This window comes from Oncorhynchus keta, chromosome 6, assembly GCF_023373465.1.
Source record: "Oncorhynchus keta strain PuntledgeMale-10-30-2019 chromosome 6, Oket_V2, whole genome shotgun sequence".
In the NCBI taxonomy this organism is placed as follows: domain Eukaryota; kingdom Metazoa; phylum Chordata; class Actinopteri; order Salmoniformes; family Salmonidae; genus Oncorhynchus; species Oncorhynchus keta.
In genome coordinates this window covers 37,000,267-37,111,101 of record NC_068426.1, presented here as the reverse complement: position 1 = coordinate 37,111,101, position 110,835 = coordinate 37,000,267, and the positions used below count along the sequence as shown (strand labels likewise).

Genomic DNA, 110,835 nt, shown 5'->3' with positions numbered 1-110,835 from the left:
AGTAGGCAGGTGGGTGTTTGGAAGGGACGATGGCATCAGTTTAAGGTGCTGAGTGAGCAGGTGATGGCTCGGGTGGATATGAGAGGGGATGTGGATAGTCTGAATAACTGGGTGAGAACAGCGTTAGTGGGGGCAGCTACTGAGGATATACCTAACAGTTCAGGGAGGAGGAAAGCAGTCCAATGATGGACGGAGGAGTGTGGGGCAATGGTGAGGAGTAGGAACAGGGCGTTTAAAGTACTGAAAGGGAGGCATAACTTCCAACATCTGATTCAGTGTATGCAGGCCCAGGCCCTGGTGCGGAGAACTATCCATCAGGCAAAGAGGTCATGTTGGTGGCATCAGTTCTGTGACAACATTGGAAGGGCAACACCTGTGGAAGAAGTGTGAGGGATGATTAAGAGGATGAGTGGGGTCAGTTCAAGAGTTTTGACAGAGAGAAAAGAAAGAAATGGGGCATACTGGTCTGGATAGTTGTTGACATTTACCATGGAGGGAAAAGGGCAATCTGGGTTAACCTCGCCTGGGAAAGATGAGGTTTTTTATGTTGGCAGAAGAGGTACTGGATGGAAGGAGGCAAGGGCTTCCTATGACACTGCTGGTATAGAGGTCTCAGGAAGCTTTGAAGACGGAAGGTGGTGTTGCGATGGTGCAGCTGTAGAACTTTTGAGGATCTTAGGTCCAGGGGGGGATGAGTTGATGAGCAAGGTGAGGTACACCAGTGGAGAAGGTCTCCCACGCCACCTGGAAATGGTCTGGAGAAGAGAGGGTGGAGAGGAGGGATGGTTCATATCGGGTCTAGAAGGATGAGCAGGTTGTTGGGCGGCCAGAGAAGAGCAGTCTCAGTCTACAAGACCTGCGAGATTTCATCTGGAGAGAGAGGGAGAAAGAGGTCAGGTCTGTAGCACAGGGTAGGGCAGTTTTTTTCAGAAGGGGTGCAGCAGAAAGGGACCAGCGGTCAGGGATGAGTTGATGAGCAAGGTGAGGTAAGGAGAAGGTCTCCGTTTGACTTAGCAAGCCGTCACGAGGATCGGATGTAGGGCAGTCAGAACCTTCTTTTAGCAAAATGGTTGACCTTCTTTTCAAAATGGTTGAAGTCATCTGCAGAGAGGGAGGAGGGGGGGGATTCAGGAGGGAGGAGAAGGTGGCAAAGAGCTTCCTAGGGTTAGAGGCAGAAGCTTGGAATTTAGAGTGGTAGAAAGTGGCTTTAGCAGCAGAGACAGAAGAGGAAAATGTAGAGAGGAGGGAGCGAAAGGATGCCAGGTCCGCAGGGAGGCGAGTTTTCCTCCATTTCCGCTCGGCTGCCCGGAGCCCTGTTCTGTGAGCTCGCAATGAGTCGTCGAGCCACGGAGCGGGAGGGGAGGACCGAGCCGGCCTGGAGGATAGGGGGCATAGAGAGTCAAAGGATGCAGAAAGGGAGGAGAGGAGGGTTGAGGAGGCAGAATCAGGAGATAGGTTGGAGAAGGTTTGAGCAGAGGGAAGAGATGATAGGATGGAAGAGGAGAGAGTAGCGGGGGAGAGAGAGCGAAGGTTGGGACGGCGCGATACCATCCAAGTAGGGGCAGTGTGGGAAGTGTTGGATGAGAGCGAGAGGGAAAAGAATACAAGGTAGTGGTCGGAGACTTGGAGGGGAGTTGCAATGAGGTTAGTGGAAGAACAGCATCTAGTAAAGATGAGGTCGAGCGTATTGCCTGCCTTGTGAGTAGGGGGAAGGTGAGAGGGTGAGGTCAAAAGAGGAGAGGAGTGGAAAGAAGGAGGCAGAGAGGAATGAGTCAAAGGTAGACGTGGGGAGGTTAAAGTCGCCCAGAACTGTGAGAGGTGAGCCGTCCTCAGGAAAGGAGCTTATCAAGGCATCAAGCTCATTGATGAACTCTCCGAGGGGACCTGGAGGGCGATAAATGATAAGGATGTTAAGCTTGAAAGGGCTGGTAACTGTGACAGCATGAAATTCAAAGGAGGCGATAGACAGATGGGTAAGGGGAGAAAGAGAGAATGACCAATTGGGAGAGATGAGGATCCCGGTGCCACCACCCCGCTGACCAGAAGCTCTCGGGGTGTGCGAGAACACGTGGGCGGACGAAGAGAGAGCAGTAGGAGTAGCAGTGTTATCTGTGGTGATCCATGTTTCCGTCAGTGCCAAGAAGTCGAGGGACTGGAGGGAGGCATAGGCTGAGATGAACTCTGCCTTGTTGGCCACAGATCGGCAGTTCCATAGGCTACCGGAGACCTGGAACTCCACGTGGGTCGTGCGCGCTGGGACCACCAGATTAGGGTGGCCGCGGCCACGCGGTGTGGAGCGTTTGTATGGTCTGTGCAGAGAGAACAGGGATAGACAGACACATAGTCTGATGAGAATGGGGGCGTGCTCGGTCGTCCTTTTCCTGTAGTCCACGATCATCTCCTTTGTCTTGATCACGTTGAGGGAGAGGTTGTTGTCCTGGCACCAGACTGCCAGGTCTCTCACCTCCTCCCTATAGGATGTCTCATCGTTGTCGGTGATCAGGCCTACCAATGTTGTGTCATCTGCTAACTTAATGATGGTGTTGGAGTCGTGCTTAGCCATGCAGTCATGGGTGAAAAGGGAGTACAGGAAGGGACTGAGCACGCACACCCCTGAGGGGTACCGTGTTGAGGATCACTGTGGCAGATGTGTTGTTACCTCCCCTTACCACCTAGGGGCTGCCTGTCAGGAAGTCCAGAATCCAGTTGCAGAAGAGGTGTTTAGTCCCGGGGTCCATAGCGTAGTGATGAGCTTTGAGGGCACTATGGTGTTGAACTGTAGTCAATGAATAGCATTCTCACACAGGTTATCCTTTTTGTCCAGGTGGGAAAGAGCAGTGTGGAGTGCAATAGTGCGTCATCTGGGAGTTTTTCCTAGCCACCTTTCTTCTACACCTGCATTGCTTGCTGTTTGGGGTTTTAGGCTGGGTTTCTGTACAGCACTTTGTGACATCAGCTGATGTAAGAAGGGCTTTATAAATACATTTGATTGATTGATTGAGTAGCGGTACCAATCCGGAAGCCAGGGAAGGACCCAACAAGCTATCGGCCAATAGCTTTAACATCGCATGAATGTAAGATTATGGAGCGTATGATTACGGAGAGGCTAACTTACTTCCTGGAGAGCAGGGGCCTAGTATCGCCACATCAGAGTGGGTTCAGGAATGGTAGGGGAACTATGGACCCAGTGCTCTGCTTAGAAGCAGAGGTCAGGAAGGCTCAGGTGAACCAGGAAACTGTTGCAGCTGTCTTTTTTGATGTGGAGAAGGTCTATGATATGATGTGGAAGGAGGGGTCGTTATTCATGCTGATATAATGAGGGTAGGAGGAAGATCAATCATGATCAATGATGTTTACTCTCAGGTACGGCCGGATATTGGGAGGTCGTTATTTACCGAAGATGGGGCCTTATGGAAGAGGGGAAGAAATGTGCCATACATAGTCAGGAAGGTACAGGAAGCAATTGATGAGGAAGAGCGATGGGCATTAATGTGGGGATTCAGGTTCTCTGTAGAGAAAACTCAGACAGTGTTCTTTACCAGGAAGAAGGTGGGAGATGAGGTTATATGGGAGAAACTTGGAGAGGGTGGGGGCCTTCAGGTTCCTTGGGGTGTACTTTGACACGAGGCTGACCTGAGCAGAACACACTGAGAGAGGGCTGGGAAAGTGTAAGAAGGTGCTAAAATGTGATGCACTGTCTGACGGGGAAGGAGTGGGGTGCTGGGTGTTCCTCATTGAGGACCATGTATGTTGCATTGATCTGATCTGTAATAGACTATAGCAGTATAGAGTATGGTTCGGCAGCCCAGACCTCATCTGTAATAGACTATGGTAGTATAGAGTATGGTTCAGCAGCCCAGACCTCATCTGTAATAGACTATGGTAGTATAGAGTATGGTTCAGCAGCCCAGACCTCATCTGTAATAGACTATGGTAGTATAGAGTATGGTTCGGCAGCCCAGACCTCATCTGTAATAGACTATGGTAGTATAGAGTATGGTTCGGCAGCCCAGACCTCATCTGTAATAGACTATGGTAGTATAGCGTATGGTTCAGCAGCCCGGACATCATTGGAAAGGCTAAAAGGACTCAGAATATGTAGTGGGGCGTTTTGGGCGTCCCCAGTGGCTGCACGATTGGGGGATATGCCATTGCAGATTAGGAGACAGTAGCTGGAAATTAATTATTGGGTCAACCTACAGGGACATGGGGTGTGTCATCCGGCAAAAGGTATTCTACAGGCATGCTGGTTAACATGAGCGAAGATAGAACACAAGCTTTTGGTGGGTGGGTAATACCCAGGCGAAGGAGATGGGACTGTATGAAAGGGAGTAGCTATTCCTGTAAATCCACTATGGCTACTCTCCCCTCTAGTAGTTGATCTAGAAGTGTTGGAGAGACTACAAAAAGATAGGGATGGTGTTGATCCATCTGACTTGTTTAAGAGATGTCTGGATAATGTGTACCAGGATTTTGTGGCCATTTACACAGATGGTTCAAAAGGTCCAAGGACAGGACGTACTGGGTCATCATTTGTAGTGCAAGAATGTGGAGTGGCAGTCAGGTGGAGCTACTGTTGGCCTTGCAGTGGGTGGAGGAAGTCAAGCCAGACAGAGTAGTTATTTGCTCTGATTCATGTGTAATGTTGAGTCTCCAGTCCTTTAGCTCACATAGCAGCCACAACCTGCTTTGAGGTGCAACAAATCCATGGCAGGATTAGACAGATGGGTATACAGAGAAGATTTACTTGGGTCCTACCCCATGTGGAAGTGATAAGCAAGGCAGAGGCTAAAAGCCTGATATAGACAGTGATGGTGCAGAGATGGCAGGAGCAGTGGAATAGAGATACTAAGTGTAACGGATGTGAGGCGGCTAGCTTAGTTAGCGGTGGTGCGTGCTAAATAGCGTTTCAATCGGTGACGTCACTTGCTCTGAGACCTTGAAGTAGTAGTTCCCCTTGCTCTGCTTTTGTGGAGCGATGGGTAACGATGCTTCGTGGGTGACTGTTGTTGATGTGTGCAGACAGTCCCTGGTTCGCGCCCGGGTATGGGCGAGGGGACGGTCTGAAGTTATACTGTTACATAAGGACAGGCATTTATTTCAAGTACAGAGGAACGTCAGGGAGGGGAGGACAGCAGGAAGGGACAGAAGAGAAGAGGATATTTTTTACAAGATTAAGGGTGGGACACGGCCCATGGAGCACGCATTACTACAGTGTGGAGGGCATTATCAGAGGGAAAGAGAGAGGCTGATATCTAGTATGTGAGTATACTGAGTAGAACATCATTAGATATAGTCTCAAATATGTTATCTTTGTTTAAGAGCAATGGGGCTGGTAGGTAGGATTTAGTTTCTCCCTGTCACTGGCCCACACTCCAGTACAGTATGTCTCGGTAAAGCACCATACGTGGATGCCAACCGCCGATAAATCCCGAAGAAGAAGAAGCAGCAGCGTACCTCAAAACCGAGTTGTGATTGGTTGTTAACGCTAGCCTTCTAGTCGCGTTGGATGTGGAGGCCTCGTGGTTTATAAAGAGCATACCAGGAGTAGTTGAAGCACGCTGGAATTTTGAAGTGGATTTGAAGAAATTAAAAAGCCCGTCGGTATTATTGATGTTTGACGAAGAGTATCCCCATTCACATGTGAAGATGGGATGTGTTAGATATGCGGCGAGAGCTTTTGTGTCCAATCCGTTGTTTTGCCGGAATTGTAAAAGGTATGGATGGACATGTATCAAGTGTGTGCCGGAGGAATGTTGAAGAATCTGAGGGTGTTCGATGGTGTAATTGTGACGGAAAACACATGCCCAATTCCCCGGAGTGCCCGTTTGGGGTAAACGCGTGTAAAGTGGCCAGGGCAACACAGCAGGGCTCCTACACTGATGCACGTGAAATAGTTGAAGGAGCGAAGGGAGCTGAAAATATGGTGGTGGATGCGCCGTAGACCGTAGATTCAGTGTTCAACAGTTAGGACCCAAGTAAATCTTCTCTGTATACCCATCTGTCTAGACCGTAGATTCAGTGTTGTTCAACAGTTGAGGGGAGCTGATGGTGAAGGTGGATTTTTTAAAATGGTGTTTATTGCACATATGATAAATTGTACTGAACAAAAAGTCAAAGAAACTGGACATTGTAACGATACAGTATCTGCGGCTGAAAAGTAGTTGAAGATATATATATATATATACACACACACACACACACACACAAATGACAATTGGGCTAGGGGGTACAATATCACATTACACAAGGACCAGGACTTCACTGTTGAAGCATTGCAACGCATGTCCGAAGATGCTCTTCCTGTAGGGATGGGCGTCCACAGTTGAATCTGAATAAAGGAGTACATTGAGTTTTTATTTTGTTTAGTTTTATTATTTTAATTATTTGGGCTGATATACAACCAAAACAGTAGGTGGCAGCATGCACATATAGCGTTCGTTTGGGGAGTCATATTTAAAAAATAATAACTAATAAAGACTCCGTACAGTAGGTGGCGGCAATACACCATAATGTCTGCCTTAACACTTTAAGCAAGAACTCTAGCGTTCTACACACTCACAAGATGGCAGCGTCCTTAGGAAAGGTGTGCTCTTGTCGGCTGCCACTGAATGCAGGGAGATTTGGCAGGTAATAGGTAAATTGCTATTTCAATGTGTGCTAGCTACACACTATTGGAAGAGTCGCAAAGACACCGTAGCTGTCTTGGTGGGAGAAAAATGAATTCTGGTTTGCTTTCATAAATTATTGCAGCTAACATTAGCTAGCCAGCTAGTGTAAGCTAACTAGCAAGCGCTTACCGTATGATGCCAATATCTTGTTACTCGTGTCAACAAATCTACTTTTCAGCAATATAGTATATTATAGACTTTTATATAAACTAGGTGGTTCGAGCCCTGAATGCTGATTGGCTAAAATGTGTCGTATACCACTGGTATGACAAACATTAAAACAAATGTTATAATTACGTTGGTAACCCGTTTTATAACACCAATATATAGCCAGTATACCACAGCTAAGGGCTGTATCCGGGCACACCCCCTCGTGCCTTATTGCTTAAGTATACCAGACCGACCTACTTTATGATTCTGCATTGTCTGTCAAATTGTCAGTGACAGTTTCTGGAACATGCCTTAGTATTAATAGCCTTACAGACATGTCCAACCCGAACAGGAGGGTTGCTGTTTTTGTGAGTTCCTTTTTGACTTCATCTGGCTGTCAAACAGCCACTCCTCAGTTATTGGTATAGTTTGCAATGTTTTGTGTATTGTATCATAATGCCAATAAGTTTGACGCAGACAAGTAGGAAAAACTACATTTGAGTCCATCTCATTGGGTACATTTACAATATGTGCTGCTTCTCTGTCTGTCTGTGCAGTGACTGGCTCCTCCTCAGAGCACAAAGAGCCCGGCAGTTTCAGCAGTGGCCATGGTGTTCATTATCCAGTGGTGAGTTTCACAATGACATCTTCAGTCCCAGACCAGACCCAGGTTTTTACAACCCACATATTGATGACTGAGGCTGTTGACACACTCTTAGGCTACTTTCGCATTAGTCTGTGCTAATAAGATGAGCACACTCGGTGAACACTCTAGCTTTTACTACCCTCTACCCTGCTGTATCGCTTACAAACGTTCTTTTAACCTGTTTGGGAATCAGTGTACCGCTGGCGGGTGGGTGCGTAATTCAAAAATTTGAATAGTTATTATAGTGGTTAAACTTTTAGGTACATATAAATGTCTTATATTGCCTGAAATCTTAAAATCTTGTTAACTTCTGAAGGCTGGGGGGCAGTATTGAGTAGCTTGGATGAATAAGGTGCTCAGAGTAAACTGCCTGCTACTCGGGCCAGAAGCTAAGATATGCATATTATAGTAGATTTGGATAGAAAACACTCTGAAGTTTCTAAAACTGTTTGAATTATATCTGAGTATAACAGAAATCATATGGCAGGCAAAAACCTGAGAAATAAATCAAACCAGAAAGTGGGAAATATGAGGTTTGTAGTTTTCAAGTCTTTGCCTATCCAATATACAGTGTAAAATTTTGTCCGATTGCACTTCCTAAGACTTCCATTGGATGTCAACAGTCTTTAGAACCTTGTTTCAGGCTTCTACTGTGAAGGGGGAGAGAATAAGAGCTGTTTCAGTCAGGTGTCTGGCAGAATGCCATGAGCTCAGTCTCACGCGCACCCGTGAGTTAGCTGCGTTCCTTTTCCTTTCTAAAGACAAAGGAATTGTCCGATTGGAATATTTATGATAAAAAAACATCCTAAAGATTGATTCTATACATCGTCTGACATGTTTCTACGAACTGTAATGGAACTGTCATCTGAAATAAGTGCCTGTGCCTCATGAATTTGGATTTGTGAACTAAACGTGCAAACAAAAAGGAGGTATTTGGACATAAATGGTGGACTTTATCGAACAAAACAAACATTTATTGTGGAACTGGGATTCCTGGTAGTGCATTCCGATGAAGATCATCAAAGGTAAGTGAATATTTATAATGCTATTTCTGAATTCTGTTGACTCCAACATGGCTGGTATCTGTATGGCTTGTTTTGGTCTCTGAGCGCTATAACTGAGATTATTGCATGCTGTGCTTTTTCCGTAAAGCATTTTTTCTTTAGTGTAAATTGTACAGTGCAGTTAGATTAACTTCTTACGGCTGAAATCCCGTTAACAGGATCGATTTGACAACAGCCAGTGAAAGTGCAGGGCACCAAATTCAAACAGAAATCTCATAATTAAAATTCCTCAAACATACAAGTATTATACACCATTTTAAAGATAAACTTGTTGTTAAACCCCCCATAGTGTCCGATTTCAAAAAGGCTTTACAGCGAAAGCACACCATATGATGATGTTAGGTTAGCACCTAGTCACAGAAAAACACAGCCATTTTTCCAGCCAAAGAGAGGAGTCACAAAATGCAGAAAGAGATAAAAATGAATCACTAACCTTTGATGTTCTTCATCAGATGACACTCATAGGACTTCATGTTACACAATACATGTATGTTTTGTTCGATAAAGTTCCTATTTATATCCACAAATCTTAGTTTACATTGGCACGTTATGTTCAGTAGTGTTTTGCTTCCAAAACATCTGGTGATTTTGAGGAGAGCCACATCAATTTACAGGAATACTCATTATAAACGTTGATGAAAGATACAAGTGTTATGCATAGAATTAAAGATATACTTATATACTCTTAATGCAACCGCTGTGTCAGATTTCAAAAAAGCTTTACGGCAAAGGCACACCATGCGATAATCTGAGTACAGCGCTCAGCCACCATACAGATACCCGCCATGTTGTGGAGTCAACAACAGTCTTCATCGGAATGCACTCCCAGGAATCCCAGTTCCACAAATGTTTGTTTTGTTCAACAAAGTCCATAATTTATGTCCAAATACCTCCTTTTTGTTTGCGCATTTAGTCCAGTAATCCAAATGCACAAGGCGTGGGCACTAAGTCCAGACGAAAAGTCAAAAGTTCTATTACAGTTCATAGAAACATGTCAAATTATGTATATAGTCAATCTTTAGGATGTTTTTATCATAAATATTCAATAATATTTCAACTGGACAATTCCTTTTGTCTTTAGAAATTAAAAGGAACGGAGCTCTCGCTCATGGCCGCGTGCATGACTTAACTTGAGGCTTTCTGCCAGACCCCTGATTCAAACAGCTCTTATTCACTCCCCCTTCACAGTAGAAGCCTGAAACAACCTTCTAAAGACTGTTAACATCGTGTGGAAGTCTTGGGAAATGCAATCAAACCAAATTTACACTGTATATTGGATAGGCAATCACTTGAAATACTACAAACCTCAGATTTCCCACTTCCTGGTTGGATTTTTCTCAGGTTTTTGCCTGCCATTTGAGTTCTGTTATATTCAGACATCATTCAAACAGTTTTAGAAACTTCAGTGTTTTCTATTCAAATCTACTAATGATATGCATATCTTAGCTTCTGGGCCTGAGTAGCAGGCAGTTTACTTTGGGCACACTTTTCATCCGGACGTGACAATAGCGCCCCCAAGCCATAAGAAGTTCATTGAAATGCATGCCAGGTGACTACCTCATGAAGCTGGTTGAGAGAATGCCAAGAGTGTGCAAAGCTTTCATCAAGGCAAAGGGTGGCTACTTTGAAGAATCTTTAATATACAATATATTTTGTATTTGTTTACCACTTTACTACATGATTCTATATGTGTTATTTCATAGTTTTGATGTCTTCTATTATTCTACAGTGTGCAAAATAGTAAAAATAATGAACCTGTAATGAGTAGGTGTATAAACTTTTGACTGGTACATTATATGCGATACTTGTTATGGGGAAATGCTTAAACTGTTCCTAATATAAACCTCTGTGTATATTCAGGGCGAGGGCAGTTCAATGCAGCCTCTTTAGGCCTTCAGGCTCGCGTCAGGCCCTTTCCCCTCCTCATCGCCACCGGCGGAGGCTACATGGGATACGACCAGTACAGTCGCTACAAGGACCGCCAGTTAACGAAGATTGGCGTGGAGGTGCCTCCACGCATCGCCAATAACACCCAGGTAGGGTAAATTCAAGTGTCAATCTATTGTACTGTATCTTTGGAGCTGCTCATGGTCCCAGGTATGGATATTGTGCAGAAAAATATCACTTGTCTTCTGCTTGCTGTCAACACTAATTCAGCGCACTGTTTACTGGTTGGAATTGAGTAGCTCACTTGAATTACAACTCGCCAGCCAGGAAAATCCACACCCGGTATGATTGAGCACCGTGGTTTTTCAGTCCCTCCGTGTGAGACCAACGCTCAACCTCAAGTTGATACCTCTGGATGCTGAGAAGTGTGTACATTGCTAAGACTCAAAGGATGTGTGCGTTATGTGTGATTGAGCTCCTACGTGTTTGTCTGTCGGATGCTGTCCATTTGTGATCTTCCTCAATGCTGCTCTTTCTTTTCTTCCTGCTTGCTGCCATTGTCTGTGTTCTGTTTCTCTGTTTTGCGTTGTCTGTGTTTTGTGGATCCACAGGGAATATGTTTGTGTTGCCATAACGCTGTTCCTTCCCCAATAGTTGGAAAGTACCTACCCTCATGTTCAAGATGAGCAGCTGTTGCGAAATGCATTGCTTTCACATGAAGACATTTTCAGTGCTGTTGCACCTACGCTCTAGCCAATGTAGGCAAAATGTTGTTTGCCGAGATCACAACATTGCTTTGAATTATGCCAGGTATGGATGTCATAAGGTGTATGCACCAATTTGTAAGTCGCTCTGGATAAGAGCGTCTGCTAAATGACTTAAATGTAAATGTAATGTTGGCTTCATCAGTTTAAGTTCTCTGTTTTAGTTCTGTTTTTTCTGAGTGCAGAACTAGGCCTATTTGTTCCTCACTTCGGGCCTCTAATGCCCTACACGTTTTTGACTTAATCAAGTTGGTTTGGAACAGCTGGATTAGCGAACCTGATCCAGAAGTGATACTGAGGCTCATTCTGTGAGATTTTACTGTTAGATTAGTGAGGAGTGAGGAGGGTCACCGTTTTCTTAGTGTCCATAGTGTTGGTGTCCATATAGGAGTAATCAAAACAGGCCCTTTGTCTGTGTGCCATAGGAATAATCACAACTGGCTTCACAAAGCTTATTGTTTGTTTGCTTAGGCTATTTAACATGGGAGAGCGCCAAGTGGCACCATAGGTGATGTCATTGCAGATAACTTCCGTAACATCGGATGGGCTAATCATAGGTTATAAGCCTGTTTTTCATGCCGTTTCAGGGACCTTTTCCCTCTTTCTGTAGTGTTATCATCTTACCATGAGTGCGTTAGATACTGTACAAGTCAGACTTGAAAATCACCTATCTATTTCTATAACGGTCCATTTTTAAAGCCTTCAGGGCATTTACCAACATGAATGTCAAGAGGATCACAGCACTGTAGAGACAAGATGCAGCAATAATGTAACCTATACATGAAGCAATATAGATCTCACTTCTTGCACAAATAATCACGGGTAAAGCCCAGGTTGCAGTATTGTATTTGCAAGTGTGTGTGTGTAGGCATAAAGCAATGTGTACAGTTGAGGTCAAGTGATAGCCTGAAAGGTAGGTTTGGGAATTGCCAGGAACCTCATGATATTATTACAATACTTGGGTGCCGATACGTATTGCGATTTGTCCCGATTCCACACAATGTATTCAGACCCCTTGACTTTTTCCACGTTGTTACGTTACAGCCTTTTCTAAAATGTATTACTTTTTTTTCTCATCAATCCACTACACACATTACCCCATAATGACAAAGCATAAACAGGTTTTTAGACTTTAAAAAAAGCGATTACAGCCTCAAGTCTTCTTGGGTTTGACGCTACAAGCTTGACACGCCTGTATTTGGTGGGTCCCCCCCCCTTTCCCCCTTTTTTTCCTCCTCTGCAGATCCTCTCAAGCTCTGTCAGATTTGGTATTTTATTAGGATCCCCATTAGCTGTTGCAAAAGCTGCACCTACTATTCCTGGGGTCCACACACAAATTTCATACCCCCAAGACATGCCTAATAGACCAAATAAAATGCTATTTCTTTAGTATGAGGACATTTTCTATTCTCTTTCCCACTCCGTAGATTCAGTGCCTTTGTTCACACTATTTATGGACTTACGTCTCTTATACTTTCCTACTACTGAACTGTTAAGCGAGAGACTTGCTTTTGACAAAATTCAACCTGACAAAACATCCCGTTTTTAAAAGTGATATGTAAACTGACAGTTTGGTAGTCTTATTTGCTGTAGCTACAAAAGGGTGATTATTTATTCACCAAAACTGTAATACATTTTTGCTTATTGTGAAATGTACTCTTTGGGGGGCCTGGCCAGCAGACTTGCTCAATAGGAATTTGCAATGAATAGAGTGTGGGGTGAGGTTCCCAGTGGAAATGCAAGCTCATTGACTGGTATGGGGGATTGTTTTGGGGATTTGAAGTTCTCGCTATATTGTAAATAAACATGGAACAGCAAACATGATGGACTTTTGGTTCCACCCCCTGTGAACTGTTCAGTACAACATGCCACGAGGGAATTCCAGGGGTCTCTATTTGGCAAGCGTACCTTCCTGAAGTTGACTTGTGCTGGCAAGTTTGCTAGCAGGCCTTAGCTGTTGTCAGTTTCATACTGTATTTGTATTTTGAAATGTGTATTTAAATTACTTTAGTATTTTAATGTACATTACAATCCAATGTATTTCGTAACAAGATATTTCTGATAACTGTAATTTGTTTTCAAAATTGTTTCCATATTTATTTTTGTGCGATTCACAATTTTCCGGCCCCATTTCACCCTGCATTCGTATCAGAAGTCTCATGGCACTATGGTGTGATAAGTGTCTGCTAAATGAACACTTGCAAAGCACGCTGGGTATTATTTGAATGAGCTCCACCCCTGAAACAAGGCCTAAAATAATAACCAGTGTGCTTTGGAATTGTTTTACGTTATGGTCATTTTATCAGACACACTTAACCAGAGCGACTGAGTCGGTGCATTCGACTAAGGTAGATAAACCGACATAGCAAGTGAAATCTTTTTTTGTTACTGTTGATGTTGCAAATGTATTTCGAAATGACTGACTACCTCCAATATATCTGTATTTAATCGTAATACAATACTTTGAAAAAGTGTTTTGGTTTGATGTCTTGTATTTGTAACAAGATACATCAAAATGTATCTTTGGCCCAGCTCTGAAATATTTAATGTGACAAATAAAACTTTAAAATACCGTTTTAAGGTAATGTAAAAATCCAAACTGGTCCGTGAATGAATACCGTTGTAGTTTTTAGTTTATCGCTCAGCCCTATTCAACACACACAACCCATTGGAACAAATACATAGTTTGGCCCACGCTTCCCAAAGAACCAAATGCACATGCCCTCCTAACAATGGCCTGAGTTTTTCTCCGGGTGAATTTGGGCTTAGACGTGACTGGAATGGTAATGAGCAGACTGGAGAGGGGCCCTCACTTTTCCCTCGGACAAGCCAAAGACTCATGCACAATTCAGAGCCAGCTACAGGGATAGGAGCATTCACTGTTTGTCTCACTCTCTAGTCTCTACCCAAATAGGAACTGCTAAATCTGTCTGCAAAGAGGGCCACTGAGGTATTGGTGCAACATATTTTACATTTGTGTGGATGGATACGTTTAAATATTTCATAACACCCTTATTTTGATACGGAGTCTGTAGAGCATCTACAGATGGACTAAGATTTCAACTATATCTACTAACCGTAGCTCTAACTAGTGATGCACCAATGCAACATTTTTGGTCATTACTGATATTTAACATTTTTGTTGCTTTTTAAGCATTCTAGTACTGTTAAATAGTTACACATGGACGCAGTGGTCTAAGGCACTGCATCTCCGTGCAAGAGGTGTCACTAAACTCTCTGGTTTGAATCCAGGCTGTATCACATCCGGCTGTGATTGCGAGTCCATCTATGTGAATCTAGCCACAATAGTGGACTTTGCGGTCAGCTTTCAAAATTAAAAGTACCTCAATGACAGTGATGCAAATTAATACAAATAGTAGAATTATGCCATAATTGAATAGATCATGCTAAACGAGGTTGGAATGTCTTATAAAATCAATAAGACAATAATTTGACTACAATCTGCATTCACACTGGATGTATTATACTTTAGAATTGCATTGGGGGCGTACTTATTTCACTGTACAGTCTTAACTATGATTGTGGATCAATGACATGGTGTATCAGTCTATTCGGTGACACCCAGAGAATATTAGCATCGTAGCTCTTATTGCTGGACTCTGAAACAACTGCGTTGAGCCACATGTATTGTCAACCTTTGTGTATTGAACACTTCGAGGGAAAACAATACTGCATGGATGTTTTGGAGTCTAACTCTGAGGATGACTTTGGGAGAAAATATCTTGGGTATTGAGTAGATTGATAACCCATTGCATTGATCCCCAATCCTTAGGTAAACCTGTACACTGCAATATGAATGTCAATACACACAATAGCCTGACTGAGGTGATTTCACAGTCCCGCAATAGCTACAGTGCAAATATTTGTGTAAACTCTTCAATTGTGTTCTGTGCATGTCACCGAGTAGACTAATACCCCATTTCATTGCTTCACTTTCCAACCTTGTTTAACATTATCTAGTCTAAATATGGCATGATTCCACCAATTGTAACCTTCATCGCTTTCAAAGAGGTACTTTTATTTTGAAGGCGAACTGCAAATTCCACTATTGTGCCTAATCCTTATTGTGACTAGCTTCACAACACAACTCGGTCTGGCCGAGCTTCACTAGCCAGCTGAAGCTAGCTGGCTGCTTATAACGATAACCCTGTTGCCCAAAGCTAAGTAGCTGGCTAGCTATTTATTTTCATGAACTGAAGTTCAATTTCAATAGGCGAACAACAAGTGGCTACCTAGCTAATACTTACAAGGATTCCTAGTTCATAGCTAAGAATAATGAAATGACTGCCGTTTCTACTGGTCATTGATTTCAGGCTATTGGTGCTAGCTAGGTACCAAGCTGAAGCTAGCTACCACAGAAGTTGCGGTCGAACAAATAATGAGTTATTTCCAAGGCCGTATTGTAAACACATCGTTCGTGGCCGGTGTTTGCTTGTTTGCAGACTTTTTTTTGTACAGCTTTGATCGTGCTACTGATAGAAGTGGTGGTGCTTGGCTTGCACGTGCAAATTCAGAACACACAACATTCTATAATAGAACTGTTATTTGACATGTATCTTTTGACACGTAAAGACCCAAACGGCGTTTCGTAGTATGTCGTGATGCTATTACTGTGTAACTCTGGTAGGGCAACGTGTACCGGTGCTCGACCAGTCGGCGAAAGCCAACATCACCCACGACAGAGAAAGGTTGATTTTTCAAGGGCAATGAATTCTGTTATCTTGGCGTTGAGTTGTCTTGTTGAAATGTTGTTACTCTTTCAAATGACTGCTCGACTTGTTGATTGCTCGATACACACAGCAGACATTGTGGTTTAGGTTAGAAATGCTGTGTTGCACGTGTACCGCAACATTTTACACGGAGTCATTACGTCACGTACCTACCAGATATCGGTAGGTCGACCGATTATGAATTTTCAACGCAGATACCGATTATTGGAGGATCAAAAAAGCCGATACCAATTAATCGGCCGATTTTTATTTAAAAATGTATTTGTAATAACGGCAATTACAACAAAATACTGAATTAACACTTATTTTAACGTAATATAATGCATCAATAAAATCAATTTAGCCTCAAATAAATAATGAAACATGTTCAATTCGGTTTAAATAATGCAAAAACAAAGTGTTGGAGAAGAACGTAAAAGTGCAATATGTGCCATGTAAGAAAGCTAACGTTTCAGTTCCTTGCTCAGAACATGAGAACATATGAAAGCTGGTGGTTCCTTTTAACATGAGTCTTCAATATTCCCAGGTAAGCCGTTTTAGGTTGTAGTTAGTTATTATAGGAATTATAGGACTATTTCCCTCTATACCATTTGTATTTCATTAACCTTTGACTATTGGATGTTCTTATAGGCACTTTAGTATTGCCAGTGTAACAGTATAGCTTCCGTCCCTCCTCGCTCCTCCCTGGGCTCGAACCAGCAACGCAACGACAACAGCCACCACATCGAAGCAGCGTTACCCATGCAGAGCAAGGGAAACAACCACCCCAAGGCTCAGAGCGAGTGAAGTTTGAAGCCATTTCGCTCATCTAGCGCTTGGTAGCCAGCCATTTCACTAGTGGGTCACACCAGCCTCATCTTGGGAGTTGATGACTTGAAGTCATAAACAGCGCAATGCTTGATATTTATAGATTTGAAGAGCTGCTGGCAAAACGCACAAAAAAACTGCTGTTTGAATAAATGTTTACGCGCCTGCTTCTGCCTACCACCGCTCAGTCAGAGATTATATGCTCAGTCAGATTATATGCAACACAGGACACGCTAGATAATATCTAGTCATATCATCAACCATGTGTATTTAACTAGTGATTATGATTGATTGTTTTTTATAAGCTAAGTTTAATGCTAGCTAGCAACTTACCTTGGCTTACTGCATTTGCGTAACAGGTGGAGTGCACTCCTTGTGGAGTGCAACGAGAGAGAGGCAGGTCGTTATTGCATTGGACTAGTTAACTGTAAGGTTGCAAGATTGGATCCCCCGAGCTGACAATGTGAAAATCTGTCTTTCTGCCCCTGAACGAGGCAGTTAACCCACCGTTCCTAGGCCGTAATTGAAAATAAGAACGTGTTCTTAACTGACTTACCTAGTAAAATAAAGATTAAATGAAGGTGTAAAAAATATATATATAATAATAAAATGTGCAAATCTGCGCCCAAAATACTGATTTTCCGATTGTTTATGAAAACTTGAAATCGGCCCTAATTAATCGGCCATTCCGATTAATCGGTCAACCTCTAGTATGCACGTAAGCTTTGACATTGGCGTTAAACTAGACATTGGGTAGATACCGATGTTGTCATTCTAGCTAATATCGTCCGATTCCAGATATTTTCACTGTTTATATTGTGCATCCCTAGCAACATCGGTAACCTTTACCGTAACCTTAGCAAGCAGTTGCTTATCAACAGATGGTTGTAGTTTGTTAGTACTATCTGTAAACCATCTACCGATGGAAAGTCCAGACTACTCCAAATAAAATGACCAAATATTTAAATAGGCTAATTGTGGCGCTTTCTCTCTGCTCATGGATGCATGTCGGCCTAGTTGAATACAGTTCATCACCCCAAATCGTTAAAGAATCCTTAGTTGCTACATTTTTTTTTTTTTACTTATAAATTTAACGATACACCCATTGATTCTAGAAGAATATAACTTTTTATAAATGCTACATGAGCTTAGTTCAACTGTCATACCCCATCAGAACTCAGAATATAAGCTTGTTTTAGGTCAATGTTTGGAAACAACATATGTTAACAAACATGGTTTAAAACCTATACATTTGATATCCTGGATGGTCAGTCCTTGTACCCATAGCGGAACACTTTATTGTGTCAATTAAGGATTGTAGCTTTTAAGTTAGCTCTGCTGTAAACTTGATGCATGATGAGATATTGTACAGCGACAGTAGATTTGTGTGTCTGGCCCATCGGGCTACTTTTTCTGATGACGTCATCCACCAATGACACTCTTGAATGTGATATCTGCCCACCCACCCTCTAGTCTCTTAAAGGGCCTGTCTAGTCAGCATGCAGCACTTTGTTTGTGAGAGTAGAGCCTTCACTTTTAACTGGCACGCAGTGAGAGACCTAACTTCGCCTTTTGTCAATTTTATTCACATTTCAGACAAAACACCAAGAGAAGGTAAGGCTCCGAGTTTCTTCTTTTTTAAATAAGCTCAATACTGTTTGATGAACTTGGTATAATGCATTAGCTGAAATACGTAACTGTTTATGGAAATTGTTCAATGTATTCTAGTTAAACCGAACAGTGTTTTAATATGGAACGGTTACAGTAAAGTGGTCAAAAACCTAAGTGGATTTAGGGATAAACAATCTGTACTTAAGTTTTTATCTGCACAGTTCCTGTGTTTACGGTAACTGTTTTAGATGAGTCATCTCACAGGGTACGTCGGTCGTCTGTAGCATCAGTGTTTCAGATAAGGAAGTGGGTCCTGTTTCCTGCTTTTTGTGGCTTTTAGGGACCGCCTTTCTGTTTGGCCGAGACAGGTTTGTTGAGAGACTAATAGAGTAGGAACTCGACCCTTAAAGTCCAACATCAGACTGCTAGATAAACGATAGTGAGAAAATAGTTGCACACTGTTGGGAGTATAATAGGCCTATAGTGTGCGACTACTAGCGTTAGCGCAATGACATGCTAGCTGCTCCCATAGACTTCCTGTCATTGAGCCAATGACTATCCATTTAAAAGCGTGTCTTGGAAGAATACATACATACATACAGTTGAAGTCAGAAGTTTACATAAGTTTAAACTTTTCACAATTCCTGACATTTAATCCTAGTAATTAATTCCCTGTCTACGGTCAGTTTGGATCACCACTTTTTATTTTTAGAATGTGAAATGTCAGAATAATAGTGATTTTTATTTCAGCTTTTCTTTCATATTCCCAGTGGGTCAGAAGTTTACATGCACTCAATTAGTGTTTGGTAGCATTGCCTTTAAATGGTTTAACTTGGGTCAAACATTTCGGGTAGCCTTCCACAAGCTTCCCACAATAAGTTGGGTGAATTTTGGCCCATTCCTCCTGACAGAGCTGGTGTAACTGAGTCAGGTTTGTAGGCCTCCTCGCTCGCACACGCCTTTTCATTTCTGCCCACAAATGTTCTATAGGATTGAGGTCAGGGCTTTGTGATGGCCACTCCAATACCTTGACTTTGTTGTCCTTAAGCCATTTTGCCACAACTTTGATGTATGCTTGGGGTCATTGACCATCTGGAAGACCCATTTGCGACCAAGCTTTGACTGATTTTTTACATTTATTTTATTTGACCTTTATTTAACTAGGCAAGTCAGTTAAGAACAAATTCTTATTTTCAATGACGGCCTAGAATTGTGGAATTGTGATGCAGTGAAATAATCTGTTTGTAAACAATTGTTGGAAAAATTACTTGTCATACACAAAGTAGATGTCCTAACTGACTTGCCATAACTATAGTTTGTGAACAAGAAATTTGTGGCAGGGTTGAAAAACGAGTTTTAATGACTCCAACCTAAGTGTATGGAAACTTCCGACTTCAACTGTATACACGCGTTTGGACACCTATTCAAGGGTTTTTCTACGTTGTAGAATAATAGTGAAGACCTCAACTATGAAATGGCACATATGGAATCATGTAGTAACCAAGTGTTTAACAAATCAAAATATATGAAAGCTTCTTCCACGTATCCGCCCTTTGCCTTGACAGCTTTGCACACTCTTGGCATTCTCTCAAACGGTTTCATGAGAAATGCTTTTCCAGCATTCTTGGGGTTCCCACATATGCTGAGCACTTGTTGGCTGCTTTTCCTTCACGCTAAAAGTCCAACTCATCCCAAACCATCTCAATTGGGTTGAGGTCCGGTGATTGAGGAGGCCAGGTCATCTGATGCAACACTCCATTACTCTCATTCTTGGTCAAATAGCCCTTACACAGCCTGGTGGTATGTTGAGTCGTTGTCCTGTTGAAAAATAAATTATTGTCCGACTAAGCGCAAACCAAATGGCATGGTGTATCGCTGCAGAATGATGTGGTAGCTATGCTGGTTAAGTGTGCATTGAATTCTAAATAAATCACTTAGTGTCCCCAGCAACCCCCCTCACACCATCACACCACCACCTCCATGCTTCACGGTGGGAACCTCTCATGCGGAGATTATCCGTTTACCTACTCTGCGTCTCACAAAGACCCTGCCGTTGCAACCAAAAATCTCAAATTTGGACGACTCAGGCCAAAGGATAGATTTCCACCGTTCTAATGTCCATTGCTCGTGTTTCTTGGCCCAAGCAAGTCTCTTATTGGTGTCCTTTAGTAGTGGTTTCTTTGCTATTTCACCAGTCTTCTCTGAACAGTTGTCTGTTACTTGAACTCTGAAGCATTTATTTGAGCTGCAGCAGAGGTAACTCTCGGTCTTCCTTTCCTGTGGCGGTTCTCATGAGAGCCAGCTTCACCATAGAGCTTGATGGCTTTTGCGACTGCAAAAGTTATTGAAATGTTCAGCATTGACTGACCTTCATATCTTAAAGTAATGATGGACTGTCATTCTCTCTGCTTATTTGATTTGCTCTTGCCATAATATGGTATTTTAGCCATATTTGTTATCTTCTGTATACACAACTGATTGGCTCAAACACATTAAGGAAAGAAATTGTCATATACATTCATTAAAAAAATACCAGTGTTTTTCATTGATTTTAAAGATTAACTTCTTGTTAATCCAGCCGCTTTGTCAGATTTCAAAAAGGCTTTACGGCGAAAGCATACCATGCTATTATCTGAGGACAGCGCCCCGCATACGAACATTTTACAACCAAGTAAAGGAATTATAAGTCAGAAATGGTGATAAAATTAATCACTTACCTTAGATCTTCATATGGTTGCAGTCACAAAGAGTACCAGCTACACAATAAATGTTGGTTTCGTTCGATAAAGTCCCTCTTTATATCCCCAAAAAACGGTTTTGTTGGCGTGTTTCGTTCAGTAATCCACAGGCTCAAAGGCTGTCTCAACATGCAGACGAATACATCCTAATAGTACCGGACTAGTGGATTCCATAGGAACTGCAATCTGGGTCCTAACCCATTAGAAACTCTATAGGCATTCAATTGAAAAGTACCCACATCAAAAGAATCCCACTTCCTGGATGGATTTTCCTCAGGTTTTCGCATGCCATATCAGTTCTGTTATAGTCAGATTATTTTAACAGTTTTGGAAACTTTAGTTTTCTATTCAAATCTACCAATTATATGCATATCCTAGCTTCTGGGCCTGAGTAACAGGCAGTTTACTTTGGGCAAGCTTCTCACTGTTAACTGAAATGCATTCCAGGTGACTACCTCATGAAGCTGGTTTAGAGAATGCCAAGAGTGTGCAAAGCTGTCATCAAGGCAAAGGGTGGCTACTTTGAAGAATGTCAAATAGATTTTGATTTAACACTTTCAGTTACTACATGATTCTATGTGTTATTTCATAGTTTTGATGTCTTCACTTTCATTCTACAATGTAGAAAATGGTAAATAAAGAAACCCTTGAATGAGTAGCTGTCAACTTTTGACTGGTACTGAATCTTATTTAAATTACGGCAGTAATTGCCGCAGTGGCAACAATTTAGCAGTGATGGGCTACCGCTGCTAAAGGAATATAGGGGAAACACTGGAACTGCATCTTAAGTAGCCTTTTAAAATCTTACTTGAAAAATGACCAGTCAGGCAACAATCTCTAATTATGACGCTTAACTTTCTGAAATGATTAACTGACAAAACAGCAGATAGTGAATAGATTTACCCCCCACACACTGAGCTTTGCTGAGCTAATGATAGGATAAGGTGGGAAGCAGTGGACTCCAGGCTCCCTAAATCAGGCCAAATACCATATAGATCAGCAGTATAGGGGAGCTGCCAGGATTCTATAACGGGTTCCGTGAACACTATAGCTGATGGGGTTGTTTGTATTTATTATGGAACCCATTAGCTGCTGCCAAGGCCACAGCTTGTTGCTGTGGTCCAGCAAAATTAAGGCAGTTATGAATGTATTGTAATGGGTTTAAAAAAAATTGTATAACAGATTTCACAACACACTGTGTGCCCTCAGGCCCCTAATCTGCTACCACTTATTCACAATACAAAATCCATGTGTGTGTGTGTGTGTGTGTGTGTGTGTGTGTGTATAGTACGCATGTTATTGTGTTTTTATGCATGTGTCTGTGTTGCTTCATATTCCCCGCTGTTCCATGAGGTGGAATTATTTTTTTAAAATCTAATTTTACTGCTTGCGTGATTTACTTGATGTGGAACAGAGTTCCACGTAGTCATGGCTCTATGTAGTGCTGTGCGCCTTCCGTCGTCTGTTCTGGACTTGGGGACTGTGAAGAGACGTGGGGTGGGGTAATACCTCACACAAATACAAGTAGTGATGAAGTCAATCTCTCCTCCACTTTGAGCCAGGAGAGATTGACATGCATATTAATAATGTTAGCTGTCGGTGTACATCCAAGGGCCAGCCGTGCTGCCCTGTTCTGAGCCAATGGCAAAGTCCCTCTTTGTGGCACCTGACCAAACGACTGAACAGTAGTCCAGGTGCGTTAACTAGAGCCTGTAGGACCTGCCCTGTTCATAATGTTGTTCAGAAGTTGGAGTAGCACTTTATGGACAGACTTCTCCCCATCCTAGCTGCGGTTTTATCAATGTTTTGACCATGACAGTTTATAATCTAGGGTTACTTCAAGCAATTTAGTCTCCTCAACTTGCTCAATTTCCACCTTATTCATGACAAGATTTAGTTGTAGTTTAGTGAAGGATTTGTCCCAAATACATATTTTGTGTTTTTGAAATATTTAGGACAAATGTATTCCTTGCCACCCATTCTGAAACTAACTGCAGCTCTTTGTTAAGTGTTGCAGTCATTTCAGTTGCTGTGGTAGCTGACGTGTATAGTGTTGAGTCATCCGCATACATAGACACTCTGGCTTTACTCAAAGCCACTGGCATGTCATTAGTAAAGATTGAAAAAAGTAAAGGACCTAAACAGCTGCCCTGGGAAATTCCTGATTCTACCTGGATTATGTTGGAGAGTCTTCCACTAAAGAACACCCTCTGTGTTCTGTTAGGCAGGTAACTCTTTATCTACAATATAGCAGTGGGTGTAAAGCCATATCACAAGTTTTTCCAGCAGCAGACTATGATCCATAATGTCTATAGCGACACTGAAGTCTTACAAAACAGCCCCCACAATCTTTTTTATCAATTTCTCTCAGCCAGTCATCAGTCATTTGTGTAAGTGCTGTGCTTGTTGAGTGTCCTTCCCTATAAGCGTGCTGAAAGTCTGTTGTCAATTTGTTCACTGTGAAATAGCATTGTATCTGGTCAAACACAATTTTTTCCAAAACTTTACTAAGGGTTGGTAACAGGCTGATTGGTCAGCTATTTGAGCCGGTGAAGGGGACTTTACTATCCTTTACTAGGTAAGTTAATGACTTTTGCTTCCTTCCAGGCCTGAGGATGCACACTTTCCAGTAGGCTTAAATTGAAGATGTGGCAATATTGTCCACTTATATTCTCACAAATTTTCCAACCAAGTTGTCAGACCCCGGTGGCTTGTCATTGTTGATAGACAACGTTTTTTTGGGGGGGTCCTCCAAATCTTTTTAATATTTTTCTTAGGCATGCATCTGTCTTTAATAGTGTATTAACTACTTTTTTTTTTTTTTAAATCAGTTTAGTACTGCAAATTGAGAAATTGTGTGATGTTTGCCAATCGGTTGTACAGCCAGACCTATTTGCCATCTCTTTTGCCACATTCCTCTCAACTAGAGGTCGACCGATTTATGATTTTCCCATACCGATTATTGGAGGCCCAAAAAAAGCCGATACCGATTTAATTGGCCGGTTTAATTTAGTTGTGATAATGACAATTACAACAATACTGAATGAACACTTATTTTAACTTAATATAATACATAAATAAAATCAATTTAGCCTCAAATAAATAATGAAACATGTTCAATTTGGTTTAAATAATGCAAAAAACAAAGTGTTGGAGAAGAAAGTAAAAGTGCAATATGTGCCATGTAAAAAAGCTAACGTTTAAGTTCCTTGCTCAGAACATGAGAACATATGAAACCTGGTGGTTCCTTTTTAACATGAGTCTTCAATATTCCCAGGTAAGAAGTTTTAGGTTGTAGTTATTGGAATTATAGGACTTTATCTCTATACCATTTGTATTTCATTAACCGTTGACTATTGGATGTTCTTATAGGCACTTTAGTATTAACAGTGTAACAGTGTAGCTTCCGTCCCCCTCCTCGCTCCTACCTGGGCTCGAACCAGGAACACAACGACAACTGCCTGCCTCGAAGCAGCGTTACCCATCGCGCCACAAAAGCCGCGGCCCTTGTAGAGCAAGGGGAACAACCATTCCAAGTCTCAGAGCGAGTGACGTTTGAAACGCTATTAGCGCGCACCCCGCTAATTAGCTAGCCATTTCACATCGGTTACACGGGCCTAATCTCGGTAGTTGATAGGCTTGAAGTCATAAACAGCTGCTGGCAAACGTACGAAAGTGCTGTTTGAATGAATGCTTGCGAGCCTGCTGGTGCCTACCATCGCTCAGTCAGACTGCTCTATCAATATCATACAGATAACACACAGAAATACGAGCCTTGCGTCATTAATATGGTCGAATCCGGAAACTATCATCTCGAAAACAAGACGTTTATTCTTTCAGTGAAATACGGAACCGTTCTGTATTTTATCTAACGGGTGGCATCCATAAGTCTAAATATTCCTGTTATATTGCACAACCTTCAATGTTATGTCATAACTGTAAAATTCTGGCAAATTAGGCGGCCCAAACTGTTGCATATACACTGACTCTGCGTGCAATGAACGCAAGAGAAGTCACACAATTTCACTTGGTTAATATTGCCTGCTAACCTGGATTTCTTTTAGCTAAATATGCAGGTTTAAAAATATATACTTCTGTGTGTTGATTTTAAGAAAGACATTCATGTTTATGGTTAGGTACACATTGGAGCAACGATGCGCACCGCATCGATTATATGCAACGCAGGACACGCTAGATAAACTAGTAATATCATCAACCATGTGTAGTTAACTAGTGATTATGATTGATTGTTTTTTAAGTTTAATGCTAGCTAACAACTTACCTTGGCTTACTGCATTCGCGTAACAGGCAGTCTCCTTGTGGAGTGCAACGAGAGAGAGGCAGGTCGTTATTGCATTGGACTAGTTAATTGTAAGTTTGCAAGATTGGATCCCCCGAGCTGACAAGGTGAAAATCTGTCGTTCTGCCCCTGAACAAGGCAGTTAACCCACCGTTCCTAGGCCGTCATTGAAAATAAGAACATGTTCTTAACTGAATTACCTAGGTAAATGAAGATTAATTAAAGGTGTAAAAAATCAATTTAAAAATACATATTTTTTAAATCTGTGTCCAAAAATACAGATTTCCGATTGTTATGAAAACTTGAAATTGGCCCTAATTAATCAGCCATTCCGATTAATCGGTCGACCATTACTCTCAACCATAGTTTTTCAATTCCTTATCAATCCTTGGGGATTTAACAGTTTCTAGTCATTTTCTTAAAGGGTGCATGCTTATTAGTAACTGGGATAAGCAATGTCATGAATGTGTCAAGTGCAGCGTCTGGTTGCTCCTCATTACACACCACGGACCAGCAGCGTCTGGTTGCTCCTCATTACACACCACAGACCAGCAAATATTCTTTACATCAACAACCATAGGAATCGCAAACCAAACTTGTCGCATTTCCCTCCTATCATCAAGCTGCCCCTCCCCCAGGCAGACCAGTCCTCCTCCAGTCTCCCACCGTCACCAGTCTGCTTTAGTTCCTCTCAGGTCAGCCGTGAAACAGTCAGCCCACCCAGAAGATGTCCATTCTCTAGTACAAAATCACTTCTAAGAGGCCCTTGGATCCCTGAGAGAGAAGAGGAGCGAACGGATTACCCCCCTCCACCACGTCACATCCGTCCTACCAGAGAAGGGGGCTGGGCTTGAGAGTAGCAGAGCGATTGAACGAGCTCCAGCAAGAGAACAGAAGTGCGCACACCGAGCTAGAGTGGCAGCCCCAGTGAGCGCGAGAGAGAAGCGTCTGTAATCCACCCCCCACGCCTTCAGTGATCATGTGTCAGAACAGGAGCCTTCAGCGGGCGGCAGCGCAGAGCTCAGGGAAATGGTGAGATGCTGCAGGTCTTTGCATAGCCCTCCGTCTTGCTACAATCTCCACAGAGTTAGGGTTGATGTGCGCCGGCTCCGGACGATCAGCTCCACAGGAGCTGCCGGGGAGCAGGGGGGAGGCAACGGCGGCAACGTCTCAGGCCACGGGGCCCAAGCACTCAGCCACAGGAACCGATTCAGGTATGCTGAGAGCGGGAGAGAATGAGAGCGAGAACAAGAGATGAATGACCACAGGATGCCTTAGCATGTGTATAACATGCTTGTTAGACATGACAAAGACAGGACTGACGCGGAGAGGGAACGAATGGTTTTCAGCCTATAAAGTGATTGTTTACGGTATGTGAGAGATGGATTAAAGGCGAGTGAGATGAACAGAACGAGCATAGAGGGGATGATTAATGTAATGTTCTGCTGTGAGATTGAAGCTCTAGCAGTTATGCTTTGTCAGTGGGGGGTTGTGTGCACTTCGCGTGTTGAGCTGCTACATGAGAAGAGCGACGACCATGAGCCGAGGGCCTGAATATTGAGTGTCCACAGTCGGTCCGCTCTCCCAAAGCCCCGTCTTTCTCGATCTTTCTCTCGCTCTCTTTCTCTCTCTCTCTCTCTCTCTCTCTCGCTCTCTCTGTTCCAGGCAGCACAAAGCCTCTGTTTGGCCTAATTGCAGCGTAATGCCCTTAAGCCCCATCCAGGCAGGCCAGTCTAAGGAGGAACAATGTATCTGGGCCAGGCCAAGGCCAGCCTTACCCAGCCAACCTCTGAAGTGGGTCTGAAAGAAGTGAGGGATAGATGGAGTTTTAGAGATCTGTGTGGCGGCTGAGAGACTCTGTTGATGTAGATGGAGCGAAGCAGGAGAGAGAGAATGCTATGCAGCCAGTGATTGGCTAATATGTGCCTGCATTGAAGAGGGGGGGTGCTGTTGGAGCCTGCGTTTTGTGTGGTGGAGGGAGACTGGATAGCCAGGAAATAAAACAAATACAGACGTGTATTCTTTACGTGTTGGCTTTTTGTTACTTTTGTTGCGTTTATGTGGTTGGCTGGGATATTTAAGATATACTTTGCGATTGCTGAAACCAAGGTGCTACGGTAAATAATAATGAAATGATACTGCACTGGTTGACTTGTATGAGAATTTAGATTAAATTACATCAAATTAACCACTTTCAGGGCAATTTCCATGTAAAAGGACCCACGAGTACCAACTTAAAGTTCATAGGAGCATGTCAGATCAAATGTAAGATTTTTTTAGTTTATTATTATTTATTTATTTTTAAACTATTTTCCATTATAAATATTAGGATTAAGTAAAGGCTTTGATTTCTGGTCAAACAGATGGAAAAGTGTCTTTTAGAAACCTTAAGACTTTTTAGTAGATGTTAATCATGGGCATTAATATGGAGTCGGTCCCCCCTTTGCTCCGAGAACAGCCTCCACTCTTCCGGGAAGGTTTTCCACTAGATGATGGAGCACTGTTGCAGGGACTTGCTTCAATTCAGCCACGAGCATTAGTGAGGTCAGGCACTGATGTTAGGTGATTAGGCCTGGTTCGCAGTTGGCGTTCCAATTCATCCCAAAGGTGTTCAATGGGATTGAGGTAAGGGCTTTGTGCAGGCCAGTCTAGTTCTTCCACACCGATCTCATCAAACCATTTATATTTTTGTCCTCGCTTTGTTCACAGGGGCATTGTCATGCTGAAACAGAAAATGCCTTCCCCAAACTGTTGCCACAAAGTTGGAAGCACAAAATTGTCCAGAATGTCATTGTATGCTGTAGCATTAAGATTTCCCTTCACTGGAACTAAGGGCCCTAACCCTAACTGTGGAAAAACAGACCCAGACCATTATTCCTCATCCACCAAACTTTACAGTTGGCACTGTGCATTCGGGCAGGTAGCGTTCACCTGGCATTCGCCAAACCCAGATTCGTCCGTCTGACAGCCAGATGGTGAAGCGTGATTCATAACTCCAGAGAACGTGTTTCCACTGTTCAAGAGTTCAATGGTGGTGAGTTTTACACCAGCCCAGCCGACGCTTGGCATTGTGCATGGGCTTTTGTTCGGCTGCTCGGCCATGGATACCCATTTCATGAAGCTCCCGACGAACAGTGCTTCCAGAGGCAGTTTGGAATTCGGTAGTGTCTTGCAACCGAGGACAGACTTTTTCTACACGCTTCAGCATTCTGCAGCCCCGTTCTGTGAACTTGTGTGGCCTACCACCTCGTTGCTGAGCCGTTGTTACTTCTAGACATTTCCACTTCACAATAACAACAGTTACAGTTGACCGGGGCAGAACTGTTACAGTGCCACGCTTTAATGTCAGTGAGCTTTTCAGTAAGGCTGTTCTACTGACAATGTTTGTTTATGGAGATTGCATGGCGGTGTGCTCAATTTTTATACACCTGTCAGCAACGAGTGTAGCTGAATCCACACATTTTAAGGGGTGTCCACATACGTTTGTGTGTGTAGTGTGTCTTTAAGATATTTTCTAATTTCTCATCCTCATGTGGGAGGATAATGAACGTTTCCAGAAGGAACAAGTGAAGGAAGTTCTGTCAATTACTTGGTGTTTTTACTGATATCAATTTTGTTGATGAATTAAGTGAACTCTAAATTCCGTTACCAAATCTTCAAGGAATTTCAGAAAAAACGGCAACGGAATTTCTGTAATTGAATTGGCTACAATGGAAAATCATAGTCACACCACAGTTTGGTTCACAAGTTTGGACAGTACAATACAGTAAGGAAAAGTAGAGTACAATACTGTATTTAAAAGTTCAGTAGAGCACACGAGTTGTACTGAACTATACTCTGATGTACTTTGATGTTTAACTTGTGAAACATGTAGGTCGGTGTCTGGGGGGGGCTCATTAAAATAAAAGCCAGTGTGTGGAATAATATCTAAATATGCAATGGATATTGCACATTTCTACCTTTCTTTTGTCCCTATTTAGTATACATCTCTATAAAGAGTTAAATTCCTATCCATAATTATGCATTTCTGTGTAGTACAGATCAGGGAGCCAATTCCGTTACCGGGTGTAAATCCACTTCACTTACTGCAGTCCACTGTAGTTCAAAATAAGAATTAGTTCTTAACTGACTTGCCTCGTTAAATAAAGGTAAAATCAACTGTAGTTCATTGAATTCATTGTGTCATGTCATAGCTGACACCCCATTCTTTTGTAATTTTATCTTTTGAATGTTAATTTGGAGCAGTTATTGGAAACCGTGGATATGTAATTTTTTTCTGTTTTTAGTTTTTTAAATGTTTTTGTAAAATGTTGTATAAATTGTTAAAAGTAGTCATTGTGCATAGAGTTGTATGGTTTTGTGAAACTTTTTAAAAATCAATGGTATTTGTTTGGCATACATTTTTTTAAAGTGAGAAGTGAGTCTCAATGCAATTCCGTTATCGTGGAATTGCCCTAAATCTATATTAGCGCCATTAGCTAGAATCTAATTATAGGCTGTGTACCCAGCCAGGCTCTGTAGTAAACCTTGCTTTCCTGTTTTTAGAGCTTAGAGAGGATGAGTGGCCCAGTCTAACGCTCTGCAGTCCAAACTAGGCCAGCCAGCGGTGACTGAGGAAAGCAGTCGCTATCTCCAGTACACTAGGCACCATACCCAGCTACCATGGAGCCAAAGTAATCAGAGATGAGATTTTCCCTGATGAATCAGGAATTTCATTCCAGTTTTCCAGAATGGGGCGATCTTAAATCACTGTGGATCATTCAGATGTGTTTAACGATAGCCTTTTCTTTCATGACTGCCGTGCTGTGGTCATCAAACCCTTGAGGAATTACACAGTAAAATGTGGTGGGGTGTGCGGCTCTCTGCGGACCCACTGAACCTCACAGCTCCACATGCTGCTCCAGATCTATAGGCCATCCTCCGATACATGTGTATTCAGATAGTGGATCAATATGGGCAGTGTTGTCTGAACGGCTGTGCTGGGAGACGATCACTCAGCACTCGCAGCAGTTTCACAAAGGGGGCATCAACACCAGCCTGTGAAGCACCATTCAATTGATCCGATTCAACGCAGAGGCCAAACGGGTCTATAATAACACAGGGATTAATATAGACGCCACAGGAGATGACCCATGCAACCTACTGTATGCCAGTGATTGTGGCGTTAAGGTGCTGCTGACTGACGGCTGTCCGTTAGGGTGTCAGTGGCTAAACCATGCATGGCATGGCCTCACGCTTTGCCTTGATCCTGATTAGTGGAGACGGGTCCTCTTTAGGCCTATAGATAGCCCCACTGAGGCTATACAGCTAGCCTGTGTTATACCACCTCTCCTCTCAAGTCTGGACTCTCTCACTCGCTCACTTTCTTTTCACAAGTCTGGATTTTGCAGAGCTACGGCTGCAGCACCTCCATGTGTCACTTGGCTGAGAACTAGCTATACCCCCCCAATATCCCATCTAAAAGCCTTTGGTGTTGTACATTTTGTGTGTGTTGGATGTCCCTTGTTGAGAACATTGGTGTCCCCCCTTAGAGTCCAGTCCACCGTTGCATCACAACTGCCCTAGTTGTTCCTATTGTACAGAGTCAGGACAACACGAGCACCACTGAAGCCTGTTTTAATAGACGTATGCAGTGCGGCCAGGCATGGTCATGGACAGATTATGGATTTGACTGTTGGGTGGATATGCTGTTTTCTATGCATTTTTAGCTGTGTGTTTACCGCCCACACACTTCGAGCACAGAGTTTGTCATTTAAAATCCCTCTCCGCGTTTATCGCCTAAGGCTAAGCGAATAAAGTGATGCATATTTTTACATGGCATATTGAGAGATCTGGATGGATGGGAGTTAGAATGATGATATTTTAAGGAGAGACATTTGACTTGACTAAAAGCAGCCTGAAGAGTAGAGTGGATTCTGTATGAAATATTAATTTTTTCGGAAACTAACCACGTGGGGGTTTAGATGAGAGTCTTCCACAGTACATCATCTGCGTGGTTGAGGGGATTTGGGGTAGGTTGTGCAGTCAGAACGCGTGACGTCTCAGTAGCCTATTTGCCGATAGGAATGTGCTGTGTTTGAACAGGGTAACGTCAGAGGGCATCTGTCAACTATTTCTGTTTGTGCTTTGTTGTCGTTTTAGTTTCCGTTATACGTGTATTTACCCACGTCTTTGCGTGGACACGCGTGTGCATTCTGTCATTTTTCATGTGCTTTGTGGGTGTGCGTGGGTGAGAGACTTTGTGGGTGTCTGTGAATGTGAGTCTCTGCCCTGCCTGTGTTTTGTGAGTCGGAGACTCTGTCTGTGTGTACACTGCCATACCTGTGCCAACCCAGGGCTTTGTATGGTTGCGCAGGTTGCAGTTCCCTCAGTTGGCCTTGCGGCGTCGTCTTGGCCAGTTGAGCTGCATGTCCCGGCCCGTCTTGCGGCTGCGCTCATGGCCGCTCAGCTTCCTCTACTACTTCCTGACCTTCGGTGCACTCAAGCCCCTGGCCAAGGTCGGCTGGAGACCAACAAGCAGGGTGAGTACTACCCTACTAACGCGCTACTACAGCGTTTTTCTCCTGTGTGTGTGAGAGAATGAATGACTGAATGTCAATCTCAGCATCCAGAGGTACCAAGTCCTATAATACTAGTTGAGTGAGGACACCTGTTCCTCCCAAACAAAGTAAATCGCAGCTGGAACACTTGAAAAAGCACTTTAATAAACCCCGATGTTCATTACAGTTCCTACCAAACAGTTTGTTTCCCCTGCGTCGTGGCACCAGGTTTTCTTGGCGAGAAGTGCTCTGTTAGAGAGCCACTGATGTGTGAGGTGCGCCCACCCCCCCCCCGTCACAGATGGCCGGACCCATATGGACCTGCGGAGCTCTGATCTCGGCCCAGGCTCTATCGTAACGCCTATCAAAGGCCCTTTGTGTGATCCACACAATAACTGGAGGAATGCTTTGTTTTCTTCTCCTGCTGTGTTCGCTCACACTGTCGCGGCAAAGGGGCGAGTGAGTGGCCTAAGTTTCAATGGATGCTGTGTTTCCCATCCTTACCATCAGCCAATAAGCATTGAATGTTATTAATGAAATGTTGATCTATTCCGCCTCCCTTGACCTATTCATCCGTGGATATCAGTGGATACTTAATCATGGGGAGAGAACTTATCTGCCACCCGTATCCTCAGCTGATCTATTTCCTGCAGTTTGGACAAGATCTGTGATCATCTCTGGAGCTACAGGACCTTACTGCCTAGTGAGTTATGTGGGCGGTTCCAGACTCCGCATGCAGCACCGGTTTGGCTTAAATTCAGGAGGGTGCGCAAAGTTCCAGAGAATTTGCATTGAAATGTTGTGGACAGACACGCTTCTCTCTATTGTGCACATTGAATCGGTTTGTCAGTTTGATCTATACATTATATTTCTATTGGCAATGTTAAGCACCAAAATAAGCTCCAGTATTTCTCCACTGTATTTCTGTTTTACAGTCTGAACTCTGATCAGCTTTAAGGTTTTTAATCCTGGGGTCACATGGCTTTTTGAGACCCTCCTACCTACCTGTTAAACTCCTATTCTATCGCAGGTCTATTTTAAATCTGATTTCTACGTGTATTACCCTGACCTCACATCTGAGACCACGTAAAGAAATGGCTATTTCAATGTATTTTTTTACTGTGCCGACGGTCCATTCGTAGCCGCGTTGAATTTGAGATGGAATATCATTAAGGGCTTCAGCTGTTCGGCAGGGATAAGGAAGGGGTGGGGAAGATCCCCAAGCGGCTGATCCCTAAAGTGCACAGTTAACCAATTAGAATTCAATAATTTATTTATGAAGCCCTTTTTACATCAGCCGATGTCACAAAGTGCTGTACAGAAACCCAGCCTAAAACCCCAAACAGCAAACAATGCAGGATGTAAAAGCACGGTGGTTAGGAAAAAGAAGAAACCTAGAGAGGAACCAGGCTATGAGGGAGGGGTGGTCAGTCCTCTTCTGGCTGTGCCCGGTGGAGATTATAACAGAACATGGCCAAGATGTTCAAACCTTCATAGATGACCATCAGGGTCAGATAATAATGGTAATCACAGTGGTTGTAGAGGGTGCAACAGGTGTAAATGTCAGTTGGCTTTTCATAGCCGATCATTCAGAGTTAGAGACAGCAGGTGTGGTAGAGAGTCCAAAACAGCAGGTCCAGGACAAGGTAGCACTGGACGTGCACTGGTCCTACTCACTGGACGTGCACTGGTCCTACTCACTGGACGTGCACTGGTCCTACTCACTGGACGTGCACTGGTCCTACTCACTGGACGTGCACTGGTCCTACTCACTGGACGTGCACTGGTCCTACTAACTGGACGCGCACTGGTCCTACTCACTGGACGTGAGTAGGTCAGGGTTCCATAGCCACTTCCAGAACAGTTGAAACTGGAGCAGCATGACCAGGTGGACTGGGGACAGCAAGGAGTCATTAGGCCAGTTAGTCCTGAGGTGTGGTCCTCTGAGAGGGAGGAAAGAGAGTGATAGGGAGGAAAGAGTGAGAGGGAGCATACTTAAATTCACAAAGGTCACAGGATAAATCATGAGAAATACTCCAGATATAACAGACTGACTATAGCCCCCCGACACACAAACTATTGCAGCATAAATAGGCTGAGACAGGAGGGGTCGGGAGACACTGTGTCCCTGTCCGACGATACCCCTGGACAGGGCCAAAGAGGCCGGATATAACCCCAACCACTTTGCCAAGGCACAGCCCCCACACCACCAGAGGGATATCTTGAACCACCAACCTAATAGCCTGAGACAAGGTTGAGTAAGCCCACAAAGACCTCCCCCGCGGCACGAACCCGGGGGGGTGCCAACCTGGACAGGAAGATCACATCAGTGACTCAACCCACTCAAGTGACTCACCACTCCTAGGGACGGCATGGGAGGGCACCAGTAAGCCAGTGACTCAGCCCTCTTAATAGGGTTAGAGGCAGATAATCACAGTGGAGAAGGGAACCGGCCAGGCGGAGATGGCATGGGCGGTTCGTCGCTCCGGTGCCTTTCCGTTCACCTTCACACCCCTGGGCCAGACTACCCTCAATCATAGGCCCTACTGAAGAGACGAGTCTTCAATAAAGACTTAAAGGTTGAGACCGAGTCTGCGTCTCTCACATGGATAGGCAGACCATTCTATAAAAAATGAGCTCTATAGGAGAAAGCCCTGCCTCCAGCTGTTTCCTTAGAAATTCTAGGGACAGTAAGGAGGCCTGCGTCTTGTGACCGTCGCGTAGGTGGAAAGGTCGGAAAGATGGGTAGGAGCAAGCCCATGTAACGCTTTGTAGGTTAGCAGTAAAACCTTAATCAGCCCTAGCCTTAACAGGAAGCCAGTGTGGAGAGACTAGCACTGGAGTAATATGATCACATTTTTTGGGTTCTTGTCAAGATTCTAGCAACTGTGTTTAACACTAACTGAAGTTAATTTAGTGCTTTAGCCGGAAAGTAGAGCATTGCAGTAGTCTAATCTAGAAGTGACAAAAGCATAGATGCAGAAAAATGTATCATTTTTGGACAAAGTTTCTGATTTTTGCAATGAAGATGGAAAAAAGCAGCCCTTAAAGTATTCTTCTTAAAGTATAAGTTTAATTTGGAAATGTACATGATCTGTGCGAGTTCTGATGGTTCACGTTTGGCTTCTACAATGCACCTGTAAACGAAGACCGTACTTCAGGAGTGCAAAATGTCAATCTATTCAGGCGCGTTAAAACACGGTCAACTCTCGCTTGCTACCTATCCTGCATATGGCCTTGATGCAGTTGACTTTAAATGCTCTTTTCAGAGTTGAGATGGCGCCTTGCCTTAAGCTTAGTGATCTAGTCAACGTTATAGCCGTTATCTGCCATGGTTCTAGCTTCTCCTGTTTACAGTTCACCCAGTAGAGAAGTAGTAGCCCTGTCTCATCTGTTTGTGTAGTCTTGCCAATTCCTATGGTTGTTTGGTGTAACAATGAGCATAGGGAGTTGGCCAGACAGCACAAACCGATCTGGGATAAGCCAGGATGCAGCCAATGTGAGAGCATGCCATTTAACTATGTGTAGGCTAACCCAATCTCTCCCTCCCTGGCCCAGGTTGCTCTGTACAAGACCATCCCAACACGGCTGCTGTCTCGGGCCTGGGGTCGCCTGAACCAGGTGGAACTACCCACCTGGCTGAGAAAGCCAGTCTACAGTCTGTATATCTGGACGTTTGGCGTCAACATGCAGGAGGCGGCTGTGGAAGACCTAATTCAGTACAGGAACCTGGGAGAGTTCTTTAGACGGAAACTCAAACCGGCTGTCCGGCCCGTGTGCAACTCGCACTGCGTGGTGAGTGTGTGTGTGTGTATATGCGTCCGTGTCTACTGTGCCTTCAAAGTATTCATACCTCTTGACGTATTCCACATTTTGTGTTACAGCCCGAATTCAAAATGGATTAAATATTTTTTTCTCTCACTCATCTACACACACTACCCCATAATGACAGTGTGAAAACATGTTAGCAAATGTATTGAAAATTAAATGCAGCGATGTCTAATTTGCATAAGTATTCAACCCCTGAATAAGTACTTTGTAGAAGCACCTTTGGCAGCGACTACAGCTGCACGTCTTGCTGGGCAAGTCTCTAAGAGCTTTACTACACCTGGATTGTGCCACATTTGCGCGTGTATTAATTTCAGAATTCTTCAAGCTATGTCGTCGTTGTTGATCATTTGCTAGAAAACCATTTTCAGGTCTTGCCATTTGATTTTCAAGTAGATTTAAGTCAAAACTGTAACTCAGCCACTCAGGAACATTCCCTGTCTTCTTGGTAAGCAACTCCAGTGTAGATTTTAGACCCACCTATGTGAAGCTGGCCACAATAAGGAGTAGACACAACAGTGGAATTTGCCGTTCACCTTCAAAATATGTCTCTAATTGAAAGTGATACAAATAGTGTAATCATGCCATAATGTAATAGATCAGGCTCGACGATTGTTCGAATGTTATATAAATTCATCAGAGACTTTGTTAATTTGACCAAAATCACGTGTTTGACTTGAGAATTGCATTGGGGGCGCGTACTTATTTCACTGTACAGCCTATGGATTGTGGATCAATGGCACGGGGTATCAGTGTGCTCCGTGACATCCACAGAACATTAGCATCGTAGCTCTTATTGCGTGACTCTAAAACCACTGTGAAATAAGCAGCGTCTATTATACCAGTCAACCTACTATTTGGTTTGAACACTATTCCAGAGGAAAAACAATACAACGAGGATGTTTTGGAGTCTGAACTCCGTGGAGGACATGATGGGTACTGAGCAGACTGATACCCCATTTCACTTCCCACAGTCAAACTCCCGCAATAGGAGCTAAGATGCTAATATTTGTGTGAACTCTTCAGTTATGTTCTTTGGGTGTCACCAAGTAGACTGATACCTAATTTCATTGCTCTACACTCCAACGTTGTTTAACATTATCTAGTCTAAATATGGCATGGTTTCGCTAATTGTAACCATTTGCATCACTTTCATAGAGGGACTTTTTTGCGGATTGTTTGAAGTCGGACGAATTCCACTATTGTGGCTAATCCTTATTGTGGCTAGCTCCACAACACATAACCCGGTCCGGTCAAGCCACACTAGCCAGATGAAGCTAGCTAGCTGCTTATAAGGTTAGCCTGGGGTTTGTTATCTAGCTTTATTTCTATGAACTGAAGTTGGATTTCAATTCGAGAACAAGTGGCTACCTAGCTAATACTTACATGGATTTCTAAATCATTGCTAAGAATATTGATAATGAATGCATTTTTTTTTATTTATATGTTTTTATCCTTCTCGTTTGAGCTTGATCTTATTTCAAATGCTCCCATTCGGTGGAACAAATAATGCCTTATTAGCGACGCAGTATTGTAAACACATCGTGTAGACTTGGACAGGCATTTTTCGGAGGTCTGAATCTCAGTCTTGGGGTTAAATATTAATAGCCACTTTGATAGTAAGGCATGGCTACACACAAAAACGACAATGATGGAAATATAAAAATTGTCGTACTTTAAAGGAAAATTGGCCGTTATGGATGTGACGCTGTACAAAATGAGTGTTTATATACAACCCTCAGCCGTGGCGTATTGGCCATATACCACAAACCCCGAGGTGCTTTATTGCTGGTAACCAATGTAATTAGAGCAGTAAAAATATGTTTCGTCATACCTGTGGTATACGGTCTGATATACCACGTCTGTCAGACAATCAGCATTCAGGGCTCGAACCACCCAGTTTATAGTTGTAAATAATGATTTGTAATTTATTTTTACTGTGAATAAAAAGTTGGCTACTCACAACATTGTCAGATGTTCTGGTAATTATGAGGTGGATAGACAAATCTAGAAATGTGTTTATGCAGGTCCTAAGACGAGACTAATAACATTTTATTTTCAATAGAATAGCATATTTTGAGTGTAATGTTAGGCTACTGGTCTGTTCAACCCATAGCTGTGCAAGGCAAATTAAATCAATAGTTCTTATTTTGTTAACTAAACAGACAAGGGACACACTTTTCCTACTTTCTCCTGCCCTGACCACAGTCAACACACAGGGCCTATATTTTATAGTAAGATTTAATATAATGGAATATAACAGAATAAAATAGAAAATATTTAGAATGTGTGGAACCGCTGTCATAGCATTTTATTTCACGTTAATTTTTTTGCTCTAGAAGCATTATCTGCTCTATCCAGGTTAGGAAATGTTCTGCCCTGGATTAACCTCTGTAGGATGATTATCAGAGATTCTTTACTGATCCACGTTGGACGCGATCACATTCTCGCACTTTCTTTTTCTAACTCCCAACAGGACTTTTAAATACGCTACCGCAATCGTGACTAGGTCGATTGGTGAAAGTAAAAGTACAGGCTTTGTTACCGGCAGATATATAAAGAAAATGCGAAAACATTTGGCGGCATTGGTAAAGTTGACTGACAAACGTCTTGGTGTGAAAGGTGGCGTAAAGGTGGCATATTCACACCCCCTGACTTTCTCCCCAAAAAATGGTATTACAGCCTGAATTTAAAATGGATTTAATTTGTATTTTGTGCTGGCCTACACACCATAATGTGAAAGTGGAATTAGGTTTTTAGAAGTGTTAACAAATTAATAAAAAATTAAAAGCTGAATGGTCTTGTCAGTAATATTCAACTCCTTTGTTATGGAAAGTCTAAGTTCAGGAGTAAAACATGTGCTTAAGTCACAAGTTGCATGGACTCTGTATGTGCAATAAGTATCATTTTTTTTATTATAACCAATATGTGGGGTACAGAGATGAGGTAATCTGTAAGGTCCCTCAGTTGAGCAGTACATTTCAAACACAGATTTGTCTACATGGAGTTTTACAGGGAGTTTTTCCAATGAAGGAGGACACCTATTTTGTAGATTGGTAAAAAAAAATCAACAGACATTCAATATCCCTTTGAGTATGGTGAAGTTATTCATTACACTTTGGATAGTGTATCGATACAACCAGTCACTACAAAGATACAGGCGTCCTTCCTAACTCAGTTGCCGGAGAGGAAGGAAACTGTTTAGGGATTTCACCATGAGGCCAATGGTGGTTTTAAAACAGTTAGTTTAATGGCTATGATAGAAAACTGATGGCACAACAACATTGTGGTTACTCCACAATACTAACCTAAATGACCGAGTGTAAACATGCATCCTTTTTGCAATAAGGTACTAAAGTAAAACTGCAAACAATGTAGTAAAGAAATTAACTTCATGTCCTGAATACAAAGCTTTATGTTTGGGGAAAATCCAACACATCACTGAGTACCGCTCTTCATATTTTCAAGTATGGTGGTGGCTGCATCATGTTATAGGTATGCTTGTAATTGGCAAGGACAAAGCTGTTTGTATTTTTATAAAAATAAATGGAATAGATCTAAGCTCAGACACAATCATAGAGGAAAACCTGGTTGTCTGTTTTCCAACAGACACTGGTAGACCCATTCACCTTTCAGCAGGATTATAACCCAAAACACAATAACCCAAATATACAGCTGACGAGCTTATCAAGATGACGTTGAATGTTCCTGAGTGGCCTAGTTACAGTTTTGACTTAAATCGGCTTGAGAATCTATGCCAAGACTTAAATGGCTGTCTCGCAATAATCAACAACCAACTTGAGAGGTTGAAGAATTTAAAATGTGCTAATATTGTACACTCCATTTGTGCAATGTTTTTAGAGACTTACCCAGAAATATGCACAGCTTTAATTAATTGCTGCCAAAGGTGATTCTAATATGTATTGATGCCAGGGTGTGAATACTTATGTAAATGAGATATCTGTATTTCATTTTCAATACATTTGCGAACATTTCTCAAAACATGTTTCCACTTTGTCATTATGAGGTGTGTGTGTGTGTGTGTGTGTGTGTGTGTGTGTGTGTGTGTGTGTGTGTGTGTGTGTGTGTGTGTGTGTGTGTGTGTGGGATGTGTGTGTGTGGATGAGTGAGAAGCGATATTTAATCCATTTTGAATTAAAGCGGTTACTCAACTAAATGTGAAATAAGTCCAGGGGTAGGAGTACTTTCTGAAGGTACTGTATATTCTAGACAGAGGAAGGTACTGTATATTCTAGACAGAGGAAGGTACTATATATTCTAGACACAGAGGAAGGTACTGTATATTCTAGACACAGAGGAAGGTACTGTATATTCTAGACACAGAGGAAGGTACTGTATATTCTAGACACAGAGGAAGGTACTGTATATTCTAGACACAGAGGAAGGTACTGTATATTCTAGACACAGAGGAAGGTACTGTATATTCTAGACACAGAGGAAGGTACTGTATATTCTAGACACAGAGGAAGGTACTGTATATTCTAGACACAGAGGAAGGTACTGTATATTCTAGACACAGAGGAAGGTACTGTATATTCTAGACACAGAGGAAGGTACTGTATATTCTAGACACAGAGGAAGGTACTGTATATTCTAGACACAGAGGAAGGTACTGTATATTCTAGACACAGAGGAAGGTACTGTATATTCTAGACAGAGGAAGGTACTGTATATTCTAGACAGAGGAAGGTACTGTATATTCTAGACACAGAGGAAGGTACTGTATATTCTAGACACAGAGGAAGGTACTGTATATTCTAGACACAGAGGAAGGTACTGTATATTCTAGACACAGAGGAAGGTACTGTATATTCTAGACACAGAGGAAGGTACTGTATATTCTAGACAGAGGAAGGTACTGTATATTCTAGACAGAGGAAGGTACTGTATATTCTAGACAGAGGAAGGTACTGTATATTCTAGACACAGAGGAAGGTACTGTATATTCTAGACACAGAGGAAGGTACTGTATATTCTAGACACAGAGGAAGGTACTGTATATTCTAGACAGAGGAAGGTACTGTATATTCTAGACAGAGGAAGGTACTGTATATTCTAGACAGAGGAAGGTACTGTATATTCTAGACACAGAGGAAGGTACTGTATATTCTAGACACAGAGGAAGGTACTGTATATTCTAGACACAGAGGAAGGTACTGTATATTCTAGACACAGAGGAAGGTACTGTATATTCTAGACACAGAGGAAGGTACTGTATATTCTAGACAGAGGAAGGTACTGTATATTCTAGACAGAGGAAGGTACTGTATATTCTAGACAGAGGAAGGTACTGTATATTCTAGACAGAGGAAGGTACTGTATATTCTAGACAGAGGAAGGTACTGTATATTCTAGACAGAGGAAGGTACTGTATATTCTAGACAGAGGAAGGTACTGTATATTCTAGACGCGGAGGAAGGTACTGTATATTCTAGACGCGGAGGAAGGTACTGTATATTCTAGACGCGGAGGAAGGTACTGTATATTCTAGACGCGGAGGAAGGTACTGTATATTCTAGACGCGGAGGAAGGTACTGTATATTCTAGACGCGGAGGAAGGTACTGTATATTCTAGACAGAGGAAGGTACTGTATATTCTAGACGCGGAGGAAGGTACTGTATATTCTAGACGCGGAGGAAGGTACTGTATATTCTAGACGCGGAGGAAGGTACTGTATATTCTAGTCACGGAGGAGTAGATCCCTGGCTTAAGCCGTAAATGTTGGTCTTTTTTTTTTTCAGATCAGCCCAGCAGATGGGAAGATCCTGCACTTTGGGCGTGTGCGGAACTGTGAGGTGGAGCAAGTCAAAGGTGTCACCTACTCTTTGGAGACCTTCCTGGGACCCCACACCTGGGCTGAGGCCATCAACTGCACCATCAAGCCATCAAGTGAGAACCTCTTCCCTTCACCCCCACCCCGGTCTAATGGGATCTAATACCTAATCCTAATTTAAACCTTCATCCCATTGAGACTTGTTGATCCCAAAGGGTTGGGCGGGTAAATACAGTATAACTGATGTTGTAGACCTGATATACCCACTAATGATTTTTATACATCCTATCAGAATTAGATACATCTAATCCTGTTTTGTTTAGAGGCTAGGGATTTAGGATTGGTTTGTATGACACACCTTACCACCCTGTCTGCTGACCATAATTATGTGCGGGTTCCCCAGATGAAGAGGACCCCAGCTCATTCCAGGACCTGCTGGTGACTAAAGAGGGGAATGAGCTGTTCCACTGTGTGGTGTACCTGGCTCCAGGAGACTACCACTGCTTCCACTCCCCCACGGACTGGAGGGTGGCCCACAGAAGACACTTCCCTGGTCAGTGCGCTGTTAGGACTGTTCTGCTCATACATTTGACATTGAAATTCCCCTAAATAAACACCAGAATTACTCCGCTATGCTAGGACAATCCCAGGACGTTCAGGACACACACATCATAATCAGGGGCGTCATACACCCCAAAGTATGTGAGGATGGCTGGGGCTGGTTAATTGGATTGTTTTTTTGTTTTTTCGAAAACCCGAAACGGCTTCCTGCAATCTAGAGCAATAATCATTATGCTTCATTCTATGTTTAAAAATAATATACGTAGGTTTTTCTGCATATCTAATCATACCTCTGTATCCTCCTGACTGGTGGTTATTTTTTGAACTCTTCTCCTACAATTTCCGTGGCCACGCATAAATCTAATTAACATAATAATAAAAAACATAAACATCCGTCTATTTAAAACCTCTAAGGATCTGCCCCCTTTTTCAAATCTAACTGCCTGTAGCTCAGGACCTGAAGTAAGGATATGCATATTCTGATACCATTTGAAAGGAAACACTTTGAAGTTTGTGTAAATGTGAAATGAATGTTGGAGAATATAACACATTAGATCTGGTAAAAGATTTTTGTAATTTTTTTTTGTACCATCTTTGAAATGCAGCAGAGGCCATAATGTATTATTCCAGCCCAGGTGCAATTAGACTTTGGCCACTAAATGACAGCTTTGTATGTCCAAAGTGTAAGACTGATCCAATGAACCATTGCATATCCGTTCAAAATGTTGTATCAAGACTGCCCAAATGTGCATAATTTGTTTATTCATACATTTTTAAGTTCATAATTGTGCACTCTCCTCAAACAATAGCAATATAATATTTCACTGTAATAGCTACTGTAAATTGGACAATGTAGTTAGCTTGTTAATCTTTCTGTCCTGGGGAATAATTTTTTGTTTCTTACATCCTCATGCATTAGCCTATGTTAGCTCAACCGTCCCGCGGGGGGGACACCGATCCTGTAGAGGTTTTAAGATGTTGTTTTTTGCATGGGCTGTGTCTCAATCCGCCAATATCGCCCTTCTGCAGATGCGAGCTAGAGTGGTGTTTTGTCAGATCATGAGGCATCCTGAAAATCGGTCTTCTCGAAAAACTTCTGTAGCATCCAAATGGTTTGCCCCCTGTGGAAAGATGCGACTCTCATGAGTTGTTTTGTCCTGGGACGCCTCACAAGACCAGGCAATGTTTTTCCACTCCTCCAGTGTTTGTGATGGCGTGCCCACTGGAGCCGCTTCTTGTTGTTTTTAGCTGATAGGAGTGGAACCCGCTGTGGTCATCTACTGGAATAAGAGATTCTGCAAACAACTGTTGTACTGCGCCGTTATTTGCCTCTTTGTGGCCCGTCTGTTAAATCAAATCAAATGTATTTATTTATCTGTTAGCTGGCACGATTCTTGGCCTTCTCCTTCGACCTCTCATCAACGAGCTGTTTTCGCCCACAGGACTGCCGCTGACAGGATGTTTTGTTTGTCTCACCATTCTCTGTAAACCCTAAACACTGTGTTGCGTGAAAAGCCCAGGAGGCTGGCCATTTCCGAGATACTGAAACCGACGCGCCTGACACCAACAACCATACTGCCCTGAGTCAGTTAGGTCATTAATTTTGCCGTTTTATAATGTTCAATCGAACAGTAACTGAATGCCTCGATGCCTGACTGCCTGCTTTATATAGCAAGCCACAGCCACGTGACTCACGGCCTGTTGGCGCAAACCATTTTCGTAAACAGGGTGTACCTAATAAACTGGTGTATAGTGCTGCTTGCAGTGTTTGTATTAGGTTTTGTATCTGTCGGTGTACCTGTGTATTTATTTCGTGCTCCCTCTGTGTCCCTCCCAGGCTCTCTGATGTCAGTGAACCCTGGCGTGGCTCGCTGGATCAAAGAACTGTTCTGCCATAACGAGAGAGTGGTGCTGAGCGGAGAGTGGACACACGGCTTCTTCTCCCTCACCGCTGTAGGAGCCACCAATGTGGGCTCCATACGCATCTACTTTGACAAGGTTGGTTGGAGATAAAAACCCACTTAAGTTGGATGTTTCACCAGTCTGAACCTGTTCTGGTGCTGTCATAGTATATAACCACTCGTTCATCCATTTTGTTCGGGCTGGTGCATAGTGCGGCATCAATGTCACTCCACGTCATAGTATTTAGGGACCGTGGCATTGTCCATACATGGAGGAGGTTCTGAATGAGAGGATCAAAGTTAGTGTTCCCACTATTGTTCCTTAAACATGTATTTACACCGCAATTCTATACTGTTGACAAGCTCTTCAATTATAGTGTACGTACACATTTTTAAACTGGCGTTCGATGTGTTACTGATGGCGATCTCTTTCTCTGATATTGTGAGGACAGATAAGGGTCACCTGCTTAACCTATTAGGACATAACAGTACATGCGGTACAAAGTCAGTGTGACGAAGCTGAGAGTGGACCAGCCTGACTCTGGGTTTCTGACCCCTTGTCTCTCTGAGCCATGTTACACTTATTATCACTCCATTAAGCTCCCTCTGCTTCCTGTCTCACTTACCTGTACGTCAGGCCATTTCCCTAAGCTGCTCACACACACACACACACACACACACACACACACACACACACACACACACTGGTAGGCCTATTTAATCTCCACACTCACTGTGTTCAAACTGACTGATCTCCCATTGATTAGAGCAGAGGCTTAGGATGACGTGGACGTTTTTAAAAGCCCACCATCTCTCACTTCCTTACTGTAGGTCAATAGGATCTCGGCTTCGGGGGCAGACAGGCTAGTGCGTTTGGTCCTCTGGATCAACGCTTGCCACTGGGCTGCAGACCAATAAGGGGATGTTCATCTGAAGTAGATGGATACAGGAGTTTCTCCTCACCATGTGACATTGTGACCTGACCCGGAAAAACTCCTTTGTTTTTGGGTCCCAGTCATAGGATTCCAGATTCAGTTGTCATGAGATTAGGCCCTACAGTTTTCCTTGTCAATTCAACAGGTGGGAAGGGAGGATAAAGGAGGCGCAGAAAGACTGGGGAGATGAGTGAGGGGGCCAGCGATACAAGCTGTTTCCACCTGGGCGTGGTCAACACAACAGGATATGACCTCATTCAGCTGTGCTGCTTATTGTCTAATGGGAATTAGTCCAATTTGGCTATTGTCCTCCAATTCCCCATTTTTTTTTTGTTTTTCGTCCATATCACATGGATGGACACTGAATTTATGTGGGGGTATAAAGCTATGCTCTATAACCAATATATGATCATTATTATATATTTACTAAACTGGCCCCACTTTTCCCCCCCAGGAGCTTCGGACCAACAGCCCGCGCTACAGCAAAGGCTCATACAACGACTTCAGCTACTTGTCTAACAACAACCAGGAGGGCGTGAGCATGAGGAAAGGGGAGCACCTGGGAGAGTTCAACCTGGGCTCCACCATCGTCCTGCTCTTCGAGGCTCCGCACGACTTCACCTTCAACCTGAAGGCCGGCCAGAAGATCCGCTACGGAGAACCCCTGGGGACTATGTGAGCCAAGATGGCTGAACCGAGAGAGACGCTTTCTGGGGGAAACGGACTAAACTATAAGAAACTGATGGACACGCTAACGTGCTTGTACAGATCCAAGTGGACTTGCGTGCGCACACACTCATTCATACACTGACATTCAGTACATGTACTGTACATTGAAATTGAGAGATGTTCAGCTACCATACGATGCACTGACTGACTCACAGCAAAAACTCACAAGCCACCACTCTTGCTTTACTAACAAGGGGATCTGTTCCATCGACTAGTTTCAAATAACTATTTACTTATTTTGACCATTGACTAGTTTCAAATAACTATTTACTTATGTTGACCATTGATTACGACCAGCAAAAGCAAGATAGTTTACAGCAATTACTTACTTTTTAGTTCCATAAGAATAACATAGCTTTTCAATTTTATTAGCATCTTTTATTTTATTTTGATACATTTGACCCATATTGCCTTTTGTCAGGGGTCTCCTCGTCAATGGGGAGTTCCTCTGAGGTTTCAGACACGAGCAGCACTGATTTTAAACATCTGCTTAGTGCCGTGTAGCCCAACTCCCTTTGTCCGTTGGCTATACGTCACAAACAGATCTGGGACTAGGCTAGCGAGCAGCGAGACACACACACACACAGGTAACCCCTGCCACACTAAGCCACTATCATGTGGGCAGGCTTCCCTATATAGTATACACACCTACAGTAAACACACCACGAAGAAGGAATGTACCAGAGACTATATACAGAGCTACCCTCCTTCTCTTTCCCTCCCTCCTTCACTCTGATACTGAACGCCTTCCTCCTCTCCTTCTGTCTCTCATACACTCTCCGTCCGCGCTGCTGGCTCTCCCTCTTCTGTCATCCCCAGAGAAGGTGCTTGTGTTGGGGTGATTATGTGGACTCATCCCCCTTCCTGTCATGTAGGTAAAGACTGGCACGATTCCTCCCAGTCAAATGTGTCTGGGTTGTATTCATTAGGCACCTGCAGGAAGTAAACTGTCTGAAACCAGCCAGGAGTACCTGGACTTGGTCCAATAGGAACCTCTTATTTTCAGTGTGATGAAGAGAAAAAAATGTTTTCTATGGTGTGCCCTAATGAAAATTCCCTGTTGTATTAAGCCCATGGTGTACGACCTCTGCCATCACAGCCATGCATTATTCATCATCATTAGAGGTAGCTAGTAGCTCTGCCTGCTGCCAATTATTTCTCCTGTAACCCGAACCGTAAATGACTGCAGAAAGGGGCGTGTCACATTTTAGAGTAGACATTAACATGTGATGATGACTTCAGTGGTTTCTGTGGCGATGATTTACGGTGACGTGTGTTAAATCTAACCCAATTCAACAATGGACTAAATCCTGATGTGTTCCTCTGAATGGAGCCATTTTAATTCTATGCTGATACACAGTCTTCTGACTATCATTACTAAACAAACCCGAAGTGCAGCACTGGGGGTAGGTAGGATCATGGGAGAGAATGTGCAAGCTGGTACTGGTAACGTTTTGTCTTCTGTTCAGTTGGAATAAGTTGATAAACTGGAAGTTATCTGCCAGTGATAATATTCAAATAAGTTGGGCTAAACCTTTTTTAAGACTGAAACTTATGCTGATATCGATACTAACGATTGTGACACCCTTCAGATACCCAGGGCTGAGCTATTTAAAGCTATCTTTTTCCTGTGTTTGTTTTAGATTTTCTAGTAGTGCCAAAAATACTAAGTGTTTTTTTTTGGGGGTTGTTTTTCGATGTATTCACACACAAAAAAATTGCTTTGAACAAATGTCGACTTCCTGGTGCTTTTTGTGTTTCTGCTGCTAAACTATTACTCTGTTTTGAGGGAGGGGTCGCGGCCTCTTCTGACTCTGACCCTTCGGTCAAGGAATTCTGACATCTAGCGTACGCCGAGCGATGGTCACAGACGTGATGGACCGGGGAGGTGCCGGTGACAAACCCCTTAGCTGCGTCGTCGTTCCACAAATAGTGTCGCATACAGAAACCAAACGCCAGGGTCACTGCCTGCTGCACACTTGTTTTTATATGTGCATTGTAATATACTTGAATCATGTGACTCATTCAACACTGCATAGACTTTAATCTCACATTGGGTTTTTTAGATGCAGGAAAACATGTCTAATAAATTTTGCCGTATTCTTAAAAAAAAAAAATGTTTGACAAAATCTGTACTTCAAACATTATAGGATTGGTGTTGATCTCTGGAGCTCAATTTTAATGTTAGAGGAGTGATTTGATTGGAGCACAAGGGAAAATGTCCCAAAGGACATCGATTGGTTCATGGGAGCAATGGTCTGTTATGGAAATTAGCTTGAGATGGAAGTTACCCTAAACCACAGATTTAGGATCAAATTCTCCTATTCTAATGTTGATGGATATTTTTCCAATATTCACTCAATGCACTCTGGGTTTTTACAAAGTGCAAGATGAGCCATTCCATCAGATTGCGTTATTGGACAGCTTGATACTTGATACTTGCAGTTTGGAAGCTAATTGATTGCATTTATCTAAAATGTGAGACACATAATAATTGTAATAAGATACTGTTAACATGTAAATAATATTGGTAGAATAATAAATAGCAGAGTAACTGCAGATTAAGTGATGTAATTGAAAGTTGTACACTCCAGTGTAGGCTATATCCCCGTTAAGGCTACAAAGTCAATTCTAGCACTACGATATGATTCTTACCCAATGTTTTCTTCTCACACTATTCAAACCCCACAATTGAATAAACTGCCTAGGACACTCTTAGCCTATAGATCACATATTGCAAAAAAATAATCTGAATTAAACACTTTAATTTCTGTGCATCAATTGCTAATCAATATCCCAAAGCGGCACACGTTTTTTCCGCGAACCTGCATATCTTCTCTCTTGTGGCACCAATGTGAGGGTTTACGTCAGGGGAAACGGTGTTGCAGTAGTCTAGTGTATGGTGCGGGAATAATCACGAGAACATTGGGAGATTTGTTCACATTGCGCTAATAAAGGGAACCAGAATTCAAGCAAACTGAACTCCGATCACCTCAAGGTGGTCTCAGTTCGATTCCCTTCGGGTGCTCTATTGAGAGGTCTGAGTTCCTTTGGAGTGGTCACACACACTGCACAAAAAAAGTTCACAAACTTGCTAAAAGTAACCAAGTGTAAAAACACCCGGTTCAAGTCCTTCAAATGAGTAGCTTCGTCTATTTTCAGCCACACATAATCGAGCACACAGCCATGCAATTTCCATAGACAAACATTGGCAGTAGAATGGCCTTACTGAATAGCTCAGTGAATTTCAACATTGCACCGTCATAGGATCGCACCTTTCCAACAAGTCTGTTCTTCAAATTTCTGCCCTGCTAGAGCTGCCCCGGTCAACTGCAAGGGCTGTTATTGTTAAGTGGAAACATCTAGGAGCAACAACTGCTCAGCTGTGAAGTGGTAGGCCACACAAGCTCACAGAACGGGAACGTAAAGTGCTGTAGCACGTAAAGAAACTGTTTCAGGATCATCATGAAATGGGTTTCCATGGCCGAGCATAAGCCTAAGATCAAGTGTCGGCTGGAGTGGTGTGAAGCTCGCCACCGCTGGAGCAGTGGAAACGCGTTCTCTGGAGTGATCAATCACCATCTGGCAGTCCGACAGACAAATCTGGGTTTGGCAGATTCCAGGAGAACGCTACCTGCACAAATTCATAGGGCCAACTGTAAAGTTTGGTGGAGGAGGAATAATGGTCTGGGGCAGGTTTTTCATGTTTCAGGTTAGGCCCCTTAGTTCCAGTGAAGGGAAATCGTAATGCTACAGCAGACAATTACATTCTATACGATTCTGTGCTTCCAACTTTGTGGAAAAAGTTTGGGGAAGGCCATTTCCTGTTTCAGCATGACTTTGCCCCTGTGCACAAAGCGAGGTCCTTAACAGAAATGGTTTTCAAGATTGGTGTGGAAGAACTTGACTGGCCTGCACAGATCCCTGACCTCAACCACATTGAACACCTTTTGGATGAATTGGAACGCCTACTGAGAGCCAAGCCTAATCGCCGAAAATCAGTGCCCGACCTCACTAATGCTCTTGTGGCTGAATGGAAGCAAGTCCCCGCAGTCATGTTCCAACATCTACTGAAAAGCCGTCCCAGAAAATTGGAGACTGTTATAGCAGCAAAGGGGAGACCAACTCCATATTAATGCCCATGATTTTGGAATGAGATGTTCAACGAGCAGGTGTCCACATACTTGTAGTGTAACTCCCAGAATTGAGGCTAATTCTGAAAGTGAAAAGATGAAATATAGAGTTGAAGTCAGAAGTTTACATACATCTTAACCAAATACATTTCAACTCAGTTTTTCACAATTCCTGACAATTAATCCTAGTAAAAATTCCGTGTCTTAGGTCAGTTAGTATCACCACTTTATTTTAAGAATGTGATATGTCAGAATAATAGTAGAGATTTATTTCAGCTTTTATTTCTTTCATCACATTCCCAGTGGGTCAGAAGTTTACATTCAATTAGTATTTGCTAGCCTTACCTTTTAAATTGTTCAACTTGGGTCAAACGGCTAGCCTTCCAGAAGCATCCCACAATAAGTTGGGTGAATTTTGGCCCATTCCTCCTGACAGAGCTGGTGTGACTGAGTCAGGTTTGTAGGCCTCCTTGCTCGTACATGCTTTTTCAGTTCTGCCCACACTTTCTATAGGATTGAGGTCAGGGCTTTGTGATGGCCACTCCAATACCTTGACTTTGTTGTCCTTAAGCAATTTTGCCACAACTTTGGTAGTATGCTTGGGGTCATTGTTCATTTGGAAGACTCATTTGCGACCAAGCTTTAACTTTCTGACTGAGGTCTTGAGATGTTGCTTCAATATATCCACATAATCCATCCTCATGATGCCATCTATTTTGTGAAGTGCACCAGTCCCTCCTGCAAGCAAAGCACCCCCACAACATGATGCTGCCACCCCGTGCTTCAAGATTGGGATGGAGTTCTTCGGGTTGTAAGCCTCTCCCTTTTTCCTCCAAACATAATGATAGTCGTTATGGCCAAACAGTTCTATTTTGTTTCATCAGACCAGAGGGCATTTCTCCAAAAAAGTATGATCTTTGTCCCCATGTGCAGTTGCCAACCATAGTCTGGCTTTTTTTATGGTGGTTTTGGAGCAGTGGCTTCTTCCTTGCTGAGCGGCCATTCAGGTCATGTCGATATAGGACTTGTTTTACTGTGGATATAGATACTTTTGTACCTGTTTCTTCCAGCATCTTCCCAAGGTCCTTTGCTGTTCTGGGATTGATTTACACTTTTCGCACCAAAGTATGTTCATTTCTAGGAGACAGAACGCGTCTCCTTCCTGAGCGGTATGACTGCTGCGTGGTCCCATGGTGTTTATACTCGCCTCCAATTGACTCAAATGATGTCTATTAGCCAATCAGAAGCTTCTAAAGCCGTGACATCATGTTCTAGAATTTTCCAAGTTGTTTAAAAGCACAGTCAATTCAGTGTATGTAAACTTCTGACCCACTGGAACAATCTTCTCTGTAAACAATTGTTGGAAAAATTACTTGTCATGCACAAAGTAGATGTGGAGTGGTTGAAAAACAAGTTTTAATGACGCCAACCTAAGTGTGTGGAAACGACTGACTTCAACTGTATTGAGACTAATATACTCAATAGCATAAATGTACAAAAAAAGTACCAAACCTTAGTTGCTGTAAAGTGAAACGCATTGACCAGTTAAACCACTTGAGGGAAACAAAGGGCCATAGAATTGTTATCTTACGAAATCATGACGTGTGTGTGTGTGTGTGTGTGTGTGCTTGTACGTGTGTGTGTGTGTGTGTGTGTGTGTGTGTGTGTGTGTGTGTGTGTGCGCTTGTACGTATGTGTGTGTGTGTGTGTGCGCTTGTACGTATGTGCGTGCGCTTGTACGTGTGTGTGTGTGTGTGTGTGTGTGTGTGTGTGTGTGTGTGTGTGCTTGTACGTGTGTGTGTGTGTGTGTGTGTGCATGCTTGTACGTATGTGTGTGAGAGAATGACTACGGTTGTGTTTAACTATAAGAACCATAAGTCCCCACAAAACTAGTAAATGAAAAAAATGTTTTTGACCAACTGGGGACATTTTGTCAGTCCCCACAAGGTCAAATACTATTTCTAGGAGATTTATGGTTAAGGTTAAAATTAGGGTCAGGAGCTAGGGTTAGGGGAAAATAGGATTTTGAATGGGACTGAATTGTGTGTCCCCACAAGGTTAGTTATACAAGACTGTGTGTGTGCATGTGTTTGTTTGCATTTGTGTGTCCCCACAAGGTTAGTTATACAAGACTGTGTGTGCGTGTGTTTGTTTGCATTTGTGTGTCCCCACAAGGTTAGTTATACAAGACTGTGTGTGCGTGTGTTTGTTTGCATTTGTGTGTCCATTTGTCTGCATGCGCTTGTTCACTTTGACTAATTTCACAAACATGCTGAGCATACAAATGTAAAGTTTCTGGGTGAAAGCAGAATAAATAGCCACTTGAATTGTGTTTCATATGGGACCAGGTAAATGAACCTAAATTCAACAAAACCCATACAGGTACTGTCAGTAATCCTGTCGTATCATGGTTTAAATTAGAGTGGTCTCTGTAGACCACTCTCTGCAACTCAAAAAGTATCAAATACAACAAACAAGACGGTCATGTCAATATGACACACTGTGCCTGTGTGACTATAGCTGTGAGTGGTCACACTTCATTTACCAGTTACATTTCAATGGGCGGCGTAATTTAGCAAGCAGGCTACAGATACTGTGAGAGACAAAGGGAGAGGAGTGACCTGGTCACCATGACAAATGCACCTGTGTTGAGCAGCGAGAGGAATGACATTCCAGGACTGAGGCTTGCCAGTCGTCACCACACCCTCTCAGGGTTTCGGGCGTCTGCTCTGTTCTCATAGGGGTGGGGTCAGGTGGTTCCCAGGTACACCAACAGCACTCTACCTCACCGGAGCACGTGTGTGGGCCATCTCAGTCTTTACTCTGACACACACCGCTACAGGTGTGGCTCCCTTTTCCTGTAAAGAGACACAGAGGAAGTGCACTTAGAAGGGTCTTCAAGAGACAAACCATTAAACCTTTAAGTGCTCACTGGATTGTATGACCCATCTAAAGACCTGGGGAATTGACATTGGATGTCATACAACACTTGACTGCTGCGGAACTACGCAAGTTGAAGAGGTAAGCGTGAACAATCGGTGCTTGTTACAATCGGTGCTTGTTACAATCGGTGCTTGTTAAAAGTTCCGTATAAAAGACGTTTCAGTGTCAACGTGACATAGGATCATGAAAATGATTTGGGAATGGGATAGAACAATTCTAGCAGTAAGATGAGTTAATGGATAAACCCTCACGTGAGAAAGATCCTACAGTGAGCTTTGTTTGGATCAGGAATATGCAGGAACATTATGAAGCAGAGGGACTGAAAATTATTTTTATTTTATTCTGTGATACTCCTCTTCCCCAAATGTCTCAAATGTCAAGCAGAACAAAACCAGAGCTTTTGTAGTTTCAGAATTCTCTTTATAACTATACAGTTGTTTTTTTCAATCTGTCTTTTACAGGACTATTCTTGGAAGGCCAGTTCAAGTCACCAGAGGAAAACCAGAACAACTGGTGACAGCAAAGCTTAATGTTCAGAAAAGAGCCGCAATACCGTGTCTGAGATCTGACATTGACAGTCACAGACCCTATCTACCTGTGTTTCGTCCTCTCAGCCGCCTTTAACCAGCCATCATGAATCTGTCTCTGGGCAGCTCTTATGGAGAAGTGACCATCCCTCGGGCCAAGCTACGTTCTGCAGAGGACAGCACGATCATCATCAACCCCATGGCCCTGGAAAGTACCTACAGCAACCGCAACTCTTCCCTCAACCCGTACGGTGCCTTCAAACCCAATGAGGAGTCGCAAGCCCCCTCAGACGTTACCAAAGGTGGGGATGGTGACGCCTCAAACCCCTCGCGCTACAACGGCCAGTCCTCCTACACAGTGCAGGAAGACAAGGAAGAGGAGGTGGGTCGCTCTCGGGCCTGCTGCCTGCGCTGCCGAAGGAAGTGAACTGGCAACTTCCACCCAGATCAGGAAACTGTCAAACAACACCCGGCTACAAAGGTTCAGGGTATATGAACTAAGACAATGAAGGGACACTGTCGGAAGACACTGTCGAACCTGGTGTTACCAGCTGGATTAAAAGCCAAAGCCATTACTGGTGAAATGTATAGTTTTGAAGGATTCATCAGTGGTATCATTTACATTTTATGCAATTTCCAAAGGGATTCTTATTGAGATTGGATGCAAGATGCACTCAGCCACTATGGCAGAATCTTCCTTTGAAACAGAAGTGTTTTACATAAGCCTTTCACTTACGACTTTGTATGCTTGCTTGTTTTTCTTCTAGTCGACAAGACTGTGCCATATATAGCTATGGGTTTTTTTTGTTAAATATTTATACCCTAATGTCTTCATGCCTTATTAGATTTTTTTTATCTGTCAGTGTTTTAAATGACGTCAAAAAAGGCCACTTGGGTGGATGATGCAACTAGCCAGTGTTCAGGGAGTGGTAGAGAGTAAGTCAAATGCTACAGTACACATGTCAAGGAATTAATATGCAACAACCTTTTACTTCCTCTGTCAAACCAACCCGTCACAAAAGATGACATGCTAGGCCTTTTTTGATTTGTCATGGACAGACCTGACTGAACCAGAGAGGTGGATCTAGAGGAGGGGCAGCTAGCTCAGAGGCTGGGTTCGTTTCTATGGGCCTTACTGAGTCCAGTCTTCCCATACCTCACCATAACACACCACTCCGTCCTGCTGATCCATCTGCTGGGCTGGTCGCTCTGCTGCTGCTGGTTTACAATGCTGCCTTTGTGCAACTGGGTCCCAGGAAACCAGGCCACAGGCCCCCGCAGCCCCAGCTCAAACCCCAGTAATTTTGCTCTGTGTGTGTGGTAAACAGTACCTCACTGTCCCCCCTGACCATAAAGAGTTGAAAGCGAGGCCTGACTGGATGAGAATTGAAATGCGATATGGCCTTGCTCATGCTGTCTTGTAGTTTAGCTTTGTGAAACTATTACTGAAACTCTACTCTGCATTGTTCGTTTTTAGAAATTTGATAGAATTTTTTTGGGGGGGTGGACTTGTACAGCTTATTAGGGTCACCTCATGAACTGGTCTCATGTATAAAACCCCCTCTTAGTTCAAGCCCCTAATCCCCCAACAGGATTACATGACATGTGTAGGAGTTAGAACTTCAATGCATGAACTGTTTTTTTATTTTTTTTTTATCCAGCAGTGGACTACAACTACTCAGCAAAGGTTACTAGGACCCAGGGTTAAAGGAATGTAATAGCAAAGGTCGACGCTATGTATGATTGAGTTTGTATAATGATAAAGTGGAATAAAATGTTTTAAATAAAGCATATGCGAATGATAATTGGGACTGTGGTATAAACTACACTGAACAGAAACATAAACACAAAATGTAAAGTATCGGTCCCATGTTCCATGAGTTGAAATAAAAGATCCCAGAAATGTTCCATACGCACAACAAGCTCCTCATTGCTCTAAAATGTGCACAAATATGTTTACATCCCTGTTAGTGAGCATTTCTCCTTGCCAAGATAATCCATCCACCTGACAGGTGTGGCATATCAAGAAGCTGATTTAAACAGCATGATCATTACACAGGAGCACCTTGTGCTGGGAACAGTAAAAGATCACTCTAAAATGTGCAGTTTTGTCACACAACATAGATGCCACAGATATCTCACATTTTGATAGAGCATGCAATTGGCATGCTTGACTGCAGCAATATCCACCAGAGCTGTTGCCATGTTAATTTCTCTACCATAAGTAGTTTTAGAGAATTTGGCAGTACATCCACCCGGTCTCGCAACCGCAGACAGCATGTAACCACTCCAGCTCAGGACCTCCACATCCGGCTTGTTCACCTGCGGGATGGTCTGAGACCAGCCAACCGGACAGCTGATGAAACTATGACGATATCCTGAGGCCCATTGTCGTGCCAATCATCTACCGCCATCACCTCGTGTTTCAGCATGATAATGCACGGCCATGTCGCAAGGACCTGTACACAATTCCAGGAAGCTGAAAATGTCCTCATTCTTCCATGGCCTGTCACCCATTTGAAAATGTTTGGGATGTTCTGAATCGGTGTGTTAGACAGCGTGGTCCAGTTTCTGCCAATATCCAGCCGTTGAGGAGTGGGACAACATTCCACCGGCCACAGTCAACAGTCTGATCAACTTTATGCGAAGGAGGTGTGTCCTGCAGCATTAGGCAAATGGTGGTCACACCAGATACGGACTGGTTTTCTGATCCAAGCCCCTACTTTTTTTTTTAAAGGTATCTGTGACCAACAGATGTATGTATATCTGTGTTCCCAGTCATGTGAAATCCATAGATTAGGGCCTAATTCATTCATTTAAGTTGACTGATTTCCTCATATGAACTGTAACTCAGGACCATCTTTGGAATTGTTGCATGGTGTGTTTCTATATTTGTTCAGTGTACATAACTGCATTAGTGTTGTTGTTAATAGGAGTTTTTAAGAGCTTTTCCTGGTCAGGTGACCCAATAGAATTATTGTTTGACCCAAATATTGGCCTTTTTCATGCCGGTGTGTGATGCAGTCAAACACCGATAGGTTAAAGGTTACCCCGGTCTTCTTTCTACCCATGACGAGGTTGAGGTGTAACAGTCACAGGATGGTGACGGAAGCGACAGAACCAGTTTAGGTTGAACTTGCTGTGCTTCTCAGAGCAGGAAGTTGAGGCTTCGTGTTTTCAAAATAGTAGGTAGACACTTGTGCATGTAGACACTTGTAAATAAAGGCAGTGGGTAAACGTTGACTTTTTTCAGCTCCTCAGACAAAATGAGCTACAGATGAATCTAGCACTTCCACTGCCATTCATTCACACTATTAGTGATTATAATTATGATCATTATGTCATGCTGCACTTATGTGGATACTGAAATACACGACTTGTTGAATTCATGAAGTTACTACCCCATTTTCGTTCACCCAGTAACTATGCCACTTGTTAGCCACAGACCATTTTACTACTGTGTCTGTGGGAGTACAAGAATGCATTCCTGTCCTTAATGGTCCTCAACTCATTTCAGTGAGCTGTCAGAGTACCAATAACAGGTTTGAGTGCATTGCTCGGAAGCTTGTGTCAGAACAATTAATGCACCTGATCCGGCTCACACATTCCATCAGAGGTTGTGATTCCGGAGTAATACGTAAGTGTTCTGGAGTAGGATGTACTATATATGGCTGTATCTACATCCCGGTCCTGGCTAGTGGAACCGGATAGGCCACTGGTGTGTCTGTTTTCTATGACATGCATGCCTTACAAGTCTCTCCACCAAGATACTTACTGGAATAACTGGCCCTACCTGCTCTTTGCCCATAGGCCCCTGCCCTCAGTCTGGTCAACATTGAATGTTGTGTTCTCTATCAGTGGCGTAGCACAGTTTCGCAAGGCGAAACCTATTTCGCCATTCATCTGAGAGAAAATGTTGCTGTTTTAGAGCTCATTTCCTGCTAATCTAACTACACATTTTGCCATGAGGCTGAGAGAAAATGTTGCAGCTACAACGAGCTAGCTACGCCAGTGTTGTGAGAGAAACTACAAGATGATGTTACAATGCTGTTATTGCATCAAATGGTTGTTTTATGGAATAACGGGTTGTTAAAACGCTCATCTGTGTGTGTTCTACTGAGGATGGGCCTCTGGAAGATTTACAATGTCTTTGGGTGATACCGCATTCCAGAGCATGAGTTAATGTTTATTTTCTATAAGGTACCAGGGAGAGATGACCCCAGGGCCAGACCCTGGTCTCTACACAATGAGATACTTATAATTCACAGCAGACAGTATCTTTCATACTAATCTTAACCTTGTGACCCACTCCATACATCTGTTGTTTGTCATTTAGCCTGAAGGGGGTGCATCTTGGCTATAAAAGACCTTTGTACTTTTGACCTGCTCCCTTATTAACAAGTGAATAAATATTTAGTTTAAGTATAACTGACTTGTGTGATAAGTTTGTCTCTCCTCATTTGATAATAACGAAATTAGCCACCACATTTGGCGACGGGGATATCGGTACCGGTGCCCCCTGTATATAGCCTCGTTATTCTTATTGTGTTACTTTTTATTATAACCTTTTTATTTTAGCCTACTTGGTAAATAGTTTCTTCTTCTTGAACTGCACTGTTGGTTAAGGGCTTGTAAGTAAGCATTTCAAGGTAAAGTCTAGACTTGTTGTATTCGGTGCATGTGGCAAATAAAGTTTGATTTAATTTGATGTGAATCTTCACTTGGTGAACACTCCTGATGACCTGGGTAAATCGTAGACGAGGGATCCTTCAAACTTGGGATCACAGGAAGACCACACTTTGGGAACGGAGCAGATGGACCCACCCATGTTCTGAGAGGCAGAGAGGCGAGTGAATGCCACATCTCAAACGTAGTTTTTCTTTTTCAAAGAAAGAGGTGAGTGAAACACGCAAAGTGGAGTTTTTAAGAAAAGCCTCTGTTACGTAGGCTCTGAGTGCGTATTCCTGTGTGAGGGAGCACCTTGGAGACGTAAACAGGGCCCAGTCAGTGAAGGATGATCTGAGAGTTAGTCGACTCAAAGACACTAATCATTGGTCGGTTGCGGGCCACCTAGAGCTGTCCTGACAATGTGTAAATAAGATATAGACATTTGCATAATAAGATGTAATTTCTCTCACAGTGTCCTCTATGTTTATGTGTACATGCTGTTGGATCAGGCACTGTAGTTATCAGTGGCACCAAGATTAATAGGTTATTTAAGTGCTAGTGAAAACCATTTGTATCCATGGCGAGAGAGAGAGAGAGAGAGAGAGAGAGAGAGAGAGAGAGAGAGAGAGAGAGAGAGAGAGAGAGAGAGAAGTGTATTTGTTCTACTTCCCACAGATGGTTGACAGTATAAACGGAGTTCGGTCAGAGCTAGAAAATAATAACACACCGGAAAACATCCACCAAAAGCAATGTAAATCTCATGACTTGCACAACCTCATACATCATAGATAGTCGCTCTGGATAAGAGCGTCTGCTAAATGACTTAAATGTAAATGTAATGTAATCACACAACAAGACAATAATATACAATGTTATTGTCCCTGTAAGGGAAGTCTGTTTTGCTTGTACACATACAACGACCCAGAAAGATAAGATTTGCCAACATTTAATGTAAAAGTGCAGAGGATAGGTCTGTCAATGTAACCGGGTAGTTCCACGAAATGAGTGCCTTTTGCGTCCCTTTGATATTTTAAGTAGAAATTGTGCACCAATATTGAATTTTTGAAATCTGTTATATTAATATAGACCACATGGAGAATTCAATAAATCTGATTTTCAATATGAATAAAGACTTGCTAAAGTGCCAAAATTCAGCATTTAGACATGTCTCTCCGTGCTGCATCTGTGACTTCTAGGAAGATTTTAACCCACTTAACCCCCAAATGTTTTACATTTTCAACATCATTGTAAAGCTCGAGTTATTTTGTTGCTTTTGACAAAGTCATTTCTGAAGAGTATTATTTGTGATTAGTGTTTCATTTATGTCTGTCCCTCATTTTAGAGTCAACCCAGTTACGCAAACTGAACTCTCATTTTAATATGGTGAAACTATTCATTTTTAAATATTATTTTCAAAACGAACATTGAAAATCTAATAGTCAACTGGTGTAAAAGCAGGTGAGCTGATTCTACTCTTTTTTGTGTTGGGCTATTTGCTGTTGTTTTGTGGTAGAAAACCGACCGGGTCCAGCATAGCAAGTCAACCCTCTTACCCATAGATAGACAGGCTAGAAATGCTGTAAAGGTCCAATGGTATCTTCACAAGGTCAATATCAAATCACTTCTGGGTAACCATGAAATACTTTTCTGTGTGCGTTTTCAATTAAAATCGTAAAAAAAACAAAACATTTTTTTTAGCTTCTTAGCAAAGGACAATTTCTCAAGCAAGAATTTTGCTAGGACTGTCAGGGAGAGGTCTAGGTAAGCAAAGAAAAAAAATGAAGATTTGCTGTTATTGGCAGAGAGGTTTAGACATAATTGTATATGGGGTCTCTATGGGTTTGGAACTCTATTTCTTATTGGTCTATTAACTATTTTACCGCATTGTGATGTCACCATGGACTTAAAAGGGCATTAGCAGCATTTTACAATTTCACAGTATTATTCCAACCTCATATTGTGGAAATAAAGTTTTGACTGCACTGGGCCTTTAACAATAAAATAAAAACAATTGAAGCTTGCATTCAATTGCCCCTCCTTGTTGCACACAAGACGCTTCCATTTCCTCTGTCACAAGAGGATTTATGGCGAATTTAAGATGAAATCGCAACCCTGTTATGGGCAACCTGTTACTTTAATTGGCACTTATTCAAGTCATTTTTTAAATGTTACCTCTTGAAATGGGAAAACTCGTTTTTTATGAAGTTGACCATGTGCTTTTTTTTTTTTTTACCAAGTTACACATCTCAAAAGGCACCAAATTGGTAGAGCAACCCACACGCCTCTAGGATATGTTATGAATCTCTGTGATGCCGAAGCCAATCGGCAGTGGCTTGATTGTGCAGTCAAATTCTGTGGCAGGAGAAAGACTCAAAATGACGTCACAATTCACATTTGCATTCGATTCAACATAGGTCACCCTGATCAGCTAAGACTTGTGATGCTTCAAATCTGCATTTTATTTCAACTGGTTTCCTATTTGAAAGAAATGGTGGTCATTACTGGTCTTGGCCAGTCAGTTGACTGTTCTTCCCACATACGGCCTCCAGTAACCTCACGTGACAGGGGAAATGGTAGTCTGGGTTTTTATTTTTGGCAATTCACAGAAACAGAAGCTCTTGCTGCCTTATTAGCTATTGAGACCAAGAAGTCACTTACTTGCGTATGTTTTTTGTTTTGTTTTGTGGAACCCAGGAAGAGTAGCTGCTGCTTCTGCAAAAGCTAACGGGGATCCAAATAAATACATTGGGTGGTCTGTAAGGGTAAATTATCAACAAATCAGATAGTGGAACATTTCCTCTTTGCTGACCCAATGTTGGTATAAATCTCTCAGTATAGGGATTTATTTATTTATATATGAACGTGTTTTACATGAGGGAATCAGCACGAGCTCACATTTTGTCCTTTGTGTGCTCATGTAAAGCCTGTTTAAATGTTGGTATCTACACGAGTTTCAATATACAATCCACCAGCTACTGAAACACTCCTCCCCATGACACTAGCACACATTCTGCACTGGAAGTACCCGTGGTCGGTTCTTTCCTAATAACGTTTGTGAGGAGTGTTTGCCGTTCATTCCCTCAGCTGTGCAGCACAGGAGATCTTGACGGGTAAAGGTTTGACGTGGACCGAGGGAGAAGTTGTGCCCAACCAACCACTGATCTGGGATCAGATTAACGATGGCGCAATGGACTACAACACTGCATCATCTGCATACAAATGAATATAGATATATTTTTTTTACAGCATTACCAATGTTATTTATATAGATTGCAAACAGTAGTTGGCCAAGTATCGAACCTTGAGGCAGCCCTTTAGGTAACTCAATGACCTCAGATTTGACCATAGCTACCTTGACGGCCTGATTTCTGTCATTGACATAATTATGAAACCATTGGCAAGCAACAGTAACCAACCCTGTCGAGGACAGTTTATTCAGCAGAATAACATGGTGTACAGTTTCAGAAGCGTTTGACAAGTCTACAAACATGGCAGCACAATTATTTCAATCGTTTTAGGCACGTGTCAAACTCATTCCATGGAGGGCCTAGTGTCTGCTGGTTTTTCCTTTCGATTAAGACCTAGATGACCAGGTGAGGGTAGTTCCTTACTAATTAGTGACCTTAATTAGTAAATTAAGCGAAAACCCGCCCACTCGACCCTCAGTGGAATGAGTTTTGACGCGTGATTTACAACAAGCGAAGTAGCCGTACTATTTAAGGTCTGAATCCGGATGGATTAACAGTAAATCTACCATTTACAGATGAAAAATAACGTAGCTGTTTGTTAACCAATGATTATAGTATTTTCGCAAGACAAGGGAGCCTGGAAATGCGTCAATAATGATCAAGATCACTACTATCCCCACCCTCATGGAATGGTAGCACAAAAGCTGCTTTGCTCACGTTTAGAATATTTCCTGAAACTAAAAGAGGCTGAAAAACTTGGCCCAATTGGCTCTTTCAGCAAGACAATATCCCCAAACACACATCAAAATCCACAAATAAATGGTCAATTGACCACAAAATCAACATTTTGCAACGCTATCTCACAAAACAACAGTAACACGATGAAAACCAGTGGTTTGAATTGAAGAGGGCAGTCCATGAACGCAGACTGAAGGATATCAAGGATCTGGGAAGATTCTGTACGAACGACTTGACTAAGATCCCTCTCCAATCTAGAAAAAAAAAACGTTTAGAAAAAGGTTCATTGCCTTTATCCTTGAAAGGGGAGGATGCTACAGGGGTGCCAATACTTTTTACACCTATCAATTGTATTAGTATAAAATAAAATTCAGCATAAAATATAGCTCAGTATTTGTATTATTTATTTAGTCGTTTTTGCTCATCTTTATCAAGGGTGCCAATCATTTTGGAGGTGACCGTTTATCAAACATTAACAGTGCTTTTACTTTGTAGGATTGAACAGAGGCTATCTATAAAAAATCAAGCACAATGTATTTCCATCACATAGGAGACAGTATATGGTGGAAATTAATCATATCTCTGTTGTATGAAGGACTGTTCCAATATAACTAAATAAAATCCCAAGTTAATCTACTACAATAACCTACAGTAAACTACCTACAATTTACTCTCTGGGATAACTTGGTGAGAATTTAAACTTTACAGAAGTTCAGAGGGACAGGGGAATCTTCTGAAGGTTAATTAAGATAAGAATCAGCTGATTTCATCCTTTACTCATTCTTCACAGACCTGTTTTACGGTCACAAGCAAGGAACGCACTCGACAAAACAAACAACAGTAACCTCCCTCAATCATACGTTGCAGTGGTCAGTCTTTGTGTAGACAGTCATTTGCTCGGCCGCCGACAACCCTGAACATGCTGTGGAGTTGGCTTGAAATGTATATCTCTGGCTGTCTAGCTACTCTCTGCTACCATCTAGTGTCTGAACACCAACATATCAAGCACCGTTTTCTTTTCTTCATGACAGACCATTTAAAACGTTCCTCAAGCCTGTAAGTAAACAATGCTTTGTACTAACATGTCTATATTGTACATTGTTTATGAACAAACCTAGAGTTTACAACATAGACAAGAAGGGAGTTTACAGCATAGACAAGAGGGTAACCTAAAGAAGGGTAACCTTGTTCGTGACACTGGTGTTTTCAGATCCCGAGGAACTGAATAGGTGTAAGTTCTATGAAGCCCATCGCCATATAATTGCTTTCGCTTATCCAGTCTCTTCAGAACTGAATGTGGATTGCTGGGAGAAGAGACTAATGGGGGCTAGGGTCATTTTCAGCCTGGACAAGGCAATGTCACATTGTAAAGGTTACTTTAGGATACCTGCAGTATTTTTGCTTTATGGCCCTGGGTGACTGGTTCTTATGGACTCAGCTGGCCAACCCACTGTGCTGGCAACTGGCTCCTGTGAGTGCTGGTGGATCGAGAGTGTAGGGTTCCTGCTGGTCTATTGTTGCCAGTGTAAGCTGATCTGCTGCCTGCTCCCTCCATACAGGAATGTGAGCCTGGCTCGCCTTTCAGCTGGTCAGACTGTTGGGATACTCACAACAAGAAGTAGGAGGTGGAAAAGGGGGGAATGGACTTGTGACACAACCGGCTCAGTGTGCGTGTGTGTGTGTGTGTGTGTGTGTGTGTGTGTGTGTGTGTGTGTGTGTGTGTGTGTGTGTGTGTGTGTGTGTGTGCGTGTGTGTGTGTGCGTGTGTGTGTGTGTGCGTGCGTGCGCACGTGTTAGCGCGTGCACATTTACGCCTGTTTGCTCGCCGTGCAGTATGTGTTGTTAGCACACACACACACGTGTTCTCATGCACACCTGTGCCAATGTGCGCTTGATTGCATACATGCTCGGGCAGAGAAGCAGAGGGGCCATCCCATCGGAGCCGCTCTCCCCCTGGAGAACCCCATTGTTCTCTGTGGCCTCTTCAAAATGTAACACGCTCCATTGACAGGCCTACGAGTGGGTGTTCACATGGAAGGGCGGCCTGAAATATTAAAGGGCCTGATGACCTGCTGCAGGCTCACATTGTTTGCCCTTCATTAGAGAGGAGAGCAGTTTCTGTGGAAGAGCAGAGCAGCAGGGGGAGATGAAGGGAGGACGTACCCCCCAGCGGGCTGTGCTCGGGATCCACGGGGACTAGGTAATAAAGGTTCTCTCTCTACTATCTGATCCTATAATGTACAGCAGTAGTGCAGCATTAGTTTGTCATAGTGGGAAAGAGTAAAGGAATACTACACTGGACAAGTCCTGGGAAGGTTGCTTTGAAAACAGAAGCCATGGCAGGACTCCAGAGAACTACCAAGGACCTTCAGGGGGTTTGGAGGACAAACTAGAAGCCATGGCAGGACTCCAGAGAACTACCAAGGACCTTCAGGGGGTTTGGAGGACAAACTAGAAGCCATGGCAGGACTCCAGAGAACTACCAAGGACCTTCAGGGGGTTTGGAGGACAAACTAGAAGGTACGTAATGTTTTTTCCCCCCTTTTTTTCAGTTCTGTTACCCATGCTTTTGGGTTGAGGCCAGTTTTCTATCAGCGGGTAGTGAAGAAGATCTGAGTGAGACTGACACATTCGATGTTCCTGACACATTTTTTTCCCCTCACCGAGTCGATGTCCAAATGTGTTGAATACATTTCCAACAGATTGTTAGCTAGGAGTATAAAAAAATACTTTAAATAGTAGGGACCATTTCAATGGAGTATTCGATGCAGACACGGCAGAAAGGGAGAACCACCGAGCACATCAGGATAACCATCTCCCCTATTCGGTGACATAGTTTCAGCCAGTGAATAGATATCTGTGTCTCTGCTTACACAACCAGCCTGTTTTGTTGTATCGTCCCACAACTGACTGAACGGACAGAGATCGTAATGGGAAGTTCACAGCAAACATCTGGGTCTCAAATCCTTTCCTTGAGTCTAAATTTACTAGCAATTCAATTCCTCTGTTTTTGTATTGATCAACTGTAACCGTTTACTTCAGTAATTTGGTTGCGTGTGTGTTTGATTATCTGAAATGTTAACTGTAAAGTAGTAGTAGTAGTAGTAGTAGTAGTAGTGTCACTAAAGGGCCCTGAGTTTTTCTTGAGAATCCAACCTAACCAGGAAAAACTCTGGGCCATAGCAATAAGCACCCATTCATCATCTGTTCTCCTGTACAGGATGGACGGGGAGGAAGCCCCAGTTCCTGATGCCCCAGACTTTCCTGCCCCAGAGGACCCAGCAGAGGCCCCTGACCTAGGGGCCCCAGAAGATCCCCCAGTAGAGGGTGGTGTGGAGGCCGGAGGAGTTCAGCCATCCAGAGACAGCCGTAAACTGGACTGTATCATCTGCTACTGTGCCTTCAACCTGACTGAGAGGCTGCCACGCAAACTCTACTGCAGCCACACCTTCTGCCAGGCCTGCCTGAGACGCCTCGACACCATCCTCAATGAACAGGTGGGTCTGACTGACTGTCACGACACCGGTCCCACCATAGATCCTGCCTCTGTGTGAGTCTATCTCAATGGACTAGGCTACGCTAGTTAAACTGTAAAAGATGTTTGATAGATATTCAATATGTTTGTACCAGTTCCAGACTAGTTCAGACTGGGCCTTTTCCCAAAAACGTGCAGTAATTTGTCAAACTATAGCTCACCTGTTCTCTTCATGAAAAGGAACACTAATTTGTTGAAGATCAGCCAATACGCATCATCTCAAACTAATTTGAAGATGACCAAAGCTGCAGAGCAATGGATTGCATCAAGATACAGTTGAAGTCGGAAGTTTACATACACTTAGGTTGGAGTCATTAAAACTCATTTTTCAACCCCTCCACAAAGTTCTTGTTAACAAACTATAGTTTTGGCAAGTCGGTTAGGACATCTACTTTTTGTATTATTGACACAAGTAAGTTTTCCAAATCACAATTCCAGTGGGTCAGAAGTTTACATACACTAAGTTGACTGTGCCTTTAACAGCTTGGAAAATTCCAGAAAATGATGTCATGGCTTTAGAAGCTTCTGATAGGCTAATTGACATAATTTGAGTCAATTGGAGGTGTACCTGTGGATGTATTTCAAGGCCTACCTTCAAACTCAGTGCCTCTTTGCTTGACATCATGGGAAAATCTAAAGAAATCAGCCAAGACCTCAGAAGAAAATAGGAGACCTCCACAAGTCTGGTTCATCCTTGGGAGCAATTTCCAAACACATGAATCTACCACGTTCATCTGTATAAACAATAGTACGCAAGTATAAACACCATGGGACCACGCAGCCATCATACATCTCAGGAAGGAGACGCGTTCTGTCTCCTTGAGATGAACGTACTTTGGTGCGACGGTGCAAATCAATCCCAGAACAACAGCAAAGGACCTTGTGAAGATGCTGGAGGAAACAGGTACAAAAGTATCTATATCCACAGTAAAACAAGTCCTATATCGACATAACCTGAAAGGCTGCTCAGCAAGGAAGAAGCCATTGCTCCAAAACCGCCATAAAAAGGCCAGACTACGGTTTGCAACTGCACATGGGGACAAAGATTGTACTTTTTGGAGAAATGTTCTCTGGTCTGATAAAACAAAAATAGAACTGTTTAGCCATAATGACCATTATGTTTGGAGGAAAAAGGGGGAGGCTTGCAAGCCGAAGAACACCATCCCAACCGTGAAGCATGGGGGTGGCAGCATCATGTTGTGGGGGTTCTTTGCTGCAGGAGGGACTGGCGAAAATAGATGGCTTCATAAGGAGGAAAATTGTGGATATATTGAAGCAACATCTCAAGACAGTCAGGAAGTTAAAACTTGGTTTCAAATGGGTCTTCCAAATGGTTTATGACCCCAAGCATACTTCCAATGTTGTGGCAAAATGGCTTAAGGACAACAAAGTCAAGCTATTGGAGTGGCCATCACAAAGCCCTGACCTCAATCCTATAGAAAATGTGTGGGCAGAACTGAAAAAGCGTGTGCGAGCAAGGAGGCCTTACAAACCTGACTCAGTTACACCAGTTCTGTCAGGAGGAATGGGCCAAAATTCACCCAACTTACTGTGGGAAGCTTATGGAAGGCTACCTGAATCATTTGACCCAAGTTGAACAATATAAAGGCAATGCTTCCAAATACTAATTGAGTGTATGTAAACTTCTGACCCCCTTGGAATGTGATGAAAGAAATAAAAGCTGAACTCACTCTCTACTATTATTCTGACATTTCACATTCTTAAAATAAAGTGGTGATCCTAACTGACCTAAAACAGGATTTTTTTTACTAGGATTAAATGTCAGGATTTGTGAAAAAATGAGTTTAAATATATTTAGCTAAGATGTATGTAAACTGTAAGGAGAGACTGTATTGAGCACAACAGTCAGACCACTTAGAAAACCAAAGAGTTATGTTCAGTTTGACACCGACATATCCCAAGTAACAACCCTTACCCTGCCCTCTCTTCTACTCTCAGCAGATGTGGATCCCCTGTCCACAGTGTCGGCAGAACACCCCCCTCCCACGCGGGGGCGCTACAGCCCTGGACCTGGACCTAGTAGCCTTCTTGGGGGTCAAGGCAGAGATGGAAAACCAGAGGTCTTGCTCACGGCAGGAAAGAAGAGAGCTAGGCACCCAGCCGGAGCACAAGCCCTCTTTTGGGAAGCAGTCCATCATAGAGCAGCCTCAGGCCACCTGGAACCATGGTGGATTGGCTGAGCCCCGCTTCCATAGGAGCCCCTGCTGTAGGTGCTCATTCTGCTGCTGGTGGTGCTGCTAGGTTGCTCAGGCATGTATGAATGACAGGAGTTGGTTAAAGCATCTGGCCAAGAATTCCCATTACAGTACCTCCTGCAGCTGATTATAGACACCTGGGCTTCCAAGGCTACAAAGTGGAAAATACCTAACGCCTGTCTGCCTTGACATGACCAGGACAGACACCAGGCCCTAGTTGTGTGTGTGATTACACTGAGAAAAACAGTGGTCAGGAGACAAAGTTGTGCGGGGGACAACATCAAGTCTATCGTTTTACAAAGATACTTTGATTTGAAGACTCATAGAAAAATGTTTCAGAGCTCAAAAAGGGATGCTTGATAAGGACCTGTTTTGAGCTTGCCTACAACCCCCCAAAATCCTCTGCTGCCTCTTTTCAAATAGGCAACAGGACATATGGGCTATTGGTACCTTGTGGGACAGTCAACTGTTTAATCATTATATGCACACCTTGTTGAGTTATAGTACCATTTGTAAGTGTGTTTAATGAATATATATAACCATTTTGTAATGTGCAAGTGTAAAATAATGAAAGATATTATGGAGTTTGTTTTTATTTCAAAAACAAAAAAAAGCAATTGGATCAACTTCTGACCCCAAATGACTCGTTTAAAATCACCTAAAACAATGTTATTAACAGACAAAAATATCTGGGAGAAAGGACAAAGTATACCCACAGCTTCAAAGTTGTAGACATTAATAGCCTCAAACGTTGTTCAATAATAAATCAAACAATCTACTAAGTGTCAATAAGACAAATTCCGAATATTTAGGATGTTCAGATTAATCCATCAATCGAGAAGTTAACATTTTGCAGATCTTGGTTCCACATTCTTCTACTTGAATGGAATGACAGTCAGGTATTGCCATAGAAATAGAATGTAACATAGAATGTCATTCTATTTCTACGGGTTGTCCTCCCTCCCCTCCTCATTCTGACATCCAGAGCTTGAAGGTGCGGTCGTAAGAGCAGGTGGCGATGAGCTGTCCGTCAGGGGACATGTCCACGCCCATCACCTTTCCCTCGTGACCCGCCAGCGTCTTCAGGGGGGACCAGCCCGGGTGGGTCCACACCTTGGCTGTGTTGTCATAGGCCCCAGTCAGGAGGAAGTGACCATTATTGGCTAAGAGAGGGAGATTGATGGAGGGAAATGTAAGCACAGAAATATTGCAACAAACCGTTTCTTTTTATAAATCCAGTTAGACCTTTCTTTTAAAGGTTCAAAACAGTGGTATTACTAGTCCAAAATTATGTTCAAACACAACATCAGTTCTTAAGTGTCTCAGAGCCGGTTTTTGCATTCGCCTTATTTTCCATTTAGGAGGTTATAACCAGTTATAACAGCACAGAACAAGCTGCTAAACCTTCTCAGTCCTCCAAAAGTGTATAAGATAGACTGAGCTAATTACAGGGGTTAAACCCCCCTCCCATGACAAACTAAAGTCCATTCCAAAAGTTTTTGGCTTGAGGACCACATTTAGGATTTCACAATTCAACATAGGGCAGCAGAGATGTTTTCATGTCCGATTTATTGGACAAAATTGGATTTGCGGGCCAGAAAAACGGCAGCTATTTGAAAATATTTAGGTCCATTCTCATTTCCTCATACTTTCTAACCAGTTGTAGGCGTTTTAAACCTGACGGGTCATCCACATGGCAGAAATCTGTCACAGTGACTAACAACTGTGAACCCTGTGATTACTCAATTGCTTGATTAAATATTAAAAAGGAGGTCTATGGGGCCTGGAGAAACTCACGCTGGAATTTGACAGAGGACACCAGGTTCTGATGGGAGGGGATGGTGTAGATGCACTTCCTGCGACGCAGGTCCCACACCTTACAGGTGTTATCCCCACTTCCTGTTGCTGCGTGGTAGCTAAACGGAGAAGATGGTTTCATTAGTGGACCTATAAACACACTCCGGCTTATCATCATCAATAACTAGGGCCAGGAGTTTTTCAGGCTGTAGTTCTAGATCATACGTTGAGGAATATCTGGCTCTATCCATAAGATATGAGTAACACAGTATCTTCCATGTCATTTACCCGTTGGGAGAGAAGTCGATGCTGTAGATCTCTTTGAGGTGGCCCTCCAGGAACATCACACAGCGCCCGGTCCGAAGGTCCCAAATACGGCCAAATGAATCCAGACCCCTGAGAAAGAGATGAATACTGTGTACTGAGGCAAACTAGGATTCAGCGAGCAGCACTGCTGATGAGGGGTAATTATTCTACTGTAAATGATTCTGTGCTGAATTGCACCAGTCAAGATGCTTTAGAACAAACAATAAGATAGATCTGTACACAAACACAACGCCAGCTCTAATGTGTCACATGTAGCCGGTTTGTCGCATCTGACTTGTGTTCATTTAGGAGGTTATAACCAGTTATAACAGCACAGAACAAGCTGCTAAACCTTCTCAGTCCTCCAAATTGTTCAGAAAAAAATATGCACTGAAAGAGTAGTGTGTGTGTGGGTGTAAGGAAGCATGTTGTCATTAGGGGACATGAAGGGAACATCCCTGTATGTTTCAGACCAAGCCAGCCGCAGAGGCTCTTGTTCTGCCAAACCTCTAATTGAGATAACTGGGTGGACATCTACTGGCCTTCATTAAAACAGACTACTGAATCCAACCATTGTTTTACTATAGCAACCATCCCCTTTAATAGGCTAATCTAGATCTGCTCTTTGACATGACAGCACTTAAATTACGGGGTTGATCTTTCTTTTGGCAGTTTTCTAGATAGTATTTTCGTTTCGGGGAGGACACTGAGATCCCGGTTATCTGAAGCCAGGATTTGTTGTAGACATAACGGGGTAATACTCTACAACAGTGCTAGATTTACTGGAAACATACATTGCAACAGAATGTTTAGAGACAAGCAAAAGAGAACACAGAAATGAATGCGATAAAAAAAAAAAAAATGTTTCAGAGATATCTTCAACGGTCTCTCCAATAATGATGTAGTGTGAACAAATATTGACAACCAACATTGACTTTCATAGCATATCCCGGGAGATCTTACCCAGTAGCTGCCAGAGATCCATCAGGGTGGAATTGCATGTCATGGACTCCTTTACTGTGTCCCTCTTGGTGCAGGATCTCCTCCTGTGCTTCCAGGTCCCACAGCCTCCACGAATTATCATAGCTGCCAGGGAGAGGATTAAGCCTCACTGTAGATTCCATTTGAACAATGCCAGTCTGGCACTAGTACAATGTATCTATGGTGGAGGCAAGTGACCATGTTTGTTTTTATTGTATTGCCTGGATGGACTGTTCTAAAAACGATAGAATTTCTCAACTGGCGTTGCCGGGTTAAATAATGCTAGGGATTAAATTCACCCACCAGGTGGTGCCCAGGAACCTTCCAGAGGGATGCCAGGCTACTCTCGCCACCCTCATGGAGTGGCCCTCGATGTCAGCGACAGGCACGTCGCTGTAAAGAGAGGGGTTACCACGGTTACAACACATCAACACGCTTTCCCCCCCGTCTTTTTTTAAATGGCCACATTTCAGCAGCGCACTCCACATCCTCAGCTACTGTTTATGATGATACCCGAGGAACATTTGGGAAAAAAGCTACACTGCTCTTGGTCGACCCCTCACCCTTTTTTGCCTGAATAATATTTGGTAGCCTCCCTTATTTGACAGACGGCAATAAAGACAGAAACACAGCAATCGGAGCAGACCTGTCCAGACTCCAGAGTTTGACGGAGCCGTCGGCAGCACAGGAGGCCATGTTAACATCAGAGTCCTCCAGAGTCAGAGTGGCCTGAGGATGAAAACAGATGGCCCCCACGTGGGTATTGTGGCCTGTGAGAAGGGAAAGAGAATGATAAGGAAGTATTGAGGTTGGAAATACTTACAATTATTATGACCACAGTAGCCCAAGCAAAGAGTAATTGCAAAGGGATAAGAAAGGGGAAAATAAGAGACTGTTCTTACCTCGAAGGGTACGGACAAGGGTACAGTCAGGAACATTCCACAGTTTACACAGGCCACTCCTAGAGAAAAGAACAAGTCAGGAAGAGATTCGGAAGTGTCACAAATACCTTTATTGACAGCAACATTTTAAATACAAAAAACACCCAAAGTCAAACAGTACATTTACATGCACACTAATAATTTGATATTAAACGGTTTTCTGAACTATCTTTAGAATTATTAGGACATGTACACAGCTTTGATAAAATCAGCGGTCCAACGGAGTATGTGATCTGTGCCTGCACCGGTAGCGCAAGCCTCCCTCTTGTGCGCGAGTTACAGTGAGTTTGGAGAAGTACGTAAACATTTCAAACAAACGCTTATATTAATCTGACTATCCACAATAATCGTACTATTGTGTGCATGTAATCATGCTCACTGCTGCCTGTGCGGTGCACTGAGAGAGGAGTGAGAGAAGGGACTCACCAAGATGCAGTCACCAGCATTTTGGAGTTGGGGCTGAACTGGCAAAAGGATATAGGCCTGTCGTCACCGATCTGACTGCAGAAGTTATTCAGGTTCTGGATAGACAGAGAAAATGTCATTCTACAACTGTTTTTCACAAACAAGACAAATGCTTTTGGAGACTGACGGAGGACGTACCCTGAGCGTCTTGTGAAGTTCTTGCGTCCTGACTGTCCGTGTAGATTCTGGGATCTCCCTGTGAGCTCTGGCATCTTCTAACCTTTTCACAGCCCTGTTGAGACAACGGGCACGTTTTTTATTAATATGATTTTGCTGCAAAACAACCTTTGAAACTATCATTGTCATCATGGTAACTATGGTCCAACATTAGAATTAAGCTGTACCTGGGCAGAGAGTATCTGGCCAACCAAAGCCTTGCCTCCTTAAGAGTGGTCGGCCCTTCATGGTACCATGTCTGCTGACACTGAAAGAGGGGAACAGGAGAAGACCTCAAACGCATGTCTCCATATTGAATGAATATGGACTGTAGTAGTGAGAGAAAGATATAGGAGAGTCAAGCCACATATCACACCTCCTCTTGGGAGCGTTTGGATTTGTCATCGTCCTTCTTCGATTTCTTCAATGCATCTGGACCCACTACAGAGAGGATATTCCTTAGCCTAGAAAAGAGAGCAAGTAAAAATTGAGCGGGAGAGGGGAAGAGAGATTATGAGCAAAGATTAAAAAGGTGGACATAATGCAAGTGAAATATAACTAGCGATACAGTGTGTTAAAGCATTAAGGCAATTCCTCAAAACGGCTGTTTTAATTGGCGAGTTAAACATGTTGTAAAAGCATCAAAGGGTCACAGACGTGGATTGTTATCTAATTGTTGATTCACACATTCAAATATTAGAAGGGGTTGACAGAGCCATGCTTGTGTCCCTCACCTCTCTCGTCTCTCAGCAGGCCCCTCCCCAAACAGTGTGATTGGTTCCCTGAGGGCCCGTAAGCAGGCTTTGACCTCTGCATCGTCTGTGGATACTGTGATTTGTCTCGCTCTCTTTCTGCGTTCAAAGTCAGCCAATACCTCAGACTGGCGTTCAGTCACACGTTCCTCAAGCTCAAGGGACTCGCCTTGAGGGGAGAGGAGAACTTAGAGGATACCTCAACAAACTCTTCATAACTCTTTTCAAATACAGATTTGTGTTTGGTATACTAACCACTGGAGATGTTAATGTTGCCAGCCTCGATTCCTGCTTTGACAGAATCTTTGCCTGACCCAGAAGCCTCTCGTCCCAGCCTCTCCCTCTCCTTCTCCTCCAAACTGCCATAGAAGATCCTGGTCTTCTTCACCAGCGGAGCTTCTTCATCGTCGGACATCTCTGGTCCTTATGTATAGTCCCACTGTTTACCACAAAGATACTGGCCTGGAATAGACAAGACATGCGCAGATTAATGAATGAGAACTTGCTCGCCAACCACCTCAATCGCTATAATTAATGAGGCAAGGTGTAAAACTATTATACCTAGCAATTTGCTGACCAACAATAGCCAAGTCCCTAATCAGTAAATCAAATGGATAAGATGCATTGACAAAATATTGGGAGTTCGCGCTGCCTTCCTACACAAGAGCACGTTGACATAGCCTAGCTAGCTACTCTGGCTAGCTAACGTTAGCAAACAGTACTCAAGAGTTTGCCAACAGCAAAAGCATCCCCCAACCAAACAAAATGCTCAACATTACGGGGATTACTTTAGCTGTATTTCATTCTTGGGTTTGAAATAACAAAGCAACTACAAAAGAAAAGTAACTGGCAAAATCAAATTACAAAAGTGGTCGCCGCGTTGTATCTCGGTCTGGGAACAGGAAGTTGTTTATCGAAAAAGTTGGTTAGAAATTTCACAGCGACATCTAGTGTAAAGGAGTCAAACCAAATTTCTTCCTCTGGGTCAAATCAATGGGCGTGTTCGAGAGCATCCAAACCGTGACATTAAATTCTGACTGACTGATATAGAAACAATATTGGGCGCGTTCGAGCAGATCACGTTTGTCAAGACGTTGACCAACGTTGGTCACCGCCTTTCAAAGTGTGTTGCATTATGGGTATAGGTCAGATTTTTGATTTTCGTTTCATATTCAAATAATTACAAATTTGCAGTCATAACGTTGCCCCTCACCATGCAACATGAATCGGAACTAAAGCAAACAGTTCAAAAGTACCATAACAATATCAGAATTATCAAATGTTTACTCCTTTGGAAAATTTAGAGCTTAAATACTCTTTATCCTTAGAACAATTTTATTTTTATTTATTTCACCTTTATTTAACCAGGTAGATTAACATGTTCTCATTTACAATGCTACCAAAAAAGCAAAGCAGTTCTATAAATACAAAAACAACAACACAGAGTTACACATCAACAAACGTACAGCCAATAACACAATACAAACATCTATGTACAGTGGATAAAATGTCAAAAGTAGTGTATATAAAATATCTACAAAATAATTTAGTTTAGGGATGGATTCCAAATGTACCTATGTAATACACTTATAATATGGTTATACACACATTTACAATGACTGTGGTAAATCCCTTTCCATCTCTGTTTTACTGATGCAATGCCCCTTTATCTATTTCATTGAATTGTATTCTTTTCCAAACTTCTGTTTTATAAATTGAACCAATCCCGTCGGTGACCAGTGAGCTGAGGGTGGTGGGGATTTACCTAGCAAAGGTTTATAGATGACCAGGAGCCAGTGGGTTTGGCGATCATTTATGACATTTGAATGTTCTGTTATAATCTCCACCCGGCACAGCCAAAGAGGACTGCACCCTTTCCACGTTTTTTAGGTTTTGGCCTTTCAAGTTTGGCAACACCTTCATAATCAATGTTTTTAAAATCTTTTAAAATTGGGTTTGACTTTTTGAGAAACTGATTGGGCAAAAATAACATTCCCATAAAACATGTGGAATTGTTTCAGAGCTGCGGCAGAAACAATTGTGCCTGGAGGACAAAATGTGCAGACTTATTTAGGGTCAAATTAAAGATGATCGTATAAAGTTGAACTAGGACTGAAGAAGTTCCAGTTCTAATGTAAAAAATACCAATTAAAATATTTCAGTCTGTTATCTAACCCTTTTAATTAAAATAGTCCGTATCCAGGTGGAAGACTATTGGTAACCTGTCTCTTGCTAAGCCATCTTGGATTCACTAATTACATAGGCCTACATGTGATCCACATTTCTAACATAAATAAATGAAATATCTTACTTGTGACAATTTAGCTAATGTATTTATCTAGATGTTACAGCCTACAATTGTCGTCTGTAATATTGTTGTCAACAAACAAATTCTAATTGTTTGTCTATTAAGTGTGAATAAAATTGAATATATATTGTAGGCTACACATGGGTTATTGTCAAACATTTCTACACTGGCAATCTGTGTCCTGGAAACCAGCCCTAAATGAGCAAGTACCCCAGACACCAGTCGTGGGGTCAATACCAAGTGCATTTGACTGCTTGGCATATTGTTTACTCAGTAACTTATATGAACTGATCGTATTCGTATTGTTTACCCAGTATGTGAACTGTTGTACCTTAATAGTCTAATACTTTTCTCTACAGTGAGTGTTTTGTCTTTCATGTGATTTAATCAAATTCTGTTCTTTACACACTTACTGACAAAAACATAAAGGTTGAGTATTAAAGAAATACAATGCATGCTGTAGTGATGCTGACATGCATCAATTACCATACAGTAAGAATCTTGATGTTGCACAATCACAAATAATAATGAGAAAGGTACAAGGGCATGAAGTAATGGCAAACAACAGAGCATATCCTATATGCTGCAAAAACACCTCTCATTCTAGTAGCCTATGCACTCACTACCTGGTCTTGTAAATGTTAGAAAGAGCTTGGGCTGGAATCTAATTTCTTTATCAGGATATTCATTCCTTGGACCATGTTGATTATGTTAAGCCTTGTGTAGGAGAAGTGGAATTTTGACAGCATCCACTTCATCGGCAATAACAAAGACGAATGCCATGTATGCCATTGTCACGTTTCCTAGAAACAGTTGAAGTTGTCAGACTTGCAGTTGGTTCATTCATAGACTTCTGTCCACAGTCATCTACTTTTGCGCGCCCATTGAGTAGTTTATAAGCATTGGTGGAAAAAGTACCCAATTGTCATACTTGAGGAAAAGTAAAGATACCTTAATAGAAAATGACTCAAGTAAAAGTCATCCACTTAAATACTACTTGGGTGAAGGTCCAAACGTTTTTGGCTTTAAATATACTTAAAAATTGAAAGAAAGTATAAATAATTTCAAATTCCTTATATTAAGGAAACCAGACGGCACAATGTTGTTTTTTAAATTTATGGATAGCCAGAGGCATACTCCAACACAAAGCAATTGTGTTTAGTGAGTCCATCAGATCAGAGGCAGTAGAGGTGCCAGGGATGTTCTCTTGAGAACAGCGTGAATTGGACCATCTTCCTGTCCTGGTAAGCATTCAACATGTAACTAGTACTTTTGGGTGTCAGGGAAAATGTATGGAGTAAAAAGTACATTATTTCCTTTAGGCATGTAGTGAAGTAAAAGTCACAGTTGTCAAAAAATATGAATAGTAAAGTACTACTTAAGTACTTCACACCACTGGTTATAAGGTGATTTGTAAACCAGTCAGTCTTGACTCACCTTTAAAGTCGGCTGCAATAGAGCTCGCCAGTTTGTAATCCGAAAATTAGTTACATATGGTTCGTTCAGCCATTCAAATTACAAAAATGTATGGGGAAAGAATTCATAAAAGGTCATGTTAACCGCAGACATTATTTTCGGCATTTATCCCAAAACCCTATTCTTTCCTATTCATTTTCGCCATATGAATGGCTGAACGAACCAGACGTGACTCATTTCTGGGTTTTCGGAACACAAGATGGCGTTCTCTACGTCGAACAAGCCGATTGACTAATCAAGGGTCAAACACGCGGAAGCAAAGCACTGCTGAAAAACTACTTTACCCAGAAGCTCTTTGTCAATTCATGGCGGATTCTACAGAGCGTGGCTAGCTACTATCCAAATAAACAACAACAAAATGTAAGTAAATATGAACGATTTGCCTGTTTCATTGGGTCTCAGAGACAAACTATTTACGTGGGAAACTCGCTATTTTGGTCTCCTTTGCCAAATTTGGTCCGTCACTGTAGTCTTAGCTCTAGTTAGCCAGCTTGCTGTTTAGCTAGCTAGGAGTAGGACGTTGCAGAGATATGGGCGCAATTAATTTATTTGGCAGCCTAAATCAAATCAAATGTTATTTGTCACAGGCTTCGGAATCAACAGGTCTAGACTTAACAGTGACATTCATACTTACGTGTCCTTTTTCAACCGTGCAGTTAACAATTACTCATTTTGTGTAATTTCATATACAGTACTATACGTGATTTAATGCAAACGTTACCTATTGCACTCAGCACTTGACTTATCACCTTTATCTTTAGCCAACTATAATAGTACAACATATTCCTATGGCACTTGTGTGAATAAGTAGTCATTGATACGGCACATCTGCTTCCCAGCTAACGTTAGTGGGTAGAAGATGCTGCGCAGAAAGCCCACCCGTCTGGAGCTGAAGTTGGATGACACGGAGGAGTTTGAGAGTGTCAAGAAAGAGCTTGAGGTGAGTAGCCGCAACATCATGAATAATCTCTATAGTATTTTCAGGTATAAAATACTATATTATTAGTGTATGAACAATGTAGTCCCTATTATCTTTGCAAGAAAAGCTTGATGATTAGCAGAACTTTCATGTGTCTAACTACCACCCACACTGGTTTCCTCTTTCAGAGTCGGAAGAAACAGCGAGATGAGGTGGATGTTGTTGGCGTGGCGATGTCGAGTGACATGGCGGGGGCCGGTAGTGGAACAGGGGATGGGAAGACACGGGAACAGATGATCAATGAGAGAATAGGCTACAAGCCCCATCCTAAACCCAACACCTTGCCATCGCTCTTTGGAAACCTGCAATTTTAGGTTCCTAACGGACACAGAGACCGCTAAAATGGTTGGCCCCTCCAGCATTGGTGTGTGGTTGGCACCATAACTGTGCTCTTGAAATGGTCAGGGGTATTTGTTTACCTAAGAAGTTTATCCCTACAAAAAAGTGTACTTTGAGGATCATATTGCATTCATAAGTCTAAAGTAATGTTGCTGCATTTACCTGAAAAGTTAGGACTTGTGATGCAAAGGGTGGCCTTTTGTACAATGTAATGTTTGATGAGAGGGGTCGTGTACAGTGGTTTCCCTCCTTTATTACAAACATCCAGACTTGGTAGCATCTGTGGAAATATGGATTAACTGAATGGACTTGAACTAAATCAGTCATTACTTACAATGGTATGCTTGTACTTTTATTTGCCTTCGATGCCACATTATGTCAAGGACAGGAGACTGCAACAGAATCTAACACATACAGTTCTTGAATGATACAATTTATTATTTGTGTTCTCTAAAAAGATTACAACACTATAAATATGTAAAACTATACAGACATGTTCACACCGATGCTGCGCTGGAGTGGTGGTCAGATTCCCACTTGCTTTTGGCCAATTTACTTCAACACTCCATTTGTACAGTAGACTAATATCCTCTTTATACATTGATCCCACATGGTAAAGCAGAAACAGTTATATGTGCAAGTATATACTAATGTCCCTGGCTTTATTGTAATGTAATGAGAACACGTGGCTGTTAAATCCAGTTATAGCAACTAGGAATTTGATCCCCAAACCAGGCACAACACAATGTCACTCAGGCAACTCATAAACATTTACTACAGTCATTTATCTCAAATAAAAAAAGTAAACCATTAAACTAAAAAGACATACCGAAAAGGGAAATATTTTCTCTTTTAGGTTCTACTTCATAGAAATCACCCTTCTGTCAAAGTATGTACTGCCTGTAGTGTGTGGCCTAAGCACCGATGGGTCACAGAGTAGTGCAGAAATCATGTGTTACTAGGCCAGTCTGAGAAAGCACTGGATCCAGCCTCCTACTTTCTCAGAGTTACCCGATTGTCCTTGGGACCTGAGCACTTCCTCCAATAAGGACACTAGTATTCATGTTGTGTTGACATGTGTGACTTTAAGCCTATTGAATAAACACACCAAAAGTTACTCCCAAATTATAGTGGGGAATCCCACTTCATGAAGTGATAAAGTTAACCCTTTTTAGGTTGAGGTTTAGGGACCTCCTTATGTGCTCAGATTAGACCCAGTAATCTGTTCAACATTAATTAGTTTCTTGAAACAAGCAAATGAAAGATCTGGCCAGCAACAATTTATGGTAGTGAAGATTTAGAAAGGCAGACTCTTGAATTTAGATGTAAAATTATCTTCGTTGGAGGTGATACAAGCAGCAGGTTTGTTTGACATGTACATTTCTATTTACATTGGCTTCTTAATGTGAAAGAGCCAATTGTTATTGTACTTTTATGGGTCAGATCAAGCCTACTCTTAAGTGAAGAGTTATTTGTAAATAGTTTTTAAATTAATAAATTAAATTAATAATCCAAAATTGAACATTGCATAGCAGTGTGTATCATGATGGTTTTAAGGGTTGTCATAATCACGTGACCAATACAAGGACAAACTTCTTTAAAATGGTGCTGGCACTTATCAGTAGACTATGGGTCCTGTCTACAGTTGGCCTAGGCTGTCACATGTTTTCCTCCTTTAAGGCAAAGGGTTTACTAAGGCTCGGTTATACAGCCAATCTCAAGTATGACCTTTGACCCCCGTTGTGAGACACTGATTATGTATGACCCCCATCGGACAGTCAGATGAAATGCGGAGGACTTGGCTTCAGAATGCTTCAACTAGGGCCCAGCATTGTTCCCTGGTCAGGAGATACTATAGGCCCTATTCATATAACTACTCCCTGCTTGTATCAGCACACTGTTCTTCAAGGAGAAAGTGGTTGTAAATGTCGCAAATGCCCTGTATGAGCAGAAAACCCGAGGTCCGATGCTGTAAGGATGAACGTTCACCGATTGTTGCGCAATAATAAAAATACTGATTGAGAATGGCACAACTGGGGGGGGGGGAGTGAACGTTCAGCTCCTTTGACAGAGACGTGGAGATTGAGACAGGAGGCGTAAGAATTTGGAATACAAACATCGCGTTACGGTGACATGGGTAGTCTTAAGAGCTACCAATAGGACAGACGGTCACAAATGTAAAAGCTCATGGTCATAATTCAGATTTACCATCAAGCTTTAGTGTGACAAAGGAAACTGTCCAAATGTGATACATGCAAAAAAAACTATGCATGTTGATGGGGATTGAAAGGAGAATGCCTGTGTGTGTGTGTGTGTGTGTGTGTGTGTGTGTGTGTGTGTGTGTGTGTTTTACATGTGTGGTAGGATGAATAGACCAGATGGGGGTGTCAGTGACAGTGTTCGGTAATGTCAACAACCACAGCCTTTTTCCAGCTGAATAAGAAGTATCCCACCCCGGCCCCCGCTGCCACGGCGATACACAGGTAAGCGTTGTAGGTCATGAAGACCAACATAAGGAAGTAGCTGACCATCACCTGGATGATGTGTAACACCGTCTGCAGCAAGTGGGACAGACTCAGCATCCGCTGGCTGCAGGGGAGAGAGAAGGAAACAGGAATATTAAGAGAGTCATGTTATCAATCAATTCATTCACAGCACTCTGCAAGTCGGGTGTTAGTGGCGACTTAGGCATTTTTAAATTCCTGTTATGGCTACAACGTTCCCCACAAACAGTAAGGCAGGGCAGCAGGTAGCCTAGTGGTTCGAGCATTGAGCCAGTCTACAAGTGTGTCTCAGGGAGAGTTGGGATATGCAAAAAAACACATTTTACAATTCACACATGCGTATTAATACACACGTGTACATGTGTGAAATGGGACAAATAAGCTTCAAAATGTCCTACTACAAGTTAATGTGGAGCCAGTAGCCCTTTTTGGCTGCCGGTCTAGAAGTCTCACATTTGGGGTATAAATCGGGAACACTTCACTGCAATTACTGTGTGTCCGTTTAGTGAGGAGGCCTGTTGCATATTTGGTCTCACTCACCCTACAGTCTTGTGTGTCTCCATGAGCATGGTACCGTCTGCTCCTGGGACAGGCATGGAGTTATAGCGTACGTTGACCTGGTTCCTCCTCAACAGGAACTCCCTGCTGATCTTCAGCCCCTCGTAGAGCACAGCCAGCAGGAAACAACCAATGCAGGCCCCTGCCATCTCTGAGAGGAGACATGATTGAGATGTTAATGTTGGTTAGATATTAAACTTATTTTTGGGGTTAATAATGAACCGGTAATGGCCATGGTCATAAAATACTTTTTGCACTACATTTCAAGTCTACAAATGCATCCTGGAAAACACACACTCTTACCTCCAGGTGTGTTGATGACAAGACCGGCAAACAGCAGCTCCACGTTTGTGTAGCCAAAGTAGAAGGTCATTTGCTTCAGAAGAGGAATAGAAAACAAATTGTGTCACACACCTACAGAGCCAAGGGGTTTACAGTGATTCAGCTCACACACAGCAGAGAGAAATGTCAAGCAGGCCGTTTGAATTAAGAGAGTTAAAACCATTCATCTTAAATCAGATTTGCAGATGTGCAACTTTGGTGGTAGAAAGTGCAGTGACAGGGTGCCAAGCCTAAGTAAATCCCACACTGTAACAGAGAGAAATTAGTGTGTGATATTTTGTTTTTGAGTGCCAGGCCCACTCACCATCATCATCATCATTCCTCCTGCACCCTGTACTGCTCCATCGCCATGGGAGTCTGTCCCTGTGGGAGGAGCCATGGTGCCGTGGTCGTGGTGATCATGGTGCATGTTCATGTTCATCTGTACTGTAGGACTGCAAGAACCAGGAAATACAGAGACAAAATACACATCAGTCACATACATACACTCATTTGTCCACGACAGGTGGCTTTTGTGGTAGGTATTTGGTAGTGCCAAAAGGTGTTCAGAAAATGATTGTGAAGCCAAGACGGAAACAGACATCAAGCCAAAAATAAACAAACAAACCCCACCCCAAAATGTTCACTAAAAATAAATTAGGCACTGAGCATATTTAAGGTCTGCTGAGCCCAAACTTGAACGTAGTGAAAATTCTGTGCAACTTCCAACACACGTATACTGTGAACACTGAGGCTGTACCTGCTTTAAGTTACAGTTTTAGTGGCCAAGTAGACTACTGTGGCTATTTGATCATAATGTAGACTTACCAGAGTGGCCTACCATCAAAATAATGGAGAAAATGCATCCCATAACATTTTAACATGGAAATAGCTGTTCTATCATTCAGCCTACAGTAGCAGCCAATGTCTGTTCAATGTAAGCCTATATTCCTTGAGATGTATGTAATAAAAAAACATGCAAGTCTTGACATTAACCTGTTTATCCCCTTGTCCAATAGACAAGGAGGAGACTGAAAATGTGTTGTTTGACACAAGAAAGCACTTTACAAAATAAAATGCATTATTATGCCCATTCCATTATTACAGAGAATCAGACAAATGATGCTACCTGCTGCCTATAGAGTACCAGAGTAGAAGTCATAATACCCATAAAACCGTGCAGTCAAACAAGGAAATGGGTCTAATCTTTTTTCCAACATTCATTTTTCCTATAGGGGATTTTAGAAACACCTAAAATAAGGGCTGCGTTTCGTGTAGGCTTACCCTAGCGTGATGTTTTGATAACCATGCAAATCTCTCTCGGACAAGGTGATTTATATCAACATAGTTCCCTGTATTTATCCCACAAAATTGAAATGCCAATAAGCTGCTAATGTGGCTATAATAAAGAACTCCAAATGCCATGATCTGGATGCGACAGCCTGATTCGAGGCAAAGGTAAGAATCTCTGGATTAACTATGTAAAAAGTTAGCTACATTTTATAATTAATAAATTGGCAACATTTCTTTAACAGTACAATTCTGTGAACCGTCTTGTGCAAGTTTTAAATTGACACAATACCCGTTAGCAAAGGTGTCAGCTAGAGATGACGTGCAGGAGCTTGTAGGGATTTGTAGTCTTGCATGATGTCTACTTTGATGCCAATTAGCATTTTCGGAAGTAAATATAGAATAATATATTGATAAAAGTCCACCATGTCCGAGGGAGATTTACATGGTTATCGAAACATCATGCCAGGGTAAGCCTACAGGAAACACAGCCCTTTATTTCAAGTCAAGTTCAATCTCGTGCTTCTCTCAGTGGGCTGATATTTCTTCTGCACAGCAGTCCCGGGGAGCTGCGCAGCACGCACACAGCTTAGAGGGAACACTGCCCCACCCTTATCAGCACAGTGTAGGACTCATGCTTATTATCGTCCAGGAAAAATGCATAGTGTGCAGGTGTAGGCCTGCACGTCGAATTTAGGTCCTCTCAAACCAAATTTTCCAGATTTGTAAGGACACCGGTCCGTGTTTGACTCTGTGAGCTTAAAGAGGGATGAAGTGGGTAATCACTCAGAATTGGAGTAGGTTGGTTCTTGGTTTGGCATCATGCGACTAGCCTGAGGACAAGCCCCAGATCCTCTCTAATGCTCCTTGGTTAGCACCGATTAACAAGTTAGGACCATAATTAAAACGAGTCAGTCAAAGACTCCAACGTACCCAGTGTTATTGCTATGGAGAGACGGTGATGGTGTGACTCAGCTGAGAGGTGTTTTAACCATGAACCTCAACCTACTGTACTGAACCCACTGGTGGCCAGAGTCTATTGTAAACGCTGATTGAAACGGTTTTCTTGGACATCAAGTACGTGCAAAAGGAAGCACAGTACCCAGACCATAAACGTTTATAGGTCAAGAGGACGATTACAGCGTTGCCATTTTGTAATCGAGTTATTGATAATGCAATTACAATAGTTAGGCTAATTATAGTTGCGTTTGTTGGATCTGAAGAGTGCCTAAATTGAGGAAAGAACAGACACATATTAGGCTACAGATAGAACAACATGGTCCCAAGAACTGTGAAGCCAGTTCGGACCAGTGTGTGCCAAGGCTATTTCATACACGGCTTCAGGTTAAATCTAAATCTAGTAGACAGGTCACCTTGAAAATCACCTTCACTCCTTACTTAAGAGAGCAATCAATCGAAGAGGAAGAATTAGCCACTTGAGTCGAGAGCGCCATCAGGACCCTTACTAAATCTAATGTCTAAAGGCCACATCTGTAAAAACTGCCTTTATAACACAATAAATGCCCACTTAAAATGGACAATGTCAATTAATTAGAGAAACACAAGATATATGAAAAAGGTCTGGAACACCCAGAGGGGGAAACCAATGACATCAGCGGACAAGGAAAAACAGACATCGAGAATCTAAATGAAGACAAAAACCACATATTTTAAACTGCTGGTTTCCAGTCAAAACATCTGTTGCCTCATATTGTTCTGCTCTGCTAGACTCAGTTACTACCACAGCGAGAAGTTAGCCATTACACAAACATTTTTTTTTACACCTTTATTTAACCAGGCAAGTCAGTTAAGAACATATTCTTATTTTCAATGATGGCCTGGGAACAGTGTTCAGGGGCAGAACGACAGATTTGTACCTTGTCAGCCCGGGGGTTTGAACTCGCAACCTTCCGGTTACTAGTCCAACGCTCTAACCACTACGCTGCCGCCCCATACAGCCCCATATATACAGTGCCTTTGGAAAGTATTCAGACCCCCTGACTTTTCCACATTTTGTTACGTTACAGCCTTATTCTAAAAATGATTTTTTAAATGATTCTCAGCAATCAACACACAATACCCCATAATGACATCACAATACCCCATAATGACATCACAATACCCCATAATGACATCACAATACCCCATAATGACAAAGTGTAAAAATGTTTGCAGAGATGTTTGCAAATTTATATTAAAAAACAGAAATACCTTCTTTACATACACTACCGTTCAAAAGTTTGGGGGTCATTTAGAAATACCTTTGATTTTGAAAGAAAAACTTTTTTTTTGCCCATTAAAATAACAAAATTGATCAGAAATACAGTATAGACAATGTTGTAAATGACTATTGTAACTGGGAACGGCTGATTTTTAATGGAATATCTACATAGGCGTACAGAGGCCCATTATCAGCAACAATCACTCCTGTGTTCCATTGGCATGTTGTGTTAGCTTAACCAAGTTTATCACTTTAAAAAGGCTAATTGATTATTTGAAAACCATTTTGCAATTATGTTAGCACAGCTGAAAACTGTTGTCCTGATTAAAGAAGCAATAAAACTGGCCTTCTTTAGACTAGTTGAGTATCTGGAGCATCAGCATTTGTTGGTTCGATTACAGGCTCAAAATGGCCAGAAACAAAGAACTTTCTTCTGAAACTCGTCAGTCCATTCTTGTTCTGAGAAATGAAGGCTATTCCATGCGAGAAATTGCCAAGAAACTGAAGATCTTATACAACGCGGTGTACTACTCCCTTCACAGAACAGGGCAAACTTTCTTTAACCAGAATAGAAAGAGTGGGAGGCCCCGGTGCACAACTGACCACGAGGACAAGTACATTGCAGTGTCTAGTTTGAGAAACAGACAAGTCCTCAACTGGAAGCTTCATTAAATAGTACCCGCAAAACACCAGTCTCAACGTCAACAGTGAAGAGGCAACTCTGGGATGCTGGCCTTCTTGGCAGAGTTCATCTGTCCAGTGTCTGTGTTCTTTTGCCCATCTTAATTTTTTCTTTTTATTGGCCAGTTTGAGATATGGCTTTTTCTTTACAACTCTGCTTCTCAAACTAGACACTAATGTACTTGTCCTCGTGCTCAGTTGTGCACCGGGACCTCCCACTCCTAGGCAATTAAGGTCACAGTTATGAAAACTTAGGACCCTAAAGAGGCCTTTCAACGGACTCTGGAAAAACACCAAAAGAAAGATGCCCAGGGTCCCTGCTCACATCCGAACATCACACCAGCGGGACAGGTACAGGATAGCAACAATAACTGCCCGAGTTACACCAGGCACGCACAATCCCTCCATCAGTGCTCAGACTGTCCGTAATAGGCTGAGAGGGGCTGGATTGAGGGTTTGTAGGCCTGTTGTAAGGCAGGTCCTCACCGGCAACAACATTGCCTATGGGCACAAACCCACCGTCGTTAGACCAGACAAGACTGGCAAAAAGTTATCTTCACTGACGAGTCGCGGTTTTGTCTCACCAGGTGTGACTGTCGGATTTGAGTTTATCGCCAAAGGAATGAGCGTTACACCGAGGCCTGTAATCTGGAGCGCGATCGATTTTGAGTTGGAGCGTCCGTCATGGTCTGGGGCGGTGTGTCACAGCATCATCGCACTGGGCTTGTCATGGCAGGCAATCTCAATGCTATGCGTTACAGGGAAGACATCCTCCTCCCTCATGTGGTACCCTTCCTGCAGGCTCATCCTGACATGACCCTCCAGCATGACAATGCCACCAGCCATACTGCTCGTTCTGTGCATGATTTCCTGCAAGACAGGAATGTCAGTGTTCTGCCATGGCCAGCGAAGAGCCAGGATCTCAATCCCATTGAGCACATCTGGGAACTTGCAGGTGCCTTGGTGGAAGAGTGGGGTAACATCTCACAGCAAAAACTGGCAAATCTGGTGCAGTCCATGAGGAGGAGATGCACTGCAGTACTTAATGCAGCTGGTGGCCACACCTGAAAGTGACTGTTACTTAGGTTTTGACCCCTCCTTTTGTTAAGGGACACATTATTCCATTTATGTTTGTCACATGTCTGTGGAACTTGTTCAGTTTATGTCTCAGTTGTTAAATCTTATGTTCATACAAACATTTACACATGTTAAGTTTGCTGAAAATAAACGCAGTTGACAGTGAGCGGACATTGAGTTTATATGGAGGATACAACCATCCCAGCTCTGCAGATTTTGCTGCAAAGAGAATCATTAGATAATTTATTTTGGTACTGCCCATATGTAGCTTGTTTTTGGTTGCAGGTTCAGGAATGGCTGAAGAAAAAAAAAAAATCACAACATTTACTTAAATCTATCTTTGTAAATAGCACTGCTGGGTGACTTGAAAAGCCATGGTCAGTCGATCAATAATATAATAGTGCTTTTAGTAAAGGTGTTCATCTTTCATTTAGAATCTGTGGAAATTAGAGAATTGAAAGGTTCAGAACTTTTGTGAAACAGCACAGCAGAAATAAGTCAAGACTGGATCGTTTTTAGGGGTTGAGGGTGGCTGAAGGATGAAAAAAATTAAGTGAACCAATATAAAATGTGCCGTGTCCGTAAAATGGATTTAGTATGTATAAGCTGGAAGTAGAGGCCTAAGTATAGTTGTCCTTGGATTACTCCAATTGGGGGAGGGGAGGGTTAGGTAAAATAAATAAAAATATATAAATGTTACAAAAATATTTTTGGGGGATTGGAAATTAAGCCAAAAAACGACATTGATAGAACCCAGCATTATCTGCAAAATTAAAGCTGATCTTAGCCCCTTCAATAAAAAAACATGATCACCATATAGATGTGACTCACATTAGAAACGACTGCTCTCAAAGTACTGTGGACAAAAGCCTAAACCCCGCATATATATATATATATATATATATATATATATATATATATATATATATATATATATATATATATATATATATATACTTACCCGGGTTGAACTATACATAAAAACAGGAAACATATAATTAACAGAGTCCATGCTTTCCCCCCCAGAAAAGTCAGACTGTTTGGAGCGTGCAGAAGTAAAAACAGCTGAAATACATTTCATAACAAGGAACATGTATATTATTAAACGGTAGACTAAACATTCTTGATTCGACCATTTATATGAAATAGTTTCATTCCAGATAAAATTGGGTGAGATTATAAAACTTACCCAAATGTCTCACCACATTACAACTTACCCAAATGTCTCTGTTACAGCCAAATCAATGACAAGATACTTGTCAATGTGTGTGTGTTCATGCAACCTATCAATGAGTACAGGTGTGTAGTCTGATCCTGTGTGTGCTCTCCTGCTTGAGTCTGGGAAAGTGACTGCGTGTTGTGCAATAAGCTGCTCTCTCTCTCATGACTGCCCTCCTCATGTGACTGTTCATCTGCCTCTCATTTCCTCTGATCCAGCCAATCACATGGGTTTGCACCCCCCCCAAATGAGGATAAGAGACACTTTAAACCCATCCAAAACATACCCTACAAGTGCTGGACAAAACATAACATTAGCTGACGAAATAATGGGATGCCCATTCACTTATTTGTTTGCTGCTCAGACAATCTTTTATACTTCATAAAACTGTGCTTTGACCAGACAAACAGTCAGGACCAAACGGTGTAGGCTGTGTTCATCCGTGTTTGGTAAAACCCACATAAGCTAGCCGATACAGTAACACAAGAACACTTTCCTGATCAAAAGAATTGATCATAAACTGAATGCTGGTGCATAGAACACAACTAATGATGCCATTTCCTGTGCTTGGGTCCATGTACAGGGAAATGTTAATCATTAGACTTTATGGCGACCAATCGGAGACAAAGATAAAGGAAAATGGATACAGCGAAGAATACAATGCCTTTAGAAAGTATACACACCCCTTGACTTTTTCCAGATTTTGTTGTTTTACAAAGTGGGAATAAAATTTATTTAATTGACATTTTTGGTCAACGATCTACATAAAATACACTGTAATGTCAAAGTGGAAGAAAAATGCGAGGCATTGGAAAAACCTCCATGGTCTTTGTGGTTGAATCTGTGCTAGAAATTCACTACTCGATTGCGGGGCCTTACAGATAATTGTATGTGGGAAAGATGGGGTATCGTTCAAAAATCACATTAACCACTATTATTGAACACCGAATGAGTCCATGCAACTTATGTGATTTGTTAACCAAATGTTTTACTCCTGAACTCCTGACAATATGGGGTATTGTGTGTCGATCAGAAACACAACACCTCAACTTTAAGCAATGTAACAACAAAATGTGGGAAAAGTACATTTCTCTATTTTACCTTTATTTACCAAGGCAAGTCAGTTAAGAATAAATTCTTATTTTCAAAGACACCCTAGGAATAGTGGGTTAACTGCCATGTTCAGGGGCAGAATGACAGATTTGTACCTTGTCAGCTCGGAGATTTGATCTTGCAACCTTTCGCTTACTAGTCCAATGCTCTAACCACTAGGCTACCTGCAGCCAAATTGTTTCTGAAGGCACTGTACATGTAATGTACTTGCACCTTTAGTCTAAAAGGAGTTAGTGTGACTGTGATAGAACAGTCCGACCTCCAGCTTTGTGGAACATGATGTAAAAGTGCATGTCAAGTCAAGGCCGATGTAGGCCTATTATATGAAAGCCAAAGGCGCTGATAAAACGTATTCATAATAATCATCACCAATGATTAAAGTGACTGAAGCAATGATGAAATATTCAGTAAATAGCACAATGTACAAAATTACGGAACGGAAAATAGCATCAACAACCACTGACCAACAAAACATTCCATGATTGTGCAACTCAAACATTGTGATTAGAGGTCAGAGGTGATGATTACTCAGTGAAGCCTACTATTTACTCAACAGTTTGTGTGTGTGTGTGTGTGTGTGTGTGTGTGTGTGTACTGTAGCTTTGTTCAGAGAGCGAGATTAACTTTCTTCAGCTCTTGCCTTTAGTAAAAGCTGCATCTTCAAGTTCAGTACCTTGATGGAACAAAGACAAGCTGAGTAGAGAAGACAATGTTCAAAACCATTCTGTGCCTGCGTCTGTCAATGTGGCAACATGCCATTTGGAAAGGCCTGCCTAACTCACTAATCACTTCAGTGGACAGTAAAGATAACCCTTGACCTGCAATTTGAAAGTGTGCAATTAATCAGTCTTATCTAAATAAATACTGTACAACATCACCATCAATGACCCTAACGGGCCTCACATGATCATATAGACCTAAGCCTAATCCGTTCACATTTAAAAGTACACCAGCGACCTAATTTGCTACATAATTGCCAGACTTTAAAACATTCCTAATGAATGCACAAGACTCACTACCTGATGCAAATACAGTACAATAAAGGGTACACAGGCTAGCTAAGAGTGTACAATGGCAAAGTTAGCCTACTTTCCACCTTTTAAAACAAGATGGTACAGAACAATACAGGTTGAGGTACAATAACCAAAAGGTTTTCAATTCAAACTTGAATTTCTCCATTAGATTCAGATCACGCTCTCATCAATCCATCTTTGATTTACAGGTGTTGTTTAAGCCTTGTTTTATTTTACCTGTCATGTTTGTGTTATCAATCCACTGCTTTCCATTCATGGAATGTTGTATGTGACTAGGGTTGGGTGGTCACCAGATTCGCATACCGTTCCTGTAACATCCCGGGGTATACTGTATTACTGTCAGTGGACACAAGGGGCGCTAATTACTTTTCAAGTGTAAAAAAACAAACAAATTTAGGCTGCAGGGATCTTGATCCAGGAGAGGATTGATTTTCTCTACTGTAACTATGACGCCATTTCAATCAATAACAAAGATCAAAACAATTACTAACAATCCACTTCAATTTTTAAGGTGGTCAGTTAAGCTTGGCAGAGGTCAGACAAGTTGTATTCAAATACACTTGGTCCCTGCTGCCTCCATCATCAACTAGCCTAAGTATAAGTCTGTCTGTAAAGTAAACCGGTTGTTGAGAATGAAAACCCTTACCAGGCAACCAAGGTTCAGTCATGTAGGAGTGATGCCAAAGGGAAGGAGGGTCAACTATAACAGCATAGCTGGAGGACAGTCTGGCCCATTGGATACTGTCACTGTCCTCCTGATACATAAAGACAATTGGGCACTGTTTCACTCAGACCCACTCATAAACATTCCTCCCATTCACATATCTGAGAGTAAATAAAAATATAACAAAGTCAGTTAACTATGAGTGACCCTGTTATTCCCAGAGCAGTTGAACTGAAAGCAAAATCCAAAATATGGGTAAAGCAGATCTTCAAAACAGCATCTAAGTCACATAGATTTTTGTGCATTGGGGTTCAAGTCTTGTGGCAGTTTGCCGTGGCTGTTGAGTGCCACTCAATAGCAGACTTCCCACAATAAGATCAGTGAGCACCGACCATTTGAGAGACAAAACAAAGTTCCATACATTTCTTGTGGTTGACCATTTTTTTAATGTACTTTTGGATCGACATAAATAATGACCACCAGGTCATGGAACTTTCTGGCTCTAGAGGCTCACTTTTTAAAAATCTGTTATAAAGGGGATAACTGTGACAGGTAGTGTGTTCAAAGCTGTAATTGGCTGTGAAAAGAGTATAAAAGGACCTATTTCGATTCGTTATGTTTCAGCATCATCATCAATGCTCAATTCAATGCTCTGAAAAGGTTGCAATTGAAATAGCTTGAAAAAAACAATTATTTTGCAAAATTTGTATCTTAATTTCTAGTTGTGGAATTGGTATGACATTGGAATAGGGAATATTGCATGTTTGTGCTTTATGACAAGTTAATGAGCATGACAATGTGATAGATATTGATAGCTTACTTGTTTCGCAATATGAGAGTACGATGCAAAAGAGCAAAGTAAAACCATGAGGTAGTGGAGAGAGACTAAGATCAATGAGTCTTTGGCAACAAAGTAGAATTTTGTGTACTGTAGCAAATACAAAAGCCAAGTGTTTCTCGACAATAACTGACCGTCTGAATAGTAGAATTATAGTCAAAGGCTAGAAATCTATGTTGTTGGCAGCTTACTAGCTGTATGGGGTTGTCTTAAAAAAAAAAAAGTAATATATATATATATATATATAAAAATGGGATCTCGAACATATGCACATTTGTTTGAAATTGTGAGATGGCTCAAGTTGCATAATACCAAAAAACGACTTTGCTAACTAATGAACTAGATAGTCGAGGTACTTGCTAGCCAACTAGCTTATCTAGTAGCTACAGAGGTCAAACAAGTCCAAAAGAGCGATACAGTTTAAATTAGTCTAGGAAAGCACGCACACGCTTACCTCACAATATAGATAACACGGTGGCAGCAACGTCGACAGTACAGTACGGTTTAGAAACGCTGTGGTTCTAGCGTGATTTTCTTGGGCCAAGATAACTCACAACCTAATCATTAACTATGAGCTTTCAAATGAACTTTCAGACTCCCGTTTATTCTACTGGCAAAACGCCGAAAGCACAGCAAGCCTGACATTTGACAATGCAGGAAAATGTTGACGTAGCACGGATGTTTTCATGTAGTAGCTCATCAGGCGACCCGTTCAGGGTAGGCACTTCCGCCGCCACATGGCAGCCCGTAAACCTACATAACACCTTATAACATCCCTGTGTGTATTTTACATTTACTGTTGCCCTCAAAATACCACCGAATGTAATTTTTTATTCACAGATATTCTCAGAAAATGTATGTATTTTCGTGGTGGTCTCTTCACTGGCTGGGTTGGATGGCAACCTGGTCTCAGAGTATTTCGTATTAAATCCGAGACACCCCATTTAGTCTGATGTGTTACGTTTCATATGACATGTATTCATTTGTCCATCAATAATTTCAATAATCAATAATTTCGTATGATTATATTACGAATTTGCTAAACGTACAATATTTTCGAATTTGCTTAACATAATATGTTACGAATTTGCAAAACATGTCATATGTTACAAACTCTAGCTGTCTGGCTAACGTTAGGGGAAGGGTTCGCAAACATAATACGTAGTTGCAAAGTAGGTAAGTGGTTGAAAATCTGCTAATTAGCTAAAAAGCTTAAGTTGTCCAGAAAGAGATACGAATTTACAATCGTTGGGTTGCTATTCGTTTGCATTGTACACCCACTCATTTTCCCCTCACGTAACCATCTGTTTTATGAAACGCAACATATTATACTACTTCCCAAATCCGGATTTACGTTTACTATGTTACGTCTAGTCTAGAGACCAGGCTGCGTCACTCCACATTTTAAATGACCTAATTTGAACAAATATATATGATGAGAATAATTTCAAGTACTAATATTAGTACCGTTGGCCTACTGTTTGATGAAACAAGCGTTCTTAAACCAGAGACATAACATTGTGAGACTTCCGGGAATGCCTGCGAAACAGACCAAGCAGACAGATCAGGCCTGGGATTGAGAAGTAAATGTGCGCGTTTTATTGATAAACCGACTGTAGACGTAAATCAACGAGTACAGTCAGGGAGGTATATATTTATGCACTGACAGTTTGCTGACAACTTCTGTTTTTTTCTTCTATGAAACGTTAAATGTCAGACATGGAATTCGCCTTTGTTATTGCCGATTAAGTGGATGCCATTGAAATTCCACTTCTCCTACACGAAGCTGAACATGAACAACCATGTCCAAGGCATGAATATCTTAACAAGGAAATTAGATACCCGTCCAAACTCTAACATTCACACGAGTTGTTTTGTATGTTTGTGATGAGAGGTGTTTTCGCAGGATATGGGATTGTTTGCCATTACTTCTTGCCCTTGTACTTTCCTCATTATTTGTAATTGTGCAACATGGAATTGTAACCGTCCACAAATATTCTTACTGTAGGCAATTGATCGCATTTCAGCATCACTACAGCCGGCAGTAATTTTTTACCTTTATCTGGCTTTTGTCAGTAACCATGTAAAGAACATAATTAGATTAAATCACAAGTACAAAACACTCACTGTACATAAAAGGATTAGACTATACATGTACATTTGGTCACATAAATTACTGGTTAAACAATATGAAAAGGATTAGACTACATGTACTATATGTCAGTTCACATAATTTACGTTGTCAACAATATGCCAAGCAGTCAAATGCACTTGGTATTGACCCCACGACTAGTGTCTGGGGTACTTGCTCATTAAGGGCCGGTTTCCCAGACACAGATTAATCCCCTAAAATTAAGCCTTTAAAATATCGTGCAGTGGTACAAACGGAAGTACACAGAGACTCCAATTAGCTAGGGTTTAGCTAGTTGAAAAGCGAAGCACATGTGCGTCAAGTATGAAAAATGTAGGCTAAACATCTGGCAAAACGCATATGCATCGATCCCGATGACGTTTCTGTGGTTTAGCTAGCCAACTCTGCCATGACATCACCTACAAGCATTATTGGAGATTTCTATTGAAGCAGTTTCTTTGATTCAATTTTTACTTGATTTCTGCCTGTCTTCATCCTGTACTGTCTTTGTTAGAACTACATATTGGGCCAAACGCTACGCCACAACCTCAGACATTAGATTCTTCTCTACGTTTGAGTCTGGATGGGGGGTACCTCCCCAAGAATGCAAACACATTCTAACTGTTCTGATTGGTCCCTGAAACCAATGGTTTTGTCCAGAACACGTGGGTAAAGCAGAGTTTTGAAAATGTGTCATTGGCTTTGATACTCTGATTGATTAGAGATGATCCAATCGCTGATGAGTGTTTTGTACAACACCCCCCTTTTTGACATCACCACAAATGACTTAAATAATGGCAGTCTCACTGACTTAAGTAACAAACAGAGCAGTAGAATAATTTAGTTTGAGTCGTTAGGCAAGTTGTAGTGACCTCTGCAGGAACAATTTGTGTACTTGAATAGTTGAGAACAACATTGACATGTAAACCTCAGCAGGGGCAGATATTGAGATTTCCTAGATGTACATAACACATTGTCTTATCTATAAGAAGTCACAGACAAGGCTGCAGGTGTTCTGCATTATTTGGTCCGCTCCAGTATTGGGCTGCTGAACAATAGCCTGGAGGAAGCAGCCTTATCACTGCATTCACCATTCTATTTCAGTGAACACAGCAATCAGAGGGGTATCGTACGAAGCAAGCTAGATCTACTCAGGGTTTTCTAAAACTAACCAGCTTCAGATTCCAGCTCAGGGTTCCTTCGTACTACGACGGTTGATATTGCTAATCCACCTGCCACTTACTCTACCAGGTTTGTAACTGCACGTGTCACATGGCTAGTCGAAAGCCAAGGCATTTTCATATGAGACAATGGTGAAACGTCAATCCATGGGCGATGAAGCACCACATTTGAATTTGTGCCCAAATAAACATTTGAGCTTTTTCAAATTAAATGAGGCTATGGTGTGAAATAGGCTTTTACAAGTGCTGTCTTTATTTTATCGTTAATGCTGCCTTTGCACAAGCACATTTCTCAATCCTATAGATGTGTTACATTAAATCATACAAGTGTTACTTACATTGCGTGAAGTTTAAGATGCATTCTGTCACTATTTACCAAAAAAACATTTGTTTAAATCTGTAGTTCTCAAATGAAGGGGATGAAGAAAATCTTTGCAAGAGGCAGGGAATAGTCAAACTTGTGGCTCAGTCATTTAAAGGTAAGTGGAGTTGGTCAATACCTGATTGAAGTTGACATTTCAAATGGTTAAGGATTAAGGTAAGTATGTCCAAAGGATTCTGGATAACACTGACTAAGTGGAGCAGGTTAGTTATGAAATTTACCTGGCTAAAAGGTGAGTCACTTTCGTATTACCGGCTATCCCGAGTTGACGAAAATCATAGGCGACCCCTCTGGCTGGTTCCACAACACGGAACTTGGAGAAATCTCACAACCTTTAGCTAATTCTACATTAGCTGTAACCTAGGAAACAAATAGCTCGTAAGGTAGCCTGAGGAAATATAATGAACAAAAATATAAATACAACATGGAAAGTGTTGGTCCCATGTTTCATGAGCTGAAATAAGATGTATGCCTGATGAAGACCTAGGGGTGGAAACGTTATCACCTGGGAGCATCAGCAGCATTTTCTTTTCCATTAAATAAAAGATCCCAGAAATGTGCCATATACACAAAAAGCTTATTTCTCTCAAATGGTGTGCACAAATAAAATCTGTTTACATCCAGTAGTGAGCATCTCCTTGCCAAGATAATCCATCCACCTGACAGGTGGCATATGAAGCTGAAACTGCATAATCATTACACATGTGCACCTTGTGCTGGGTACAAAAGGCCACTAAAATCTGCAGTTGTCACAAGTTGGCAAGCATATAATTGGCATGCCGACTGCAGGAATGTCCACCAGAGCTATTGCCTGAGAATTTAATGTTCATTTTGTCATTTTAGAGAATTTGGTTGTTGAAATTGTTGCATTTATATTTTTGTTGAGTATAAATGAAGAATATATATGTCCACATATGGACATTTTAGCAATTGAGATGTAAGTCACCAGAACACTTTATTAAAGTTTCATAATGTCACGATGTCTAACAGAAGAATGTCCACTACACACACACAATCTTATTTTCATAGCAGGAAAACATTTAAAACAAAACAGATTGATTTTCAAAAAAATACATATTTTTGGGATAAAATTCTATTTAATTGGAATAAGTACTTTATTGGTCTCCACAAATAAGTCCATATAAATAAATATCACAATGCGACACATACACACTATCCATCACAGAAACACATTGATACAGGACGCCAAGACAGAACCCACAGAGACATTGCACTGCATCAGACCAAAACAACCTCTGCCTGTTTCGATTAATCAATTGAGTCAATATGCTTTATTTTTGACTAGATAAATGTATAGCCTACCTATGTGAATCTTATACCCATCCGATGATTCAATTTCTGGAGAAAATAGACTTATGAATAGAGCATTCAAGTGAGCTGGCAGAGAAAGGAGTTTGCTCCATGGGTGTAGCAGATGTATCAATGAAGCACGTAAACTGATTGCAGTGCAATGGAGGGTGTCACTGCTTCCTTAGTTTAAGAGATGGGGGGGGTCTAACCAGCAAAACGGTAATTGGCATGGATCTCTGGCTTGATGTCACACACCATCTTCAGCAGATTGCCCAGCACCCCTTCGCGGTTCCGCTGGTAGCTAGTCTGGATGCTGCCCATCTTGCCCACTGTCTCTTTGTCCACCTCCACAGCAGAGTTACCATGAGATCCAAGAGCCTAATGGAGGAATGAGAGTGATTAAGGCCACCTTACAAGACAAACCACTTCACAAACATACAGTGAGTATAAAGTAGGGCTGTGGCGGTCACGAAAGTTAACAGGTAACTCAGGCAAATGACTGTCAGTATAATCACCCCCCTTTTGACCTCCTCCTTTTCCGCAGCAACCAGTGATCCGGGTCAACAGCATCAATGTAACATTATAACTTTAGACCGTCCCCTCGCCCATACCCGGACGCGAACCAGGGACCCTCTGCACACATCAACAACAGTCACCCCTCGAAGCATCGTTACCCATCGCTCCACAAAAGCCGCGGCCCTTGCAGAGCAAGGGGAACTACTACTTCAAGGTCTCAGAACAAGTGACGTCACCGATTGAAACGCTATTTAGCGCGAACACCGCTAACTAGCTAGCCATTTCACATCCGTTACACATGTGCTCTGATCCTGGCTCTTCCCACAGAGAATTGCATGGCTGCTATGCTTGTGTAGCAAGCAAGTCAGGAGATTTCTCATCAATGGAAAATGAGAACGAAAGTACCTGTCAAGACAGGTATTATGTAATCACATGGGATGATAAATAACTTGCAAGAAGTTTGTCTATTAGCAAAAGTGAATTGGTTGCTTTCCCTCTTCCTCCGTGCAGGCTCTGGTGATCTCAACCTCCTGCATCTTACACATTCAAACCTCTTCCCCTGCTCCCTAATATAGCCACAGCTGTTCACTCTGTGCCGCCTCTCTCTCCATAACTCTGGTTAATAAAGTAGCAAAAACAATTAGCTTATCTGCTACTTCCCCTCACTCTGATCGCTACCAAATACAGTTCCTTGACTAGGAAAGCATATGCCTCGTTTCTCCTTTGCCAATTCAAACAGTCTCCCCAGTGACTCACCGCAGCCTCCTTGGTCTTAAACTCCTTCTCCCTCTGCATACGGTACTGCTCAATCTCTGCCTGGGCTTCCTCCTTGGCCTGCTTCAGCCGACGGTTCTTACCTGATCAAAACACAAACAAATCTGCACTTAGTCTTAGTAAGTCAAATGCATTGGAGCAGACACTGAATTGCCAGTCCCATTAAGTCAACCATAACTATGCAGTTGGTTGTGTGCTTCCTGGCAACAGGGGAAGTGGGAAATGAGACCTAAACTGTGGTCGAATACCCATACTACAAGTTATTGTTAGTATACTGTAAACAAACTGTCCTTTCAGTTGAGCATACAAACGCTTCGCCTGTCTACCGGAAGTTGATGCTGTTGCTATGCAATATCTTGCTAGCATAACAAATGACTAGCTAGACATTTTACAACTTTGCGTGTGCCAGAGTGCGCTCTGGGTGTTTATAAATTCAGAGCATTGTCAGATTGGCCGTTTGCAAATTTAAGGCGTTTCACTCTCGGAGCCCACACTGGATGCTCTGGCTGAGGAGTAGGGTTGATTCGAGCGTTCTGTCCTAACAGAACTACTTCCAGACACAAATAAGAGAACACCTCACTGACTATTTTACTTGCCCTTGCTAAACTAATAACGACATGAATTATCAAGTCAAACGTTGGGTAGTTAGATCGCATATAGTTCATATACTGGCAAGTTTGTATTAGTAGCCAACTAACGTTAGGTAGCGAGCTAACCTACCGCCACATACTGCTGTAATGATATGCTATGTGGTTCGTACGGATAGCGTAGCTAACAAATTGTCAGCCAACACAATGTGTAAGGTAACTTATTAGAAAAGTCATTACATTGCGCAACATTTGTCATAATTAGTTAAAGCAATGAATTTGTATCCGCTCTCGGACATCGGCTGCATACCAAATCTGAAAATAATGCGAAGCCATGCACATTTTCTGCATTAAGGACCCTAAAAGCACAGAACGTGTCCACTGCTTGTACACTTCGTATTTCGGCGAATGTAGTACAACATCCGGGAACTTTTGGCATCTTTTTCTTATTAACAACAAATCAATACAAAAAGTACATGGAAAACATAATATAAAATAATATACAAAAGGACATTTGGGCTAGGGGGTATAATTACACAAGGACCATACACACACAGAATTGATTATTTCTCTTAAAATTAGTTCGATTTCTTTTTGCAAGGTAATAAAATGTGTTTGGTTTGTACATTTATATATTTGTGAATATGACATTTGGCCTCAACAGTGAAACTACATCAAATTGTTCCAACTTAAATTTCTATCATAAGTCTTTAAATCCAAGCAGCACATCTCTCCATAATAATGTAAAATGTGTTCAATTTTAAATCTACTGGATGTCTAGCCACAGATTCCTTACAATGTACAAAAATTTAAAAAGATAACACTGTTTCTGGGTGGTAATTACACAAAGGTATAATTTGAATTCATGTTCTTTTTACTACTTCATATAGTGGTTGACAGGATAATATTTATGAATAACTTTAAAAAGAAACTTCCTTAAATTCTGTTAAGTAGGTATGTGTGTGGCAATATCCAATTCCCCCCAAGAGATATCAATAAAACCATTCCAATAAGGCATGACATAAGGTATAAATACAACATCCTGCTGAAATGAGGCTAGTATAGCTCTGTTGGACTAAAATAAAATAAAAATCTGATGAGTCAACAGGGTTAATGTTCTACGGGTCAGGTCTTGACACGTTCCTGAACAATAAAGCAACACCCGAGGGAATGGCATCCAAATTAAATTGCAAGATCTTTGGGATCTTGTAAAATAATAAGAATTCCTTATAGTTAAAGTAAAAGACACCAATATTCTAAAAACAAAGTATTTAAACAACATGTTCAGCGTATTCCATATAAACTCAACAAAAACAAACGTCCGCTCACTGTCAACTGCGTTTATTTTCAGCAAACTTAATATGTGTAAATATTTGTATGAACATAAACAAGTTCCACAGACATGTGACTAACAAACGCAATAATGTGTCCCTGAACAAAAGGGGGGATCAAAATCAAAAGTCAGTATCTAATGTGGCCACCAGCTGCATTATGTACTGCAGTGCATCTCCTCATGCACTGCACCAGATTTGACAGTTCTTGCTGTGAGATGTTACCCCACTCTTCCACCAAGGCACCTGCAAGTTCCCAGAGATTTCTGGGGTGGGGTCCCAGACGTGCTCAATGGGATTGAGATCCGGGCCCTTCGCTGGCCATGGCAGAACACTGACATTCCTGTCTTGCAGGAAATCAGCAACAGAACGAGTCTGGCTGGTGGCATTGTCATGCTGGAGGGTCATGTTACGATGAGCCTGCAGGTACGGTACCACATGAGGGAGGAGGAGGTCTTCCCTGTAATGCACAGCATTGAGATTTCCTGCAATGGCAACAAGCTCAGTGCGATGATGCTGTGACATACCACCCCAGACCATGATGGACCCTCCATCTCCAAATGGATCCCACTCCAGAGTACAGGCCTCATTCCTTCGACGATAAACGCATATCTGACCATCACCCCTGGTGAGACAAAACCGCGACTCGTCAGTGAAGAGCAATTTTTGCTAGTCCTGCGACAGTGGGTTTGTGCCCATAGGCAACCATGTTGCCGGTGAGGACCTGCATTACAACAGGCCTACAAGCCCTCAATCCAGCCTCTCTCAGCCTATTGCGGAGAGTCTGAGCACTGAACAGTTGTTGCCATCCTGTACCTGTCCCACAGGTGTGATGTTCGTATGTACCGATTGTGTGCAGGGGTTGTTACGTGGTCTGCCACTGCGAGAACGATCAGCTGTCCGTCCAGTCTCCCTGTAGTGCCGTCTAAGGTGTCTCACAGTATGGACATGGCAATTTATTGCCCTGGCCACATCTGCAGTCATCATGCCTCTTTGCAGCATGCCTAATACCCGCTTGCTGGCGCGAGCGTTGTGAAATATTTTTTTTTAATCTGTTATTCAATTATTGCGCGCGTCTGCATTGCCACGGGTCCGTTCTATTTCTGACGCAGATCGCACTGCAAGTCCTGCCTCTCCCATCTCCTCATTGGTTTATAGAAGCAGACACCCATGTACCATCTGTTCATTGGTTATAACCACGGGGGTGATTGAAAGACGAACTGTTTCCCTGGTTGTCGTGGTAATACTATGAAAGTTTAGATGCCAACCACCATATAAGTTCAAAGATGAAAAAGCCTGGGAGGAGAGATGACTGGAAACAATTCGGTTGACTGTTTTATGTGGATTAATTGTCGGAGTAGAGGACCTTGTGCATTTCAGGTAAAATAACAACCTAATGTTTATATACCAGGACAAATTAACTAGCAACAGCACGATAGCTAAATAGGACAAATTAGCTAGCAAGTGCAAGCTAACTAGCTAAATTGACTAAAATATTTAATGCTTTTCAACCTGTCCCCAAATTACTGTCATTGGTTCATTGGTACTGTCATTTTACTGTCAAATTACTGTCATTGGTACTGTCATTTATTTTAATATTTTAACCTGCGTGTCATGATCGCGTTTGGTGTAGGGGGACAAAATACATTTATGCACACCCGCAGCCAGTTTGGGTTCCGTGTAAGGCATGTTCACGCAGATGAGAAGTGACCCTGGGCTTCTTTTTAGAAGGGCCTCTTCAGTGTCCTAAGTTTTCATAACTGTGACCTTACTTGCCTAAGATCTGTAAGCTGTTTGTGTCTTAACAACCGTTCCACAGGTGCATGTTCATTAATTAACTGTTTATGATTCATTGAACAAGCATGGGAAACAGTGTTTAAAAGCCTTTACAATGAAGATCTGTGGAGTTACTTGGAATTTTACTAATTATCTGTCGGTCCTGAAAATGGGACGTTTCTCTTTATAATATCTGTGTGGAGAAAATTATGCTTTTAAATTAAGGACCATAACAAGAACACCTGCTGATGAAAAGCAGAGTTTCCCTGGAACTTTGTCAATATTAAAATTGCAAACCAACATGAATGCCACCAAATGTAAAGACATGGGGAATAAAGTCCCAGAAAGTTGAAAAGCATCTGGTCTCGCTCTTTGCTTATTTTTACCTTCAAGGTAAAGACTAACATGCCGCTCTCTAGAGATATCTGTAAAAGGAAGAGCCCTAATAACCAAGGCAGGTCCCTCTGTAGCCATTGATTTAGCTTCTGTTTTTTTATTTGAGGTTTAAAACTTAGTAAGCCTCTAGACTTCTGATCCTTAGTAATGGGTTATACCTAAATATACACTGCTCAAAAAAAAAAAAAAAAAAAAAAAGGAACACTAAAATAACACATCCTAGATCTGAATGAATTAAATATTCTTATTAAATACTTTTTTCTTTACATAGTTGAATGTGTTGACAACAAAATCACACAAAAATGATCAATAAAATTTAAATTCATCAACCCATGGAGGTCTGGATTTGGAGTCACACTCAAAATTAAAGTGGAAAACCACACTACAGGCTGATCCAACTTTGATGTAATGTCCTTAAAACAAGTCAAAATGAGGCTCAGTAGTGTGTGTGGCCTACACATGCCTGTATGACCTCCCTACAATGCCTGGGCATGCTCCTGATGGTCTCATGAGGGATCTCCTCCCATACCTGGACTAAAGCATCCGCCAACTCCTGAACAGTCTGTGGTGCAACGTGGCGTTGGTGGATGGAGCGAGACCTGATGTCCCAGATGCGCTCAATTGGATTCAGGTCTGGGGAACGGGCGGGCCAGTCCATAGCATCAATGCCTTCCTCTTGCAGGAACTGCTGACACACTCCAGCCACATGAGGTCTAGCATCGTCTTGCATTAGGAGGAACCCAGGACCAACCGCACCAGCATATGGTCTCACAAGGTGTCTGATGATCTCATCTCGGTACCTAATGGCAGTCAGGCTACCTCTGGCGAGCACATGGTGGGCTGTGCAGCCCCCCAAAGAAATGCCACGCCACACCATGACTGACCCACCGCCAAACCGGTCATGCTGGAGGATGTTGCAGGCAGCCGAACGTTCTCCACGGCGTCTCCAGACTGTCACATGTGCTCAGTGTGAACCTGCTTTCATCTGAAGAGAACAGGGCGCCAGTGGTGAATTTGCCAATCTTGGTGTTCTCTGGCAAATGCCAAACGTCCTGCACGGTGTTGGGCTGTAAGCACAACCCCCACCTGTGGACATCGGGCCCTCATACCACCCTCATGGAGTCTGTTTCTGACCATTTGAGCAGACACATTTGTGGCCTGCTGGAGGTCATTTTGCAGGGCTCTGGCAGTGCTCCTCCTGCTCCTCCTTGCACAAAGGCAGAGGTAGCGGTCCTGCTGCTGGGTTGTTGCCCTCCTATGGCCTCCTCCACGTCTCCTGATGTACTGGCCTGTCTCCTGGTAGCGCTTCCATGCTCTGGACACCTCTCTGACAGACACAGCAAACCTTCTTGCCACAGCTCGCATTGATGTGGCATCCTGGATGAGCTGCACTACCTGAGCCACTTGTGTGAGTTGTAGACTCCGTCTCATGCTACCACTAGAGTGAAAACACTGCCAGCATTCAAAAGTGACCAAAACATCAGCCAGGAAGCATAGGAACTGAGAAGTGGTCTGTAGTCATCACCTGCAGAACCAATCCTTTATTGGGGGTGTCTTGCTAATTGCCTATAATTTCCACCTGTTGTCTATTCCATTTGCACAACAGCATGTGACATTTATTGTCAATCAGTGTTGCTTCCTAAGTGGACAGTTTGATTTCACAGAAGTGTGATTAACTTGGAGTTACGTTGTGGTGTTTAAGTGTTCCCTTTATTTTTTTGAGCAGTGCATGTTCTTCTTTCACTGGAATACCATAAGATGAGGGTGTCACAATCCTTGACAGCCATGAGTTCACATTTATTCATGTTAAGACATAGAATCCTTTTCCAAAGCATCTGGTCTATCACATTGATCGATACGGTAATCTGACTAGAGTCTTTCAGAAAAAAATAAATAAGAGTAACATCGTCAGCCAACTGGCTTATAATAATTTCTTTACCAGCTATGGAAATACCTTGTACAGGATTATTACTAAGCATTTGTAAGAAGTTGGGTGATTCATAAAAATAGATGCGGTGAGAGAACAACCTTGCTTAATTCCTCTATTAAAAACTTAAATCTAGGTGAGGTGCCATGTTTCAGTTTGATAGAGAGTTTACCATTTGTATAGACTATGGAGTCTTAGCCTTAAAATCCCCAGCCACATTTCTCAAGGGAGTGGAAGAGAAACTAAATGCTCCACTGTCAAATGCTTTATAAAAACATTAAGCTATGCGCAGTTATTAATAACCTCTTGAATCTAGGGGGCACTATTTTCATTTTTGGAAAAATAACATTCCCAAAGTAAACGGGCTATTTTGTCAGGACAAGATGCTAGAATATGCATATAATTGACAGCTTAGGATAGAAAACACAAAAGTTTCCAAAACTGTAAAAATATTGTCTGCGAGTATAACAGAACTGATATTTCAGGCGAAAGCCTGAGAAATCCAATCAGGGACTCTTATTTAGAAACCTCTGCGTCCCTATTGAGCAGTGAATGAGAGATCAACCAGATTCCTTTTTCTATGGCTTCCCGAATGTGTCTAGTGTTACAATACATAGTTTCAGGCTTTTATTTTGAAAAATTTGCCTGAACGTCAACATTGCGTCAGTGGTCAGCTGGAGTCTGAGTGTTTTGTGCGTAAGGGACAAATGCGGCCATTGTTTCTCTCTTTCCTACTAAGAAGCCATCTGTCCAGGTTGATATATTATCGAATAGATATTTGAAAAACACCTTGAGGATTGATTATAAACAACGTTTGCCATGTTTCAGTCGATATTATGGAGCTAATTTGGAATATTTTTCAGCGTTGTCGTGACCGCAATTTTCAGTCGCTTTCTCAGCCAAATGTGAAGAACTAACGGAGCTATTTTTGCCTACAAAAATATTATTTTTGGAAAAAAGGAACATTTGCTATCTAACTGGGAGTCTTGAGTGAAAACATCCGAAGCTCATCAAAGGTAAACAATTTAATTTGATTGCTTTTCTGATTTGTGACCAGGTTGCCTGCTGCTAGCTAGGCATAATGCTATGCGAGGCTATCGATAAACTTACACAAATGCTTGTCTTGCTTTGGCTGTAAAGCATATTTTCAAAATCTGAGATGACAGGGTGATTAACAAAAGGCTAAGCTGTGTTTCAATATATTTCACTTGTGATTTCATGAATATTTTCTAGTAATATTTATGTCCGTTGCGTTATGCTCATTAGTGTCAGTTGATGATCACACTCCCGGATCCGGGATGAGTAGTTAAGAGGTTGTTTAAGGCTAGAGTAGTCAATTATGTGTAATACTAGTCAGATATTGTTAGAAATATGTCTGTTCCTCATTGAAACACAATCTGGCTTTATGATTGCATCCAGGAGTTCTTGAAGTATTTTTGCAAGTAGTAAATGTAATATTTTAATAATAACTAAAGACAAATTGGACGCCAGCTATCGATGAGCAGCAGTTATTTTTTAGGCTTAGGTACCGGTGTTATTAACCCCTGATTCACTGTAGGAGGGAGAACATTGTTTTAACACCTTAAAAAGACTTCAAGTAGGAAGGGAGCTACTTGTTCAGAAAATAAGTTGTACAATTCTGCCGTAATTCCATCAATATCTGGGGATTTACTGTTCTTTAGATGTTTGACAGCCTCGATAATCTCTTCAACTATGATGGGTTAATCTCACAGTTTAGATTCTGAATCACTGAGAGTTAGCATTATTCAGGGAGACAAAAAAACATCTGGATTCCTGACAGTACATAGAGCTATACAATTTTCAGAAAAAATTGCTACAGTAGTTAACGATTAATTTTTGGTCATCTGTAATAAAATGCTTAAATTATGGATAGTGTTATTTGTAGAGTGACATTTCTCATGTCTAAAGAAATAGGATGAATTCTTTCTCCCTCAAGCCATTTTTCCCTAGATCTAATAAAAGGCTTCTTCTGCTTTTAATATATAAATAAAATGCAGTTTATTTTGTAACTCAGTTCCATGTCCTCTTCCCGACAGGCTGGCTGGGGACCTCTGAGAAAAGGGAAGTTAAATGATCACCTTTTCCTTCTCAGCTCTTCTGGTCTTAGAAAATATGGTAGTAATCTTGCTAAGGTATTTGGTCATTTCAAATTTAAAGAGCTCCCAGTTCGTGCAAGATCTCGCCACAAGCCCTCTCCCAAAAGTGCGAGAGCAGATCTTTAACCTCAAACTTAACTATATCATTATTTAATAAGGAGCTATTTAGCTTCAAGTAGGATGCTCTACCAAGTGTAGTATCAGGGGTAAATACTTTAACATCAATATAAAATGTCCCTATGGTCTGAGTAGTACAAATATGTGTATCAAAACACTCAACATCAATCCATTTCGACAGAAGACAAATCTATTCTGGACTGTGTGGAACCTGTTTTGTTACTCCAAGTGAATGATCTGTCTGCCGGAAACCTCTCTCTCCATATATCAGTAAGATTAAACCTTCCCATAAAAAGTATTAAACCCAAATTTTGATTGTTTGGCCTACTTGAATTGTCTATAGTAATATTAAAGTCCTCTCCTATCAACGATAACAAATTGGAAAATTTAGATAAACCAATTCAGTTTGTTTCTCTAAAGATTCAAGGAACTCATCATTCTCATGTTTGGCGTTGTACCCGTAGAAGTTGACAGTAATGAGCATAATGCCATTGTAACTGATCACAAGACAAATAGTGACCAAAGGGGTCCAAGTGTAGAATATTACCAAAGGTATGTTTCATTGTAATGACCCCAGTGGAGCGTTCAGAGCCACGAGAAAGCCTAATATCGTTGCCCCAATGTGACTTCCAGAAGTTGACATCAGCCGAAATTGAGTGAGACTCTTGGGGGAAAAAAAAAAAAAAAAATCTGTTCAACAGAAAATTGTTCAAAACCGAACAAAGTGTTTTCTGCAGTAAGAGAGAATAAAAACCCTCTTTAGTGTCATCACAGACAATTCTGATAAATAAAAATGTACACCGTTCAAAAGATTGGGGACATTTAGAAAAGTATTTTTTGGAAAAGCAAATTTGTCCATTAAAATAACATCAAATTGATCAGAAATACCGTGTAGACGTTAATGTAGTAAATTACTATTGTAGCTGGAAACGGCTGTTATTTTAATTTTTTCTCATGGAATGTCCACACAGGCCCATTATCAGCAACAATCACTCCTGTGTTCCAATGGCACCTTGTGTTAGTTTATAATTTTAAAAGGCTAATTGATCATTAGAAAACCCTTTTGCATAGCTGAAAATGCTTGTTCTGATTAAAGAAGCAATTACAACTGGCCTTCTTTAGATTAGTTGAGGAACTGGAGCATCAGCATTTGTGGGTTCAATTACAGGCTCAAAATGGCCAGAAACAAAGAACTTACTTCTGAAACTCATCAGTCTATTCTTGTTCTGGGAAATTATGGCTATTCCATGCGAGAAATTGCCAAGAAACGGAAGTTCTCGTACAACGCTGTGTACTATTCCCTTCACAGAACAGCACGAACTGGCTCTAACCAGAATAGAAAGAGTGGGAGGCCCCGGTGCACAACTGAGCAAGACGACAAGTACATTAGTGTCTAGTTTGACAAACAGACACCTTACAAGTCCTCAACTGGCAGCTTCATTACATAGTACCTGCAAAACACAAGTCTCAATGTCAACAGTAAAGAGGCGACTCCAGGATGCTGGCCTTCTGGGGACCCATACCAAATCTTTTCAGTCTCCTAAGGGGAAAAGGTTTTGTCATGCCTTCTTCACGACGGTCTTGGTATGTTTGGACCATTATAGTTATTTGGTGATGTGGACACCAAGGAACTTAAAGCTCTCGACCCGCTCCACTACAGCCCTGTCGATGTGAATGGTTAACTTGCACATCTATCACTCCGGTGTTTAATTGCTAAATTGTAATTATTTCACCACTATGGATCATTTCACATCTTACTAGCTCAGTTGTGTATGATATGGAACAGCCAGCCAATGGCAATTGTAAAAAAAAACATAAAAACACAGCACTAGGCCCATTTGGTTGGCATCCATCATGTGCACGACACCCTTGAGTATAGACATTTACTAGAAATAACAGTAGCTAACAGTTACTGCAGGTGACAATAATTAGCTAAAAAACAAACCAGAGACCTTGACAATTAGCCAGTTAAGTTCTTTTTTTTTAACCTGCTGGTAGCCAATTTAGCCATGTTGCTAGCTAGTTAGCTTGGATTGAATAAGGCTTTGTATGCCTTGCCATCTCCACATTCTGCCGTTACCCAATTAATTTATTCCTATCTAATCTGGGGTATATTCGAGTAGCTATCGATTGATCAAATGTTTGTTGTGCCATTAGCTAGCTAACGTTACCTTCCAGCAAAATGTTAGCCAATCAAGCTAAAGTCAGATAGTTAACTGCTATCTAGCTAGTTTAGCTCACATAAACCGTTGAATATCAGATTTTAACTTACGTTTACGGGCTTCTGCTACCTTTTCTGCAGCTCGTTTTTCAGCTTGCAGTAGCTGCTGGATACCTTGGGACTGGCTAGCCATTATTCGGTTAGGAGAGAGAGAGGTCTATGGAAAAGAAGATGGTGTTCCAGCTGCTGGTCTGTGTTTGCAGAGGTCGGTGAATTTACTGCAGTCAGCTGACAACGCATCATACCTTTGTCACGCTCAAACCACGTGACTGGGAGTGCGGTCGATTTGGCTCGCGGCGTATCCGAGATGCACCCCACAGCAGCCTGTGACTAAATCTAGCCTTGTCACTAAAACCAATACTATAACCATATACTGACCGTGGTTAAACCCTACCACATACATGTGAACACTATCTTTTCTTTCCTAGATTCCTTTCTTATCTTTCCTTTCCTCACATAGCTTCCTTTCAGCGCTCCCTTTCCTAGCTTCATTTCCTCCCTTCCTTTCTCCTGGCTGTGGTTAATCCCTACAACATACATGTGAACTCTTTTACTTTACTAGATTCCTTTCCTAGCTCCCTTTCTTTTCCTTCTTTCAAGCTTCATTTCTTGACTTCCTTTCCTTCTTACTTACTTTCCTCTCTACTACCTGTTGTTAATCCTAGGAAAGGAGGAAAAGGGCGCAAGGAAAGGAGGAAAAGGAGCAAGTAAAGGGAGCTAGGAAAGGAGATAAAAGAAGATAGGGAAGGAGGCGTGAAAGGGAGGTAGGGAAGGAAAGGAAGATGGGGAAGGAGAGGAAATTGAGGTCGGGTAGGAAAGGAAGCTATGAAAGGAGGATAGGAAAGGGAGAGATGAAAGGAGTAAAATGAAGGCATCTATGAAAGGAGGAAAGAAATCTAGGAAAGGAGAAAAGGAATCAAGGAAAGAAAAGGAAGAGTTCACATGTATGTGGTAGGATGTATGTGGTCTTTACCATGGCCAGTAAAGAGGAATGTAAAGGATGAAGGAAAGAAAGTTAGTGTAAAGGAAGCTAGGAAAGGAGGAAAAGAAGGAGTGAGGAAAGGAGTAAAGGAATCTAGGAAAGGGGCTGCAGCTGGATACTGTAGACATCCCTTCAGTGGGTGCAGGTGCCATATTACATCAGTTTGGGGCAGAAAAATGTAGCCTGAGTAACACACATTGTTCGAACAATATTTCCCTTGACTTTCTTTAGCATAAAATGTTTGTTTATGTTCACATTTTCTTCGGGCAGGGTGAAGAACTCTAAGCCTGAAGCAGGCAATGTGATGCTGAAATGTTGGTGGTTCACCCAATACATTTCTGGGAGCATAGTGTGTGACTCTTTATTTTTATAGCCTACAGTTTACGTTCAGTTAGTCAGCTCATGACTTTTACAAGCCTAAAAAAAACAGACCGATGGTGATCAAGCCTGGAAACGAAGGGATATATTCCCATTGGTAGAGACAGGATTAACTTAATTATTTCATATTTGACATTTCAATTTCTTTGATTAATAACAACAATTTTAGCTGTGTAATGGAACTAACGGAATAGTCCCAAAAGTGCAAACTCTTAATGTATATCAAGCACACTTAAAATACTTTAAAGTATAGACATATCTGACCTAGAGTGCCTTCGTAAAGTATTCAGACCCCTTGCCTTTTTCCACATTTTGTTAGGTTACAGCCTTATTCTAATATTGATTAAATATGTTTTTTTCTCCCCATCAATCTACACACAATACCCCATAATGACAAAGCAAAAACAGGTTTAGAAATGTTTGCTCATTTATAAAAAATAAAAAAACAGAAATATCACATTTACATAAGTATTCAGACCCTTTACTCACCTTTGGTAGCAATTACAGCCGAGTCTTCTTAGGTATGATGCTACAAGCTTAGCACATCTGTATTTGGGGAGTTTCTCCCATTCTTCTCTGCAGATCCTCTCAAGCTCTGGGGAGTGTTACTACACAGCTATTATCAGGTCTCTCCAGAGATGTTTGATCAGGTTCAAATCTGGGATCTGGCTGGGCCACTCAAGGACATTCAGCGACTTGTCCCGAAGCTTCTCCTGCATCGTCTTGGCTGTGTGCTTAGGATCATTGTCCTGTTGGAAGGTGAGCGCTCTGGAGCAGGTTTTCAAGGATCTCTCTGCACTTTGCTCTGTTCATCTTTGCCTCGATCCTGACAAGTCTCCTAGTCCCTGCCGCTGAAAAACATCCCCACAGCATGATGGTGCCACCACCATGCTTCACTGTAGGGATGGTGCTAGGTTTCCTCCAGACATGACGCTTGGCATTCAGGCCAAAGTGTTCAATCTTGGTTTCATCAGACTAGAAAATATTGTTTCTCATGGTCTGAGAGTCTTTAGGTGCCTTTTGGAAAACTCCAAGTGGGCTGTCATGTGCCTTTTACTGATGAG

The 110,835-nt window shown here is 42.1% G+C and overlaps 7 protein-coding genes, 2 long non-coding RNA genes and 2 other non-coding genes across 37 annotated transcripts; 5 read left to right on the top strand and 6 right to left on the bottom strand.

The window, feature by feature from the left end:
* Positions 1 to 5,191: 5,191 nt before the first annotated feature.
* On the top strand, positions 5,192 to 47,413 carry pisd (phosphatidylserine decarboxylase). 10 transcript variants are annotated; one of them, XM_052521459.1, is made up of 9 exons: positions 5,532 to 5,717; positions 7,379 to 7,449; positions 10,392 to 10,567; positions 31,745 to 31,910; positions 35,487 to 35,723; positions 41,520 to 41,667; positions 41,955 to 42,104; positions 43,950 to 44,110; positions 45,403 to 47,413. In XM_052521459.1, the coding sequence occupies exons 4-9, from the start codon at positions 31,797 to 31,799 to the stop codon at positions 45,625 to 45,627; spliced, it is 1,035 nt and encodes a 344-aa protein (XP_052377419.1). In that variant the 5' UTR covers positions 5,532 to 5,717; positions 7,379 to 7,449; positions 10,392 to 10,567; positions 31,745 to 31,796; the 3' UTR covers positions 45,628 to 47,413. The 10 variants fall into 10 exon arrangements, with proteins under 10 accessions (XP_035628533.1, XP_035628531.1, XP_052377419.1 ...); XM_035772640.2 differs by lacking the exons at positions 5,532 to 5,717; positions 31,745 to 31,910 and adding an exon at positions 5,192 to 5,262; XM_035772638.2 differs by lacking the exon at positions 31,745 to 31,910 and having other exon boundaries at positions 5,529 to 5,717.
* LOC118385481 (uncharacterized) lies at positions 5,724 to 7,180 on the bottom strand. Its single transcript, XR_004826035.2, has 3 exons — positions 6,801 to 7,180; positions 6,563 to 6,704; positions 5,724 to 6,331 (listed from the first exon to the last, which is right to left on the bottom strand). It is a non-coding gene; the product is annotated as an uncharacterized LOC118385481 (long non-coding RNA).
* LOC127930784 (uncharacterized) lies at positions 39,870 to 41,330 on the top strand. Of its 10 annotated transcripts, none has more exons than XR_008139503.1 (5): positions 39,870 to 39,996; positions 40,135 to 40,414; positions 40,467 to 40,606; positions 40,685 to 40,768; positions 40,847 to 41,330. It is a non-coding gene; the product is annotated as an uncharacterized LOC127930784 (long non-coding RNA). The 10 variants fall into 10 exon arrangements; XR_008139501.1 differs by having other exon boundaries at positions 40,107 to 40,414; XR_008139499.1 differs by having other exon boundaries at positions 40,079 to 40,414.
* A 5,080-nt stretch (positions 47,414 to 52,493) lies between the features above and the next one.
* si:ch211-202f5.3 (uncharacterized) lies at positions 52,494 to 55,085 on the top strand. Its single transcript, XM_035772636.2, has 2 exons — positions 52,494 to 52,831; positions 53,215 to 55,085. The coding sequence occupies exon 2, from the start codon at positions 53,387 to 53,389 to the stop codon at positions 53,705 to 53,707; it is 321 nt and encodes a 106-aa protein (XP_035628529.1). The 5' UTR covers positions 52,494 to 52,831; positions 53,215 to 53,386; the 3' UTR covers positions 53,708 to 55,085.
* Positions 55,086 to 62,803: 7,718 nt separating this feature from the next.
* LOC118385472 (RING finger protein 224-like) lies at positions 62,804 to 68,114 on the top strand. Of its 2 annotated transcripts, none has more exons than XM_035772629.2 (3): positions 62,804 to 64,393; positions 65,094 to 65,370; positions 67,371 to 68,114. In XM_035772629.2, the coding sequence occupies exons 2-3, from the start codon at positions 65,095 to 65,097 to the stop codon at positions 67,668 to 67,670; spliced, it is 576 nt and encodes a 191-aa protein (XP_035628522.1). In that variant the 5' UTR covers positions 62,804 to 64,393; position 65,094; the 3' UTR covers positions 67,671 to 68,114. The 2 variants fall into 2 exon arrangements, with proteins under 2 accessions (XP_035628522.1, XP_035628521.1); XM_035772628.2 differs by having other exon boundaries at positions 67,368 to 68,114.
* An 87-nt stretch (positions 68,115 to 68,201) lies between these two features.
* Positions 68,202 to 76,918, bottom strand: prpf4 (PRP4 pre-mRNA processing factor 4 homolog (yeast)). Of its 4 annotated transcripts, none has more exons than XM_035772627.2 (14): positions 76,768 to 76,918; positions 73,278 to 73,484; positions 73,005 to 73,191; positions 72,647 to 72,734; positions 72,459 to 72,538; positions 72,253 to 72,346; positions 72,076 to 72,170; positions 71,611 to 71,669; positions 71,355 to 71,478; positions 71,012 to 71,101; positions 70,691 to 70,813; positions 69,710 to 69,817; positions 69,422 to 69,540; positions 68,202 to 68,787 (listed from the first exon to the last, which is right to left on the bottom strand). In XM_035772627.2, exons 2-14 carry the CDS (start codon positions 73,435 to 73,437, stop codon positions 68,594 to 68,596), a joined length of 1,521 nt encoding a protein of 506 aa, XP_035628520.1. In that variant the 5' UTR covers positions 73,438 to 73,484; positions 76,768 to 76,918; the 3' UTR covers positions 68,202 to 68,593. The 4 variants fall into 4 exon arrangements, with proteins under 4 accessions (XP_035628520.1, XP_035628518.1, XP_035628515.1 ...); XM_035772625.2 differs by lacking the exon at positions 76,768 to 76,918 and adding an exon at positions 73,887 to 74,048; XM_035772622.2 differs by lacking the exon at positions 76,768 to 76,918 and adding an exon at positions 73,584 to 73,993.
* LOC118385763 (small nucleolar RNA SNORA47) lies at positions 68,910 to 69,043 on the bottom strand. Its single transcript, XR_004826107.1, has one exon. It is a non-coding gene; the product is annotated as a small nucleolar RNA SNORA47 (small nucleolar RNA).
* LOC118385764 (small nucleolar RNA SNORA47) lies at positions 69,959 to 70,094 on the bottom strand. Its single transcript, XR_004826108.1, has one exon. It is a non-coding gene; the product is annotated as a small nucleolar RNA SNORA47 (small nucleolar RNA).
* A 73-nt stretch (positions 76,919 to 76,991) lies between the features above and the next one.
* Positions 76,992 to 78,460, top strand: cdc26 (cell division cycle 26 homolog). The gene is made up of 3 exons (XM_035772635.2): positions 76,992 to 77,166; positions 77,646 to 77,746; positions 77,914 to 78,460. Exons 2-3 carry the CDS (start codon positions 77,666 to 77,668, stop codon positions 78,097 to 78,099), a joined length of 267 nt encoding a protein of 88 aa, XP_035628528.1. The 5' UTR covers positions 76,992 to 77,166; positions 77,646 to 77,665; the 3' UTR covers positions 78,100 to 78,460.
* A 3-nt stretch (positions 78,461 to 78,463) lies between these two features.
* slc31a1 (solute carrier family 31 member 1) lies at positions 78,464 to 95,654 on the bottom strand. 5 transcript variants are annotated; one of them, XM_052521457.1, is made up of 7 exons: positions 92,099 to 92,327; positions 90,789 to 90,897; positions 90,359 to 90,450; positions 81,833 to 81,962; positions 81,490 to 81,562; positions 81,169 to 81,337; positions 78,464 to 80,713 (listed from the first exon to the last, which is right to left on the bottom strand). In XM_052521457.1, the coding sequence occupies exons 4-7, from the start codon at positions 81,947 to 81,949 to the stop codon at positions 80,512 to 80,514; spliced, it is 561 nt and encodes a 186-aa protein (XP_052377417.1). In that variant the 5' UTR covers positions 81,950 to 81,962; positions 90,359 to 90,450; positions 90,789 to 90,897; positions 92,099 to 92,327; the 3' UTR covers positions 78,464 to 80,511. The 5 variants fall into 5 exon arrangements, with proteins under 5 accessions (XP_052377417.1, XP_052377414.1, XP_052377418.1 ...); XM_052521454.1 differs by lacking the exon at positions 90,359 to 90,450; XM_052521458.1 differs by lacking the exons at positions 90,359 to 90,450; positions 90,789 to 90,897; positions 92,099 to 92,327 and adding an exon at positions 95,560 to 95,654.
* A 614-nt stretch (positions 95,655 to 96,268) lies between these two features.
* Positions 96,269 to 108,659, bottom strand: atp6v1g1 (ATPase H+ transporting V1 subunit G1). The gene is made up of 3 exons (XM_035772634.2): positions 108,463 to 108,659; positions 97,922 to 98,022; positions 96,269 to 97,027 (listed from the first exon to the last, which is right to left on the bottom strand). Exons 1-3 carry the CDS (start codon positions 108,542 to 108,544, stop codon positions 96,854 to 96,856), a joined length of 357 nt encoding a protein of 118 aa, XP_035628527.1. The 5' UTR covers positions 108,545 to 108,659; the 3' UTR covers positions 96,269 to 96,853.
* Positions 108,660 to 110,835: the final 2,176 nt, after the last annotated feature.

Coding starts and splice junctions, on each gene's coding strand:
- pisd (XM_035772638.2), top strand. CDS start 5,614: ATGTTTGACGAAGAGTATCCCCATTCACATGTGAAGATGGGATGTGTT. Junction 10,568..35,486: donor GCATCGCCAATAACACCCAG/GTAGGGTAAATT, acceptor TCCCTGGCCCAG/GTTGCTCTGTACAAGACCAT. Junction 42,105..43,949: donor CCACAGAAGACACTTCCCTG/GTCAGTGCGCTG, acceptor TGTCCCTCCCAG/GCTCTCTGATGTCAGTGAAC.
- cdc26 (XM_035772635.2), top strand. CDS start 77,666: ATGCTGCGCAGAAAGCCCACCCGTCTGGAGCTGAAGTTGGATGACACG. Junction 77,747..77,913: donor GTGTCAAGAAAGAGCTTGAG/GTGAGTAGCCGC, acceptor TTCCTCTTTCAG/AGTCGGAAGAAACAGCGAGA.
- atp6v1g1 (XM_035772634.2), bottom strand. CDS start 108,544: ATGGCTAGCCAGTCCCAAGGTATCCAGCAGCTACTGCAAGCTGAAAAA. Junction 98,023..108,462: donor GGTAGCAGAAGCCCGTAAAC/GTAAGTTAAAAT, acceptor TGTTTTGATCAG/GTAAGAACCGTCGGCTGAAG. Junction 97,028..97,921: donor TTAAGACCAAGGAGGCTGCG/GTGAGTCACTGG, acceptor TTCCTCCATTAG/GCTCTTGGATCTCATGGTAA.
- si:ch211-202f5.3 (XM_035772636.2), top strand. CDS start 53,387: ATGAATCTGTCTCTGGGCAGCTCTTATGGAGAAGTGACCATCCCTCGG.
- prpf4 (XM_035772627.2), bottom strand. CDS start 73,437: ATGTCCGACGATGAAGAAGCTCCGCTGGTGAAGAAGACCAGGATCTTC. Junction 71,102..71,354: donor AAACTCTGGAGTCTGGACAG/GTCTGCTCCGAT, acceptor CTCTCTTTACAG/CGACGTGCCTGTCGCTGACA. Junction 68,788..69,421: donor GTCCTCTGTCAAATTCCAGC/GTGAGTTTCTCC, acceptor TCCCTCTCTTAG/CCAATAATGGTCACTTCCTC.
- slc31a1 (XM_052521458.1), bottom strand. CDS start 81,949: ATGAACATGAACATGCACCATGATCACCACGACCACGGCACCATGGCT. Junction 81,338..81,489: donor TGTCATCAACACACCTGGAG/GTAAGAGTGTGT, acceptor GTCTCCTCTCAG/AGATGGCAGGGGCCTGCATT. Junction 80,714..81,168: donor GAGACACACAAGACTGTAGG/GTGAGTGAGACC, acceptor TCTCCCCTGCAG/CCAGCGGATGCTGAGTCTGT.
- LOC118385472 (XM_035772628.2), top strand. CDS start 65,095: ATGGACGGGGAGGAAGCCCCAGTTCCTGATGCCCCAGACTTTCCTGCC. Junction 65,371..67,367: donor ACACCATCCTCAATGAACAG/GTGGGTCTGACT, acceptor TTCTACTCTCAG/CAGATGTGGATCCCCTGTCC.